This window comes from Chlorocebus sabaeus, chromosome 21 (assembly GCF_047675955.1).
Source record: "Chlorocebus sabaeus isolate Y175 chromosome 21, mChlSab1.0.hap1, whole genome shotgun sequence".
In the NCBI taxonomy this organism is placed as follows: Eukaryota; Metazoa; Chordata; class Mammalia; order Primates; family Cercopithecidae; genus Chlorocebus; species Chlorocebus sabaeus.
Window position 1 is genome coordinate 4877377 of NC_132924.1, and position 143263 is coordinate 5020639.

Here is a 143263-nt window from a genome sequence, read left to right on the forward strand (position 1 = left end):
CACTCAAGGGATCCAGCCCTGTAAGCTCTGAGCTCATGTCCCAGCATGCTCTCCCTCATGTCTGCTTCCGCCACTGGCTTCTGCTGCCCTCGGCACATACCAGACATGACCTTGCCCAGGGCCTCATACTTTGTTCCTTTGGAAGGATTTTCCCCAGAAGCCAGCTGACTTCCTCACTTCCTTCAATCCTTCAATCCTTTGTGACAAGCTATTTTGCAAGAGTGACAGGGTCATTCACAGCACGTCTGTCATTCTCAGAACAAATTAAAAAAAAAAACAAAAATCCAAACGTGATATGTGAAAATTAAGAGGATTTTATTGACTTTTCTATGTTCTTGGAGAAAATCATTGACATGTAAAAGTCTGACATTGGGTATGAGATTCACTCACACTTCACAGAGGCATCCTTGACTGTGGGGCAGACATGATTGTTCATTTCAACAGGACTTTCACATGGTAACAGTCACGAAATTGGCACACCATATTAAACAATGAAATCAAACAGCTAGACAAAAAGGATGCAGCTTTACGCCAATTTAAATCTCAACATGCACCACCCCTCATCCATGATCTCAGAATGATCTGCTGTGAGCTTATTAAAATATTAGCCAGAGAGTGTCTGAGGTCACAAATGATCGTTTACAAAATAAAACCTCTTTTCCTAGTGCTACTTGTTTTGTTATAGAAAAATATCACAAATAAAAATTAGTGCTATTCAAGGTGTTCATTTCAAAATCACATATGATACACCAGTTTCAAGCCATTGTTTTTGTGTCTCACACTGAAACATCACGATACATGATAGGAAACTGATTTTCTGATTAAATGTACCTTGCCCAGCTTGGAAAACCCATTGTCTACTATGTGGACTGCTTACAAATGAGAGTGAGTTAAAACATTTTCAGTTATTGGGCACACTCGTAATTTGTTCTTCCTCAGAAACTACTCAGAAAAACTGCTTGAGAAACATGACAAAATTTGTATTTCTTCCTGATACAAGAAATTTGTCTAAAAATCTGTAATTATAAAACAGATTTGTTTTTTGTTTTTTAGTAAAGAAATGGCTAATTGTTTTTGTGGTTGGAATCTTATTTTCAAGATGATTCAGAATTCAATGTGGACCCCTCCTGGAGGGTGGGGAGAAGTGGCTAAGTGTTATAAGGTACACTGGACAACACGGGGGTGTTTCAAAGAGGACAACAGGGCACTGACACAATCAGTCCAACTGTAATTCTTTCCTTTCTTGTGATTGTGTAAATTTTAAAGAAAAGAGGTTCTCACAAGCTATATACAGCAGCTTAAACCTCAGTGTTTCTTTTCCACTTGATATACAATTAAAATTAATTTATGCCAAACACTTGCCACAGAAATGTGTGTAGGCACATAGAAACTCTGCAGCTTTACTGGAGGGGCGACGTCCTCAGTGGGATCATGATTCTGGATTCCATTTCCTGAATAAGTGGAACTGAAAATAGGATCAGGGTTACTTCACTTGTTCTTTTCTAAACACATTATGGTAAATGACACTAACAGACAGATTGTGCTGCTTGAAAACAAGAGAATGTCATAATATACAGGATTAACCTCAAGGGCAGAAATATAGAAGTGGGCCCTGTATCAGCTGGCATCCTACAAGATGCTATTAAAATTACAACACATCAGCTGGGCACGATGGCTCACACCTGTAATCCCAGCACTTTGGGAGGCCAAGGCAGGTGGACCACAAGGTCAGGAAATCCAGACCATCCTGGCCAACAGGGTGAAACCCCGTCTCTACTAAAAATACAAAACTTAGCTGGGTGTGGTGGTGCCTGCCTGTAATCCCAGCTATTCAAGAGGCTGAGGCAGGAGAAATCGATTGAACCCGGGAGGCAGAGGTTGCAGTGAGCCGAGATCGCGTCACTGCACTCCAGCCTGGGGACAGAACAAGACTCTGTCTCAAAAAAAAAAAAAAGGAAGAAAAAATTACAACAGATGCTACCTGGAGATTTGTTTTATTTGTAGGAGGTGGGGAAAGTCTGTATTGTCTTATTGTGAGAAAAATGGTGATTTCTCAAACGTTCTTTGAGTAAGCAGCAAAATCAAATAAAATTATATAATTATAACATGCAATTATATGTTATATAATCTCTTAAACTGAAAGACAAAGTAACATCTACTTTCTAGGACAAATTACTCTTTTATTTTCTTGGTAGTATATGGGCTGAGATATACTGTTGTTTTTCTTTTTTTTGAGACAGAGTCTTGCTTTGTCATCCAGGCTGGAGTGCAGTGGCACAATCTCCACTTCCCAGGTTCAAGCGATTCTCCTGCCTCAGCCTCTCAAATTGAGACAGGTTTTATCATGTTGGTCAGGCTGGTCTCGAACTCCCAACCTCAGGTGATCTGCCTGCCTCGGCCTCCCAAAGTGCTAGGAATACAGGCATGAGCCACTGCGCCTGGCCAGAAATATACTTGCCATGCAATATGGCTGGTACTGATTACCTCTACCAATGCAGCTGGGTTATATTCAGCCAACTGTTTTCTTATAAAAATCAAGCAAACAGGGTTTCATAATATACTTATGTATGTGCACATGCATGTATTATGTACCCATGTATACTTACTGTACATACAGTAAGTTTATCTAATTTCAAAATCACTCTTTAATTGATATATTAAGTTCTGATTTGGGATACTAACAATTTTGATGGAAAAGGAAAGCTTAGAAAAAATTTTATTTGTGTAATAAGTTTTCAGACAATATAGAAATCTACAAAAAAAGGTAATGATGTACAATTTACAACATCCAAGGGTCTGAAAACTGTAACAGATGATAAACATATTTGAAAGAATGGATATTCTGCTTTATTGAAAAAAGTCATGTAAGTATTAGAGAAAAATTGACTATCTCCCTTCCCCTCCCAACCTGATGACTCACTATCCTAGTAACATACTATTACAAAAGCCACCTATTAGTGTCAGGGTGAAAGAACATGATTGAAACAGTAAGACAAAAAGCGTTATTTCATGGCTGTTAAGAGATTACCTGTGTAATATACCAATTCCTCCCAGCCATGTTTGTGCCATGCTGCATTCCGTATGTCTTCCCTGGTCTGAAGATCCCTGTAAGCTTAAAAATAACCACACAGAGAAGTAAGACTTAAAACATATACCCTGCATTCCACCCATACATATGTTAAGGTCTTGCTTCACCTGGGCATCTAGTTTTCTCAGGGACTACTTCAGGTGTGTAATATACTGGGCTGGGGAAACACTGAGCAAAATTATATTAGGCCACGTGGGAAAAGCAAACTTTCAGTCTTCTTTTTTTTTTTTTTTTTTTTGAGACAGGGTCATTCTGTCAGCCAGGCTGGAGCGCAGTAGCACGATGGTTCAGCACGGCCTTGACCTCCTATGCTCAAGTGATCCTTCTACCTCAGCCCACTGAATAGCTAGGACTACAGGAAAGCGCTACCACATTGGCTAATTTTTGTATTTTTTTGTAACCAGGCAGACGTCAAACTCCTGCGCTCAGATCATCAAACTGCCTCAATCTCCCAAAGTGCTAGAATTACAGGGGTGAGCCACCACGCCTGGCCCATTCTTAAGTTAAAAAAATTATTTGCTTGTTTGAGATGGGGTCTCACTATGTTGCCCAGGCTGGTCTCAAACACCTGGACTCTAGTGATCCTCCCGACTCAGCCTCCAAAACTGCTGGGATTTGAGGCATGAGCCACCACATCTGGACATAATTCCCTCTTAAGCTTTAAAATCTAGTGAATCTAAGATATACCTTTATAAACCACGTGAACTTCTCCAATAACATGTTAAATTCATGACCAGAAACTGTGAGACCACAGATAAGCAATGTCAGATCAATTTTACTCAACATTTATCTCTCACTACACTGATCTGGGTAGCGGGTGTGTTCCATGCGGTGAAGCCCCAGGATATGAGACAGGCAAGGTCAGCCGTGGAGAGTGCTGTGGCCCATGCAAGGACACGGTATACAGGGGAGCAGGGCAGGCAATGGGAGAGCTGTGGGAAAGGTGCAAGTTGACCAGGTGGGTGTTGAAGTTGAAACGGACATCACTGACGTAGGAATGGGAAGAAAGGCGCTTCAGGTGGAGGGGGATCACCTGTGTCGTGGTACAATTCACAGGTATCTCATCCAGATGCCTTCTTTCTTTTTTACTTTCCTTTTATTTTTTTTGAGACGGAATCTCGCTCTGTTTCCCGAGCTGGAGTGCAGTGGCACAATCTCAGCTCACTGCAACCTCTGCCTCTTGAGTTCAACGGATTCTACTGCCTCAGCCTCCTGTGTACCTGGGATTACAGGCATGCACCACCATGCCTAATTTTCTGTATTTTTAGTAGAGGTGAGGTTTCACCATGTTGGCCAGGCTGGTCTCTTAACTCCTGACCTCAGGTGATCCACCTGTCTCGGCCTCCCAAAGTGCTGGGATTATAGGCATGAGCCACTGTGCCCAGCCAATATCTTCTTAATTACCTTTTTTTTGAGACAGGGTCTTGCTGTATTGCCCAGGCTGGAGTGCAGTGGCACAGTCATAGCTCACTGTTGCCTCAAACTCCTGGCCTCAAGCAATCCTCTTCATCTTGCTGTTGCTCTGTGAAGCCTTGAGTCCTCCCCACAGGGCAGAGACAGGAGGTCTGCCCTGTGTTCCCCACAGCCTCTGTGAGAGCTCCGCCATTCACACTCTGGTGCCTGCCTGTTTGCAATTCCAGGATCCTGCATCTGGGAGGCCCTCTGTGAGCAGCTACAGGTGCTGATGTGAATGGAGCATGCACCTGGCTTGACCTCGGCCCAACAGCCAAAGGGATGGAAACTTCCTCCATCCAATCCGGCCCTTCTAGCACCTGTGCTTATTCATAGACGGGGATGCCTGAGAGGGTTGCACACCATACACAGTGCAACAGTAATAACCAGCACCACACAGGGCTCTGGGGGCTCAGGAGGAGTGATGATGTTCACTACTGGGGAGGGGTGACATCTGGGGCAGGACGGGAAAGATACCAAAGATGGTGCCAAACAAAAGTGGGTGGGGATGGAGAAGGTGAGGGGGTCCATGTCCTAAGACAGTGGAACCACGTCTACAAAGGCAGACAGTGAGTATGTGCAGGAAGCTGCCGCTCTGGGTAAAATGCAGGCCTGCCTCTGCCAAGGAATTAAGAAGTCACTCTACAAAGAAAGGCTGGGACCACTCTGTGGAAGGCACTCTGACTTCCCTGGCCTCCTTTTTCCATGGCTGCTTGCTTCACCCCTTATTCCTTTCCCCATCATCCCCACTCACTTTCAGCTCACTAATGCCATCAATCTATGGACTTGTACTGTTGACCTCACTAGTTCCGGACAGCCCCGTACAGACTGTCCCCCTGTGACGTCTGGATTTGCTGTAGTGGTTAAGGTTACTGACTCAAGATGTGCTCTACTGCCCAGTACAACTTAGTAATGAACTCTTAAATCCCAGTAACTCAAAAAGGAAAAAACAGATACCCCAAAGATGGTGCACCATGTACAGCTGCCCAATCTGAGAGAAGAATCCTCCGACGGCTTCATTACCATCCTGTCTGAAGCGGATCGCACGAGCCCTGTAAGAGTGAGGTGATGTTTGTTTAAGACACTCAATTAGATACACTAACGAGAATCAGTAGACTAAATCTTTGCCAAACTCAGGGCAGGCTGTTTAAAATGAAGACTTAATTGTTTCTCAAATTGGTATCAAGTTATCTAATGCAAATCAAGTTATTTTATTTACTTTATTATTATTTGAGACGGAGTCTCATTCTGTCACCCAAGCTGGAGTGCAGTGACACAATCTCAGCTCACTGCAACCTCCACCTCCTGGGTTCAAGCGATTCTCTTGCCTCAGCCTCCCGAGTAGCTGGGATTACAGGCGCCCACCACCACACCTGGCTAATTTTTGTGTTTTTAGTAGAGATGGGGCTTCATCATGTTGGCCAGGCGGGTCTCGAACTCCTGACCTCAGGTTATCTGCCCACCTCAGCCTCCCAAAGTGCTGGGATTACAGGCGTGAGCCACTGCACCTGGTCTATTTTTGATACAGAGTCTCGCTCTATCACCCAGGTTGGAGTGCAGTGGTGGGATCTCAGCTCACTGCAACCTCTACCTCCTGGGTTCAAGTCATCCTCCTGCCTCAACCTCCTGAGTAGCTGGAATTACAGGCACCCACCACCATGCTCAGCTAATTTTTGTAATTTCAGTAGAGACAAGATTTCCCTATGTTGACCAGGCTTGTCTCAAACTCAAGTAATCCGCCCGCCTCAGCCCCCAAGGTGCTGGGATTATAGGCGTGAGCCACCACACCTGATCTAAAAGTCATTTTAATGTATATGAAATGTAAGCATACTTTTCTGTAGCTATACTAATTTTTGTGAGAAAATGTACAGTATTTAATAATTATTAAAAATAAAAACAGCAATCTAAGAATGTATATATGGTCGCACTGGTGATTCTTGAGATAAAATCTGGAACTGCCAGAGGATGGGACCCGTCAACTTAAAAGCATTGTTTCTCCAGAACACCCTGAGAGGAGAAGCGAGGCAAACCTGGAACTAGAGCACCCAAGGTGCCATAGGGCACTGTACCCAAGGGAGGCAGGGACCACCCTGGGGCAGGGCTTTAAAACACAGGTGAAAGAAGCACACCTTCAAAGCAGCTGATGACTCTGAGATCCTGAGAAATACCCCTGCTCTCTGAACTACACAAGGGACTCTGCAACTTCTTGGATGCCAGAGGGAGGAACCATGGGAATGAAGCTTTTTGGTGGTACAACCTCGCTGCCATCACTAGTGCAGGCAAAGCTGCCTCTTGCTTTTTTTTCTTTCTTACCAGAGCAAACCATTCAGAAAATGAGTACCAAAGGCATTCATTATGTACTAAATATGGAAGAAAGTACTAATATACATTGTGCCTCTGTGGACAACATCACATTGTGATCAGTTAAAAATTGGCATTTGGCTTAAAACTTTCCTTTTTAAGAATTTCCCACTGCAAAGGTATCAGCTCTTTAATTTTTTTTGAAACGGAGTCTTTCTCTGTCTCCCAGGCTGGAGTGCAGTGGTGCGATCTCAGCTCACTGCAATTTCCATCTCCTAGGTTCAAGCTATTCTCGTGCCTCAGCCTCCTGAGTACTTGGGGTTACGGCCATGTGCAACCATACGCAGCTTTTTTTTTTTTTTTTTTTTTTAGATGGAGTCTCGCTCTGTTGCCCAGGTTGGAGTGCAGTGGTGAAATTTTGGCTCACTGCAACCTCCACCTTCTGGGTTCAAGTGATTCTCCTGCTCAACCTCCCGAGTAGGTGGGATTACAGGCGCCCACCATGACGTCTGGTTAATTTTTTGTGTTTTTGGTAGGCATGAGGTTACACCATGTTGGCCAGGCTGGTCTCGATCTGCCCCGCCTTGGCCTCCCAAAGTGCTGGGATTACAGGCATGAGCCACCAGGCCAGCCTAGAGCCCTTCATTTTTTTTAGATGGAGTCTTCCTCTGCCATCCAGGAATGCAGTGGTGGGATCTCGGCTTATTGCAACCTCTGCCTCCCAGGTTCAAGCTATTCTCCTGCCTCTGCTTCCTGTGTAGCTGGGATTACAGGTGTGCACCACCACGCCCAGCTAATTTTTGTATTTTCAGTGGAGATGGGATTTCACCACATTGGCCAGGCTGGTCTTGAACTCCTGACCTCAAGTGATCTGTCTGCTCCAGCCTACCTAAGTGCTGGGATTACAGGTGTGAGCCACTGCACTGGGCTCAGAGTCCTTTAATTTAAACACCTTTCATACTTGCACCACTTTAAAAAAATATTTAGTGATGCATCTGAATTCCTAAAAATGTTTTAAAATGTGCCTATTTTTTCTTTTTTTCTTTTTTTTCCTTTTTCTGGAGAACGGGGTCTCGCTATATTACCCAGGCAGGTCTCGAAAACTCCTGGGCTCAAGCTATCCTCCTGCCTCTGCCTCCCTGAGAGCTGGGATTACAGGTGTGAGCCACTGCGCCCGGCCAAATGTGCCTATTTTTTCAAAAGCAGTCTTCTAGAATCAAAAGTGAAAAGGAAGGGGCTTCAAATGATGTAGGGAGGTCAGCAGAAGATGCACAGTTAAGGTCCATCGGGAGATGACACACCATGCGTTACCCAGTAAATCCATACCACACCGCCCAGGCTCTAGCCTGAAGTCTCAGTCACATCAGGTTCCCACAGTTGACAAGACTTGGGAAGACAAATTCATTCTAATTCATTCAAAAGAGCTGGCAGCATACAAACAAGGATAGCAACCTACTAATAGTGACAGTGAAAGATGTCACTCTCAAGGTACAAGATGCTTGAGTTGGCTTGGCTGAGCATTCTCTTCCTGGAGGCAAACCTCATATATACTGAATGATAACTCAAAAGGGGGAAAAAATCCAAGTAAGAGTGATTTCCTGTGAGTGATGAAGCCAGTCTCCTTTTTTAAGACAGAGAGGCTCTATCACCCAGGTTGGAGTACAGTGGCATGATCTTAGCTGACTGCAGCCTGGAACTCTTGGGCTCGAGGGAGCCTCCTGCCCCATCCTCCTGAGTAGCTGGAACTACAGGCTTGCGCCACGAAGCACAGCCAAATTTTTTTTTTTTTTTTTTTTTTTTTAGAGACGGGGCCTTGCTATGTTGCTTGGGCTGGTTTCGAACTCCTGGGCTCAAGCAATCCAGTCTCCTTAAACTCACTCTACACCTCTGCTCTAATCCACCATGGTTTCAATGCCATGATGGGGACCTTACCCAAGCGCTTGGGTTTCTTTATGGTGAAAAAGGGACTTCTTGCTATTGCCCCCATGGATTATCCACAAATAAGATGACATCTTTAATCTTTACATTGAGAATAAAGTGATCAATATCTTCACAGAAATTACAAATCTGATTATTGAAATTAAGCAAATCACTTCAATGTGCACTCTAACTCTATTCGGAAGAAAAAAAACCTGGCTTTTACTGATAGTGGTAAATATTCCAGATTATTCATTTCATTCTGAATTTTTGTAATTTAGTTATGGTAGGCAAAGAAAACATACTTGCCTGAGCCTGGTAACAATCAGAAGCCTGTACAGACGAGGTGGTCACCATCTTAGTTACCTATGTGCCAAAATATAAATTGAATGCTAAACTGGCTTTATAAATAATTTTTTTTTTTTTTTTGAGACGGAGTTTCACTCTTGTTGCCCAGGGTGGATTACAATGGTATGATCTTGGCTCACTGCAACCTCCGCCTCCCAGGTTCAAGCAATTCTCCTGCCTCAGCCTCCCAAGTAGCTGGGATTACAGGCATGTGCCACCATACCTGGCTAATTTTTGTATTTTTAGTAGAGACAAGGTTTCTCCATGTTGGTCAGGCTGGTCTCGAACTTCTGACCTCAGGTGATCTGCCCATTTTGGCCTTCCAATGTGCTGGGATTACAGGTGTGAGCCACCGCGCCCAGCCAAATAAATTTTTAAATAACTGAATAATCCCAGTATGTCCCTGTGGATTCCACAGCAAGCGAGTCTTGATTAGTAATGTGCAAAAATTGAACTAGTGAGTGATCCTATTCTGTGAATAGCTACATGATTAACAGCAATAGTCCAAAAACAAAAGAGCAAAAATTGTATATAATAGCAGCATACAACCAAATACATATTTCTTAGTTTTCAAATGAAAAGAAATTCTAACTTGCATTATTTAGGCTCTGAGGAGGAAAGATTCATTAGAAATAAAGATCATAGAACTATTTGTTGGAGCTAGAAGGGATCTTAGAAATTATTTCATGCACAGCAGGAAATTTCATAACCGAAAAAAGAGAAAAATGGGGCCGAGTGTGGCGGCTTACGCCTGTAATCCCAGCACTTTGGGAGGCTGAGGCAGGCAGATCACTTGAAGTCAGGAGTTCCAGATCAGCCTGGCCAACATGGCGAAACCCTGCCTCTACTAAAAACAAAAAAACAGCCGGGTGTTGCCAACTACTTGGGAGGTTGAGGCAGGCGAATCACTTGAACCCAGGAGGCAGAGATTGGAGTAAGCCGAGACTGCGCAACCGCACTGCAGCCTGGGCGACAGAGCAAGACTCTGTCTCAAAAAAAAAAAAAAAAAAAGGAAAGAAAGAAAAGAAAAAGAAAAAGGAAAAGGAAAAGAAAGAAGATATAAGTTGAAGTTAAAAAAAAAAAAAAAGGCACAAAGGTACAAGTCCTCTTTCAAAGGTGAGAGTTGTCAAGTAACTCAAACCCAGAGCTTTTTCTCAGCACCATGTGGCCTCCCCTTTGTGGGTAAATAGTTATGAAATGCCAGCTTAGGAAACAAATAGCAAGTCGCCAAAGAAAAGTAAGAGTTCACGTAATCACTTAAAAGAAATACACACAAACACCTCCCCTCAAAAAAGAAAAGCAGGCCGAGCACGCTGGCTCACACCTGTAATCCCAGCACTTCGGGAGACCGAGGCGGGTGGATCACGAGGTCACGAGATCAAGATCATCCTGGCTAACACGGTGAAATCCCGTCTCTACTAGAAAAAAAAAAAAAAAATTAGCTGGGCGTGATGGCGGCCGCCCGTAGTCCCAGCTACTCAGGCCGAGGCAGGAGAATGGCGAGAACCCGGGAGGCGGAGCTTAGGAGGCTGAGGCAGGTGAATGGCGTGAACCCGGGAGGCGGAGCTTGCAGTGAGCCGAGTTCGCGCCACTGCACTCCAGCCTGGGTGACAGAGCAAGACTCCGTCTCAAAAAAAAAAAAAAACAAAACAAAAAAACAAAAAAACAGCAAAACTTAAGGTACAGATATACGTCGTTTCAAAGAAAAAAATGCTCAAAATATTTTAATTAGATATAGATGTATGCTTCAGATTATTTAAGGAAACTATCCCAATGTTTCAAAATTATATATATATATTTTGAGATGGAGTCTCACTCTGTCGCCTAGGCTGGAGTGCAGCAGTGCCATTTTGGCTCACTGCAGTCTCCTCAGTAGCTGGGACTACAGGTGCCCGCCACCATACCCAGCTAATTTTATTTATTTATTTATTTTATTTTTAGTAGACAGGGCTTCACCATGTTGTTCAGGCTGGTCTCCAACTCCTGACCTCAAGTGATCTGTCTGCCTCAGCCTTCCAAAGTGCTGGGATTACAGGCGTGAGCCACCATGCCCAGGCAATATTTTTAGCTTCCAAAGAAATCCCATAATGAAGAAAGTACGGAAACTGGTAAAAAGAAAACACCAACAATCTCACCATCACAGAATCCTAAATGTCACTAGCATTTTTCTTTCCATTTCCTGTCCCAGGCACTAACCAGCTAACCAATGGCCAATAATTTATTCTTGCATCCCTCTTAACTATTGAGGCTTTTTTGAGACAGGGTCTTGCTCTGTTGCCCAGGCTGGAGTGCAGTGGCATGATCATAGCGCGCTGCAGCCTCAACAGCGAGGGCTCAAGTGATCTTCCTGCTCAGCCTCCAGAGTAGCTGGGACTACAGGCAGGAGCACCACCACACCTGGCTAATTTAGTATTTTTTGTAGAGATGAGGTTTCACCATGTTGCCAAGGTTGGTCTTGAACTCCTGGGCTCAGGGGATCCTCCCACTTCAGCTGCCCAAAGTGTTGGGAGTAGAGGTGTGAGCCACAGCACCCGGACTATTGAGGCTTTGTATGTCTCTTTTCTCATAATAGTCAGGATTTCCAAAAACAGTATTAAATCATAATGGTGAAAAGTGGTTATTTTGTTACAGTTGTAATCAGCATGCTTCTTGTGTGTCTCGTGTTTGAATTTAAGGTAGCTGCTGGGAGGACATGGAGAGCTGATCAGGGCTAGTGAACTGGCCCTCTGGCTAATCCTACCCTCTGTTGATGGGCAAAGCTGTTTCTACTTGCAGGATATTATAAAACATGCTGCTATGGTCACTTACGTGTTTACATGGATGTTTGCTTTCTAACTTGCATTATTTAGCCTTTGATGATCCGAGAAGGAAAAATTCACTTATACACATATGTATAAGTGTTTATGCGGATGATATCTTTTGGGTAGACAGCCAGGAATGAAATTGTTGGGTCATATTTTTTTTTTTTTTTTTTTTTGAGATGGAGTCTTGCTCTGTCACCTGGGCTGGAGTGCAGAGGCACAATCTTGGCTCACTGCAACCTCCACCTCCTGGGTTCAAGCGATTCTCCTGACTCAGCCTCCTGAGTAGCTGGGATTACAGGTGCCCATCACCACGCCCGGCTATGTTTTTGGTATTTTTTAGCACAGATGGGGTCTTGTCACGTTGGTCAGGCTGGTCTCGAATTCCTGACCTCAGGTGATCCGCCCCCTCAGCCTTGTGAAGTGCTGGAATTACAGGTGTGAGCCACTGCGTCTGGCCCACATGTAATTTCATGTTTACCATTTTGAGGGACTACTAGACTGTTTCCAAAGTGACTGCACTATTTCACATTCCCATCGGCAATATTGGAAGGGTCTACTTTTTCCTCACCTCACTAACAGATGTTATTATCGCTCTCTTTTAAGTTATAGCTGTCCCAGTGGGCAGGAACTGGTATCTCATTGTAGTTTCACTTTGCATTTCCATAATGACTGAGGAGGTTGAGTCCCTTTTCATAAGCTTATGGGCATTCATGTATTTTCTTTGGTGAAATACCCATTCAAATCCTTTGCCTGTTAAACATTTTTTGAGTTTATTTTATGAATTTTTTTTTTTTTTGGATATAGGGTCTGTAGCCCAGGCTGAAGTGCGGTGGCACAATCTCAGCTCACTGCAACCTCTGCCTTCCAGCTTCGTGATTCTCGTGCCTCAGCCTCCCGAGCAGCTGAGATTACAGGCATGTACCACGACACCTGGTTAATTTTTGTATTTTTTGTGGAGACAGGGTTTCACCATGTTGCCCAGGCTGGTCTCAAACTTCTGATCTCAGGTGATCTGCCCACCTCAGCCTCCCAAAGTAGCTGTGAGCCACCTGGCCTAAAAATTTTTTAAACATACTTTTTATCGTGGTAAAAAACACATAACATTGAATTTACCATCTTACCCATTTTTATGTAGTGTCCAGTATATTTACAGTTACACCACACATCTCCAAAACATTTTCATTTTGTAAAACTGAAACTCTACACTCACTAAACACCAATTCCGTATTCCCTCTCTGCCCAGCTCCTGGCAACCACATTTCCACTTTGTTTCTATGATTTTGGCAACACTGGATACTTCGCATAAGGAGAATGATACACTACTTGTCCTCTTATTTCACTTAGCATTACATCCTCCTCAAGGTTCACCATATTGCAGCACATGACAGGACTTCCTTCTTTTTTTGCGAGGCGGGGGTGGGGCGGGGATGGAGTCACCAGGTTGGAGTGCAGTGGCATGATCTCGGCTCACTGCAACCTCCGCCTCCGGGGTTCAAGTGATTCTCCTGTCTCAGCCTGCCAAGTAGCTGGGACTACAGGCACACGCTACCAGGCCCAGCTAATTTTTGTATTTTTAATAGAGACAGGGTTTCACCACATTGGCCAGGATGGTCTCGATCTTTTGACCTCGTGATCTGCCCGCCTTGGCTTCCCAAAGTGCTGGGATTACAGGCGTGAGCCACTGCGCCCGATCTAAGACTTCCTTCTTTTTTAAGGATGTGTAATATTCTATGTACAGACCACACTTTTTTTTTTTTTTTTTGAGACAGGGTTTCTCTGTCACCCAGGCTGGAGTACCGTGGCATGATCTTAGCTTGCTGCAACCTCCGCCTCCCGGGTTCAAGCGATTCTCCTGCCTCAGCCTCTCGAGCAGCTGGGAATACAGGCATGTGCCACCAGACCCGGCTAATTTTTTAATTTTTAGTAGAGATGGGGTTTTACCATGTTGGCCAGGCTGGTCTCAAACTCCTGAGCTCGGGTGATCAGCCCACCTCGGCCTCCCAAAGTGCTGGGATTACAGGTGTGAGCCACCGCATCCAGCCCACAATTTCTTTATCATCTATTGATAGATATGTTGGTTGCTTCCACCTCTTGGCTACTGCAAATAAAGCTATAATAAACATGGGTATGCAAATCTTTTTGAGATCTGCTTTGAATTCATTTAGATATATACCCAGAAGTGGGACTGCTGAATCACACTGAATTCCATTTTCAATTTATTTTTATTATTTTATTTATTTTCTTTGAGACGGAGTCTCGCTCTGTCGCCCAGGCTGGAGTGCAATAGCACGATCTTGGCTCAATGCAAGCTCCGCCTCCTGGGTTCACACCATTCTCCTACCTCAGCCTCCCGAGTAGCTGGGACTACATGCACCTGCCACCACGCCCGACTAATTTTTTTTTTTTGTATTTTTAGTAGAGACGGGGTTTTACCATGTTAGCCAGGATGGTCTCAACTCAATCTCCTGACCTTGTGATCCGCCCACCTCGGCCTCCCAAGGTGCTGGGATTACAGGCGTGAGCCACCACGCCTGGTTCCATTTTCAATTTATTTATGTATTTATTTTTGTGAGACAGGGTCTCACTGGGAGTGCAGTGGCATGATCATGGCTCACGGCAGTCTCCACCTCCCCAGGCTCAAGCAATCCTCCAACCTCAGCCTCCTGAATAGCTGAGAATACAGGCATGTGCCACCACCACGCCCGGCAAGTTTTTTTTCTTTTTTCTTTTTTTTTTTTTGTAGAGACAGGGTTTTGCCATGTTGCCCAGGCTGGTCACCAACTCCCAGAATCAAGAGATCCTCCTGCCTTGGCCTCTCAAAGTGCTAGGATTACAGGTGTGAGCCACCACACCCAGCCACTGTCTTTTCAAGTTCTTTACCCATTTTTAATTGGGTTATCTGTATTCTTATTGAGTTGTAAGAATTCTTTATATATTCTGAATTTGCTTATCAGATATATGATTTGCAAATACTTTATTCCAGTATATGACTTGTCTTTTTTTTTTTTTTTTTTTTTTTTTTTGAGATGGAGTCTTGGTCTGTCGCCCAGGCTGGAGTACAGTGGCATGATCTTGGCTCACTGCAAGCTCTGCCTCCCGGGTTCACATCATTTTCCCGCCTCAGCCTCCCAAGTAACTGGGATTACAGGCACCCACCACCACGTCCAGCTTATTTTTTTTTTTTTTTTTTGAGACGGAGTCTTGCTCTGTATCCCGGGCTGGACAGCAGTGGCCGGATCTCAGCTCACTGCAAGCTCCGCCTCCCGGGTTTACGCCATTCTCCTGCCTCAGCCTCCCGAGTAGCTGGGACTACAGGTGCCCGCCACCTCGCCCGACTAGTTTTTTGTATTTTTAGTAGAGACGGGGTTTCACCGTGTTAGCCAGGATGGTCTCGATCTCCTGACCTCGTGATCCGCCCGTCTCGGCCTCCCAAAGTGCTGGGATTACAGGCTTGAGCCACCGCGCCCGGCCCGTCCAGCTTATTTTTTAGTAGAGATGGGGTTTCACTGTGTTAGCCAGGATGGTCTTGATCTCCCGACCTTGTGATCCGCCTGCCTTGGCCTCCCAAAGAGCTGGGATTACAGGTGTGAGCCACCATGTCCGGCCTGTTTTTTTAATTAAAAAAAATTTTTTTGTATCACTGAGAGTAAGGCATTTTTTGTTTTGTTCTGTTTTGAGACAGTCTTGCTCTCACCCGGGCTATAGTGCAATGGGGTGATCTCGGCTCACTACAACCTGTGTCTCCCAGGTTCAAGTGATTCTCCTGCCTCAGCCTCCTGAGTAGCTGGAACTACAGGTGCACACCACCATACCCGGCTAATTTTTGTATTTTTAGTAGAGACAGGGTTTCACCAAGTTGGTCAGGCGGGTCTCAACCTCCTGACCTCAAGTGATCTTTCCACCTTGGCCTCCCAAACTGCTGGGATTACAGGTGTAAGCCACCATCCCTGCCCTAATTTTTTATTTTTTTGAGATAGAGTCTTATTCTCTCCCGGCTGGAAAGTACTAGCACAATCATGGCTCACTGCAGCCTTGACCTTTCAGGCTCAGGTGATCCTCCCACCTCAGCCTCCTGAGGAGCTGGGACTACAAGTGTGTGCCATCATGCCTGGTTACTTTTTGTATTTTTTTGTAGTCAGGGTTTCGTCATGTTGCCCAGGCTGGTCTCAAAGTCTCAAACATCTGGACTGAAGCAATCCTCCTCCCTCAGCCTCCCCAAAGTGCTGGAATTACAGGCACGAGCCATCATGCCCAGGCTTTTTAGTTTTATTTTTTTGAAAAAGAGTCTCACTCTGTCACCTAGGCTGGAGCACAGTAGTGTGATCTCAGCTCACTGCAACCCTCCCTCCTGGGTTCAAGCAATTCTCCTGCCTCAGCCTCCCAAGTAGCTGGGATTACAGGAGTGCACCGCCATGCTCGGCTAATCTTTGTATTTTTAGTAGAGATGGGGTTTCGCAATGTTGGCGAGGCTGGTCTCGAACTCCTAACTTCAGGTGATCTGCCCACCTCAGCCTCCCAATGTGCTGAGATTACAGGTGTGAGCCAACACGCCCGAACTATTTTTTTTTTTTTTTGAGACAGGGTCTCACTCTATTGTCCAGGTTGGAGTGCAGTGGTGTAATCTTGGCTCACTGCAAACTCCATCTTCTGGGCTTAAGCAATTCTCCCAGTCAGCCTCCCAAATAGCTGGGACCTCAGGCATGTGGCATCACACCTGGCTAGTTTAATTAATTTATTTATTTTGGTAGAGGCAGTGGGGTCTTGCTATGTTGCCCAGGATTGTCTTGAACTCCTGGACTCAAGTGATTATCCTGCCTTGGCTTCCCAAAGTGCTGGGATTACAGGCATGAGCCACACTGCACCTGGCTAGTCTTTTGCATTTCTAAAGCCTGCTGGGACTTTGATAGGGATTCTGTTGAATCTACAGATCAACTTGTGGAAAAACTGCTATTTTTCTACTCAAACTAGCAAGGGAAAAAAAAGAAACTATTACTGATGTGGTGTGTATATGTGACAGAAGTAATGTTTCAGAAAAGATGATATCCAGGAAGTATGTAAACTAACTTTATGCAATACTGGTTTTGCTTTTAAAAAAAGGTGTAACCTTTCAGAAATATATACAGTACTGAAATATTTATGAATGAAACAGAATGCTGTCTGGGATTTAATTCCAAACAATCTGGGTTGAAGGAGTTAGGCCTAAACGAGATTGGCCATGTGTTAACTACTGAAGCTAAGCAATGGATGTGGAAGGGGAGCCCCATTATTCTCTCTTGTTTTGTATGTTTGAAAAATCTCATAATAAAAACATCCAATAAAACATTAGTGTAGTGTCAAGTCATGGTATCATCCTCAAATTTTTTTCCCTAGAATTAACACTATGGCCTAAACTAATCTATTCACAAGACTTAAAAAGTCACTATTCAGTAACATACTCACCAGTAATTGCCCCATTCAATCATGGTTCCTGGCTGAAAACAGATTTAGATTTGGTTTGTTAGTTCTTCTGTGAAAAAAAAATACAGAAATAGCAAACAGCAGTAGAAAAAACATTAAGTGACAAAACTAACTTCAAAACCCCCCCCCTTTTTTTTTTTTGAGACAGAATGTTGCTCGTCGCCCAGGCTAGAGTGCCGTGGCTCAATCTCAGCTCCTGCAACCTCCGCCTCCTGGGTTCAAGTAATTCCCCTGCCTCAGCCTCCCGAGTAGCTGAGATTACAGGCACCCCGCCACCAGGCCCGGCTAATTTTTTGTATTTTTAGTAGAGACGGGTTTCACCGTGTTAGCCAAGATAGTCTCGATCTCCTGACCTCGTGATCCACCCGCCTCGGCCTCCCAAAGTGCTGGGATTACAGGTGTGAGCCACCGCACCCGGCCAGTCCTTCTTCTTAAAAACAGAAATGTTATTTAGAAAAATCTCAAATAATAAGCATTATGTGTAAGGCCATAAAAAGCAAAGAGCTTAGCCTTGGTGACAGTGTGAGACCCAGTCTTAAAAAAAATATATATATATATAGAATGCTAAACACACATCACAGAATGTACACACAAGTTCTGTTGTCAGCCTTACAAAGTGCTTCTGCTTCTTCACAGAGGAGCAAAAGCAAAAACTTCTATTTGTGTACTTACTCGGAGTTGGTAAGACCTGAGTTCATATATATTAGGGCCTGATCGTGGGACAGGCTCATTCCAGAAACTGAACTCCAACAGGAGCTGATTCTTCCTGGAGAGAAGCATGTCACTTCTTGCCTTACGAAATTCCAAAAATTCCTTTGAGTGAAAAAAATATGCTCATGAAATCTTCTGATACTTACATAAGTCCATTTCAGTAACATTTATGTTCCTACAGAATACTGTAATAGGGTAACCAACAGGTCCCAGATGGCCTGAGACAGTCCCAGTTTATATCTGTTGAGCTTGCATAATCATTAACAGCATTCCTTTTCATTCTCAGAAGTGTCCAGGTTTAGATGACAAATTACTTGGTCATCCTAATTATTTAGGTGGCAATGCAAACAAATTTAACTTGCTATATTTTTAGATTCTTCTAATAGTGTTTGATGGCACATCAATAGAAGTGGCATGCAGACTACAAAAGAGCAGATAATTCAAAAGCTATTTATATTTGTCTGGGAATCTATACAAAAGATTTTCTTTCTTAATGATGTGTGGCTTTTAAATTTCTCCCTACTGACAAGCACCTGCTGAAGGGTGGGTGGAAAGCAAAGTCAGCCCAAGATAAACTCTATGTGTGTGACAGACAGTTTCTGAAGTAGACAGTTTTAGGTCATTGAGGGCTAATTGTGTCTGCCATGCTGATTGATACACCAGTCACCAGTTTTTTTGTTCTTTTGGTTTTTTTTTTGAGGCAGATTCTCACTCTGTTGCCTAGGCTGTAGTGCAGTGGTGTGATCTCGGCTCACTGCAACCTCTGCCTCCTGGGTTCAAGCAATTCTCGTGCCTCAGCCTCCCGAGTGGCTGGGATTACAGGCGTGCACCACCATGCTCGGCTAATTTTTGTATTTTTAGTAGAGATAAGGTTTTGCCATGTTGTCCAGGCTGGTCTCGAATTTCTGGCCTCAACTGATATGCCTGCCTTGGCCTCCCAAAGGGCTGGGATTATAGGCGTGAGCTACCACACCCAGCCCAGTCACCAGTTTCAAAGCACCACCTTATCAGTTTCAAAGTATAATTGACTTTTATAATAAGAACAATAAGATTTTTTTTTTTTTTTTTGAGACGGAGTCTCACTCTGTTGCCCAGGCTGGAGTGCAGTGGCACAATCTTGGCTGACTGCAAGCTCCACCTCCCGGGTTCACACCATTCTCCTGCCTCAGCCTCCTGAGTAGCTGGGACCACAGGCACCCACCATCACGCCTGGCCAATTTTTTTGTATTTTTTTAGTAGAGACGGAGTTTCACTGTGTTAGCCAGGATGGTCTCCATCTCCTGACCTGGTGATCTGCCTGCCTTGGCCTCCCAAAGCGCTGGGATTACAGACGTGCGTCAGTGCGCCCAGCCAGAATTGTTATTTTAATAGTATTACAACTGTTTATGTTTAAATACAACTTCAGGAGTCCAAACAATACAATTTCTGTTACAAAAAAAGAAGTTTATTAACAAAAACTGAAGACAGAAAAGTCATTTAATTCCATACTAACATCTATATATCATTAGTCTGTAAACATTTTTCAAAATCATTACCTTATTTTCTCTGAGTTTATTCATGACTTCTGTGAGGGCTGGATAGCCTCCTTCATACCTCCAGAGGTGGACTGAAATGCATTTTAAAAGATAGTATACATTTAGAATTTCATGATACTACTTGAAAATGTTCTAGATAGGTATAATGTTAACACAGCACAGAACTGTAGGCTGGGTGCAGTGGCTCACACCTGTAATCCCAGCACTTTGGGAGGCTGAGGCAGGCAGATCACTTGAGGTCGGAAGTTCCAGACCAGCCTGGCCAACAAGGTGAAACCCTGTCTCTACTAAATATACAAAAATTAGCTGGGTGTGGTAGTGGGCACCTGTAATTCCAGCTACTTGGGAGGCTAAGGCAGGAGAATCGCTTAAACCCGGGAGGCAGAGGTTGCAGTGAGCCTAGATACATATCACTGCACTCCAGCCTGGGCAACAGAGCAAGACTCCATCTCAAAAAACAAAAAAAACAAAAAAACTATAATACCCCATGTTTTGGCCTATGAGTTACATCATAATGATTCAATAATAGATTCAAACATTAAAAACAATTTTAAAACTGTTTTTGCAATGAATTGTTGAAGAAACTACTTTAATCATAAAATTAGACTGAGACTTGGAAAGCTTTGATGATAAGAACAAGCATTAAATTAGAAAATTACTTAAGTGTTACATAAGGCTTAAGGAAGAAGTGTTTATTCCAAAGACTTCGCTTCCTACCAGCTTGGTCCTGCTCGCCATACCACGTGTTCCAAGTCCCCACCAAAGTACAAGGGTAGTGTTTATCTTCGTGAATCTTTGGCAACACCTCTTGACTTAAAGAGAAGAAACAGCAACACTAATTAAACAACCAGCAAAATTTGACCAGGTGGATAGCACCTAATCAGTAACAGGAAAAAGACCACCTACTCTTTGTTCTAACAACTGACCTTAGCACATCCTCATGATAAAACGGCATGTGGAATTAACCTTTTGGCTGAATTCTGTTGTACTCCAACACCCTGCTGATCAGAAGCTTAGGTTTCTGATACCCCAACTATCTAGAAGAGTTGCTGAACCAGTATAAAGATGATAAAGAAAAACCAAACGTCCCAGGATTTTGGGAGTTATGTGGCTACTATTTTCTATTTGAGGGGAAAAAAAAAAACAACATCACCAAAAAATATTCTGTTGGTTCCAAAGACAGGAAGAATGAGAGGGGAATAGTAGAAAAGAACACGGAAGAAATAAGATGGAAAGGGAAGAAAGTAATGTTCAAGACAGAGGCAGACACCACAAGCGGCATCAGCAGGCAGAGGTAAACAAGAGCAGAAAACAGGCTGGCCTTCAGGAAGGAGCAAGAAGACAGAGCTGGAACACAACAGTCTGTAAGCGACCCTAACCTCCAACAGTCCCTAAGGGCATCAACATGGCAGTAGAATAAAAATTAAAGATACAACGCGAAGCATAAATTACGTTCTACTCAATTCAGTAGGCCAAGGGGATGGGTGGGGTGTCACGTAGTCTCACACCAAACACATGAACTCATTTCCACTCATTGTGCAGGGACAGGGGCAAAGCCATGACAGGTCACGGCAGTGTATGAATTTAACAGGGGTGTCAGAGTGGAGCTTGGTTCCATAGAAGCTTTCTTATGGTATAGACTCTAATGTACAGGGAAAGGCAAAGGGAAGAGTGTAACTGTTTTATACCAAGAGAAAAGCTAAAACCTGCACACTTTTTGAATAGAAAAATTATGATGAAAAAGTATCACACAAATTCAACAACGGATGCAAAAGGGGATCAAGGGCAAGAAATGGAACCTGTTCACATTATATGCTGACACTGATATTTAGCTAGTGATCACCACCAGACGCTGGGGCTACAGGACCAAGAGTATATAAGTACCACATGCTAACCGATTGCGCCACTGGACCTCCGTAGGACCAGGGATATATAAATGGTTAACAGAGAAAAGTTCCAAATGGTCTATGTCTAACTAACTGAAAACCCATACATCTTTATGACCCAGTATAGTGACCACATCATGTGTATTTTTGGAAGAGTAGCATTTTACTTTTTAAATTAGGATATGATATTAAATGTATCTGATGCGTGACTCATGAATGTTCAGAAATAACATGGGATCGGCCGGGCACAGTGGCTCATGCCTGTAATCCCAGCACTTTGGGAGGCTGAGGTGGGCGGATCACGAGGTCAAGAGATCGAGACCATCCTGGCTAAAACAGTGAAACCCCGTCTCTATTAAAAATACAAAAAGAAATTAGCTGGGCGTGGTGGCGGGCGCCTGTAGTCCCAGCTACTCAGGAGGCTGAGGCAGGAGAATGGTGTGAACCTGGGAGGCAGAGCTTGCAATGAGCTGAGATCGTGCCACTGCACTCCAGCCTGGGTGACAGAGCGAGACTCCGTCTCAAAGAAAAAAAAAAAAAGAAATAACATGGGATCCATGAAAATCGAAGACAGGGAAAGAGGGATTCTGCTAGGGCAATGTATGTCCAACATTTCCCTTTGGTCGCATGACATGAGCAGGAAGAGACAACCCTGCATTGGAGGCAGTGCCCAGGAAGGAAGCCCAGTACACATGACTCAGGTGGGGTCCAGAGAGGGATCTGGCAACGGGGGCCTAGGTTTTTCACCAACACAAAGTTACACATGGATTTGAAGCCACTCCTCTTTGCTGGGGACCCCAAACCTGCTCTTGGGAGTCCTGGCCTTACCTGAATGGAGATTGTAAGGCAGGCAGTACTTGTACCCAGAACTGGATGGGTTGGGCAGAATCCCATTATTGGGACCCCTAAAAACCAGGCAGAAGTTAAGTCTTTATGTTCTGGAAACAGGGAGCTGCTGAAAGTTTCAGAGAAAAGAAAAAATGTGATGAAAAAAGAAAGTAGAACTCAAGCAGATCAATCTGACAAACTTTGGGGTAATGTATTGCAGGGCACGGAAGAGATACAGGTATAGCTTGGAGCCCAGAAAGGTAGTCAGAAAAAAGGCACTTGGGAATGGGGCTCGAGAGGCTTAGAGAGGGAGATGGAGAAGGAAACAAGAGGACCAAAATACATGTCCGATGAAGAATGCACGGCTCTAGGTGACAGACTCAACACAGAGAACTAAGGAACGGGCTGAGTAAAACAAGGTGAGTGGCACAGACAGGGAAGTTGGAAGAGCAAGGTGATTCCACATGCTGAGTGTGAAGTGAGAGCATGACATCAAATAGAAATATGAACAGACAGCCAGAAATCCAAGACAGGAGATGAAGTGATAAAACAGGACAGAAAAGGTAAAATACAGGAAAACATCAGCATAGGGAAAAATTCCATTTTATGAGAAAAGGCTTAGAAATAAATATCTGCTTTAAGGGCATTTTTTAATAAAGAGGTGCTGGAATGAGTAAGAAATTCAATAGTATTATTACATTTCATAAGCTATCTTCAAAAACAAAACAATAAACAACAAAAGGTTTTTCTTCTAAAAAGTATGCTGATTATAGGGACAAAATTGTTTGCTTTCTTATGAAAGTAGTAGATATTAAAGGTTAAAAAAAAAAAACCTTTTTCTTCACATTTGCTCACAATGGATTATTAAAATACTATTTCTGTTAACTTAAAAGCCAGTAAGCTTAGTTCTCCCTTTCGTCTTAAGTTTACAAATTCTGTAAGCAGGTTTAGATCTCAAATCATAGGAGAATCAGCGGAAGGGACTTGGATCCTGGAGAACAGAGGAGTTGGGAAGAAATGGCAGCTATGTTCAAATACACACAGTACTCTCACAGGGCAGTTTTACTAAGGGGAAACAATGAAGGACTCAGAGATGTGAATTCTTATTCCTAACACTCAGAGCTGTCCAGAGATGGAACTTACTTCAGGACAGGCAGTGAGGAAGGTCTGTGGAAAGGACTCCAGCACTGGGTAAGTAGATGGACTAGACAGCCTGGCAAAGTTCCTCCAAACATAAGAGTCTGGTAACATTCTAAAGTCTGATAGCTTATGTGATGATTTAGCTGTGTGAGTGCTTAAAATCAAAATGCCTTTGGCAATCCCACACGGAGCTCAGTTTAAGAGCCTCTGAATGTTCAACTTCAAAAGAGAGGGATGAAAAGCTCTCTCTCTACGCTATCAAGTGTTAGTGGAATTAACTCACAAATAAAGTCACTATTTTCCCCAAGGAAAGGAGAGTTTGGTATACACACCAAATTTTGTTGTATGCTTCTAGGCATTCCGGTTTAACATTGTGAACTGAAACAAAAGAAAATTCAACGATAAACTTAGGAACAAATGGAAAAAAAAGTCAACTATGAAGATAGCAAACCTGTCACTCACACTGTAATTTGTATAGATTGCTTGTTTCCTTTTTGGCTAGGAGATTGGAGTGGGCATCTTTTCTTGGATCAACTTTCCGGACAAATAAGGATTTTAGCCAGCTGTCTTCTCGAGATCTGTTGCTGGAAGATGTCCACGTCCTATGGAATAACAAAAGTGTTGTCACACAGTACGCTGTTTTCATATATCCATCAGTTCACCTGGCAAACACACGGTGAGCAGCTATTCTAGGCACTGTTCCAGAACCTAGGCTACCACAGAATGTCTGCTTTCCATGACAACAGCATGCACTCCGAGAAGCAGAAGCAAAGAAAAATGTAAAATTTGTGGCATTCCTGTAAGAGAGTCCACATTTATCTTTGCAATCTGTGCTATGTGTTTTTCAAAGCAATTTTTGACATAGAAAAAATATACATGGATACCTAAAGTAGATAAAACCACAGAGACAGAAAGCAGAATGGAGGTTGCCAGGAGGTGAGGAAAGGGGAGGTTGGGGTAAGGAGTTTCAGTTTGGGAAGATGAAGAAATTCTCAAGATGAATGGTAGTGATGTTTCCCCAAAATGTGAATATACTTAATGCCACTGAACTGTATGCTTAAAAATGGTTAAAATCATTAGTTTTATGTTACGCACATTTTGCCATAATTTAAAAAATATTGCTTGATTTGGAAACAGATAGTGGTGATGACTGTACAACACTGTGAATATAATGCCACTGAATTATGCACTTAAGATAGTTTAAATGGCAAATTTTATGTATATTTTTACATGTTTTACCACAATAAAAATATAAAAAAATACAGGGAAAATGAAATAATTTCTTTTTTTTTTTTTTTTGAGAGGGAGTCTCGCTCTGTCGCCCAGGCTGGAGTGCAGTGGCCGGATCTCAGCTCACTGCAAGCTCCGCCTCCCGGGTTTACGCCATTCTCCTGCCTCAGCCTCCCGAGTAGCTGGGACTACAGGCGCCCGCCACCTCGCCCGGCTAGTTTTTTGTATTTTTTAGTAGAGACGGGGTTTCACTGTGTTAGCCAGGATGGTCTCGATCTCCTGACCTCGTGATCCGCCCGTCTCGGCCTCCCAAAGTGCTGGGATTACAGGCTTGAGCCACCGCGCCCGGCCGAAATAATTTCTTTAAAAAAATTTTACTCAAGTAAATTAAAAATCAAGATTTGTAAAAATTAACTTTAAAAATCAAGATTTTTTTAGCTGCCCCCACAAACCTCAGAATACCAACTTTATTAACACATAATTTGCTAATTTTCATCTTATAATTAAATTTCTATTGTGAATGCTTTCAGAAAGTGAGGATAAATCTGACTCAAGTCACAAAGTATACTTTACTCATGAAGTTTTTTCTTTCTTTTTTTGAGACTGAGTCTTGCCCTGTCACCCAGGCTGGAGTGTGGTGGTACGAGAGCTCACGGCAGCCTCAAATTCCTGGGCTCAAGTGATTGTCCCACCTCAGCCCCCTAAGAAGCTGGGACTAGAGGCACACATCATCTTGCACGGTTAATTTTTAAAAATTTTTTGTAGAGATGGAGTCTTGCTATGTTGCCCAAGTTGGTCTGAAACTCCTGGCCTCAAGCAATGCTCCCACTTCAACCTTTCAAAGTGCTGGGATTATAGGTGTAAGCCACTGCAACTGGCCCTACTCACAAATTTCTATGTGCATGTTCAACTCCCATATGCCAGCTAATAGGAATACAAATTTGTTGACCTCCCTAGAGGGCAGTATGGCATCATCCATATCAAAATGGAAACCGTGTATGACTTCAGCCCAATAATGACACTTGCGGTTATGTCCTATGGCCAGCTATATTTAGACAGGTGCACAAAGTTGAATGCACACAAATATTCATTGCTGTCTTGTTTCCAGTTTTCTCCTGGCACAGGCCATTCGAACAGCCATTAATGCAGATTGCTCACATAAATTAGGAAATACTCCACGTCAAAAAATATGCACTCAATAAAAAGAATGAGGTAGATTTACATGCACTGATGTGCTGACATCTCCGAGATAAATTCTGTAAAAAAGCTAGCATAGAACAGCACTATATATACGTATACAGAGGAAAATGTTAAAGAGTGATGACATCTAGGGAACATGACTGGGCCTGGGTGGGAGTAAAGGTTTTTTCTTTTCATTGTATAACCTTCCGAACTATCTGAACAATTTCTACACACACACACTTTTTTGAGAGAGTCTCACTCTGTCGCGCAGGCTGGAGTGCAGTGGCACCACTTCGGCTGACTGCGAACTCCACCTCCCAGGTTCAAGTGACTCTCCTGCCTCAGCCTCCTGAGTAGCTGGGACTACACGGTGTGCCACTATGCATGGTTAATTTTTGTATTTTTAGTAGAGACAGGGTTTCGCCATGTTGGCCAGGCTGGTCTTGAACCCCTGACCTCAAGTGATCTGCCCACCTTGGCCTCCCCAAGTGCTGGGATTACAGGTGTGAGCCACTGCGCCTGGCCTATTTTTATATTTGAAAAATAGCCAAAATATCTAAAAGGGCATGTTTTAGTATCCCTCTACAGGTAAGGTAATTCCCTATAACCACTGAAAATAAGATTTTAAAGAACAGAACCTGGATGAGACTCATCCTCTTCTGAACTTTTTTTTTTTTTTTTGAGACGGAGCCTCACTGTGTTGCCCAGGCTGGAGTGCAGTGGTGCAATCCCGGCTCACTGCAACCTCCGCCTCCTGGGTTCAAGCAATTCTCCTGCCTCAGCCTCTCTAGTAGCTGAGACAACAGGTGCACACCACAACACCCAGCTAATTTTTTGTATTTTTAGTAGAGATGAGGTTTCACCATGTTGGCCAGGCTGGTTTTGAATTCCTGACCTCAAGTGATTTGCCTGCCTTGGTCTCCCAAAGTGGTGGGATTACAGGTGTGAGTCATTGCGCTCAGCCCTCTTCTGAACTTTATGTAACCATTATCAAATGACAAACTGCGTTTCCTTCATCTTCTTGGTTTTTGTTCCCATCTATGTACAATAAAACGTACTTTTTTGGCAGACAGTACTATGAGTTTTGACAAATGCCTAAAGTCATGTAACCACAACAGTAGTTTCTTCACCCCTTGAAGTTCCTCCTTTTATAACCAACCCCTCTCCCCACCTCTATCAACTACTGCTGTGTTCCTTGTCCCTCAGTTTTGCCTTTTCTAGAACATCGTATGTATGGAATCATACAGAAGGTAGCCTTCTGAATTCCTGCCCCTTCTTTCTGCACAATCCCTTTTATAACTGGTTATCTTACCTCTGGCCAGTTCTAACACAGCATACCCTTTACACTTTTGTTCTCTTTTTATTTTTGAGACAGGGTCTCACTCTGTTGCCCAGGCTGGAGTATACTGGTGTGATCACGGCTCACTGCAGCCTTGACCCCCAGAACTCTAATGATTCCCCCACCTCAGCCTCCAGATTAGCTGGGACCACATATGCACAACACCATAACTGGTTAATTTTTGTATTTTCTGCACAGAATGGGTTTTGCCATGTTGCCCAGGCTGGCCTTGAACTCCTGGCCTCAAGTGATCCTCCCGCCTTGGCCTCATGAAGTGCTGAGATTTCAAGCGTGAGCCACCGTGCCCAGCTACTTTTGCTTTCTAACTGACCTACACATAGATCTTTTTTGCCTTTTCCAAGATCAGTAATGTGCTGGGATTCCAAAAGGCTAGCATAAATGCCCAGAATCTTAGTGCTTCTGGACATAAAGGTCCAGATGCTGATGGACTAGTGTGAACCTCTTCTTGGGGATCTCTTTAGAAACACTAGATGATTTCCTACAACAGTATTTCTAATCTGCTTGGCAGACTTGCTTAAGGACACAGATACCACCAGGTAAACATTAAGAGGAAAACAGAGAGCAACTCCAAGTATTAAAAGGGGGGACCAGAAATTTAAACAAGGGACAAGAGAAGCTCTCATCAGAGCAAATTCCCCAGTACTTCATGAAATGAACATATATGGATTTCATAATACAATAATACAAACTCCTATTCTTATGCAGCAACAGTATTTTAGAAGTAGGGCTCTAAATTTCACATGATACTGGTAGCCTTTTTTTCTTTTTTCTTTTTTTTTGCTTAAAAAATCAGTTTGCTGCTTTATTTGTTAATTTTTGAGGCAGGGTCTCACTGCACTTGCTGGAGTGCAGTGGTGCAATCTCGGCTCACTGCAACCTCTGCCTCCCAGGTTCCAGCGATTCTTCCACCTCGGCCTCCTGAGCATCTGGGACTACAGGTGCACGACACGATATCCAGCTAATGTTTGTATTTTTAGTAGAGACGGGGTTTCGTCATGTTGGCCAGGTTGGTCTTGAACTCCTGGCCTTAAGTGATCTGCCAGCCTCAGCCTCCCAGAGTGCTGAGATTGCAGGCGTGAGCCGCTGAGCCCAGTCTAGTTTGCTGCTTTCTTGAACAAACATTACAGAACAATTTTCTCCCCAATATGATTTTTTTAAATTTAAAAACCAATTCATATGATATGATCTCAAATAGGTAGAAACCAGATATAAAGATTTTTGAATGATGTGAACTTACAAACATAAAAAATACAAATATATTGGCCAGGAGTGGTGGCTCACGGCTGTAAATCCCAGCTCTCTGGGAGGCCGAGGCAGGCGGATCATCTGAGGTCAGGAGTTCAAGACTATCCTGGCCAACATGGTGAAATCATGTCTCTACTAACAATACCAAAAAAAAAAAAAAAAAAAAAGGCTGGGTGTGGTGGCACACGCCTGTGATCCCAGCTCCTCAGGAGGCTGAGGCAGGAGAATCGCTTGAACCCAGGAGGCGGAGATTGCAGTGAGCCATGATCACGCCACTCTACTCCAGCCTGGGCAATATAGCAAGACTCAATCTCAAAAAAAAAAAAAAAAAAAAAAAAAAAAGAAAGAAAAAGAAATTAATAAAGCATACTCTATAAATAATGATAAAGAAACATAAAAGCACTTTTTCACATCCTTCAAAGATTAAAAAGAAGCAAACTTACTTTAAACAAGAAAAATAACAATACCAGTAAATGCAATTTTCCTTGAAAGTGCATAAGATAAAAACATATAGTATTAAGTGGCATTTGCAGCTGTAAGTTGAAGATGCTTCCATTTTGCATTTACTATACAATAAAATTCCTAAAAATTAAGAAAGCATTAATAGTGGTTTCCCTAAGACAATGATAGAGGGTTTAAAGGGATAGAGGGGAAAGACACACAGCTTTCTCCATATAATGTCTATATTGTGCTTTTCTCTTCTGTATTTTTTTTTTCTTGAGACAGGGCCTCACTTTGTCACCCAGGCTGGAGTGCAGTGGCGTGATCTTGGCTCACTGTAGCCTCGACCTCCTGGGTTCAAGCTATGCTCCTGTCTCAACCCCTCCCAAGTAGCTGGGACTACAGGTGCCCAGCACCACACCCAACTAATTTTTGTGTTTTTCTGTAGAGACAGGGTTTCACCATGCTACCCAGGTTGGTCTTGAACTTCTGAGCTCAAGTGATCTGCCTGCCTCAGCCTCCCAAAGTCCTGGGATTACAGGCGTGAACCACCACACCCAGCCACATTTCAATAAAAATGAAAGCACATTTCGTCAGTTTGAAGTGTTTTACATATACTACATTTAGGGTTATCTGTTTAACAATATCATGGGCTGGGCACAGTGGCTCACGCCTGTAATTCCAGCACTTTGGGAGGCCCAGGTGGGCGGATCACCTGAGGTCAGGAGTTTGGGACCAGCCTGACCAACATGGAGAAACCCATCTCCACTAAAAATATAAAATTAGCCAGGTGTGGTGGCGCATGCCTGTAATGCCAGCTACTCAGGAGGCTGAGGCAGGAGGATCGCTTGAACCTGGGAGGTGGAGGTTGTGGTGAGCCAAGATCATGCCACTGCACTCCAGCCTGGGCAACAAGAGCGAAACTCTGTCTCAAAGAAGAAAAAAGAAACTTATCCATTACTTTAAGGCAACCATATAAAATCAGTGACACACTAAGTAGAAAGATTTAAGATTTGTTTATGGGACTATGTATAATTTCTGTGTGTTCTTTTTTTTTTTTTTTTTTGAGACAGAGTCTTGCTCCATTGCCCAGGCTGGAGTGCAATAAAGGCACAATCTCAGCTCACTGCAACCTCCACCTACTGGTTCAAGCGATTCTCCTGCCTCAGCTTCCTAAGCAGTTGGGACTACCAGCGCCCACCAGCACACCCAGCTAATTTTTGTATTTTTAGTAGAGGTAGGTTTTCACCATGTTGACCAGGCTGGTCTTGAACCCCTGACCTCAGGTGATCTGCCTGCCTCAGCCTCCCAAAGTGCTGGAATTACAGGCGTGAGCCACTCACTGTGCCAGTCAATTCCTGTGTTTATTTTAGATTTTAAGTTCATTAAACAGAAATTGTGTCTACAATTTGTTTTGTTAAATTGTAAAAGCTTAGGAATAATAATTATGAACAATTAAGAAAAGGATATAATAAAAAGTTTCTAAAAATACTGACTAGGGAGTTTCATTTAAAATAAGAAATACTAAAGCAATGACTACTAATAGTTTCAATTATATCATTCCAGAAATACACAAACAAACATAATTATGTATATTTATAGACAGACGGATAATATTTTCTTTTATTTTTATTTTTATTTATTTATTTTTTTGAGACAGAGTCTGGCTCTGTCGCCCAGGCTGGAGTGCAGTGGCCGGATCTCAGCTCACTGCAAGCTCCGCCTCCCGGGTTTATGCCATTCTTCTGCCTCAGCCTCCCAAGTAGCTGGGACTACAGGCGCCCGCCACCTCGCCCGGCTAGTTTTTTTGTATTTTTTAGTAGAGACGGGGTTTCACCGTGTTAGCCAGGATGGTCTCGATCTCCTGACCTCGTGATCCGCCCGTCTCGGCCTCCCAAAGTGCTGGGATTACAGGCTTGAGCCACCGAGCCCGGCCAATAATATTTTCAATAATAAAGGATGCCTTTGAAATAGAAATCTCCCCAGTTGAGCATTTATTTTGTATTTCAGTAACACCAAAGTCAGCCTGGGAAGCACAGCAAGACCCTGTCTCTACAAAAAAAAAGAAAAAGAGTAGCTGGGCATGGTGGCTCATGCCTGTAGTCCCAGCTACTCGGAAGCCTGAGGCAGGGGGATCGCTTGAGCCCACGATTTCAGTGCTGCAGTGAGCTATGATCGTGCACTGTACTCCAGCCTGGGCAACAGAGCAAGACCCTGCCTCTAAAATAAACAAACAAATAATAATACCAAAGGGGAGATTCCCCTTTAGGCGGGTACAATGAGGTAAGGGATGTGAAAATGCTTTGTAATAGAAAAATGCAGAGCAAGGGGTGAGACTAAATCAACACAGCACACACACGAGAACCTCTGAGTGGCATCTGCTTGTGAACTTGGGCAGCAATTGTCTTGACAAATGAAAAACAAGCCAACCCAGAACTACCCCAACCGTCAAACTGAAATCTTTTTCAGGTGACCAAAGCTGCCTAGTACGCCCAGCCCATCTAGTCTTTCGAGCTGCAGCTATGCCAGCGGCTGCCCAAATGATAAGATCTGGCTTGGGGCTGGGTTCTTAACTGACAGTGACCATCGCCAAGATGTTAGGGGGCACTTTCCAGAGGATAAGGAAGGGTGCACTATGCAAAACACTAGACTTGAAATCGAGTCAGCATTCTGTATCGGGCTCTACGGATACAAAGATAAACCAGACGCCAAGCCTGTTCAATCTCACAGGAAAAACCTATCAGTAAACAGTCAGAGTGGCCACGGATGCCGTAAACTTAAACATACAATGCAGGAGCTCAAGTGAACCCACCATCAGCTTGGCCTGGGAGGCGCACGAGGGACTCCAGTAGGGGCATTCTGGCTCTGTTTTAGAGGGCAAGCAAGACAGGTGGACAAGTCAGGTGCTAATTCCAGTCAATGGGAACAACATGTACAGGGACATGGAGTCATGACACTGAATGGCATGTCTGGAATGGCAAGTTGTTTAGCAAGGCAGAAGGGCATGTGGGAGGACAGCGAGATACAACTGGAGGGCAACACAAGGGCAACTTCACCCATGCAGGGTGAGATGCTGTCAAGTTTTCAAAAAAAAAATCTAAGCTTTGGATGAGTGCAGTGCCTCATGCCTGTAATCCCAGCACTTTGAGAGGCTGAGGCAGGCAGATCATCTGAGGTCAGGAATTCAAGACCAGCCTGGGCAAAATGGCCAAACCCTATATCTACTTAAAAAAACACAAAAAAAGTGGCCGGGTGTGGTGGTGGACATCCTATAGTCCCAGCTACTCGAGAGGCTGAGGCAGGAGAATCACTTGAACCCAGGAGGTGGAGGTTGCAGTGAGCCAAGATCACACCACTGCACTCCAGCCTGGGCGACAGCGCGAGATTCTGTCTCAAAAAAAAAAAAAAAAAAAAAAAAATTCTAAGTGTCAAAAGCAGCCTGGCAGGGGCGTGGTATATGGCTGCAGCAACGAAGGCCAGGAACATGCTTCCAGGGCACCCTGGCTGCCATGCCCAGCAGCACCAGGTATGCAGAAGGCACTCAATAAACACTCACTGGATGGTGTGGGGTTAAGATGGCACTGGCGATGAAGAGAAAGGAGCATATTCAAAAGAAGCTCGTGGATGCCGATCAGGCAGGGAAGAGGAAACTGAAGAAGGGAAAGGACTTAATGCTGAGACCACAGGATGAGGCGGCAGGAGCACGCTGCGCTTCATTCATACGATCATTGTTATTTACAGACTGTGCACTACACCTGGCAGCTACTGAGGATGTACAGATGAACCTGGCCCTGACTTCAAGGGAGCTCAGTATGCTGGTGAGGGCAGACAAACACGATCACAACCCAAACAGAGACAAGCTCTTCAATGGTGACACAAGGTAGTAGGTAGCTGTTGTGGCAGGGGTAAGGGCAGCCTGGCGACCAGTACTAACGAAGTATGTGTTGAGTGGAAGACTGGAAAGAAGAGGAACAGATGGTCAGGTGGATACCCACGGAAGAAAGGAGATTCTAAGCAGAACCAGTGACCACCAAAGCCACAAGTGTGCAAATAGCACCAGCATTTGGAAGCACAGGCCTGGGGGAGAGAGGAGGTTGACAGACCCATGCCAAGAAGAGTCCTGCCTTAAAGCAGCAGCTCCCTGACTCCCCTCCCCACCACCACACTCCCTCCAGCCCTAGTACCCCTGTCTTCCACACTGCTGCTCCCGAGACCTGTTCCCACACCTTTCATTTCCAGAAACTTCAAACCCAGGGTTTAACCATGACAATGAAGACTCTTCTGCCCTGCATCTAGATTTAAAAAATGAACATTTTACCATTAAAAGTTTTTTTTCTCTCTCTCTCTATATATATATTTGCTTTTTAATTTCTTTTTTTTTTTCAGACAGGGCATTGTTTTCTCGCATCAACTGGAGTGCAGTGGCGTGATCTTGGCTCACTTCAGCCTCCATCTCGTGGGCTCAAGCAATTCTCTTGCTTCAGCCACCTGTAGAGGTGAGACTACAGCCCTGCACCACCACGCCCAGCTAAATTTTGTAGTTGTAGAAGAGACAGGGTTTCACCATGTTGTCCACGCTGGTCTTGAGCTTCTGGCCTCATGTGATCCGTCAGTCTTGGCCTCCCACAGTGCTGCGATTACAGGTGTGAACCACCGCACCCAGCCCTATATTTGGTTTTAATTTCTACTGAACCATCTGAAAGTAGAGTTTTAGGCCGGTCGCAGTGGCTCACGCCTGTAATCCCAGCACTTTGGGAGGCCAAGGCGGGCAGATCACGAGGTCAGGAGATCAAGACCATCCTGGCCAACACGGTGAAACCCCATCTCTATTAAAAATACAAAAAAATTAGCTGGTTGTGGTGGTGCACACCTATAGTCCCAGCTACTCAGGAGGCTGAGACAGGAGAATCGCTTGAACCCGAGGGCAGAGGTTGCAGTGAGCCGAGATCGCCCAGCCTGGATGACAGAGTGAGACTCTGTCTCAGGAAAAAAAAAAAAAAAAAAAGGTAGAGTTTGGACATAATGATACTTCTCCCGTAAATCCTTTAGCATGCATCTCCAAAACACAATGACAGAACTACAATGCTATCATCACATCTGAGAAAAACAATTATTCCATCATATCTAATATCCACTCCCTATTAAAATGTCCCCAGTTCTCCCCAAAATGTCTTTCATTGTTCTTTTGGGTAGCGGAATGGGGGCAAACAGGGAGGGATTAGGATCCAGTCAAGGTTTGTGTTATAGAGCTCTTTCTATTAAGAAAATGAAGACAATGATAGAATTCTTTAGACGTGTGGTTGGGCACAATGGCTCACACCTATAATCCCAGCACTTTGGGAGGCGGAGTGTGGGAGGACTGCTTGAGGCCAGGAGTTCGAGACTAGCCTGGAGAACAGAGCAAGACCTCCTTCCTACAAAAAACTTAGCAGCCAGGTGTGGTGATTCATCCCTCTAATGCCAGTACTTTGGGAGGCCGAGGTGAGAGGATCACTTGAGGTCAGGAGTTTGAGACCAGCCTGGGCAACACGGAGAAACCCCATCTCTACTAAAAATGCAAAAATTATCCAGGCATGGTGGTGCACACCTGTAAGTCCCAGCTACTCGGGTGGCTGAGGCAGGAGAATTGCTTGAACCTAGGAGGTGGAGGCTGCAGTGAGCTGAGATCACACCACTGCACTCCAGCCTGGGCAACAGACTGACACTGTCTCAAATAAATAAATAAATAAATAGCAGCTGGGCATGGTGGTGTGGGCCTGTAGTCCCTGCTACTGGGGAGGCTGCAGTGGGAAGAACCCTTAAGCCCGGAAGGTCAAGGCAGCAGTGAGCCATGATCATGCCATTAAACTCCAGCCTTGGCAAAGGGCAAGACTCTACATCTAAGGAAAAAAAAAAAATCCTTTAGTCGTCCCCTTCACTAACAGGTCCGAGCCCACATTCTTCGTAGGAATCCAGACAAGTATTGCTGAAGGTTGAGCTAGGGCAGTGGCGATGGAGAGAGTGGATTCAAGACATACTAGAGGCAGAACTGACAGATTTGGTAAATGATAGATGGCAGGAAAAAAGACAGATGGGCTTGGGGAAGACAGTCTGGTTTCCGGCCTGGGCCACCACATGGAAAATGTTTCATGACTGAAGAAAAAGTATCCAAGAGAAGCAGGCTTCGTGGAAGGAAGAGTTGTTAAATCCTGGGTACAGCAGTGTTTTGAGCACCTGTGAGACATTCAACGTCCAGGAAGCAGCTGGGGATTCCAAGTTTGCTGCTAAGCAGCGCTAAGTGAAATATGCTGGCTAATGTACAGGCAGGGATAAGGCTCCCGGGAGGCTGCCCCTCTTGCTTGCTGACACTGATTCGGCAAGGTCACCCACAACATCCCTGTTGGCAAATTCTGTTTTCTTCCATCATTTTACCTAACCCTTTGGCAGCAGATGGCACTCCCTCCCTCCTCCGGGCCACTGTCATATAACAATGACCTAGCCAGTTCCCCCTCCTACATTCAACCTGTATATGTTGCACGTCCCAGGGCTTGCTTTGCAGCCCTTCACTCGCCACACTCACGCCTCAAGCAATCTCACACATTCTGATGGTTTTTTGTTTTATTTTGGAGACGGTCTGGCTCTGTCACCTAGGCTGGAATGCAGTGGCATGATCAGCTCACTGCAACCTCCACCTCCTAGGTTCAAGCTATACTCCCGCCTCAGCCTCCCAAGTAGCCGGGACTACAGGCGCGTGCCACCATGCCAGGCTAATTTTTGTATTTTTTGTAGAGATGTGTTTTGTCATGTTGCCAGGGATGGTGTCGAACTCCTGAGCTCAAGCAATCAGTCCAGTTTGGCCTCTCAAAGTGCTAGGATTACAGCCTGAGCCACTGCACCTGGCTTCCTATGGTTTAAAAAAAGTTTCATTACACAAATTTTTATTTATGTACTTATTATTAGGGACAGAGTTCCACTATGTTGCCCAGGCTGGTCTCAAACTCCTGGGCTCAAGCAATCCTCCTGTCTCAACCTCCCAAAGTGCTGAGATTACAAGTGTGAGTCACCGCGCCCAGCCTTTAATGTGAAAAATGTAAACCAAATATGAAACAGTATAATGAAATCCACGTGTCTATTAACATTTAGCATTCCTATACTGACAACTCCCAAATGTTACCTGTAGCCCAGACACCTCCTTTGAGGAGTCATATAGCCAACTGTCTGTTTGCTTTTCCACTTGAATAGCACACAGCCTTCACAAACTTTACCAGGTCCTAAACTGCTCTGAATTCTTCTTCCCCAGCGCTCCTGAATTACTGGTAAGCTCCCAGATGGTCTTGCATGCCTTATTCACTGACGTCTCTCAACAGTCAACAGTGCCTGGCACTCATATTTGGCAGAACAAACAACTCTCAGCAAACTCTCAGTGCCAGCGTCCATTCAGCTGGCCACGACCCTTATTTCTGCCCCCTCTCCCAAGTCAGACTCATCTTTTTAAAAAGATCAGGCTGGGCATGGTGACTCACGACTGCAATCCCAGCACTTTGGGAGGCCGTGACAGGTGGATCACCTGAGCTCATAAGTTCGAGACTAGCCTGACCAACATGGTGAAACCCCGTCTCTACTAAATATACAAAAATTAGCCGGCTGTGGTGGTGCATGCCTGTAATCCCAGCTACTTGGGAGGCTGAGGCAGGAGAATCACTTGAACCCGGCGGAGGTTGCAGAGACAAGACCGTGCCATTGCACTCCAGCCTCGGCAACAAGAGCAAAACTCCGTCTCAAAAAAAAAACAAACCACGTTATTGAAAGCTCCCTGGCCCATGGCGAGTTTAACACACAGTTCCTTTGGTAATTTAAACTACCCAAAGCAACGAATATGAGAAAGTAACTCTGGGTAAGTTAGGATAGGCTTTGCTGTTTGAATGTGGAAAATAGCACACGCAAACGTCAAGGTGAAATCTGGACAACCAAACGTCCAATCCACTGAAGTTAGAGGAAAAAAAAAAAAGTTCACACAAGAGCCCCACGCCTGAACACTTAGTGCTGGTAACTCTAAGTACTTTTAGATCCACGGCCGGCTTTAAATTTCAAGTCAAAGACGTGAGTGCTTTGACCTCCTCCAAGCGTTGACTTCCCCCACCCTCCGCGTAGGGCTGGCCCGGGACCATGCTTTAAGCTTTTATATCCTACTCACAGCACCTCAGAGGCCAGGGTCACCAACGTCCTCAGCAGAGGCGGCCACCCAGGCTTGGAGCAGCCTCCGGCGGGGACCCAGCAGGCGGCGTCTGGGGCCTGCGGCCTCAGGCGCGCGCTGTCCCTGTCCCCGGCCCCGGGTTGTGCCGGTCAGGGCCCTGCAGGCCAGGCCAGCGCCGCGGGGAGGATGTGGCCTCCGCGCCGGGCCTCGGGCGCCTTCTCCGGCGAGGGCGGAGCCGCAGCGCGGCCCGTCCCCGCCGTGACCTTGAGCCCGAGGGCGCCCCGACCCGGACCTAGGTCTGGCCCCACTGCCCCGAGACCGGGCGGCCACCCGCGGTGGGGACAGGGCCGGGGCGGAGACCCGCGCCGGGAAACCCCGCGCCCTCCGCCTCCCGGCGGCCCCTCCCAGACAGCTCCCGGAAAGGGCGGCGCTGCTCACCGGAGCCTGGGCAGGAGGCTGCAGGGGGCCGCCCGCCGTAGGAGGCCACCGGCCCAGGCCGCTCCGCGAGCGCGCAGCACTCGCGCCGCCATCTTGCTCGGCGCTTCGGCTCCCACCACCCGGGCGCCGCCGCTGACGCCGCCGCCGCGCGACCCCTCCCCCGGCCGGGCCCCTACGCGGCCACTGCAGTGCGGGGCGCGGCCGCCAGGGGGAGCAGGGCGCCTGGCCGCGGGGGTCGGCTGGTTGTCCCGGCGCCGAGGCCCGGCCACTGCGGGAAAGCGCGAAGCCCAAGCGCCCGCAGTCAGTGCAAGCGGATCACTTCCAGCGAGAGGAGTTCGGTGCCCAGAAGCGCGGGTGCCGAAGGGACAAGGGCATAGCTTCAGTGATCAGGGAAAACTCCACAAGGAAAGAGTAACACTGTGCCTAGGGGAATCCAGGTCCTGGGGCGGGGCAGCGGCAGTGGAGTTCCCCCCACACCACCCCGCCAATATCTTTTAAATTTTGTAGTATATGAATATGTTGTCATTTCAAAAAGCCCCACAACGCTCCAGCCTGAGCAACACAGCGACATCCTGTGACAAAAAAAAAAAAAAAAAAGAAAGAAAGAAGGAAGAGAGGGAAGGAAGGAAGGAAAGGAAGGAAGGGAAGGGAAGGAGAAAGAAAAAAGAAAAGAAAGTGTAGCAGGAGGATCCACAGACAAAGCTCCTCAGACACCGGATTAAAGAAGGAAGAGGTTTTTTATTCCTCCGGGAGTGTCCGCAGACTCATGTCTTAAGAGCGGAGCTCCCCCAAAAAGAAATACTTGGCCTTTTTAAAGGCTTACAACTTTAAGGGGTCTATGTGAAAGGGTCGTGATAAATAGAGCAAGCGTGGAAAACGTGACTGGGGCCTACATGAATCAGCTAACAGAACAAAAAGTTTTACAATGCTTTTTTCATACAGTGTCTGGAATTTACAGATAACACAAGTAGTTTAGGTCAGGGGCTGATGTTATTAGTACTACTTTGTTTAACTCCTAGGGCTGGTGGTGGTGCCAAGGTTGTCTGGCTATTTATCTTACTTTTGTTTCTTTCTTTCCTCCTGTCCTGTGAACTAGGCAAGGTAGGGGGAGGAGGGCAGCAGGAATAGTAGTGGTCTCCTTCCTTAAAAGAAAGTGAGGAAAAAATTTAAAAAACACCACACACATACACACAAAAAAAAATTAAGGAGAAAGGACTGGGAGGGTTCTCTTTAGGTCTTGGGACAGCATCATTCCCATTCATTTCAGCACCGGTGGGCACTGGCCATGGGAGTCCTTGGTACCTACCCTCAAGGCCGTCCGGGTCTAGTGGTGACAGAATGACAATGATGATTGGACCGAGTGTGTTGTAAGCATCAAGATGGACAGGTTCATGAGACGTGAAAGAGGCACAGAAAGAGAGCATGTAACCAGGGGTGGCTGTGAATTAGAGGATAGACGGGCAAAAAGTTCCCCAAGGAGCTGGCAGGACATATCAGTCCCAGGGAAAGAAGGGAGGGCATCCCTGGCTGAGGAAATAACTTAAGCAAACGTGTGGATCTGGGTGGCTGACACTGTAGAGGGAAAAATGTATCCTCCAGGAAGACAAAAAAAAAAAAAAAGCTACAAATGTAGCCGGGCCTGGTGGTTCATGTCTGTAATCCCAGCACCTTGGGTGCTTGGGTGGGGGAGGCAGGTGGATCACCTGAGGCCAGGAGTTTGAGACCAGCCTGGCCAACATGGTGAAATCCCATTTCTACAAAAATACAAAAATTAGGCATGATGTCGGGTGCCTGTAATCCCAGCTACTCGGGAGGCCGAAGTGGGAGAATCACTTGAACCTGGGAGGTGAAGGGTGCAGTGAGCCGAGATCGCACCACTGCACTCCATCCTGGGCCACAGAGTGAGACTCCATCTCAAAAAAGAAAAAGAAAAAAGCCACAAATATAACCATGAATACTGCAACCAAGGCGAGGGCAGGAGGAAGGGAGCTGGACCCTGGGAGTGGGGGAGAATCCGGGAGGAATAGGGGCTCTGGCCACCAAAGGGAGCCATTTCCAGGCCCGTGTGGGGCTGCAGAGGCAGAGAGGAAAGTGCCCTCAGGACTGGGTTGTTTGGAGGTCATAAGGTGGGTAGGAACTGGGAGGTTCCCTGAAGCTGGTAATCTTGGGGGCCAGGGGAGCATCAGGGTTCAAGGGGTGCAGTTTTCTGACGGGGGTAGAATTTGAACATGTCAATATGGTCAGGAGCCACCAGGGAGGACAGAGATGGACCCTGTGGATGTAGGAGGGCTTTGTCCCAGAGCAGGGAGAGGCACCTGTCCCTTGGAGGCCAGTGGGATGGAGGCCAAGGAACACAAGGATAGGAGGCCAGAGGCTGTGTGGCTGAGGACCTCCTGGCCTCAACTAGTGTATGCTTAGTAGAACGGTGGAGAACCCTGTAAGAAGTACTTTTTAAGTGGTCCATTTTCAAAAAACAGGCGGGCAAGTCTGGGCAGCTCCCTTTCGGATGTGACAAGCCGCACGGTACAGACATCTGGGAAGAGTAATAAAACTCACAGAAGTCAGAGGGGAGGGAGAAAAGTGGCGGGGGTGGCTAATCCATAAAAGGAAAGAAAGCTTCGCCACTGGGAAATCGAAATTTCAAGTAGGGAAGGGGACAAGATATAAACTAATAAGGGGATAATGAAACTTAGGTGATGTCCAGGAAGACTGCAACCCCATATTACTCAGCCTATGAGGAACCGGGGGAGGGACCTGTGCTCTAGGGGATAAATTGCTTGTTGAAACTGCACTGGGTGTGCCTGCCCATCACACATCCAATCTTGCAAGACCGTTAATAAAAAGTCTCACTTTTGTCCGGTGCGGCGGCTCTTGCCCATAATCCCAGCATTTTGGCAGGCCGAGGCGGGTTCATCACCTGAGGTCAGAAGTTCAAGACCATCCTGGCCAACATGGTGAAACCCCATCTCTACTAAAAATACAAAAATCAGCCGGGCGTGGTGGCGCATGCCCATAATCCTAGCTACTCGGGAGGCTGAGGCAGGAGAATCACTTGAACCTGGGAGGCAGAGGTTGCAGTGAGCTGAGATCGCACCGTTGCACTCCAGCCAGCCTCAGTGACAGATCAAGACTAAGTCTCAAAAAAAAAAAAAAAAAAGTCTCGGCCAGGTGCGGTGGCTCACGCCTGTAATCCCAGCACTTTGGGAGGCTGAGGCGGGTAGATCACCTGAGGTCGGAAGTTCAAGACAAGCCTGACCAACGTGGAGAAACCCCATCTCTACTAAAAATACAAAATTAGCCAGGCGTGATAGCGCATGCCTGTAGTCCCAGCTACTTGGGAGGCTGAGGCAGGACAATTGCTTGAACCCGGGAGGCAGAGGTTGCGGTAAGCTGAGATCGTGCCATTGCATTCCAGCCTGGGCAACAAGAACAAAACTCCGTCTCAAAAAAAAAAAAAAAAAAAAAAAAAAAAAAGTCTCACTTTCACTGTTCTTCATGCCTCTAAGTCCATTCTTTGGGTTTGGATGGGTGAGTGTGTTTCTCACACTCCAAGGAGAGGGAGAAGTAAGCTCTCTCCAGGGTATCAAGGACTTGGCCCAGCCCTACAGAGCATGAGGCCAGGCCTCTTTAAGGGTGGATGAGCTCCTGTGACTGTCACACATGCCCCCATTTTCTCAGCTCTGTTTCGTGAGACACCTGCTTTTAAATTTATTCTGAAATATAGTGTAGCTAGACACTTATTTGCTGACCTTGCTTTTGTGTTTAGTATTAGGCTGCTTAGCCTGCATTGCTTTTCTCCACTATCATTTTGCTGTGGAGTTCCATTTCATTCAGGACTTTTTACTGGGGAAAAGGAGGGTACTCCAATTTCACAGCTGTGTGGCTTCAGATATTTGAAGCCATAGAATAAACATAGCAAGTCTTCCTGGAGCATAAGTTTTATACAAAGACTCTCAGGAAAAAGTATATGTTAAAATATAAACAAGTATCCTAACACTTCAATGGTACTTAAGTATCATTTCTATTTTAATACTTCAATGACACTTAGGTATCACTTATATTTTAATGCTTCAATGGTACTATTTTAATACTTCAGTGGTGCTTATACATCATTTATATTTTATTTTATTTTTATTTTTATTTTTTTGAGATGGAGTCTCGCTCTGTCACCCAGGCTAGAGTACAGTGGTGCGATCTCGGCTGACTGCAACCTCTGCCTCCCAGGTTCAAGTGATTTTCCTGCCTCAGTCTCCTGAGTAGCTGGGATTATATGCGTGTACCACCATGCCCGGCTAACTTTTGTATTTTTAGTAGAAACAGGGTTTCACCATGTTGGTTAGGCTGGTCTCCGACTCCTGACCTTATGATCCACCTGCCTTGGCCTCCCAAAGTGCTGGAATGACAGGCGTGAGCCACCACGCCTGGCCATTATCATTTATATTTTCATCCTTTGATGGAACTTAGGTACTATTTATATTTTCACATGCTTTTTATTTTATATTTATACTTTAATTCTGCATTGGTACTTAAACATCATTTATATTTTAACGTATTTATAAATGATGATTATTTATAAATGTTTAAATATTTAAACTTCCGAAATATTTTAGAGATGGCTTGGACTCCATCCCAGAGCTGGTGATACATGTGTCACCATATGCTAGGAGCACAACTTGGAGATCCCTGATGCTTTATTTTTAATTTTTTCTAAATTTTAAGTTCTGGGATACATGTGCAGAATATGCAGGTTTGTTACATAGATATACATGTGCCATGGTGGTTTGCTGCACCTATCAACCTGTCATCTAGGTTTTAAGCCCCACACACATTAGGTATTTGTCCTAATGCTCTCCCTCCCCTTGCCCCCAACCCCCCGACAGGCCCTGGTATGTGATGTTCCTTTCCCTGTGTCCATGTATTCTCATTGTTCAACTCCCACTTATGAGTGAGAACATGTGGTGTTGGTTTTCTGTTCCTGTGTTAGTTTGCTGAGAATGATGGCTTCCAGCTTCATCCACGTCCCTGCAAAGTACATGAACTCATTCTTTTTTGTGGCTGCATAGTATTCCATAGTGTATATGTGCCACATTTTCTTTATCCTGTCTATCACTGATGGGCATTTGGGTTGGTTCCAAGTCTTTGCTATTGTAAGTAGCACTGCAATAAACATATGTGTGCATATGTCTTTATAGTAGAATGATTTATAATCCTTTGGGTATATACCCAGTAATGGGATTGCTGGGTCAAATGGTATTTCTGGTTCTAGAGTCTTGAGGAATCGCCACACTGTCTTACACAATGGTTGAACTAAGGTGATCTTTTTCTTAAGCTGCTTATTAGTGATATGTACTCTCAAAGCAAAAACAGCCAAGCATGTTATTTTCACAGATGTCAGACTACACAAGCATTTTTTCAAAATCTCTGGTTATTCCTTGGGTTTCTAACCCTTGCCCTCAACTGTGTAGGTGGTATTCTGGTGTTTTTTTGAACTTTCTGTCACAGAGGAAAAGACAGGGTCAGTCTGATTTTCCTTCAGTTCTAAGTACTTCTCTCAGATCCTGGACTGTTTTAAAGTTTTCCAGCATTTCAATACATATTTTGCCAGGATATGTCTTCGTGAGGATCTCTTTTTATAGAACATGATTTTTCTAAAGAAAAAATGTTTTCTATTTCTTTTTCTCATTAGTTTGTTGTTTTCGTTCTACTCTATTCTGAAAATTTTATTTTATTTATATTGGAGTTTTAAAATTGAGTCTCGGCTGGGCACGGTGGCTCAAGCCTGTAATCCCAGCACTTTGGGAGGCCGAGACGAGTGGATCATGAGGTCAGGAGATCGAGACCATCCTGGCTAACAACGTGAAACCCCGTCTCTACTAAAAAATACAAAAAAAAAAAAAAAACAAAAAGAAACCTAGCTGGACGAGGTGGCGGGTGCCTGTAGTCCCAGCTACACGGGAGGCTGAGGCAGGAAAATGGCGTGAACCCTGGAAGCAGAGCTTGCAGTGAGCTGAGATCCGCCACTGCACTCCTGCCTGGGCGACAGAGTGAGACCTCGTCTCAAAAAAAAAATAAAAATAAATAAAAATAAAAATAAAATTGAGTCTCACAGAACTATCATCGTCATTACTTCCATTCCTTTATCCTTTTCCTCTACATTCTTAGAGAACTTCTCAAGTGTATTCTTACTATCACTGATTTGCCTTTCTTTTTTTTCTTTTTTCTTTTTTTCTTCTGAGACAGAGTCTCGCTCTGTTGCCCAGGCTGGAGTGCAGTGGGGTGATCTTGGCTCACTGCAATCTCTGCCTCCCAGGTTCAAGCTATTCTCCTGTCTCAGTCTCCTGAGTAGCTGCGATTACAGGCGTGTGCCCCCATACCCAGCTAATTTTTATATTTTTAGTAGAGACGGGGTTTCACCATTTTGGCCAGGCTGCTCTCGAACTCCTGACCTCGTGATCTGCCCACCTCGGCCTCCCAAAGTGCTGGGATTACGGGCGTGAGCCACCGCACCCGACTGATTTGACTTTTCTACAATATCAGTCTTGCCTCACTTCCATGTGGATATTTAAATGCTTTTTGATTTCTTGCAAATCTTATGTTACATATGATGTTCCCCTCCCTGTGTCCACGTGTATAAAGTTCTCCACCCTGTGTCCATGTGTTCTCATGGTTCAACTCCCACTTATGAGTGAGAACATGTGGTGTTTGGTTTTCTGTTCCTGTGTTAATTTGCTGAAAATGTTGCTGAGAATGATGGCCAGCTTTATCCATGTCCCTGCAAAGGACATGAACTCATTCTCTTTTTTTTTTTTTTTGAGATGGAGTCTTGCTCTGTCACCCAGGTTGGAGTGCAGTGGTGCGATCTCAGCTCACTTCAAGCTCTGCCTCCCAGGTTCATGCCATTCTTCTGCCTCAGCCTCCTGAGTAGCTGGGACTACAGGTGCCCACCACCACACCAGGTTAATTTTTTTTTTTTTTGTATTTTTAGTATAGACAGGGTCTCACCGTATTAGCCAGGATGGTCTTGATCTCCTGACCTCATGATCCGCCCGCCTCGGCCTCCCAAAGTGCTGAGATTACAGGCGTGAGCCACCACACCTGGCCTTTTTTTTTTTTTTTTTTTGCCCAGGCTGGAGTGCAATGCTCACTGCAACCTCTACCTCCCAGGTTCAAGTCATTCTCCTGCCTCAGCCTCCAGAGTAGCTGGGATTACAGGCGCCCACCACCATGCCTAGCTAATTTTTGTATTTTTAGTCAAGATGGGATTTCACCATGTTGATCAGGCTGGTCTCGAACTCCTGACCTTATGACCTACCTGCTCGCCTCGGCCTCCCCAAGTGCTGGGACTACAGGCATGAGCCGCAGCGCCCAGCCGAACTCATTTTTTTTTTGTGGGAGATACCTGATACTTTCCTGTACCCTTCCAGGCTAAGCAGTCCCACAGCCCCACCTGCTGGAGATCTGGACAGTCTAAGATACTTCCCTTTTTCACTCACCTACCCTGGCACCAGTTCTACCTTGGAACCTGTTATTCAATCCCTCACTGCTGTTATTCGGTCCTTCCCTGCACAACTCAGTTTGGGTCTTAGGACCAGTCTTTGAACTGCAGTCTCCCCATCTCTAACATGTACCCTTCCAGTCCGTTCTCTACAATCATGCACTTTTATTAAAACGCAAATGCAATTTTATCACTTTTTTTTTTTTTTTTTTTTTGAGACGGAGTCTCACTTTGTAGCCCAGGCTGGAGTCCAGTGGCTGGATCTCAGCTCACTGCAAGCTCCGCCTCCCGGGTTCACGCCATTCTCTGGCCTCAGCCTCCCGAGTAGCTGGGACTACAGGCGCCTGCCACCTCGCCCGGCTAGTTTTTTGTATTTCTTAGTAGAGACGGGGTTTCACCGTGTTAGCCAGGATGGTCTCGATCTCCTGACCTCGTGATCCACCCGTCTTGGCCTCCCAAAGTGCTGGGATTACAGGCTTGAGCCACCGCGCCCGGCCCAATTTTATCACTCTTTAAAACGTTCAACCACTATTACTTACAGTTACTTTCACCTATTTCTGAGTTCCACCACTGCTGAAAATGTCGTAGCAATTATCTGCTTCCAGAAGCCCTGGTTATACTTTCATTCAGTTTGTGGATTTTACATTCCCTTTCCTCTGCCTCAAATGTCCTTTCCACCCCATCATCTCTGTCCTGCAGACTCTTGCTTCAACGCTTACTTCTAGCACCAACTCATCTCTCCTGGGAAGTGACCTTCAATTCACCCTCACCCATATCCTGTTTGCCATGGAGGCACCTGTGCATACTTCCCCAACTAGATTGATCCCTGAGGCGGGCAAGGCCTGTGATCATCCTGGAAACCCTGTGCTGACACAATACATGTATCAAGACTGGGCACAGTGGCTCACGCCTGTAATCCCAGCACTTTGGCAGGCTGAGGCGGACGATCACCTGAGGTCAGGAGTTTATCTCGCCAGTAATCCCAGCGCTTTGGCAGGCTGAGGCAGACGGATCACTTGAGGTCAGGAGTTTAAGACCAGCCTGTCCAACATGCTGAAACCCCATCTCTACTAAAAATACAAAATGAGCTGGGCATGGTGGCAGGTGGGTGTAATCCCAGCTACTTGGGAGGCTGAGGCAGGAGAAGCACTTGAACCCAGGAGGCAAAGGCAGGAGAAGCGCTTGAACCTGGGAGGCAGAGGTTGCAGTGAGCTGAGATCATGCCATTGTGCTCTAGCCTGGGCAACAGAGCGAAGACTCCATCTCAAAACAAACAAACATGTATCAGCTAAGATTTAAATATTCCCCTTTTGGCTGGTCGCAGCAGCTCACGCCTGTAATCCCAGCACTTTGGGAGGCTGAGTTGGGCAGATCACCTGAGGTCAAGAGTTCGAGACCAGCCTGACCAACATGGTGAAACCTCGTTTCTACTAAAAATACAAAAAAAATTAGCTGGGCGGCTGTAGTCCCAGCTACTTGAGAAGGCTGAGGCAGAATTGCTTGAACCCAGGAGGCGGAGTTTGCAGTGAGCCAAGATTGTGCCACTGCACTCCAGCCTGGGCAACAGAGACTCCACCTCAAAAAAAAAAAAAAGAAAAGAAAAGAAAAAGAAATACACTGCTCAATGCTTCCTTAAGTCAAAATGTAAGTTATTGTGGTGTATTAATGAATAGCAACAAAACTCACTCTCCATCTCAAATGCATGTGGGAGAAGTCCTACAACTTAATGTATCAGATTTTAGGAATTTATACCTATCTAATCTAGCCTAGGATATAAGAAAAGTGATACAGAATTATAAAATTTTATTTTCCACACATCAACATTCTTACTAACACAGCTTGATTCAAAGAATTCTGACCATAAGCATGTTATTTCTCTTTGGAACTGGTGAAATCAGAAAAATAAAATATTTATTTTGCCTACATAGGATCAACAATATTCACTTAATGTGGTCTTATCTGTTTATATTAAGAGGCTTTCTTCTGGCTGGGTGCAGTGGCTCATGCCTGTAGTCCCAGCACTTTGAGGCCCAAGGCAGGTGGATCACCTGAGGTTGGGAATTCAAGACCCGCCTGACCAACATGGGGAAACCCCATCTCTACCAAAAATGCAAAATTAGCCAGGCATTGTGGCATATGCCTGTAATCCCAGCACATGCCTGTAATCCCAGAATTACTTGAATCTGGGAGGTGGAGATTGTGGTGGGCCAAGATCATGCCATTGCACTCCAGCCTGGGCAACAACAGCGAAACTCCATCTCAAACAAACTTGCTTTCTTCCTTCCTTCCTTCAAAGTAAAGGTTCTAAGATAAATTCAAAATTCCTTTGAATGAAAATAAGGAAACTGGCTGGGCACACCGGCTCAGGCCTGTAATCCCAGCACTTTTGTAGGCCAAGATGGGCAGATTGCTCCCAGGGCTCCGAGACCAGCCTGGGCAACACAGGGAGACCTTGTCTCTACAAAATTTACAAAAAATCAGCCAGGTGTAATGGCATGCTCCTGTGTTCCCAGCTACTCAGAAGGCTGGGGTAGAAAGATGCTGGAGCCAGAGAGGTCGAGGCTGCAGTGAGCCAAGATCATACCACTGTACTCCAGACTGGGCAACAAAGCGAGACCCTGTCTCAAAAAACAAAAACAAAACTTTCTGAAACAGTGAGCTCACAAAATGCAACAGACTGCTAGGCACACTTAGTGTAACGTGGAAGTATGTTCACTGAAATGAAAATTTGAAACATAACCATAAACTTTTATGAAAAACCATAATATGCCCTTTACTTCATTTGCTTTTAGCTATTTCACGAACACCACAGAGAAATTAGACACAGTTTGTGATGAAACTTAGAAAAATTTCTTTTTCCATAACATAAACATGTCAATTTTCCCCTTTAGCTCCTTCTTCCACTCCCCCTTCACTGTGCTGAAGAGATATTGAGTCCTTCCAGATTTTTGCTTAGCTCGGTGGTTTCCGAACTCAACGGACTCTCCAGGTAGGTAGTTCCTGCACAGGGCTTTCCTGTCACTGGATCTATGACTTTTCCAACTTTGAAAACGATCTCGGCCAGTTCATGTTTCACATGCTTTGCTCGTGGAACAGGTAAAGCTCTGAGAAGCACAATATCCCCAACTGTGCACTGCTGAAGGGCATCGTGAGCAAAGTAGGTTTTCCGCTTATTAAAATACTGTTGAGAGAGGGAGAGAAACAAATCAGTAGTTCCCATCTGTGACCTGGTAATGCAATATGTAATATGAAAAAGTAATGCATGGAAAACAAGCTAGGACTTAGGAAAAGGTAAGATACTTAAGGAGTCTTCTAGTACAAAAATTAAGAGCCTGAGTGATACAGTGACACCCCTTCTCTACTAAAAAAAAAAAACAAAAAAAAAACTGCCAGGCATGGTGACATGCCTCTAGCACTGGCCTCCTAGGAGGCTGACAGGAGGACTGCTTGAGCCCAGGAGTTTGAGGATGCAGTGAGCTAGAATCATGCCACTGTACTCCAGCCTGGGTGACAGTTATCCTGTGTCAAAAACAAACCCCACAAAATTAGCTGCTTAATTTTTGGAAAACAGGATGACATTTCCAGAGTTGATCTTCTCACTAAGCACTCCAGGTCATTCCCCTTCAGTACCCTTGCTCTATCAGTTACCATCTCTTCCTATATTGTTTATATTCTTCCTTCCCACTGGAGCCTTCCCTCTAGCCTATAAGCATGCTACCCTCACCACTAACTGTGAGTCACTTCACCACTCCAAGCTCAGTGTTTTCCACGATAAAATGAGGCTCTAATACCTGCACCTCTAAAGTTATCAAGACAATTCAACGTTATAATATACATCAAGCACTTAGCTCTATGCTTAGCTCAAAGTACTGCAAATAAACTACAAATGGTAACTAGAATCACCTATTATATTGATTGACTGATTCATTGACAGAGTTTTGCTCCTGTTGCCCAGGCTGGAGTGCAATGGCACGATCTCGGCTCACTGCAACCTCCGCCTCCCAGGTTCATGAGATTCTCCTGCCTCAGCCTCCCACGTAGCTAGAATTACAGGTGCCTGCCACCATGCCCAGCTAATTTTTTGTATTTTTTTTTTTAGTAGAGATGGGGTTTCACCATGTTGGCCAGGCTGGTCCCTAACTCCTGACCTCAGGTGATCCACCTGCCTCGGCCTCCCGAAGTGCTGGGATTACAGGCGTGAGCCACTGCGCCTGGCCTAGAATCACCTATTCTTTATAACAACCCTGCTGCAGCAGGTATTCCCATTTTACATACGAGGAAAACAAGTTCAGGAAGGTTAAACAATGTGTGTAGCTGGTAAACAAGAGTCAGTATTCAAACTAAGGTCTCCCAAAGGTCAAGGATCATGCAGTCATTCTTCAGCTTACTCCTGTGTTTCTAATCCTTGATAATGAACAGCATTTCTACCCACCTGTGTGCCGAACTTTGGATGTGAAACCATCCTTGGCACCTATTCGCCCCCGGCACAGCAAACAAATCAATGACTCTGTCCTTTCTTCCTGAAATATTTTTTCCACTCCATCCCCACTACATCAACTTTAGTTCAGGTCCTTATTTCCATCCTAGACTTTTGCAGCAGCCTCTCTGCCCATTCCCTTTCCTCCAGTCTTCATCCCTACCCGTGTTTCCAAGCCTGTCTTTCTTTGGGTTCAAGCAGGGATCCCCAACCCCCAGGACAGCAGACTGATACCATTCAGTGGCCTGTGAGGAACAGGGCTGCACAGCAGGAGGTGAGCGGCGTTGAGCCACTATGAGTATTACCACCTGCGCGCCGCCTCCTGTTAGATCAGCAGCAGCATTACATTCCCATAGGAGCACAAACCCTATTGTCAACTGTGCATGGGAGGGGTCTAGGTTGTGCGCTCCTTATGAGAATCTAACTAACTCCTGATGATCTGAGGTGGAACAGTTTCATCCTCCCCCAACCCTGCCTCTGTGGAAAAACTGTCTTCCATGAAACTGGTCCCTGGTGCCAAAAAGGTTGAGGACTGCTGGCTTAAAGGATGAAATCTAGCTACTCAGGAAGCTGATGCATAAGAATTAGTTGAACCAGGAAGTTGCAGTGAGCTGAGATGGCACCACTGAACTCCAGCCTGGGTGACAGAGCAAGACCCCGTCTCAAGAAAAAAATAAGGATGAAATCTAAAACACAAAAGACCCTTCATATTCTAGCCCAACTGTCCTTGTCATTCACTTAAGAATGCCTACTAAATGCCAAGCTCTAGGCTCAATGTTGCCAAACCACTATGTTCCCGTAGAATGTCATGCCCTATCATGGCTAAATGAATTTCCACAAACCACTCATCATAGCCGAAATGACTTTCCCCCACTAAGTCCTTTGGATGAAATCTTTTTTTTTTTTTTTGAGATGGAGTTTCACTCTTGTCACCCAGGCTGGAGTACAATAGCGTGATCTCAGCACACTGCAACCTCTGCCTCCCAAGTTCAAGTGATTCTCCTGCCTCGCCCCCTGAGTAGCTGGGATTACAGGCACCTGGCACCATGTCAGGCTATTTTTTATATTTTTAGTAGAGACAGGGTTTTGCCATGTTGGACAGGCTGCCAGGCTGGTCTTGAACTCCTCACCTCAGGTGATCTGCCTGCCTTAGCCTCCCAAAGTGCTGGGATTACAAGTGTGAGCCACTGCCCAGCTGGATAAAATCCTTTTTGAGATTCAGCTAAAATGTCCCTTAATCAAGGTTGCTTTCCTACAGCACTCATAGGAGAATGAGATGCTCTGTTCTCTGCTCCCACAGTACTGTTTTTTTTTTTTTTTAAGGCGGAGTTTCGCTCTTGCCCAGGATGGAGTGCAATGGTACAATCATGGCTCACTGCAACCTTGGCCTCCTGGGTTCAAGCGATTCTCCTGCCTAAGCCTCCAGAGTAGCTGGGATTACAGGTGTGCTCCACCATGCCCAGCTAATTTTTGTATTTTTAGTAGAGATGGGGTTTCACCATGTTGGCCAGGCTGGTCTCGAACTCGTGATCTCAGGTGATCCACCTGCCTCAGCCTCCCAAAGTGCTGGGATTACAGGGTGAGTCACCTCATCCGGCCAGTACTTTGCATACAGAATGACTACAACAGTTAGAGTGGACTGACATTAACTCTGTTTTCTTGAAATGTGTGAACCATGTTATACCCACAGACCAGCAGAATGCCTAGCTCAAAGCAGATGAGAGACAAGACATCTTTAGTGAGAGAGAAATGTTTTTTTGCTCAGGACCAAGGACATGTTGGTGATTTACCAAAGCCACCCGAAAACAAGAATGTTTCTCACCTTTAATAAATAGGGATCCAGAACAAGCCTGGTCACTCTCACTTTAGCAGTCTTCTGCATTTTTGTTCCAATTACCTTCCCCACAATCCATTTGGCATGGACGGATGAACGAACTACAGACATTACTGTGGCTTTGATCACCTGAAAAGCAAATTCCAAAGTCTCATATTCTGGTGGTTATGATGCCAAATGAATTTTGTCACAAGAACTGTCCAAGTTAGTCCAGAAACAGTTTTTTTCTTTTTCTTTTTTTTGTTCCCCCCTCCACCCAGAAACAGCTTTTTTCTTAGCGTTCTTGAATCACCATTTTATTATTTATTTTTACTGAGATAAGGAGTTTCGTTCTTTCGCCCAGGATGGAGTAAAGTAGCCCGATCTCGGCTCACTGCAACCTCCGTCTTCCGGGTTCAAGGGATTCTCCTCCCTCAGCCTCCCGAGTAGCCGGGACTACAGGCCTGCGCCACCACGCCCTGCTAATTTTTGTATTTTTAGTAAAGACCGGGTTTCGCCATGTTGGCCAGACTGGTCTCGAACTCCTGACCTCAGGAGATCCGCCCGCCTCAGCCTCCCAAAGTGCTGGGATTAAGAAGCGTGAGCCACCGCACCCAGCTTGAATCACCATTTTAGAGATGCTTACACGTTCCCCACTACCCAACCTCTCGTCTTTATAGCGCTTACAAAGCGGTAACTTCGCGAAGCCTCACGTTCCCCTTTTGCAAAATGGGAAGGCCTATTTCGCAGGAGTGCTTTGAAAATTTGACCCACAGAACGCTCAATACCACGGATAAACGCTGGCCGTTACTGGTCCCTTATCTCTCTCCACTCCGCTGGGCCTCCTCTCCCGACAGGCTCACTGCCCAGGTAGCACTCGGAGGAGCCGCCGCGGTGTCCCTCTCCCCGCCCCAGCGACGGATGACTTGGGCTGCTTTTGGGATCAGTTCATAATGAGTCCATTCCACCGGGCTTCGGAAAGGTTGGGGTGACTCGTCCCTTCGCCCCGGACAACCCGGAGGTCAGACGACGCCATTCCCTCTCAGGGCTCTCACGCGAGGGTGCCTCGGGTCCCCAGCAATTCCTCCCCCAGCAGCAACACCCCGGAGCCCGAGCTCACCTCAGCCACTACTATGCAGCCACCTGCCCCGGATAGCGCCGGTCGCAGCGGGATGGCGTCACGCCGTACGCATTCGCTCCGCCCCACACCGCCCCTCTCATAGGCCGTGCGTCTCCTCAGCCGCGGACGGAGTTAAAGGCAGGACCCGCCCCTCCGGAACTCTCCCTTAAAGGGACCCGGGGCGGTAGCTGTGCTGCGATAGGGACGTCTGCTGTTCTAACGCGCCCATCCAGCGGACAGTGGAGCAGGAGGTTTCGGACTTTTCTTTTTCATTCTTTTGTTTTCTTTTTCTTTTGTTTTCTTTTCTTTTTCTCTTTCTTTTTTTTATTTTTGGGACGGAGTCTCACTCTGTCGCCCAGGCGGGTGTGCAGTGGGGCCATCTCTGCTCACTGCAACCTCCGCCTCCCGGGTTCAAGCGATTCGCCTGCCTCAGCCTCCCAAGTAGCTGGGATTACGGATTACAGGCACGCGCCACCACGCGCAGCTAATTTTTGTATTTTTAGTAGGGACGGGGTTCCGCCATGTTGGCCAGGCTGGTCTCGAACTCCTGAGCTCAGGTGATCCGCCCCGACTCGCCCCGCAAAGTGCTGGGATTACAGGCTGAGCCAGCACACCTGGCCTCATTTTTTTTTTTTTTTTCGTTGTTGTTGTTAAGATAGTGTCTTGCCCGGTTGCTCAGGCTGGAGTGCAATGGCGATGTGATCGTGGCTTACTGCAACTTGACCTCCTGGACTCAAGCGATCCTTCTACCTCAGCCTCCTGAGTATCTGGGACCACAGGCGCGCCAACATGTCTGGCCAGTATTTGCATTTTTTGTAGATGGGGTCTTGCTGTGTTCTCCAGGATGGTCTGAACTCTCGATTTCAAGTGATCTGCCTGTCTTGGCCTTGCAAAGTGCTGGGATTACAGGTGTGAGCCACCCTGCCCAGCCAGTGCAGATAAATTTCTATCTTACCTTCCTTTCCTGCCTCCTTTCTCCTTTCCGTCCTTTAATTTATTGTCTCTCCTCTCTTCTTTATTGTATTCTGTAATTATTTCATTCTGGAAATCTTTTTTAAAATTTTATATTATTATTATTATTTTTTGAGTAGCTGGGATTACAGGTGTGGGTCACCATGCCCAGCTAATTTTTGCATTTTTAGTAGAAATGGGATTTTACCATGTTGGCCAGGCTGGTCTCGAACTCCTGGCCTCAAGCAGTCCACCCCACTTCGGACTCCCGGAGTGCTGGGATTACAGGCAGGAGCCACTGTGCCCAGCTGTTTATTTTATTTTCTATGGATGATGTCTTTGAATGAAAAATTTTGTTCCCTTTTGTATTAAAATGTTTAGCTTTACTTTGGAGGCTGAGGTGAGTGGATTGCTTGAGCCCAGGAGTTCCATACCAACCTGGGCAACATGGTATATATACAAAACATGTATATATACAACATGGTATATATACAAAAATATAAAAATTAGGCCGGGCGCAGTGGCTCAGGCCTGTGATCCCAGCACTTTGGGAGGCTGAGGTGGGTGGATCACCTGAGGACAGGAGTTCGAGACCAGCCTGGCCAACATGGCGAGACCCTGTCTCTACTAAAAAAAAATGCAAAAATTAGCCGGGCATGGTGGTGTGCGCCTGTAGTCCCAGCTACTCGGGAGACTGAGGCAGGAGAATCTCTTGAACCAGGAGGCAGAGGTTGTAGTGAGCCGAGATCGCACCACTGCCCTCCAGTCTGGGCGACAGAGTGAGACTCCATTTTAACCACAAAAAAGAAAAAAAAATTATCCAGGGTTGGTGGTGGCACATGCCTGTAGTTTCAGCTACTCAGGAGGCTGAGGTAGGAGGATCGCTTGAGCCCAGAAGGTTGAGGCTGCAGTGAGCACCATGCTCATGCCACTGCACTCCAGCCTGGGTGAGACAGTGAGACTCTGTCTCAAACAATAAAAAAATGTTGGGCCAGGTGCAGTGGCTCACGCCTGTAATCCCAACATTTTGGGAGGCCGAGGTGGATGGATCACAAGGTCAGGAGATTGAGAGCATCCTGGCTAACACGGTGAAACCCTGTCTCTACTAAAAATACAAAAAAATTAACTGGGCGTGGTGGCAGGCGCCTGTAGTCCCAGCTACTCGGGAGGCTGAGGCAGGAGAATGGCGTGAATCCAGGAGGCGGAGCTTGCAGTGAGCCGAGATTGTGCCACTGCACTCTAGCTTGGGCCACAGAGCGAGACTCGTCTCAAAAAAAAAAAAAAAAAAAAGTTTTGTTTTCACATTTCTCCCTAGCTGAAATGTTAGAATTATGTAATGTAGGTGTTCACCTAATTATCTGATCCTGAAGATAAAAGTACCACACACGGACCTAAGAAATATCCATCTTTATTAGCATACTGGGAGGTTGAGATCTACCTGGAAACATTTTGGTACTCATTGGCAGATATTATTATTATTATTGTGTGTTTTGTTTTTTGAGTCTCAGGCTGTCACCCAGTCTGGACTGCAGTGGTGCGATCCCAGCTCACCTCAACCTCCACCTTATGGGTTCAAGCAATTGTCCTGTCTCAGCCTCCTGAGTGGCTGGAGTTACAGGCGCCTGCCACCACATCCGGCTAATTTTTGTAATTTTAGTAGAGATGGAGTTTTACCACGTTGACCAGGCTGATATCGAACTCCTGACCTCAGGTGATCTGCCTGCCTCGGTCTCCCAAAGTGTTGGGATTACAGGTGAGAGCCACTGTACCTGGCCTATTATTATTATTATTATTTATTTATTTTTTGAGACGGAGTTTTGCTCTTGTTGCCCAGGCTGGAGTGCAATGGCGTGATCTCGGTTCACTGCAACCCCCGCCTCCCGGGTTGAAGGGATTCTCCTGCCTCAGCCTCCCGAGTAGCTGGGATTACAGGCATGGGCCACCTTGCCTGGCTAATTTCGTACTTTTAGTAGAGATGAGGTTTCTCCATGTTGGTCAGGCTGGTCTGGAACTCCCGACCTCAGGTGATCTGCCTGCCTCAGCCTCCCAAAGTGTTGGGATTACAGGCGTAAGCCACCGCATCTGGCCTATTATTAAGATGGAGTTTTTGCTCTGTTGCCCAGGCTGGAGTGCAATGGTACACTCTCAGCTCACTGCAACCTCTGCCTCCCGGGTTCAAGCCATTCTCCTGCCTCAGCCTCCTGAGTAGCTGGGATTACAGGCGTGTGCTCCCATACCCGACTAATTTTTGTATTTTTAGTAGAGACGGGGTTTCAACTTGTTGGCCAGGCTGGTCTTGAACTCCTGGCCTCAGGTGATTGCCCTGAGTGCTGGGATTACAGGTGTGAGCCACCGCACCCAGCCTCATTCATTATTGGCCTAAAAAATAACTATTTTTTCTTACTAGGTACGAGCATATGTACACACACACATATATGTATGTGTATATAGATTTGTTCCTGTTTAATCAGGAAATAAACACAGGGGTGCTAGGCAAGTCCAGTAATCTTGGAAAAAGTTACTTCAACAAAGTAGAAAGATGTTCTAACGGTTAAAATAGTTACTTCAATAAAGTAGAAAGATGATCTAACAGATAATCAGCTCTAATGATTACATACAATAATAACCAAGGAGAAGCAGGATTCAACAGTGTGTTTCAAAATGATTAAGCAGCCAAATGTTTTACAATGAAAAGCTGACTACAAAAACTGCATTCTTCACGAAGAAGGAGCTGGATGGCCTTTTAATTATACAAATAAGGAACATAAAGGCTTTGGAATAATGCTAGCTAAAAAGATCATTATGTCCTGTCATAAAAATGACCGGACAATGGCTAGATGCTTTTGGGAAAGTTCAAGTCTCAAAAATTTAAAGTTTATACAAAAGGTCTTAAAATGTCCCACACATTACAAGTGACATTTTGTTACAAAAGGAGACCAAAGAAGAGTTATTTCATCCATGCAAGGTCTTATGACGAGGTGACCAAGGATGAGGCATTGCTAATGCATATGCTACAATTTAGTTTGAGAGAGTATAATTATTTTGGGTCTGGTAAGATTGGCAGGCGGATCACAAGGTCGGGAGTTGGAGAGCAGCCTGGCCAATATGGTGAAACTCCATCTCTAGTAAAAAAAAAAAAAAAAAAAAAAAAATTAGTCGGGCTTGGTGATGCATGCCTGTAATCCCAGCTACTAGGGAGGCTGAGGCAGGAGAATTGCTTGAACCTAGGAGGCAGAGGTTGCAGTGAGTCGAGATCACGCCACTGCACTCCAGCCTGGGCAACAGAGCAAGACTGTCTCAAAAACAAACAAACAAACAAAAAAAAGGTCGGATGCAGTGGCTCATGCCTATAATCCCAGCACTTTGGGAGGCCGAGGCAGGTGGATCACCTGAGGTCAGGAGTTCGAGACCAGCCTGGCCAACATGGTGAGACCTCATCTCTACTAAAAATACACAAAATTAGCTGGGCGTGGTGGTGGGCACCTGTAATCCCAGCTCCTTGGGAGGCTGAGGCAGAATTGCTTGAACCCAGGAGGTGGAGATTGCAGTGAGCCGAGATCACACCATTGCACTCCAGCCTGGGCAACAGAGCAAGACTCTGTCAAAAAAAAAAAAAAAAAAAAAAGAAGAACATAAACCTAGAAATATGTGGAAAATTGGAACCCTTGTAAAGTGTTCAAATAAAGATAAGAAAAAAAAATGAAATCTACACAGTTAACATTTTTATAACTGGTTTTGGTATAATGATTGTGACATTCTGGTTATATCTTTTCTGTTTCTTAAAGTGTTTAAAGCATTTAATAGAATCTGACAGTTTAGGTTTGGATATAATGAAACATTAAGATCTGTTTAAATCTGAAGTTAATGTTTAAGAGTGGGCATATCTAATTTTATAAATTCTTAATTTTTTATTTATTAGTTGCAAATGTCCAAATAAGTAGAGGAATGCTGACTGTTTAAAGAATGTCAATTGGTTTCTTAAATAAAGACACGGGGTTAGGTGTCATACCTCATGCGTGTAATCCCAGCACTTTGGGAGGCTGAGGCAGGAGGATCACTTGAGCCTAGGAGTTCAAGACCAGCCTGGGCATGAGACTCTGTCTCTAAAAAAAAAAAAGAACAAAAAAGGCCAGGTGCGGTGGCTCATGCCTGTAATCCCAGCACTTTGGGACGCTAAGACAGGTGGATCACGAGGTCAGGAGATTGAGACCATCCTGGCTAACACCCCCGTCTCTACTAAAAATACAAAAAATTAGCTGGACGTGGTGGTGGGCGCCTGTAGTCACAGCTACTTGGGAGGCTGAGGCACGAGAATACCGTGAACCCGGGAGGGCAGTTGGAGCCTGCAGTGAGCTGAGATTGCGCCACTGCACTCCAGCCTGGGCGATAGAGTGAGACTCTTGTCTAAAAAAAAAATACATCAAACATTAATCAAAATACAAATTCTAATGAGTATTTGTATTAGTCTGTTTTCACACTGCTATAAAAAAATACTCAAGATTGGGTAATTTATAAAGGAAAGAGGTTTAATTGACTCACAGTTACACATGGCTGGGGAGGCCTTGGGAAACTTACAATCATGGCAAAAGGGGAAGCAGGCATGTCTTACATGGCAGCAGGCAAGACAGAGTGTGAGTGAGCGAAGCGGGAAGAGTCCCTTATAAAACCATCAGATCTCATGAGAACTCACTCACTATCACAAGAACAGCATGGGGGAAAATGCCCCCATGATTCAATCACCTCCCATTAGGTTTCTCCCTTGACACATGGGGATTACAATTTGAGATGAGATTTGGGTGGGGACACAAAGCCAAATCATATCACTATTTTTCTCCATGCTAACAAGCTCTTTGGACATAAAAGAACCAATCAACAGGACAATTCTTTACTAATACTCTGAGGTTATGAGAAATAGTCACACAGATTTTGGTGTTGAGCAGCAATCTTTTTTTTTTATTAAAGTTTATATATTTACCAAATGTTTTCAGAGTGTTATAAAAGACTGTTCCAGGCACTGTTTGTATCTACTGGATTAGGAGTAAAATGACTGATGTTATAGTGACATTTCAGTCAGAGAAACCCTGAATAATAAGTCATCTACTACTATGTGTAGCTTAAGTATTTCTTCTCATAGAAAAAGGACAACAACACTTGGTTGGATGGACCAAAGAAACTAATACATGTGAAATGGTAATATATTACTCTCCTAGATAGAAACAAGTCATAACAAACAAGTACTGGAATGTGTACACCTCTGGTTCCCGTATACTGGGAGTACCAGTATTCATATTTAGGCTTCACTCCTTAACTTGGAACATTTTGAAGAGAACAAAGGACAACATGAGAATGAATCCACACCAAGTTTACTGTATAATTAACATAAACCAAATCATTTATGACCCTAAGGAATATATAATAGGATTCTAATGAACAATTCCTATGTATGAAGAATTGGTGAAAGTCCTTGGCCAACTGTGGTCAGGTTCAGTCCAGACACCTTTTTTTCTGGGATGTCCAAGTTCTGCTCATCCTCTTCTGAGAATTCCATCTTGTTCTTGTTTTTCACCTGTGCTGTGATACAGATACACTGCCTTGTACTGGAGCCTTTAGAACTCTTTGCAAAAAAAATTTTTTTTTTCCTGGTTGCAAAAGTAAACCTTTTTTTTTTTTTGAGACAGTCTCACTCTGTCATCCAAGCTGGAGTGCAGTGGCATGATCTTGGCTCAGTGCAACCTCTGCCTCCCAGGTTCAGGTGATTCTTCTGCCTCAGCCTCACCAGTAGCTGGGACTACAGGTGCGTGCCACCACGTCTGGCTAATTTTTGTATTTTTAGTAGAGACAGTTTCACCATACTGGCAAGGCTGGTCTGGAACTCCTCACCTCATGATCTGCCCACCTCGGCCTCCCAAAGTGCTGGGATTACAGGCATGAGTCACTGCGCCCAGCCACAAAATTAAGCTTTGATCAAAGATTTTACCAAGAGTAATTAACCTTTTTTTTTTTTTTTTTTTTTTGAGACTCACTCTGTTGCCCAGGCTGGAGTGCAGTGGGGTAATCTCGGTTCACTGCAAGCTCCGCCTCCCAGGTTCAGGCCATTCTCCTGCCTCAGCCTCCCAAGTAGCTGGGACTACAGGTGCCCGCCACCACACCTGGCTAATTTTTTGTGTTTTTAGTAGAAAGGGGGTTTCACCATGTTAGCCAGGATGGTCTCCATCTCCTGACCTCGTGATCTGCCCGCCTCGGCCTCTCAAAGTGCTGGGATTACAGGCATGAGCCACCATACCCGGCCTTAACTATTACTTTATTTTTTATTTTTATTTTTGAGACGGAGTCTTGCTCTGTCGCCCAGGCTGGAGTGCAGTGGCGGGATTTCGGCTCACTGCAAGCTCCGCCTCTCGGGTTCATGCCATTATCCTGCCTCAGCCTCCCGAGTAGCTGGGACTACAGGCACCCGCCACCACGCCCGGCTAATTTTTTGTATTTTTTTTTTTTTTGAGACAGAGTCTTGCTCTGTCGCCCGCGCTGGAGTGCAGTGGCCGGATCTCAGCTCACTGCAAGCTCCGCCTCCCAGGTTTACGCCATTCTCCTGCCTCAGCCTCCCGTGTAGCTGGGACTACAGGCGCCCGCCACCTCGCCCAGCTAGTTTTTTGTATTTTTTAGTAGAGACGGGGTTTCACCGTGTTAGCCAGGATGGTCTCGATCTCCTGACCTCGTGATCCGCCCGTCTCGGCCTCCCAAAGTGCTGGGATTACAGGCTTGAGCCACCGCGCCTGGCCAATTTTTTGTATTTTTAGTAGAGACAGGGTTTCACCGAATTAGCCAAGATGGTCTCGATCTCCTGACCTCGTGATCTGCCTGCCTCAGCCTCCCAAAGTGCTGGGATGACATGCATGATTACTTTTAAAAAGAACATACGTGGCTGGGCACGGTGGCTCACGCCTGTAATCCCAGCACTTTGGGAGGCCGAAGGCAGGCAGATCATGAGGTCAGGAGTTTGAGACCAGCCTGGCCAACATAGTGAAATCCTGTCATTACTAAAACCACAAAAAATTAGCCGGGTGTGGTGGCAGGCGCCTGTAATCCCAGCTACTCAGGAGGTTGAGGCAGGGGAATGGCTTGAACCCAGGAGGCGGAGATTGCAGCAAACCAAGATAGTGCCATTGCATTCCAGCTCAGGCGACAGTGCCAGACTCAGTCTCAAAAAAAAAAAAAAAAAAAAAAAAAAAATTACATACCTCTGCTGATACTTCACCTTTGCTCACTCTCTCCCTTCCTGAAATCTGAGTGCCTTATATCCTGCCTCATTATGGCAAATGAATGTTAAATGTGGCTTTTTTGGGGTGAGGATGCTTCCAGAATTGAGTTGCCCTGAAAATGCATTGCCACTGCACAGATGTTTGGACAAAATACTATTAGAAAGCCTCCCTGACTACAACAACTCAAGGTTTCATTAACTATTTCATACCTACTGTTGCATGGGACAAAAATGCTTTTGAAAAGTTTAATTTCTACAATGAAATGAGGTTTTTTGGGGGTTTTAGTGTTTTTGTTTTTTAAAGTCTTTAAATCATTTCAGCTTTGATTCAGGGCCTATAAAATCTAGTTCTTTCTTGGGGAGAAGAAATCAGGGAAGTCTTGAGCCAGGCTCAAGTTAGAAGAAAGGTGAGAAAGCAAGCAGACTGCACTCCTGCCTTAACCTTATGGTTTTTTCAACCATGCCTGAGAAGACAGAGGAAACCTGAAAACCAAGAAACTAAAGTGTCCCTATACTTGCAGTCATTCATGGTTTATGACTGTTTACATTTTGAATGCTTTAAAATATCAAATGTGGGGCTGGGTGCAGTGGCTCACGCCTGTAATCTCAACTCTCTGGGAGGCTGAGGTGGATGGAGCACCTGAGATTAAATGTTCGAGACCAGCCTGACCAATACAGTGAAACCCTGTCTCTACTATAAATACAAAAATTAGCCGGACGTGGTGACGCGCACCTGTAATCCCAGATACTTGGGAGACTGAACAAAATCACCTTAAATTCTGATATATTATACTTTGGATATTTGTCCCTTCCAATCTCAGGTTGAAATGTGATCCCTAATATTGGAGGTGGGGCCTGGTGGGAGGTGTTTGGGCCACGGGGGTGGATCCCCCATGAATGGCTTGGTGTCCTCCCTGTGTTATTGAATGAGTTCTCACTCTGGTAGTTCACGTGAGAGCTGAGTGTTTCAGAGCTTGCAACCTCCCCCATCTCTCTTGACCCCTCTCTTGTCATGTAATATGCTGGCTCCCACTGACCTTCCGCCATAATTGGAAGCGTTCTGAGGCCGTCAACAGAAGCGGACACCAGCACCATACTTCCTGGACAGCCTGCAGAACTATAAGCCAAAAAAAGCTTCTTTTCTTTATAAACTACCCAGTTTCAGGTATTCCTTTATAGCAATGCAAACAAATTAATAGGAATTATTTTTGGAAAAAAGTGTTACAGATACGTATTTCTTTTTTTTCTTTTTCTTTCTTTTTTTTTTTTTGAGATGGAGTCTCGCTCTATTGCCCAGGCTGGAATGCAGTGGCACGATCTCGGCTCACTGCAACCTCCGCCTCCCAGGTTCAAGCAATTCTCCTGCCTCAGCCTCCCAAGTAGCTGGGGTTACAGGTGCACACCATCACGCCCAGCTAATTTTTGTATTGTTAGTAGAGACTCGGTTTTACCATGTTGGCCAGGCTGGTCTTGAACACCTAACCTCAAGTGATCCACCTGCCTTGGCCTCCCAAAGTGCTGGGATTATAGACGTGAGCCATTGCGCCTGGCCCAGATATATATTTCAATAAATAAAATAAATGATTAAGCCAATTAGACTACTTCTTTAGGTGTTTATATAAACCACTGCAGCTCTCCCCTGATTCCCACCCTCAACATGGCACCAGGGCTCACCCACAGATACAGTTCCTCACTTCTGCATCTTCCACAGTGATACAGGGTGGCATGGGATTCTTAGCCTCTGGTCATTATTTTATAAAAACCCAAAACTTTTATCCTACAAATACAGCAGAAATAATTTTAACTGAAAAAATCTAGACTTGCCACAGAGAAATTTAAAGCTAAAACAAAATAGAAAAGCAGACTTCTCTGAATCAGTATTTCAAAGTTCATCAATAGCACCCTCAAGTCTCCCTCAAGGCTCTTCTCAAAGTGTTCCTAGGATTCATTTGATGAAAATAATGTCAAGATTGCAAAAAGAATCATCACAGGATATTGCCACAAACTATCACACTGTTTCTCAAACAATGGCACACAAGATTTTGGGTGGTACATCAATGAATATTTTTAATTTCAAGGTTATGTATCTATTTTGATGAAGAGTAGAATAAATTTAATTAGCATATAAAACTAGCATATAACTTATTAGTTTTATATGCTAAATAGTATTTCCTAAGAGAAGGCTAAAAATTTTGCATCCCTTTATAAAGAATATTAGGTAAATGGTAGATATGGTAAAAACTGTAAAGAGAGCATACAAATAACTGATGTTTGTGAAATACCGCTCTTTTATGTTTATTTCAAGTTAATGTGACTGGTTGCACTACAGCATTGCCTTTATTTTTAAATTTTACTTTTCTTTTTTTTTTGAGACAGAGTCTCACTCTGTCGCCCAGGCTGGAGTACACTGGCACGATCTTGGCTCACTGCAACCTCCGCCTACCAGGTTCAAGCAATTCTCCTGCCAGCCTCCCAAGCTGCTGGGAGGTGGTGCAAGTGTGCACCACCACACCCAGCTAATTTTTGTATTTTTAGTAGAGATGCGGTTTTTACCATGTTGGCCAGGCTGGTCTCAAACTCCTGACCTTAGGTGATCGCCCCACCTCGGCCGCCCAAAGTGCTGGGATTATAGGCGTGACCCACCGCCCCCAGCCAGCACTGTCTTTAATTAATCAAAATTTCAGATTTAAAAGTTTTATACCATAAACTGCCAGGTGCGGTGGCTCACGCCTGTAATCCCAGCACTTTGGGAGGCCGAGGCAGGTGGATCACAAGGTCAGGAGTTCGAGACCAGCCTAGTCAATATGATGAAACCCTGTCTCTACTAAAATTTAGGAAAAAAATGTCAGCTGGGCATGGTGGCACGCACCTGTAAGGCTGAAGAAGGAGAATCGCTGGAAGCCGGGAGGCAGAGGTTGCAGTGAGCCAAGATTGGGCCATTGCACTCCAGCCTGGGTGACAGAGCAAGATTCCGTCTCAAAAAAAAAAAAAAGATTTATACCATAAAACTTACAGGTGAGTAATTACAAGTTGTTGCCTATAGGATTTCTTTCTTTCTTTTTTTTTTTTTTTGAGACAGAGTCTTACTCTGTTGCCCAGGCTGGAGTGCAGTGGCATGATCTCAGCTCACTGCAACCTTCACCTCCCATGTTCAAGTCATTCTCATGCCTCAGTCTCCAGAGTAGCTGGGATTGCAGTTGTGCACCACCATGCCTGGATAAGGAATTCTGATTTTTAAAAAAGTTTTATATCAGATTTGGAACATGACTCCAAATATAATCTCATTTGTAAAATAAATTATTTTTCCTTTTTATAACCCCTCCTGGGAATGTAATATGCTGCTAGTTTAAGGTTTAAATTAATTTGGTTTCTATGCATTGAAAGTTTATGACCGGGTGCAGTGGCTCATGCCTGTAATTCCAGCACTTTGGGAGGCTGAGGTGGGTAGATCACCTGAGGTTAGGAGTTTGAGACCAGCCTGGCCAACACGGTGAAACCCCGTCTCCACTAAAAATACAAAAAATTAGCTAGGTGTGGTGGTGCGTACCTGTAGTCCCAGCTACTCAGGAGGCTGAGGCAGGAGAATTGCTTGAACCCAGGAGGTGGAGGCTGCAGTGAGCCGAGATCGCACCACTGCACTTCAGCCTGGGTGACAGAAAAAAAAAAGAAAGAAAGAAAGAAAGAAAGAAAGAAAGTTTATGTATAAGCTTTCTCTCCACTATGAATAATTTGATATTGAATGGGATAAAAAGGTCTGACCAAAAAATCTCCTACATTTATATATTTATCTATTTCCCCCACCACAAGTTATGTGCTGCTAAGTGAAGGACTGTGGCAAACTGTTTGCTCACATTTATATTCACATAATTTCTCCCTAGTATGGATTTTCCTGTGTTGATTAAGGTGCGCGCTCTGGCTAAAGGCTTTCCCGCATTCATTACATTTATAGGGTTTCTCTCCTGTATGAGTTCTTTCATGTTGATTCAGATGTGTCCTCTGACTGAAGGCTTTGCCACAGAAACCACATTCATAAGGTTTCTCTCCAGTATGAAGTCTATGATGTTCAGTAAGGGATGTGATGCGGCTAAAAGCTTTACCACATTGATTACATTTATAGGGCTTTTCTCCAGTATGAATCCTCAGATGCTGAGTAAAGGATGAATGCTGACGGAAGGCTTTCCCACATCCATTGCATATAAAAGGCTTTTCTCCTGTGTGAATTCTCTGATGTTGAATGAGATGTATCCTCTGGCTGAATCTTTTTCCACATTCATCACACTTATAGGGTTTCTCTCCTGTAAGCACCATCTGAGGCTGGGTAAAAGATGAGTTGTGGCTGAAGGCCTTCCCACACTCACTGGGTTTCTCTGCGGTATGAATATGATCAGTAAGAAGAATATGTTGATTGAAGATTTTTCCACACTCACTGTATTCGTAGGGAGTCTCTCTTACATAATTTCCCTGATAGTAAACCAAGTCTGAATTATGTTTGATGCTGTTTCCCTGTGTGTCAGAATTCAGGGGTATTTTAATAGAAGGAATTCTCTGATGCATAAGGTTTGAGTTCAGATTACAGTTTTCTGCAAATTTATTACACTCAAGGCTTCTCTCCTGTGTGATCTTTCTGTGGGTCAAAGTTACTTGTCCTAAATATCTCTTGTGGTTTTCTTGGTTAAACTCTGGATGGTAATCAAAATCCCAGAGTCCTCCTAGGATGGAGTACCAGAAGCAGTCTCCAGAGAGTCTCTCCATTATCATCTCATGGGTTTGATTTTCATCAGAAATATTCTGGCTTGTGGTTGACTTTTTGATTTCGGGTCTGTTTTCTCCATCTAAAAGAAATTCAGAATATACAAATACTTTCCGATATTCTCATGTTATCTATGATTGGAAGAAGAAATTATTGCACAGCAAATTACCAAATAAAACTGACAGTAATGTGTACAAGGCATACGTGGCATTGAAAGTTTTCCAATGTGGCCACGTCACAAAGGGAAAGACTATGAGAAGTCACAAGAAGCAAGGAGCAGAGGGAATTTTTAAACATGTGCAGTAATCATAGAAAGAAGGGATCATCCAGGAGTATCCGCGCTTGAAAGCAGATGGACACAAGAATAAGGTGTATCAGGGAAAAGTCTCTGATCAGTGGTGGGAGACAGAGGAATGATTAATTACAGAAGGCTGATCTGAGGCCAGGCCTTTATAAATCTCATATGCAGATGACTTGATTGTAATGCCAGCTACTTGTTCATTTAAACAGTATTTCTTCCCATTTTTATCTTTTGTTTAAAATGATAAAACTAATACTTGCTGATAGACACATATTCAAATAATGTGAGAATGTGTAAAGTGTAAAGAAAGAATCCCATCCATTAAAGGAAATCCTTGTTAATAGTTTGGAGCCTGTCTTGTCAGATTTTCCCTATGTTCACACAGGTATATATGAAAACCATATTTTGGACAAGCATGACCTATGGATTATGATTTTTAAATTTCATTTTAGTCTACCACAACTTCTTTAAACTTTACTTAGTGGAGGTATTCTTCTTCTGCTTCTAGATGAAGACTTGAACAGGTCCCATGGCTTTCCCCTCCTTTTTTTTTTTTTTTTTGAGATGGAGTCTCACTCTATCACCCAGGCTGGAGTGCAGGGGCGCGATCTTGGATCACGGCAACTTCCACCTCCCGGGTTCAAGCAATTCTCCTGCCTCAACCTCCGGAGGAGCTGGGATTACAGGCGTGCGCCACCACGCCCAGCTAATTTTTGTATTTTTAGTAGACACAGGGTTTCACCATGTTGGCCAGGCCGATCTCGACCTCTTGACCTCAGGTGATCTGACTGCCTCAGCCTCCCAAAGTGCTGGGATTATAGGCATGAGCCACTGCACCCGGCCTCTTAATTCTTATTTTTTGATAAAGTATCTCACTCTGTCACCTAGGCTGGAGTGTAGTGGCATGATCATAGCTCCCTGCAGCCACGTCCTGGGCTCAAGCAATACTCCCACCTCAGCTTCCCAAGTAGCTAGGACTACAGGTGTGTGCCACCATGCCTGACTAATATTTTGATTTTTTTTTTTTTTTTTTTTTTTTTTTTTTTTTTTTAAGAGACGGGGGTCTCACTATGTTTCCCAGGCTGGTCTGGAACTCTTGGCCTTAAGCAGTCCTCCTGCCTGGGCTTCCCAAAGTGCTGGGATTACAGGTGTGAGCCACTGCTGCCAGCCTCCCCTTAATTCTTAGGTAACAGATGTTCCTACTGTTACATTGTCACAAACACAGTATCTACACAATAATTAAAATGATCAGTCCTGGGTAATAGTCAAAACCCCGAAAGTAATTCCTTTCCTTTCCCCTGGATGGGTTATAGAAAGGGTTATGTTCTATCTTTCTCCCTACTTGAGTTGCTCCCCTACTCTACCATCTCCCCATGAGTGTCTTTGCCTTTACTCTCTTGCTTCTTTCCCTGCTTTACTACTTCCCTGCTCACCCCTGCCCTCACTCTCTCACTGTAGTTTTTTAAAATTTAAATTTAAATTTTCTTTGGAGACAGTCTTGCTCTGTGGCCAGGCTGGAGTGCAGTGGTGTGCTCTAGGCTCCCTGCAACCTCTGCCTTCTGGGTTCAAACGATTCTCGTGCCTCAGCCTCCCAAGTAGCTGGGACCACAGGCATGCACCACCACACCTGGCTAATCTTTCGTATTTTTAGTAGAGACAGGGTTTTGCCATGTTGGTCAGGCTGGTCTCGAATTCCAAGCTCAGGTAATCTGCCTGCCTTGGCCTCCCCAAGTGCTGGGATTACAAGCATGAGCCACCGCACTCAGCCCACTCACTGTAGTTTAGTTTCTAACAAGAGTTAGGATTAGGGACTGTGTGGAGGGAGAAGAGATTAAGAGAATGGCTTGTTTTTGTATGGCTGAGTGGCTTCACATTCTCAGCTTGGCAGATGGTTAAAATGGCTTCATTTTGGAGAAGTTTTACCACTTTTGGGAGGCTCTTGCTAGACACCTTCCCCTCACCCCTTGTCATTTCCATAACGTAGATAGATAGATCTCTACTTTGGGCATGTACCCTACTTGACAAGATCCAAGACCACGCTGGCTGACCCACAGGAAACACTGATGATACCTTGCCCCAACAAAGCTGGGCAGTACAGACTCATCCCAATTCAGCAGCTTATCCTGGCTAACCCACAAAGGCCATTTAAGTCATCTCTTCCTGGTCTTGGACTTTCTGAGAGGGTCAGCTTCAGCTTTCTTAGACATGAGGTCCACACCAGTCTTCACCTTCCAACCATAGAGAACAGACATTACAGCTGCCAGAGTGGTCCCCTTGAACCTGGGTAACCAGATAATTGTTGTCTTAATTGGGACACTTGATGGCAGTATCATCACTAATTCTGCAGGAACTGTCATGGGAAACTGGGTGGGGAAACTTCTAACCATTCCACCTTGGCTCAACCCTTAATATGCATCCTTCTATCTCTTCCCTCAAAAGGGGGTTAGGAACTCACAACATGGTTTTCTGCTCTTTACCCAGTCTCCTCACAGAAGTCCCTCTCAGATCTCTCTCTCTTTTTTTTTTTTTTTTTTTTTTTGAGACAGATCCTCACTCTGTTGCCCAGGCTGGAGTGCAGTGGTGTGATCTCAGCTCACTGCAACCTTTGCCTCCCGGGTTCAAGTGATTCTCCCACCTCAGCCTCCCAAGTAGCTGGGACTACAGGTGCACACCATCATGCCTGGCTAATTTTTAAATTTTTAGTAGAGACAGGGTTTCACCATGTTGGCCAAGCTGGTCTTGAACTCCTGACCTTAAATGATCTGCCTGCCTCGTCCTCCCAAAGTACTGGGATTACAAGTGTGAGCGACCATGCCTGGCCTCTCTCAGATCTTTCTTATAGCCTTGCTCTGGCTGGCCAAGGGATGAGGTTCATGAGGTCATTTACTATGCTCATGGAGATGTGGGTGAGGGTTCCTACACCTACTTTGGTACACAGGTATCTTCTGTCAACTCTCAGGGAGGAAGAGTCCCTTCTAACACACACATATATATGAGTAACTATGTGTATGTATTTATACATACATAGTTTTAATTTATTTTTAAACCAAAACAGGATAATGTATGTATTGCCTATGTAACTTTGTTACTCAACAATATTCTTTCTAAATGAGTGTGTGTATGTGTGTGTGTATATATATATATAGATCTACTTCATTCTTTTTAAAGGGCATATCCTACTTTTAAAAACTCTTTTCTCCTGCTGTTAAGTTTTAGGTTTCCAATTTTCTTTGCTATTTCATACAATAATGCAATGAACATCCTTACACAAACATCTTATGGACCTAAGTTAGTATTTCAATATGACAGACAATATGCAATGCCAGCCCAGGTGCAGTGGCTCATGCCTGTAATCCCAGCACTTTGGGAGGCCGAGGCAGGTGGATTGCGAGGTCAGGAGTTCAAGACCAGCCTTGCCAACATGGTGAAACCCCACCTCTACTAAAAAAATACAAAAATTAGTCTGGGCGTAGTGGCTCACGCCTGTAATCCCAGCACTTTGGGAGGCTGAGACGGGCGGATCACGAGGTCAGGAGATTGAGACCATCCTGGCTAACACGGTGAAACCCTATCTATACTAAAAATACAAAAAAAAAAAAAAAAAATTAGCTGGGCATAGGGGCTGGCGTCTGTAGTCATAGCTACTCAGGAGGCTAAGGCAGGAGAATGGCATGAACCTGGGAGGCGGAGCTTGCAGTGAGCCGAGATCGCGCCACTGCACTCCAGCCTGGGCGACAGAGCGAGACTCCATCTCAAAAAACAAACAAACAAAAAATTAGCCAGGTGTGGTGGTGTATATCTGTAATCCCAGCTACTCGGGAGGCTGAGGCAGGAGAATCACTTGAACCTGGGAGGCGGAGGTTGCAGTGAGCCAAGATCGCGCCACTGCACTCCAGTCTGGGCAACAGAGCAAGACTCCATCTCAGAAAAAAAAAAAAGCAATGCCAGATCATAGGGTTTGCACAGTATACATTTTGATAAATTCTGTCAAATTGTTCTCTTAAAAGGCTCTACCATGACTGGGCACAGTGGCTCACGCCTGTAATCCTAGCATTTTGGAAGGCCAAAGCAGGCAGATTGCTTGAGGCCAGGAGGTTGAGACCAACTTGGACAACACAGCGAAATCGTGTCTACAAAAGATACAAAAAACATAGCCAGGTGTGGTGGCATGCGCTTGCCATCCTAGCTACTAGGGAGGCTGAGGTGAGAGGACCACCTGAGCCCAGGGAGGCTGGAGCTGCAGCAAGTCATGATTGTGCCACTGCACCTAAGCCTGGGTGACCAAACACACATAAGGCTCTACCAAATGCACCTAACAGTGTGAAATGTAACTCATTTCACCCACACCATTCCCAACATAGGATGTGATAACATTTTGATTTTGCCAATTTGATGGGTGAAAAATGGTACCTCATCCATGCTTTAATTTTTATTTATTTCATTATGTTAGCTTGAACATTTCCCCATATATTTATGGGCTGGTTTATTTCTTTTGTGAATGTTTTGGTGGTACTGGGGATCTGTAGACCTGCTAAAATTGAACACAAAGTTTTGTGGGCAAGTACCTACATATATTTTTCTAGAGCGAGAACCACAACTTTCATTAGATTTTCAAAGGGGTTCAAGATTCAAAAAAAGTTTGAGCCTCTGTTTTAAGGATATCCTAGTCTCTTTGCCAACAGTCTTTCCTCCTATTTCATTATTCAGCATAATAAAACTAAATTATTCTTCCTAAGTCATTGATTTCATCATGTTCACCCACACAAAATCTGGTAGCCCCAACCCTTTTAAATTATCCTTAACAAAACATTAGGCTCAGTACAGTGGCTCTTTCCTGTAAACCCAGCACTCTGGGAGGCCAAGGTGGGCAAATGCTTGAGCCCAGGAGCTCAAGACCAGCCTGGGCAACATAGCAAAACCCTGTTTCTACAAAAAGATGCAAAAATTATCCGGGTGTGGTGGTGCGCACCTATAGCCCCAGCTACTGGGGAGGCTGAGGTGGGAGAATTGCTTGGGCCTGGGAGGCAGAAGTTGCCGTGAGCTGAGATTGTGCCACTGCACTTCAGCCTGGGCGACAAAGTGAGACCCTGTCTCACAAACAACAATGACAAAAACAAAACAAAACAAAAATTAGATTATGCATGGCCAACAAACTATTCCTACTCATTTAATACAGTAAAGTCAAATAAGTAAATTCAAGCATAAAATTATAGTAAGAGGCTGGGCGCAGTGGCTCATGCCTGTAATCCAAGCACTTTGGGGGACTGAGGTGGCTGGATCACCTGAGGTCAGGAGTTCGAGACCAGCCTGGCCAACATGGTGAAACCCTGTCTCTACTAAAAATACAAAAAATTAGCCAAGAATCCCAGCTACTCAGGAGGCTGAGGCAGGAGAATCACTTGCACTCAGGAGGCGGAGGCTGCAGTGAGCCAAGATCATGCCATTGCACTCCAGCCTGGGCAAAAACAGTGAAACTCCGTCACAAACAAACAAACAAAAATTATAGGAGTAAAAGTAGAACTTAAGATCTTATGTGTGAAATTTTTTTTTTTTTTTTTTTTTTGAGACAGGGTCTTACTCTTTCACCCAGGCTGGAGTGCAGTGGTGCAATCTCAGCTCATTGCGACCTCTGTCTCCCGAGTAGCTGGTATTACAGGCGCTTGACACCACACCCAGCTAATTTTTTGTATTTTTAGTAGGGATGGGGTTTCACCATGTTAATCAGGCTGGTCTTGAACTCCTGATCTTGTGATTCGCCCACCTCGACCTCCCAAAGTGCTGGGATTATAGGCGTGAGCCACCGTGCCCCGTCAGTACCAAAGTATTTTTAACCGATTCACATTTAGGTTGTAGTTTCTTGTTATTACAAATAGCACAGCAAGAGTAGTTAGTTAGCCAAACATATATTAGATTTGTGTGTTTTTTTTTTTTGAGACAGGGTCTTGCTTTGTCACCCAGGCTGGAGTGCAGTGGTGTGATCATAGCTCACATCAGCTTTGACTTCCTGGGCTCAAGTGATCCTTTTGCCTCAGCCTCCAGCGTAGGTGGGACCACAGGCATGTGCCATAATACCCAGCCTTTTTTTTTTTTTTTTTGGTAGAGACGATGTCTCCCTATGTTGCCCAGGCTGGTCTCAAACTCCTGAGCTCAAGTGATCCTTCCGCCTTGGCCTCCCAAAGTGCTGGGATTACAGGTGTGAGCCACTGTGCCTGGCCACAAATTTTTAAAAGAAAAAAAAAAAAGTCCAAGTCAAAAAGTTATGGAAAACAGATTAATAGATGTGCAAAATATATACAAATGACTATGGTCTAAGATTAAATTACATGTGGAAAAATTAAAAGTACACGTGATTACAGTTATACCTGATTGAGAAGATTAATTTTAAACCAATGTATTATTTCAACCAAACTATCAACTGGAACACTTTCTTTTCAGCCAAAAGGCTTGTTTGCACATGGGCTTTGACTCTCGAGTGTTTGAAATGATGGCTGGAGCTCTACAGACTGCCTCTCATGGTCTCTTAGCACTGAATCTGTAGCCTGTGGACCTGGCTCCTGAACCCACAGGGAGGTATGGTCCTCTAGGCTCCTACTGCCCAGCAGCCTGGAGTTCAAGGCATTCATTGCCTAAGCTCTAGCTTCCAGAACTTTAGTTTATCCCTGCAAACATGGCAGCTGTATCACCATGATCATGGCCACTTTTGCTGATTTCCTTCCTTCCACATCTTGCCTCCGTGAGGGAAATGGAAAAACTCCTGCAGCTGCCTGACACACTTGCTATCTACTGATACCAGGAGAGCCTATGCATGCACTGTAGAGATGCTGATCACTCACTGAGGACGGTCCCAAGGCATACTCACATCTTCAATCAAAGGGTGGGCCCATCTACATCCCAGCACCAAATTGCAGATTGAGGCAAAGACTGCCTTGGGCTTTTAGGCAGCTTTGAGGAACAAACTATTCTATTTGCCCCAGTTCCTCAGCTAATCTAGGTCCCCTGTGTTAGCAGATATGATTATAACTGCTTTCAAAAGGAAGGTGGGCATTGAGGAGGATAAAGCCCCCACCAAGCCATGCATAAGGGAGCATGCAGAAATACTGGTCACTCATTATCCACTGTCTACTTCCTTCCTGGTTTGGCCTCACCTGGCTAGAGGCCCAATCATTCACTGAAACCTCCAAGCCCTTCTTTGTACTTTCACCTAAGTGTGCTATCAGATCTCATGCTACCTACCTGCCTATTGTCTAAGATTATAGACAAAGTGCTCTTTGGGAAGAAACTGTTTTCAGACGTGGAAGCAGAGGAGCTTCCCTTGCCCACAGTGAGAATGACATGAAACCTAACTTGTGTCCAAATCCCAAGTTAAGTGATTGTAAGACCTCGGGCATAGCTACAGACTAAGGCCCTCTGGCTTATGGCAGGTGTTCATCGGGCTTCCATTAATCTTGCCTGAGGGCTCTTTATAAAAAAATAACAAAAAACTGGGGATTGGCACAGATTACTGTAGTCTCAATGTCTCTACTATTTTTGCCCATTATCTGTCCCCACTGACTCTATATTCCCTGGATCCACTTTAGGGGTATGAGTCTTCAGTAAAATCAGATGTCTGGGGCACCTATGACCTCCTTTGTATCTAAGAATGGATACCTTCTAGACAGGCCTGTGGTCAGTATGAGCATGCTGTGATGCCACTGGGCAACCTGAAGAACATCTTGCATGGCCTCTGCACCAGGGCATGCCTTGCTGAGCAGATGTTTTCCCTGCTCAGGCCCATCCATGCCTTTTGAACTAAATTGTTTAGGAAACAGGAAGGAAGGAAACAAGGAAGTAAGAAGGGAAAGAAGGAGAGAGGGAAAGAAGGAGGGAGAGAAGGAGAGAGGGAAAGGAAGGAGAGAATTAGGGAGAAAGGGAAGGGGGAAACAATTTTTTTGAAAAAATATTAATCCTTTTTACATGTAAAGCATCATCATATTTTTGGTTCTCTTTTATTAATTTAAAAATGTGTCACAATTTATAGTGGGCTATGACTTTAGTAAATTCAAATTAGAAACAAAAAGAATATGCTAAAAAAGGACAGAAAATGTTAGCGTTCATCAGACACAGTGATAAGGATAAATATTGTTGGGTAACACTTCTGTTTCAATTTTTCTTTTTTTTTGAGACAGAGTTTTGCTCTTGTTGCCCAGGCTGGAGTGCAATGGCGCCATCTTGGCTCACTGCAACCTCCGCCTCTCGGGTTCAAGTGATTCCATGCCTCAGCCTCCCAAGTAGCTGGGATTACAGGTGCCCACCACCACGCCCAGCTAATTTTTGTATTTTTAGTAGAGACAGTGTTTCATCATGTTGGTCAGGCTAGCTTCAAACTCCTGACCTCAGGTGATCCACCTGCCTCATCTCCCAAAGTGCTGGGATTACAAGCATGCATCACTGCACCAGGCCTCGATTTCATAGATTATATAGATCTTATGGATGGCAAGAAACATTTTTTTTTTTTTTTTTTTTTTTTTTTTTGAGAGGGAGTCTTGCTCTGTCGCCCAGGCTGGAGAGCAGTGGCTGGATCTCGGCTCACTGCAAGCTCCGCCTCCCGGGTTTACGCCATTCTCCTGCCTCAGCCTCCCGAGTAGCTGGCACTACAGGCGCCCGCCACCTCGCCTGGCTAGTTTTTTGTATTTTTTAGTAGAGACGGGGTTTCACCGTGTTAGCCAGGATGGTCTCGATCTCCTGACCTTGTGATCCGCCCGTCTCGGCCTCCCAAAGTGCTGGGATTACAGGCTTGAGCCACTGCGCCCGGCCGAAAAATGCATTTTTTAATGAGTGGTGGTCAACAATAATTTACAACTATTGCTTTGGCAAGGTTGACAAGTTTTTTTCTGTAAAGGGTCAGATAGTAAATATTTTAAGTTTTTTGAGCCAGATGGTCTCTGTTGTATTCAGTTCTGCTGTTGCAGGGTGAAAGCATCCATAGACAAAGTTTTTTTGGTTGTTTTGTTTTTGAGGCAGTCTCTCTCTGTCACCTAGGCTGGAGTGCAGTGGTGCAATCTCGGCTTACTGCAACCTCCGCCTCCCAGGCTCAAGTGATCCTCTTGGCTCAACACTCAGCCTCCTGGGTAGCTGGGACTACAGGGGTGCACCACCATGCTCAGCTAAGTTTTGTACTTTTTGTGGCTACAGGTTTTATCATGTTGCCCAAGATGGTCCTGAACTCCTGAGCTCAAGCAATCCTCCCGCCTCTTATGTAAAAGAATGAGTGTGGCTGTGTTCCCATAAAACTTTATTTACAAAAACATGTTACTCTAGACTACATTATTTTTCATCCAAAGAGCCTACAAAGCCAAACAAGGTATGTGGAAAGGAAGTCCCATGACTGGTCTAGGACATCTTTATGCTGACTTCCAGTTCATCTGATCCCAGCAATGTACGAGAGTGCTTTCCTCCTCATGGACCCAGCGGTGTATATTGCCAAACTTTTCGACTCTTGCTAATCTGGTAGGCAAGATAATTTGTGTAGCTTTAATTTGCATTTCTCTTATTATGACTGAGACTGAACATTTTTTCATATGTTAAATGTATTTGGATTCCTTTAAGAACTGTTCATAACCCAGGAGGCAGAGGTTGCAGTGAGCGGAGATCGTGTCACTGCACTCCAGCTTGGGCAACAAAGTGAGACTCTGTTAAAAAAAAAGAAAAATAACTGTTCATATTATTTTTATTGGGCTGTTGGCCTCTTATTAATTTAGAGGAGCATTTTATAACATTAATAGATGATGAGCTCTTTTGACATAAGTTGAAAATATTTTCCTCCATTGTTGTTTATCTTTTTACTTAGTTTATTGTTTTACCTCATGCAGAATTATTATTTTATACCATGCAGAATTTTTGGATTTGTGTGTATTGAATACATATGAATCTCCTCTTTAATGGCTTCTGGATTTTAAATCATAGTCAGAAAAAACTCCCCCATTTCAAGGTTATAAAAGATTTCTCCCACGTTTTCTTCCAGGTCTCTCTCTCTCTTTTGTTTTTTGTTTTTTTTTTTTTGAGACAGAGTCTTGCTCTCTCACCCGGGCTGGAGTGCAGTGGCGCAGTCTCAGTTCACTGCGACCTTCATCTTCCAGGCTAAAGTGGTTCTCATGCCTTAGCCTCCTGAATAACTGGGACTACAGGTGTGCGCCACTGCACCCAGCCTCTAACAGATCTCTTATAGTTTCATGTTTTATGTGTAAAATCTGTTTCCTTTGGAGCTTATCTTGGCTCAAGGGGTAAGCTATAGATCCAATTTTGTCTCTCCCTAGATGGCTACCTACCATATATGAAGAGGTGCACATTTCAAAAGCACCAGTTGTCTCAACACTTCACTACAAAGCCCACTTTTCACCTCCTAATTTGAAATGATGCCATTATTTAAAATAATCTTTTTATTAAATGCCCACAAGTATTTGGGTTTACTTCTGACTTGTCTATTCTGTTCAGTTGGTCTGACTTCATTAATGAAATTTTACTGTATATTTTAAATATCTAGTAGGAATAATCTCCCTTATTGATTTTCCTTTTCAGAATTTTCTTGATAATTTTTGTGCTTTGGATTTTCCACATGAACTTTAGATAAGCTTACCTAGCTTTCCTCTCAAACTCTTGTAGGCACGTTTTTTATTTTTGAGACAGACTCACGCTGTTGCCCAGGCTGCAGTGCAGTGGTGCAATCATAGCTCACTGCAGCCTTGACCTCCAGGGCTCAGTTGATCCTCCTGCCTCAGCCTTTTGAGTAGCTGGGACTACCAGCGTGCGTTACCACACCTGGCTAATTTTTTTTTTTTTTTTTTTGGTAGAAATGGGCTCTCAACCTGTTGCCCAGGCTGGTCTCAAACTCTTGGACTCAAGCAATCCACCTGCCTCAGTCTCCCAAAGTGCTGGGATTACAGGTGTGAACCCTAGCACCCAGCCTGCGGGCACTTTTTATGGAATTGTATTACATGTATAGTAGGGACATTGCCATCTTGGCATGCCTATTTATTCAAGTTTATTTTTGTGTCTGTCAGAAGTATTTAAGTTTCTTCTATGAAGGTATTGCCTATCTCGTGTTGAAGTTTATTCCTAGGTGTTTTTTCAGTTGCTGTTACATGGGTGCTTCTCTTCCATCTTGTAATCTAACTGGTAGTTGTTTGGGCCTTCACCTTTGTTCCACCTTCAACAGTCTACTTATATGGCAATACATTCATATTGTGGACCTTGCCTGTTCCATGTAAGAAATCTCCAACTCATTGTAACACTCTCCTGCCTTACTCACATTCTGCCTCTTTCTGACCTCTTCTACATCTCCATTTTTTTGACTCTCTTGGTCTTCTAGTTTTAAGTCTTCTTCAGGCCTCATTCTACTTCCTGTCACTTCTTAGACTTGTCAAATCACTTGAATTAACTCTCATACAGTTTCACACAGTTTTCCTCCAATAGTCCCCAAAATCTAACACCCTCAGCCCCTGTCCTATAAACCCTTTCGAGTGCTAAATAAAACAGGAGAAAGAGCATACTCATGCAAATTAGAAACCACAGCTGTATGGGGCAGAGTCTCACTGGGGCCTTCATTGCTGCTCAGTGCTGCCTCTGCTTGTCTTTGGTCAGCTTCCATTGACCCTTGTAAGCTTCAGCAAATGCACCATGAGTCCTCTACCTGCCTTCCCAATTCCCCTACACTCAACAAAGGACACTGCTTCCTAATTTGCCAAGAAAACAGAAGTCATCATGTGTGAACTCCCCCAAATCTTCCATCGACAAATTTACTGATATATATAGTCACCCTAATGTCCTTCCCTCTAATCCCACTCTCATCTCTTCTAGAACCTTGCTCCATCTCTTGTAGCTTTTTTTTTTGTTTTGTTTTGTTTTGGAGACGGAGTCTTGCTCTGTCACCCAGGCTGGAGGAGTACAGTGGTACAATCTTGGGTCACTGCAACATCCGTCTCCCAGGTTCAAGTGATTCAAGTGCCTCAGCTTCCCAAGTAGCTGGGATTACAGGTGCATGCCACCACATGCAGCTAATTTTTGTACCTGTAGTAGAGATGGGGTTTCACTATGTTGGCCAGGCTGGTCTTGAACTCCTGACCTCAAGTGATCTGTCCATCTTGGCCTCCCAAAGTGCTGGAATTACAGGCGTGAGCCATCACACCCAGCTGTATCTATTTTTAACTTGTCCTCTCTACTGGTTCCTTCCCATCAGCATTATAAACAAGTAAAATTGTTCCTGCTTAGAACAATTCTTTTGTTTTTTACAAAGTCTCACTCTATTGCCCAGGCTAGAGTGCAGTGGTGCCATCATAACTTACTGCAGCCTTGACTTCCTAGGCTCATGATCCTCCCACCTCAGCTTCCCAAGTAGTGGAGACTACAGGCTCATACCTCCACATCCCGCTAACTTTTAAATTTTTTGTAGAGACAGGGGTCTCATTATGTTGTCCAGCCTGGTCTTGAACTCCTGGGCTCAAGGGATCCTTCCACAGTCTCCCAAAGTGCTAGGCATGAGCCACTGAGCCTGGCCTAGAACAATCCTATTTTGACACTACCTTTTATTCTGGCTGCTAATATCCTCTTTATTATTTCCCCTTCCCACTCCTCACTCTAGCTAGCTGCTGCTGCTTTTTTGTTTGTTTGTTTGAGACAGAGTCTAACTCCGTCACCCAGGCTGGAGTGCAGTGGTGCAATCTCGGCTCACTGCAACCTCTGCCTCCCAGGTTCAAGAGATTCTCCAGCCTCCGCCTCCCAAGTAGCTGTGATTACAGGCACCTACCACCACGCCTGCCTAAGTTTTATATTTTTAGTAGAGATGGGGTTTCACCATGTTGGTGAACCTCAGGCTAGTCTCAAACTCCTGACCTTGTGATCTATGTGCTTTGGCTTCCCAAAGTGCTGGGATTATAGGTGTGAGCCATGAGCCACTGTGCCCAGCTCTCACTCTAGCTGCTTATAAGAATATTACACACTTGCTAGCTCTAATTTTTTCTTTTTAAACCTCCCCCTGTTGTTCATGCAACAACGTACAAACTGAATGTTCTTCTAATCATCCCCCATCACTTCTCTCAATAATATAATTCCCAATCTTCTTGCTGCTAAATCTACTGGGTATTTTCCAGGTCTCAGCTTAAGAAAAGATTTTAGATAAATAAGGATGAGCAAATGTCAGTAACATTGAGGCATCCAGTACCCTAGTGGGCGTGCAGAATTAGGCTGCATAAGCTCTGTCATTCTCTTAGCCTCCTGACAAACAAATGTTTTACTACATCCTCTCAGGGGAATCACTGACTTTGTTTCACAGGATACTGAAGAAATGCAAGCAGTCTCTTTAGAGAAGAGGTTAGGCTGCCTGTCCCTGATAAGAGATGTGAAAAAAAAAAACCACTTGCTCAAGCTTATCTGTGAACCAAGAGCCTTGGGCATCCACATATGAAATCTGGAAGTTTTCTGCTTATTTGTTTGGAGACAGAGTCTCACTCTGTTGTCCAGGCGGGAATGCAGTGGTGCAATCTTGGCTCACTGCAACCTCTGCCTCCCAGATTCAAACAATTTTCCTACCTCCACCTCCTGAGTAGCTGGGATTCCAGGCACATGCCACCGCATGTGCCTAATTTTTGTATTTTTAGTAGAGATGGGGTTTCACCATATTGGCCAGGCTTGTCTTGAACTCCTGATCTCAAGTGATGGTCCGTCTCGGCCTCCCAAAGTGCTGGGATTATAGCCATGAGCCACTGCGCCCGGCCAAAATCTGGAAGTTTTCCTAAGTTAGCATTATTTTTTCGAGTTGGGGGTCTGTGGAGAGGGACACAATAGGAGATAGTGTGATAGTGTGGGTCCTACTGATGACAGCATATGTGCCTGGGGGAAGGAATAGCCCCGCCCTGGAAATTTACCTGAAAAGGGAGTTCTCTAATTTGTTCCTTTAGTTTCCCACTCCGCAGGTTTGGGGATGTGGAAGGCTGCAGAAATATGTCCCAGCATTGTCAGGGAAGGTGCCCGGGCTTCTTGACAAAATGTCTTAATTACCAGTTCTATTCATGGAATGTGAGCACTGGTTAGGTGAAAATTCTGGTTTAGTGGGGCTGAGAGATCTCAGGAAGGCTGAAACAGGAACAAGGTTTTCTTTTCTTTTTCTTTTTTTTTTTTTGTGAGATGGAGTCTCACTCTGTTGCCAGGCTGGAGGGCAGTGGTGCGATCTCGGCTCACTGCAACCTCTGCCTCCTGGGTTCAAGCGATTATCTTGCCTTGGCCTCCTAAGTAGCTGGGACTACAGGCACACGGCACCACGCCAAGCTAATTTTTGTATTTTTAGTAGAGACAAGGTTTTACCATGTTGGCCAGGATGGTCTCAATCTCTTGACCTTGTGATCTGCCCGCCTCGGCCTCCCAAAGTGTTGGGATTACAGGCGTGAGCCACTGTGCCCAGCCAGGAACAAGGTTTTCTACCTAAGATCACTTAGAGCATTAAAAGCAAGATGGACAGCCAAGTCAAAGTCAACTTGAAAAAGCCAAAGAGTTTGAATGACAGAAAACCAAGTCCAAATGATGAAGCCAGGTACCAGAGCAAAGAGCCAGAGTGGGAACTCACAGAGATGGGGTAGGTTCACTTGGTGTCATGGACCAGAGTAGAAACTACCTAACTCAGCATCTGGTGTACAGTCAGCAGTCCACTCCTTGTTAAAACAGTCAAGCAGAACATTGTATGTGGTATGCCAGCAATAAGAAACTAAGGTGATTGGGATTTTTTTTTTTTTTTTTGGGTCAAGAAATCCCATCTTTAAGGGAATGATTTAAAGAAGACATTATAAACAACAGATCCAGGTTTTGAAATATTTAAGTAGGCTGGGCACAGTGGCTCACGCCTGTAATCCCAGCACTTTGGGAGGCCGAGGCGGGCAGATCACGAGGTCAGGAGATCGAGATCATCCTGGCTAACACGGCGAAACCCCGTCTCTACTAAAAATACAAAAAATTAGCTGGGTGTGGTGGCCGGCGCCTGTAGTCCCAGCTACTCGGGAGGCTGAGGCAGGAGAATGGCGTGAACCCAGGAAGTGGAGCTTGCAATGAGCCAATATCACGCCACTGCACTCCACCCCGGGCGACAGAGCGAGACTCTATCTCAGGAAAAAAAAAAACAAAAAAAGAAATATTTAAGTAAAATGACAGCATGACACTAATAAACAAAAATTAATCTAAATTGTTTTTTATTTTTGAGATAGAGACTTGCTCTGTTACCCAGGCTGGAGTGCAGTGGCACGATCTTGGCTCACTGCAACCTCCGCTTCCAGGTTTAAGCAATTCTCTTGCCTCAGCCTCCCGAGTAGCTGGGCCTATAGGCGAGGCCACCACGCCTGGCTAATTTTTTGTATTTTTAGTAGAGAGTAGGTTTCACCATGTTGGCCAGGCTGGTCTCGTACTCCTGACCTCAGGTGATCCATTTGCCTCGGCCTCCCACAGTGCTAGGATTACAGGCATGAGCCACCGCGCCCAGCCATAATCTCAATTCTGACAGGAGAATGTAGACGAAATACTGGGACTAGAAATGGAGAAATGGAAAAATGATACAAAAGGGCTACTTAAAAGCACTTTACTGCAGAGTGGAACAGCCAGTCCATAGGGATACATATCTTTAGGAGAATAGGAGGAAAAAAATGCAGAAAAGGGGCAGGGGGAGATACGGAGAGAGGCTGGAAGAGACACGAATCGTGTGCATCACAAGCCAGGGTAGAAGAACATTTCAAGAAGGGAAAGTCAACACAATTCTAACTGGCTTTGTAGCCACTGGATTTGACTGGAAGGAAATTAGTGGTAATCTCCAAGAAAACAATGTTAGTAGCAGAGGTAGGAATCGGGGTAGTATCACAAAGGAGAGCAAGAGAATTAGAAATTAGGCTGTGGGTTGTAGACAAGTGTCAAGAGTTTGATGATAAAAGGAAAAAGAAAAGATGAAAAATAGATTAGAATGGCAGAAGATTTTTGACATGGAAAAGAAAGCTTTTTAAAAAATTTCTTCTCAGATCACCTCTCATGGAAAAGAAAGATTTAAAGAATACTGAGAGGGGATGTGTAAATAAAAAATATGAAGAAAGTGCTGTGTGGATATCTGCAATATCAAAAAAATATGAAGAAAGTGCTGTGTGGATACCTGCAATATCAAGGTATTTATGGGTGTTTAAATGGATACCTTCAAAATAACCTCTGTTTTGTGTGCATTTTTAAAACAATAAGTATATATTATCTGTTCAATGAGAAAAAATAAGGCAGCCATTTCAACTTCAGAAAAATATCAAATATGAACTGATTCTTTTCAAAAGGCTTAGTATTCCTCAAATCCCAGGGGAGATTTTTGGAGCACTCCACTGAGTGGTTCAGAAGTGGCTGTGTTCCCTTATTAAGCAGCAGTGCCCAAGAGCGTGCACTTACCTGGATGAGTGTCCAGCAGGCTGTCTCTTTCTATCACCCACTCTTCCTCTAGCTCCAACTGCGCGATTACCTCTGGCTTATAAAGCTGATACCCTATTCATGGGAGTAACATACATCTTAGGAGTTTGTACTGGGAACAAAATTCTCTCTCAGACACATTCCCAACCTTTTCAGTCTTTAGAGCCTCTGGAGGGGAGACTTCAGAGGCAGCAAAATAAAGCTACCCATCTCAAACTCAATCAAGACGTTCCATCAGAGGAGAAAGAGCAGAAAACAAAGGTCTCTGACTCCAAAACTGCTTAGTGTTCTTCTGTCCCAGCCCAAACTATATTCACAAAAGCTTTGGAGGCTTCCACTAGTTCAGGAAATAAACCCACGTGAATGGCTTCCAGTTTCACAGGGATGCCATCCTCACCCAGTGCAACCAGATTCCTGTAGTTCTCCAGCATCACGTCTCGATAGAGGTTCTTTTGGGCAGGGTACAGCTGGTCCCACTCCTCTTTGGTGAAGTCCACGGCCACGTCCTGAAATGTCAGTGATTCCTGAAACATCAAGCACATCCCTGCTCAGGCAAAAATGGTTCTTACAGGGACCCTCGGGGAGAGGGTGAAAGTGTAGCACCAGGATATCTAAGCCGTTGTGCTGATAGTCTTCAGGACTCTGAGTCATTCAAGTCAAACTTTTCTTTTAAAAAAATTAGGGCTGGGCACGGTGGCTCACGCCTGTAATCCCAGCACTTTGGGAGGCCGAGGTGGGCGGATCACGAGGTCAGGAGATCGAGACCATCCTGGAGAACATGGTGAAACCCCATCTCTACTAACAAAAAAAAAACAAAAAACAAAAAACAAAAAGTTAGCTGGGCGTGGAGGCAGGTGCCTGTAATCCCAGCTACTTGGGAGGCTGAGGCAGAAGAATGGCATGAACCAGGGAGGTGGGGCTTGCAGTGAGCTGAGATCACGCCACTGCCCTCCAGCCTGGGCAACAGAGCAAGACTCCGTCTCAAAAACAAACAAACAAAAAGACTTGAAAGTCAAAATCACTCCTTGATCTGTGGGTTGCAGAATGGCTGGTGTGTTAGTGGGCATGAAAACAGCATTAGTCTTCTTGTACATCTCCAGTAGAGCTCCTGGGTAACCAGGTGCATTGTCAATGAGCAGTAATTTTTAAAGGGATTTTTTTTTTTCCCCTGAGCAGTGGTTCTTAACAGTGGGTTTAAAATATTCAGTAAACCATGCAGTAAACAGATTTGCTGTCATGCAGGCTTTGTTGATCCATTTCTAGCTCACAGGCAAAGTAGACTTAGCATAATTCTTAAGGAACCTAGGATTTTTAGAATAGTATGAACATTGGCTCCATCTTAAAGTCACCAGGTGCATTATCCCTTAACAAAAGACTCAGCCTGTCTTTTGAAGCCATGCATTGACTTCTCCTCCTAGCTATTAAAATCCTAGATTGGGCTGGGCACGGTGGCTCATGCCTGTAATCCCAGCACTATGGGAAGCACAGGCAGGAGGATCACTTGAGGTCAGGAGTTCGAGACCAGCCTAGCCAACACAGTGAAACCCCGTCTCTACTAATAAATAAAAGGAATGAATAAATAAATAAATAAAGTCCTAGATGGCATCTTCTTCCAATATAGGGCTATTTCATCTTCACTGAAACTCTGTTGTTTAGTATAGCCACCTTCATCAGTGATCCTAGCTAGGTCTTCTGGATTAACTTGCCGCAGCTACTATATCAGCACTTGTTGCTTCACTTAGCACTTTTATGTTACTGAGATAGCTTCTTTCCTTAAACCTCTTATAGCTTCCAACTTTTCTTCTGCAGCTTCCTCACTTCTTTCAGCCTTCAGAGAATTGAAGAGAGGTAGGGCCTTGTTCTGGATTAGGCTTTGGCTTAAGGGAATGTTGTGGCTGGTTTGATCTTCTATCCAATCCATTAAAACTTTCTCCATATCTGCAACACAGCTGTTTTGCTTTCTTATCATTCGCGTGTTCACTGGAGTAGCAATTTTAATTTTCTTCAATAGCTTTTCCTTTGTACACATGACTTGGCTGTTTGGCCCAAGAGGCCAAGCTTTTGGCCTATTTCAAATACATTTGACATGCTCTTCTCATTAATCTTAATCATTTTCAGCTTTTGACTGTCATTCCAACAATGTTCAAAGCATCTTCACCAGGAGTAGATTCCATCTCAAGAAACCACTTTCTTTGCTCATCCATAACTGGCAAAAAATCCCTGGTTCCTTTTAGTGAAGAATGCGATTCTCTTCCTTTCACTTGAATGCTCAGAGGCCACTGTAGGGTTATTACTTGGCCTAATTTCAATATTGCTGTGTCTCAGGGAATAGGGAAGCTGGGGGAGAGGGAGATGGAGGAACAGCCGGATGGTGGAGCAGTCAGAACACACAACATTTATCAATGAAGGTTGCTGTTTTATATGAGTGCTGTTCATAGTATGTGTACCCGTGTAACAAACTTGCACATTCTGTACACATATCCCAGAACTTAAAGTATAATTAACTATAATTAAAAAAATAATAATAATACACTTGAGGAGGGAACATACAGAAGGATCTTCTGGGATACTGGTAATGTTCTGTTTCTTGATCTGGATTAAGATTGCACGGATGAATTCACTTGGTGATAATTGAGTTTTTAACACTTATAGTATGTGTATTTTTGTATGTTCCTTTACTTCAATAAAAGTGTAAAAAGTTTTTTAAAAAATTGGCCAGGCATGGTGGCACACACCTATAGTCCCTCCTACTTGGGAGGCTGGGGCAGGAGAATTGCTTGAACTTGGGAGGCGGAGGTTGTAGTGAGCCAAGATCGAGCCACTGCACTCTAGCCTGGGCAACAGAGCAAGATTCCATCTCAAAAAAACAAAACAAAACAAAACAAAAGGAAAACCAAACTGGAGTGTTTACCAATTTATAATCCAGCTATACTACAATACAAATACCACACCCATAAATCTCTCTGAGATCAGCCATTCTCTCCTTTGGGTTCCCTGTGAGACTGCAGTGGCACGTCACCTTAACCATTCTTAGAAACCTTGTGTTTAAGAGAGGACAGGTCCTCTGAGGCACTGCCCTGGATCCTTCTGAAGTTGTGACACAGGGTATTATAGTCCACCCTGGATTAGATCTTTGGTGTGAATCCCTTTCTGAATTTGGTTATTATTTGCTGCTTGGACAGATGTGAATGAGAAAGTTTTCTTTTCAAACTCAGAAGTTCATTGTTCACTTATATTTACCAGTTCTTCATTGAATTTATCTTTTTCCCTCACATTTTACTTTAGGCAGCCAGAAACTGCCAGTTGGCACTTTCAATCTTCTACTTGAGAATCTCCTTAGTAGATCACTGAGTTCATTAACTATATTCTCTATTTTCCTTTTTTTTTTTTTTTTTTTTGAGGCAGAGTTTCTCTCTGTCATCCCGGCTAGAGTGCAGTGGTGCAATCTTGGTTCACTGCAACCTCTGGCTTCCAGGTTCAGGTGATTCTCCTGTCTCAGCCTCCCGAGTAGCTGGGATTACAGGTGCAAGCCACCATGCCCAGCTAATTTTTGTATTTTTAGTAGAGACGGGGTTTCACCGTGTCGGCCAGGCTAGTCTCAAACTCCTGACCTCAAGTGATCCACCTGCCTTAGCCTCTCAAAGTGCTGGGATGACAGGCATGAGCCACCGTGCCTGGCCTCTATTTTCCTTGTTACTGAAGGTAACAATGTTATCCAACATTTCTTCTTCGAGGGTCTTCTATCCTCCAGCTTCTAATAACATTCTCTTTACTATCCTTTGAGTTTTGACAAAGGCCCTCACTCGTTTTCTACCTTCTGCCCAGTGCTCAGTTCCAGAGCTAGTGCCCTATGGTTTAGGTTTTTGTTTTTGAAGCACTCCACTTTCAGGTACTAAAATCCCTAACAATTATCTTGCTGCATACCAAACCATCCCAAAACTTGGGGGATTAAAATAGCAAGTATCATTTACTTTACTCATAAATCTGCAATTTGGGCAGGACAAGGTGGGAAGGTTTGACTGGGATTGGAGGATTCACTTTCAAGATGGCTTACTCACAAGGCTGGCAAATTGGTGCTGGCTTTCAGCTGGGAGCTCAGCTAGGGCTGTAGGCCTTGGCTTCTCTCCATATGGGCTTCTCCATGGGCTGTCCGGGTTTCCTCCTGACAAGGTGGCCGGGTTTAGAGTAAACATCCCAACAGAATGAGGTAGAAGTCTTACTGCCATTTATGATCTGCCTTGAAAGTCACAAAGCTTTGCATCTTCCAGTCACAGCCTTGCTGAGATCCAATGGAGGGCACACAGACCTCCATATCTATAATGGGATGAGTGTCAAAGTCACTTGCAAAGAAAGCATTTGGGATGGGAGGTATTTTGGCCATTTTTCTGAAAATGCAATCAGTCACATTCACACCAGCAGTGTAAGAGTGTCTGTTTCCCCACAGCTTTGCTAACAGAATATGTTACACTTGCGGAAAATATGAAATTCATGGCAAATATCAAGCCTGACGATAAAATATCCAGCTTTCTCTAGTTTTAATACAAATTTCCTCTTGTTTTCAGTACAGATGAACACTTTTCCAGTGTTTAAGATCCATTTGAACTTTATTTGCTGTAAACTGTCTTTTTACAAAATTTTTTCTTTTTTTTTTGAGACAGGGTCTCACTGTCACCCAGCCTGGAGTGCAGCGGTACAAACATGGCTCACTGCAACCTTTACCTCCTGGGCTCAAGTATCCTCTGACCTCAGCCTACTGTGTAGCTGAGACTACAGGCACACACCACCACTAGTCCCCAGCTAATTTTTGTATTTTTGGTAGAGATGAAGTTTCACCATGTTGGTCAGACTGGTCTCAAACTCCTGACCTCAAGTGATCAGCCCACCTTAGCCTCCCAAAGTGCTGGGATTACAGTCATGAGCCACGGTCCCTGGCCTTTTGTATCTTTTTCTGTTGGACTCCTAATCTCTTGCTGATTTAGAGAAGTATTTTATATATTAGAAAGATTAGACCACTGTAATTTGAGTGGCAAAATATTTTTTTCAATTTGACATGTGTTTTTACTTTGCTTATAGTTTTCTAATTTTTTTCCATGCAGATGCTTTTTTTTTTTTTTTTTAAGATGGAGTCTCACTCTGTCACCCAGGCTGGAATGTAGTGGTGTGATCTTGGCTCACTGCAAACTCCGCCTCCCGGGTTCATGCCATTCTCCTGCCTCAGCCTCCCAAGTAGCTGGGACTACAGGCGCCTGCCACCACGCCTGGCTAATTTTTTGTATTTTTAGTAGAGAAGGGGTTTCACTGTGTTAGCCAGGATGTTCTTGATCTCCTGACCTTGTGATTCGTCCGCCTCGGCCTCCCATAGTGCTGGGATTACAGACATGAGCCATTGCACCCAGCCGCTTTTGTTGTTTTAAATTATGGCTTCTGGATTCTCAGTTGTAATTAGAAAGTTTTTCTTTGGTGAAAGTTATAAAGGAATTCTCCCATTTTTTTCTTGCATAACTTTTTGTGGTTTCATTTTTCATATTTAAATCTTTGATCCATTTGAAGACTATTCTGATGTAAAGTATGAGGTAGAGATCCAACTTTATCTTTTTCCAGATGTTTCCCCAGAAATCCCAACATCAATTATTGAACAAAGCAGCTTTTTATCACTGGTTTGAGATGTTACCTTTATCATATGCTAAATTCCCCATGTGTTTAATGAATGGTTATTCAGTGCTTCCTATATATATGCCAGGTATGGTGCTTGGGATGCACCAGTGAACAAAAGAGACAAAAACTCCCTGCCCTTTATGAAGCTTATATTCTAGAAAAGAAAGTAGACAACAAACAGCATAACTGGGTAAATTATATAGTATGTCAGAAGATAAAAGTAAAGTAGGGTAACGGTTCGAGAATGTGGGTGTGGGGCAGTTACAAATTTAAATAGGGTGGTCAGGAAAGATGGCACTGCAGAGATGACATTTGAGAAAGAAGCTTGACAGGTTAACAGTGCAAAGGCCCCAAGGCCATGTTTAAGGAAGAGGAATGAGGCCAGGATGGCCAGAATGAAGTAAGGGGAAGAAAAGTAAATGATGAAATTCGACAGGTAACAGGGCCAGATTCTACAGGACTGTTTAGGCCATCATAAGGACTTTGGGTTTTACTTTGAGTGAAATGGGAGCCATGTGCTTTGAGCAGAGGAATGACATGATCTGATTTACCATTACCAATGGTGCCATTTCCTGGGTTCCATTCTTAGAAGTCATCTTTTTTCTTCCTTTGTTTTTACCCCTTAGCTAACCTCTGCTGTTTCTAAAGGAAAGCACTCAAATCTCCCTCCTTTCCTCCAATGACTACACTATTTTCTATCATTGAGAATGCTACAGTAGCTTAACTGGTTTTTCCCCTTTCAACTTCTGCCTCTCACAAATTCAGTTAAGATATATAGCACCAGGATGATTTTTAATGTAGAACTGGATTACTTATTATGTTATCTTTCTGCTTAAATTCCCCCAAAGGGTTTCCACTGCACTCAGAGTAAAAGTCAGACCTGTTTTCATGGCCACAGGCTTTGTGTATTTAAGCCCTGCTCACTTCTCCAAGCTCACTTCAAGTCATTCTCTCCCTCCTTCCACGCCAACCACAGTGGCCTTCTTTTAATTTCTCAAATATACCCATGTTTTTTGCAGGTGATTTTTAGCATATGTCCAAAATGCTCTTTTCCACTTACTTTTTGTAGGTTCTATGTATCTTTTCTTTCTCATCTTAAATTTCACTTCCCCACAGTTTTTCCCTAATTCCCTAATGTGTATTCATAGCACCTTGTTTTCATTTTGTTTAAAAAACATCTCTTTTGGCCGGGCGCGGTGGCTCAAGCCTGTAATCCCAGCACTTTGGGAGGCCGAGACGGGCGGATCACGAGGTCAGGAGATCAAGACCATCCTGGCTAACACGGTGAAACCCCGTCTCTACTAAAAATACAAAAAACTAGCCGGGCGAGGTGGCGGGCGCCTGTAGTCCCAGCTACTCCGGAGGCTGAGGCAGGAGAATGGCGTAAACCCGGGAGGCGGAGCTTGCAGTGAGCTGAGACCCGGCCACTGCAGTCCAGCCCGGGATACAGAGCAAGACTCCGTCTCAAAAAAAAAAAAAAAAAAAAAAAAAAAAAAAACATCTCTTTTGCAATTTATTAGTATAGTTGCTAACTGTCTTTCAATAAGCTATGTGGGTTTGGGGTCAGGTCTATTTTTCTCAGTGATGTCTAGCTGCTAAAAAGCGTACTTTTGGCCGGGCGCGGTGGCTCAAGCCTGTAATCCCAGCACTTTGGGAGGCCGAGACGGGCGGATCACGAGGTCAGGAGATCAAGACCATCCTGGCTAACCTGGTGAAACCCCGTCTCTACTAAAAAATACAAAAATCTAGCCGGGCGAGGTGGCGGGCGCCTGTAGTCCCAGCTACTCGGGAGTCTTGAGGCAGGAGAATGGCGTGAACCCGGGAGGCGGAGCTTGCAGTGAGCTGAGATCCGGCCACTGCACTCCAGCCTGGGCGACAGAGCGAGACTCCGCCTCAAAAAAAAAAAAAAAAAAAAAAGCGTACTTTTTGTCACATATGAAATGACCAGTAGACCATAAGAAGAAAAAAGGAAAAGAAAAAAAATTTCTGTCACATACTAGCTGCTCAAAAAATACTTATTGAGTGAATGAATCATCTTCCTTCTAAACATAATAAATGGTTCCAGAAAATTAAAACTAACTCCTTGGGCTAGAATGTGGAAAAGCAGACATGCCACCTTAGTTCTAAATGTCTTTCTATTCCTGTCTCTGGGGAGTCTTACAGTTAATTAAGAATAAACCAAATGGGCCAGGTGCGGTGGCTCATGCCTGTAATCCCAATACTTTGGGAGGCTGAGGTGGGTGGACCAGCCTGGTCAACATGGTGAAACCCCATCTCTACTAAAATACAAAAATCAGCTGGGCGTGGTGGCGCGTGCCTGTAATCCCAGCTACTTGGGAGGCTGAGGCAGGAGAATCACTTGAACCTGGGAGGTGGAGGTCGCAGTAAGCCAAGACTGTGCCACTGCACTCCAGCCTGGGTGACACAGTAAGTCTCTGTCTCAAAAAAAATAAATAAATAAATAAATAAATAAACCAAATGAATCTATCCCTTGAAACCCAAAGACCCCAAAGCACTAATATACACCAAATAAAAGCTCAGCTCTAGCTGGCTGTCTCCTTATTGTCCCTGCTCTCGCTCAAGTTTTATTTCCTGTCTGCAATGGTACCCCGTTTTCTCTAATCTCCAAACCCTACCTGCTGGTATTGGCACAAATTCAAACTCTGCCTTTTTCATGAAGTCTTCCCTCATCCCTACAGTCTCAATCAGACTTCTCCCTTCTCCCAGCACCTGTTGTATTTGTTTTCTTTTGCATTCACAGCAGCATCCAACATTATGCATTTTTGAGTATTAGTTGTATGATGTGGGTTTTAACAAGCCCCCCCATGCTGCGTGTGGCGGCTCACACCTGCAATCCCAGCACTTCAGCAGGGAGAGGTGGGAGGATGGCTTGAGCCCAGGAGTTTAAGAGCAGCTTGGGCAACATAGTGAAAGCTTGTCTCTACAAAAAACAAAAAACAAACCAAAAAAATCCCCTTCAATGAGTTTATTGGCTACATAAGAATAATGATATCACATATTATTGGAATGATAGAAATCCTATCTGAAGCAATTGAGACTGGTATCTGATGTGTTAATTTAAAAAGATGGCTAAATTAGCGATCCATAAAATAGATCTTAAACATTTTATTTTAAAACATATAAATGTGCATTCATTTTCTCATCTTTGGAAATAAAACTAAGCCTATTTTTTTTTTTTTTTTGAGATGGAGTCTTGCTCTGTTGCCCAGACTGGAGTGCAGTGGCATGATCTCAGCTCACTGCAACCTCTGCCTCCCGGGTTCAAGCGGTTCTCCTGCCTCAGCCTCCCGAGTAGCTGGGACGACAGGCACTCACCACCATGCCTGGCTAATTTTTGTATTTTTAGTAGAGATGGGGTTTCACCATATTAGGCTGCTCTTGGAACTCCTGACCTTGTGATCTGCCTGCCTCGGGCTCCCAAAGTGCTGGGATTACAGGCATGAGCCACTGCACACAGTCAGCTAAGCCTTTTCTATGAGTGATTTTAAAGACTGGGTACTCATACCTATAAAGAAACAGTTTCTGTTTCGTGAAGTTGGAATAAGCAACTGACACATGGGAAATGATATTTGTGGAGGAATCCTGAGAGTTTTATGATTTTTCTTCAGTGATGTAGTATTGCTAACACCTAATTTGAAAGCAATTTTTCAAAAGTGACAGCATTTATCAACTCTTTCCAAAGCATTAGACTAATTTTCATAGAAACAATTCTTGTTGCACTCATACTCATCAGTTTACCATAATACCCAATCAGATTATAGAATCATAACAGACTTAGGCCGGGTGTGGTGGCTCACGTCTGTAACCCCAGCTCTTTGGGAGGCCGAGGTGGGTGGATAACGAGGTCAGGAGATCGAGACCATCCTGGCTAACTCAGTGAAAGCCCATCTCTAGTAAAAATACAGAAAATTAGCCGGGCATAGTGGCGGGCGCCTGTAGACCCAGCTACTTGGGAGGCTGAGGCAGGAGAATCATTTAAACCCAGGCGGTGGAGGTTGCAGTGAGCCGAGATCGCGCCACTGCACTCTAGCCTGGGCAACAGAGTGAAACTTCGTCTCAAAAAAAAAAAAAAAAAAAAAAAGAGGAATCATAACAGACTTAAACAGGTTTTGGAAGAGATACAACAGAAGCTTGAGAAACATTAATTTGTGATTGATGTTACCCTCAGGCATACTTATTAATCCCATTAGCTCCAAGCAATCCTAGGGGCCTGGGCATCAGTCACTGTGTTTATAGAGAGAATGCAAGCATTGTTTAAATTTTAGTGAGCTATTTAAGGATGATTAAAAGACAGTCCATTGTTTTCTTTTGTTTTCTTCACAATGTCCAGCACAGGCACGAATCCATGAAATTGAGTCTGGTGAAAATGCTGGAAGGAGGGAAGAGCTAGAAAGAGCTACACAGGTGAATGGAAAACGTGCTGTGGAGAGTGTATCATTTCTCACATGAATCTCTTGGGCTCTGGATTTTTGGGACGCAGCACTTCTGAGAAGTTAAAAAGTAACAGTGTCCTCATTCTGAGAACTGCAATGGCATTTCAGAGGAGAGGAAAATCGAACTTACCTGGGATCTCACCATCTGTGAGCCATCATTCATTTCTTTCTCCTCCATGTTCCCCTCCTGAGAAAAAACAGCATTCTGAGAAGGCATAACCAAGAAAAAGAGAAGCAGCTTGTTAATACATGACACAAAGGCTAAATTTAATCTGGGAGATTCTGCTTTGTGTAGGTATGGCAGACAGTACTGAGAAGCCCTCTAAGACATAAGCCTAAAGGCTGTGACGTCTCTACTTCTCTATGATATTGGGGAATTCAATGCAGAACTGTCTCTTTTCTGGGGTGCAACTCCTCTTGTTGTGGCATAGGGGAGCTCAGGGGCTTTCAGCCCTGGCTAAATACTGGTGGCAACTTGAAAAGAAGCCCTACACTCAGAGATTTGGATTTAATTGATCTAGGGTGGGTCTGAGCAACAGCATTTTAAATTGTAAAGTCTCCAAGTGACTCTAAGTGTATATGAGAACTAGTAGGATGAGGCGATGGAGAGGTCATGGGTGAGGGCCCATTCTTACTCTTTACCCCCACAAGGAATGAATTCACCCCAAAGCGAACACTCCAGAGATCTGCCTCTCCTCTCCCCTAAGGTGATCCTTCCAATATACAAAGGAGATGTCACTATTCTCATTTTTCCACTTGTTTACCTTCCTTTTTGAGTCTCTGGATTCAGTCTTCCACTGGGACTACACCTCTCTGCAGTTCTTATGTTGTAAAGTCACCAAAGCTCTGCTATCTTCTACATGACAGTCAGGAGACATACCAGGACCAGTAGCTTCAGCAGCTGGGGCTGCTCTTGAAAGTTGAATTTCCAGTACCTTATGGGGAACAGCCACTCCCTGGTACTAAAGGTGCCCCATCTCTGATGAGAGCCTTAGGAGCCAATGGATAGCCACAAGAATGATTTCTGCTTCCAGGGGTGGCCACTCTCAGAATCTTGCCTTGTTTATGCCGAGTTGAGATGTAGGGGCTCTTGAAGGTTGTTATTACCGTTTTTTCCCCTCCCTAAAGGCATCACTTCCTCATGTACAGACTTCACTATGGTATTCAAATCTGCATCCTGGCAGGGATCTTATAAGATAGAATTTTGGGTTGAAGACCTGTAATGAGATGCACCAGGGTCAGCTGAAGAAATCCAGCAGTCTCAGCCACCTAGGGGCTTACAGAGTCTGTAAAGAGACATACAAACTAGTCTTCACACAGACAGAGCACAGTTAGGTGTGGCATTCTTTAATCAAAAAGCACTTTTAGAATTTCTCAGATTCACACGTTACAAAAAGCAGAGATGTGTACATGTGCCAATGACAACAAATTCAGCCTCAGTCCTTTTTCCTAACCTTTTCCAGAACAGAGAACACATGCTCCCTGCCTTGAGAAACAGTGACTGTTTTCTTTAGAAAGATGGAAAATCACGTGTTTCAACAACAGAGTAAGATTGTATTATTTGCTAATAATCATGAAGGAATCATTCTTTTTCTGTTCACAAAGGTTGACCTGAGAAATCTATTTTAAAATGTTGAACGATGGAAATAAAGAAAGAGGCCATTCTGAGGAGCAATTTTTTAAAACAGAAAACTGCAGTTCCAGTGAAATGGTCCTGTGAGATGAGGCAGCCATTCATGGCCCAAGCGTGGCAGGAACCTAACATTTCAAAACCCCTTCATTAAGAGGCAGACCTTTCAGGAGCGATTTAAAAGCACTTTAAGACATAGGTTCTTCATTCCCCAAGCATAAGCTTGGAAGAAGCCCCACAGTCAGGAGAAGCAGACGGGTTTTCCCCCAAGATGGGCGACTAGAGATAGCAGAGCCAGTTGTCTGTAGAAAGAACAAAAGTTACAGGTGAGAATGACTGTGGCTGGAGGGGAAAGCCAAGGGAAGAGTGCTGGAACCTGTTAGAGAACCCACGGGTAGAATCTGGGGCACAGTGGAGCCAGGCGTGGCAGCTCATGCCTGTAATCCCAGTACTTTGGGAGGCCGAGGCAGGCAGATCACGTGAGGCCAGAAGTTTGAGACCAGCTAGGGCAACATGATGAGGCCCTGTCTCTACAAAAAGTACAAAAATTAGCTAGGTGTGGTGGCTTGCACCTGTAGTCCCATCTACTTGGGAGGCTGAGGTGGGAGGATTGCTTGAGCCTGGGAGGCAGAGGTTGCAGTGAGCCAAGATCATGCCACTGTACTGAAGCCTGGGCGACAGAGTAAGACCCTGTCTTAAAAAACAAAAACAAAACTAAAAAACCCTCAACAAACCAGGCATCAAAGGAACATACCTCAAAATAATAAAAGCCATATATGACAAACCCACAGCCAACATCATATTGAATGGGGAAAAGTTGAAAGCATTCCCCTAAGAACTGGAACAAGACAAGGATGTACATTCTCATCACTCCTATTCAACATAGTAATGGAAGTCCTGGCCACAGCTATCAGGCAAGAGAAAGAAAGAAAGGACATTCACACTGGAAAAGAGTAAGTTAAATGATCTCTGTTTGCTGATGACATGATCTTATACCTAGAAAACCCTAAAGATTTGATAAATGACTTCAGTAGAAGTTTCAAGATACAAATTAGTGTACAGTGGCTCATGCCTATAATCCCAGCATTTTGGGAGGCTGAGGTGGGAGGATAGCTTGAGCCTGGGAGTTCAAGACCAGCCTGGGCAACATGATGATGCCCTGTCTCTGTTTAAAAAAATACATACACATATATACACACATACATATATATGTTTGAAAAATAAGAAAAAAATTAATGTAAAAAAATCAGTAATATTTCAATATACTTATAACGTTCAAGCTGAGAACCAAACCAAGAAGGCAATCCCATTTACAATAGCCACACAAAATTACCTAGGAATACATTTAACCAAAGCTGTGAAAGATCTCTATGAGGAGAATTACAAAACACTGATGAAAAAAATGGTAGATGACACAAACAAATGAAAAAACATTCTATGCTCATGGATTTGAAGACTCAGTATCATTAAAATGGCCACACTGTTCAAAGCAATCTACAGATCCAACACAATTCCTATCAAATTACCAATGTCATTTTTCACAGAATTAGAAAAAACAATCCTAAAATTCACAGGGAACCAAAAAAGAACCTGAATAATCAAAGCAATCCTAAGCAAAAAGAACAAAGCTAGAGGCATCACATTATGTGACTTCAAATTATACTACAAGGCTACAGTAAACAAAGTAGCACGGTACTGGTACAAAAATAGACACACAGATCAACAGAAAAGAACAGATAATCCATAAGTAAAGCCACGTACCTACAATCAACTGGTCTTTGACAAAGTTAACAAAAATATACATGGGGAAAGGACATCCTATTCAATAAATGGTGAGGGAAAACTCGGATATCCACATGTAGAAGAATGATACTGGACCCCATCTTTTTTTTTTTTTTTTTTTTTTTTTTTTTTTTTAAGACGGGGTCTTGCTCTGTTGACCAGGCTGGAGTGCAGTGGCATGATCTCGGCTCACTGTAACCTCCGACTCCCTGGTTCAAACGATTTCTCCTGCCTCAGCCTCCCAAGTAACTGGGATTACAGGCACATGCCACCATGCCCAGCTAATTTTTTTGTATTTTTTAGTAGAGACAGGGTTTCACCATGTTGGCCAGGATGATCTCGACCTCCTGACCTCGTGATCTACCCGCCTCAGCCTCCCAAAATGCTGGGATTGCAGGCATGACCCCAGCTGACGCGCCAGCCAGGACCCCATCTTTTACCGTCTACAAAAATTAACTCAAGATGTATTACATTAAGACCTAAGCATAAGACCTGAAACTATAAGAAACCTGGAAGAAAACCTAGGAAAAACTCTTCTGGACATTGACCCAGGCAAAGAATTTATGACTAAGACCTCAAAAGCAAATGCAACAAAAGCAAAGATAAAGAACTGGGACTTAAATTAAGAAGCTTCTGCACTGCAAAAGAAATTTTCAACACAATAAACAACAGGAGAAAACATTTGCAAACCATGCATCTGACAAAGAACTAATATCTGGAATCTACAAGAAACTCAGCCGGGCGCGGTGGCTCAAGCCTGTAATCCCAGCACTTTGGGAGGCCGAGACAGGCGGATCACGAGGTCACAAGATCAAGACCATCCTGGCTAACATGGTGAAACTCCATCTCTACTAAAAAATACAAAAAACTAGCCAGGCGAGGTGGCGGGCACCTGTAGTCCCAGCTACTCAGGAGGCTGAGGCAGGAGAATGGCGTGAACCCGGGAGGCGGAGCTTGCAGTGAGCTGAGATCCGGCCACTGCACTCCAGCCTGGGCGACAGAACGAGACTCCGTCTCAAAAAAAACAAAACAAAGAAACTCAACAAGAAAAAAAAAAACAACCGCATCAAAAAGTGGGACATACAAGCAGCCAACAAACATATGAAACAATGCTTAACATCACTCATCAACAGCGAAATGCAAATTCAAACCACAAGGAGATACCATCTCATACCAGTCAGAATGGCTATGATTAAAAAGTCAAAAAACAACAGATGTTGGCCGGGCATGGTGGCTCACGCCTGTAATGCTAGCACTTTGGGAGGCCAAGGCAGGTGGATCATGAGGTCAGGAGTTTGAGACCAGCCTGACCAACATGGTGAAACCCCATCTCTACTAAAAATCCTAGCACTTTGGGAGGCCAAGGCAGGTGGATCATGAGGTCAGGAGTTCGAGACCAGCCTGACCAACATGGTGAAACCCCATCTCTACTAAAAATACAAAAATTAGCCAGGCATGGCGGCGCATGCCTGTAATCCCAGCTATTCAGGAGGTTGAGACAGGAGAATTGCTTGAACCTGGGAGATGGAGGTTGCAGTGAGCTGAGACTGTAACACTGTACTCCAGCCTTGGCGACATAGCGAGACTCTGTCTCAAAAAAAAAAAAAGGATGTTAGTGAGGATGGAGAGAAGTGGGAACATGTACATGCTGCTGGTGGGAATGTAAATTAGTATAACCTCAATGAAAAACAGCACAGAGATTTCTCAAAGAACTAAAAATAGAATTACCATTCAACCCAGCAATCCCACTATTGGGTACCTATCCAAATATAAATAAATTATTATATAAAAAAAGACACCTGTACTTGTACGTTTATCACAGCACCATTCACAACAGCAAAGTCATGGAATCAACCTCAGTGTCCATCAATGGATGATTCAATGAAGAAAATGTAATATACATACAACATGGAATACTACACAGTCATAAAAAAGAATAAAATCATGCCTTTTGCAGCAACATGGATGGAGCTGGAGGCAATTATCCTAGGTGAAATAACGCAGAAACACAAAATCAAAGACTGCACATTCTCACTTGTAAGTAGGAGCTAAACAACGGGTGCCTGTGGACATACAGAGGGGAACAACAGACACTGGGGACTCCAAAAGGAGGGAGGATGGGACAGGGGTTAGCATTGAAAGATTACCTACCAGGTGCAATGTTCACTACTGGAATGATGCGTACATCAGAAACCCAGACCTCATTGCTACGCAACATGTCTATGTAACAAACCTGCACGTGGAATACTATACAGCCACAAAAAATAATGAAATCGTATCTTCTGCAGAAACATGAATGAACTGACTTCAGGATGAAGCCCTTTAATGAACACAGGACAAAGAAAGTATCTGCAGTTTCCAGGGCCTAATATTTAAATACATGAAAGGCAGGCACAACTGGAAGGCAGTACACATAGATATTTAAAAATCAAAACTCTCACTTCTATATTTAATCCCCAGTCCCCAAAAAGAAGGAAACACCACAATACCAGGCTATGCAATGCATCCACAGTGCTCCTTGCTACAAAAGCTTTCAAAAAGGCCAATGAAGTTTTACACTTTTCTCAGCAAAAATGCCAACATAGGAAGCAAACAGGGAAAGAACACATTTAAAAAGGGCTGGCTAAAAAAATTCCCAGAAACAGGATCTAAAAGAGAATAAAAGTGGAGAAGACTTCCTTGCTCCAGAAAACATGATAACCTAAATATAGGCTTTTAATTAAGCTGATTTCTGACCACAGAGCTCTAACATAAAAAGTCTTTCCAAATCTCTTATCAGATTTCAGCCGGGACAAACCTAAAATAGGTCTCCTCTTCAGGTTGTCTGGTTCTAAAACCAGCTTTTCCCCCCTAATTGTGCATGCAAATGAATTACTTTACATTTCAAAGGATCCCGTTTTGGATACTGCTGCTTATGACCACCCCGTGTTAGGTGGGTCCACTTTCCTAGATATTTACAAGAGGACGCCCCATAAGTGTCATACACAAACCCAGCTGGTGATGGTCACAAATGTAAAACCAAGCCCCAATCCCCAAAAATAAAACACAGCTGCAATCTTAAAAGCATGCTCTATAAAATGAGACCATAGGTGCCATACTGCTAATCCCTTACCCTAACCTCCTGTCCCAAGGCAGAGGCAGAAAAACTTTGACCTGAACTTTCTGCTGTGACAGAAGCAGAAAAAAAAAGAGGCAGTTCTCTGCAGATATCTTGACCTGAATCTCCTGTCCAAAGACAGAGACCGAAGCTCTCACTCTTAAGGAAAAGGGAAGATTTGAAAAACAGCCCAAATAATGTCCACAACTTCACCCAAATAGTGGGAGGTCTGAATTCAGGAGAATTTACCAAAAATACCTGGTGGGACTGCTGAGGATGGGGAGTTCATGCTGGTGCCAAGCGCCACTTTCAAAGAGAAGGAAACACCAGTGGTGGGTGAGAGTCACTCTCAATCCTGCCTCCTTACACCAGGTATGTTGACCTAAAAGGAAGAAGTTGAGGCAAAGTTAATCTAAGTGGAGAGCTTATTTGGGCCAAGCTTGAGGATTTCAACTTGGGAGCACAGATTCAAGTTGCCATGAAAATACACTCTGATTAACAGCAGTTATAAGTGGATGATTTTTTTTTTTTTTTTGAGACGGAGTCTCGCTCTGTCGCCCAGGCTGGAATGCAGGGGTGCAATCTCGGCTCACTGCAACCTCTGCCTCCCAGGTTGAAGCGATTTTTCTGCCTCAGCCTCCTGAATAGCAGGGACTACAGGTATGCACCACCACGCCTGGCTAATTTTTGTATTTTTAGTAGAGATGGGGTTTCATCATGTTGGCCAGGATGGTCTCGAACTCCTGACCTGGTGATCCGCCTGTCCCAAACTCCCAAAGTGCTGGGATTACAGGCATGAGCCACAGCGCCTGGCCCTAAGTGGATTTTTAAAGGAAAATAACGAGCAGTTCCTGAGTTGTTTACCAAAAATCTATATCAAAATCACATAAGGTATTGTTTGGCTATACATTGTTTTTGTATCATAAATTCCACGAATGTGAAGATAATGGGTGAGTCTGGAACAAAATGACTCTAAACAAGTGCGCCCTGCATGGGTGCAGTGGGGCGATGTTCTGCATCCAGGGTGCAGAACAGCTCAGACTGATCCATTTTTCTTTTCAGTACAAACTGAAGAGGGCTCCAGAGATTACCTAATTGTAGTTTTCCCAAAGTGTGCTAAATTAGTATTTTATATCTGTTACATTGGTTCCAGAACCCCCATGGATACCAAAATCCATGCCTAAGGAATACCAGTGAAGCTCACTGCCTGTGCAGTGGTTCTTTCTGAGCTGTGCGTTAGACACACTTTTAGTGATTTTAAAATACACAGATGTAAATACATAGACGTCCAGGTTCCACCCAAGAGCTCTTAAGTCAGAATCTGCAGAGGTGAAATCTGCCATCTACATATTTTTTAAATGCCCCACAAGTGATTTTGATCCAAGCCAGAGTTCAGTACAACTACTGGAGCCTTTCATTTCCTTGACTTCCTCAACCTCAATGTTTTTCACCATCTTTCTACTTCAGTCACCCACTTCGGAGGTCACGCCCCTTCTGAAATCTTTCTTACCTTAGAAAGCACTAGACAGTGGGATCTAGACTGGATAGGGAAGGAAGTGAAGACAAGAGTGGCTTAAAAGGAAAGAAATTAGGCTGAGCGCGGTGCCTCACACCTGTAATCCAGCACTTTGGGAGGATGAGATGGGCGGATCATTGAGGTCAGGAGTTCAAGATCAGCCTGATCAACATGGTGAAACCCCGTCCCTACTAAAAGTATAAAAATTAGCCAGGTATGGTGGTGCATGCCTGTAATCCCAGCTACTCAGGAGCCTGAGGCACAAGAAATGCTTGAGCTGAGTGGGTGGAGATTGTAGTGAGCAGAGATCAAGCCACTGCACTCCAGCCTGGGTGACAGAGTGAGACCCTGTCTCAAAATAATAATAATTTAATGTCTCTCCAACATTAAAAACTCTCACTGGCCACACACCCCTTTTGCAACTACCATCCTCTCTTTTTTTCAAGGTCACAACTCTTCAAAAAATTGTCAATACTTTCTTCTACTTCCTCATCGCCCATTTCTCAGTTCTCTATAATCTGGCTTTTGTTCTGCCCTCAGTACTCTGCTGAAACTGCTCTGGTTATGACCACCAAAAACCTTTATGTTGTTCATGCAATGGACCTCATTACTTCTTTCTTTCTCTTTCTCTCTCTTTCTCTTTCTCCCCTCCCTCCCTCCCTCCCTCCCTCTCTCTCTCTCTCTCTCTGAGTCTGGTTCTGTCGTCCTGCCTAGGGTGCAGTGGTGTGATCTTACCTCGCTGCAACCTCTGCCTCAACCTCTGCCTCCTGGACCCAAGCCATCCTCCCACTTCAGCCTCCCAAGTAGCTGGGACTACAGGTATACGCTACCACACCTGGCTAATTTTAGTAGAGGTGAGGTTTCATCATGTTGCCCAGGCTGGTCTCAAACTCCTTAGCTCAAGTGATCCACCCACCTCGGCCTGGTGCTGGGATTACAGGTGTGAGCCACCAGGCCTGGCCTGACCTCATTACTGCTTCCAAGACAATATCTGATACTGGTGACTGTGACTCTTCCTTTACTTTCACCGTCTCTCTCAGGGAGCTGTGATCTAATCTCTTTTCCTGTGCCTGCCTTTTCCGTGTTGCTGCTTCTTAGGTTTTCCCAAGATCTACTCTTGTTTCTCTGTAGTTGACTTACAGGGATCTTAAAAAGACAAAAACCTGATCGTATCAGTCCCACACTTAAAATTATTCAGGGCATCCTGCCACTCTTAGGTTGGAGTAGAAAGCCATAAAGAATCCTATGACTGACTGCTTCCTGCTCTCTGCAGTCACTCTCCTGTTTGCTCGAGGCTTCATTCACACTGACCCACTTTTAGGTGCTGAAACGTGCCATGCGCCCGCCCTCCACCCCCATGACAACATCTACTCCTTTTTCAGGTCTCAGGGAAGATTTTGACATCATAGACCAGGTGAGGTTGCTCATTTACATCTTCCTTTTCTAGGTAGCATTTTTTTTCCTCTCTCTTTTTTTTTAGACACAGTCTGGCTCTGTTGCCCAGGCTGGTGTGCAGGGGCGCAGTCTCAGCTCACTGCAACCTCTGCCTCCAGGTTCAAATGATTCTCCTGCCTCAGCCTCCCGAGTAGCTGGGATTACAGGTGTGTGCCACAACTGGCTAATTTTTGTATTTTTAGCAGAGACGGGGTTTCACCATATTGGTCAGTCTGGTCTTGAACTCCTGACCTCAAGTGATTCTCCCGCCTTGGCCTCCCAAAGTGCTAGGATTACAGGTGTGAGCCACCGCACCTGGCCATGGGTAGCATTTTTTTTTAATCACTGTAATTATTTGTCTAATAACCCATCTTTATACCTCACCATTATGTTATGTTAATCTCCATGATGGTAGGAACCTGGTCTATCTGGTTAACTATTATATTAATATTTTCAGTGTCCAGTGCCTGGCACATAAAAGGCACTTAATAAATATTTGCTACATTTGTAAATGAAAGGATTCTGGTGTTTGCTTTTCTTTTTTTAATTTTTTAAAAACTTTAAATTTTAAACCCATTTTAGACTTACAGGAAAGTTGCAAAATAGTGGAGTTCCCGTATACCACTCACTCTGCTTGTCCTAATGTTAACAGTTTACAAAACCACAGTATAATGTGCAAAACCAGGAAATTAACACTTGAACTTTTTTTTTTTTGAGACAGACTTTTGCTCTTGTCCAAGCTGGAATGCAACAGCACGGTCTTGGCTCACTGTAATCTCCATCTCCCTGGTTCAAGAGATTCTCCTGCCTCAGCCTTCCAAGTAGCTGGGATTACAGGCACCCACCACCACACCCGGCTACTGGTACAACATTATTAACTGAAATTATTCACATTTCACTAATGTTCTTTCTCCACTAATGTTCTTTCTCTGATCTAGAATACACACTGCATTCAGTTTTGTTTTTCCTTAGTTTCCTCCAATCTGTAATAGTTTCTTAGGCTGTCTTTCATGAGCTTGACACTTTTTAAAAAGATTGAAAAGCATTTTATGATGTTACATATATTTAAGAGATAGGGCAAAAATGGAGAGATATAGGTTATATGCCTGAGCATCAAGCCTGAGAGACCACCTCCCTGTTCAGGCCCAGGCTCTGGAGTTCATTCCCATCAATGCCATTTTGATTGTGTAGTAAGATGAAAATTTGTCTATAGTTGGGGTGACAAGAGAAATTCACACTATGTATCAAATAGCAAGGTGATGAAGTAAATTATAACAGCATGACAATGCAGGAGCAAGTAACCAATAGATTAACATTAATTTGTCTATTAAATGCTTCAGTGCCCTTGTATACCTACCAATGATTTAAATGGTTTAATAAACACCTAGTTTTATTACACTTTGTACTAGAATAATCTCAAAGATACAATATAATGTATTTTAGCAAAAGAGTAAAATTCTATCAGTTTTCTATTCCTTTTTATATATTGACATTCTTATTTTATTCTTATTTTTTTGAGATGGAGTCTCACTCTGTCACCCAGGCTGGAATGCAGTGGTGCAACCTCAGCTCACTGCAACCTCTGCCTCCCAGGTTTGAGTGATTTTCCTGCCTCAGCCTCCTGAGTAGCTAGGATTACAGGCACGCATCACCAAGCCTGGCTAATTTTTGTATTTTTAGTAGAGATGAGGTTTTGCCATGTTGACCAGGCTGGTCTCAAACTCCTGACCTCAGGTGATCTGCCTGCCTTGGCCTCCCAAAGTGCTGGGATTATAGGCATGAGCCACTATGCTCAGTCATATTGACATTCGTAATTGTCATGTCAGTTGATGCAGCAAACTACATGTCATGTGTTAGTAAGTGATACAAAGGTTTGCTCTGTAGAGTTAATAAGCTGCACCATGACTGCAGTGAAATCATAATATGTGATCTGTTTAATGAAGGTTAAATCCCTTGTGTTCACTTAACTCAGGAGCAGCCAAATGTAAGAGGTAAATTGGGCAAGGGGTGGAGGGTTGATGGGTGCAGAGCTTCCATGCCCTCTCTGGGCATGGCAACCTCCAGCCCTGTATGTGTTCACCAATCTGGAAGTTCTCCAGACTCCTTTTTTTAGTGTTTCTATGGAGGTTGCATTATATAGTCAAGATTGATTAAACTACTGGACATTGGTGACTTTAGAATTTTTTACAATTTCTAATTGACAAATAGTAATTGTATATATTTATAGAGTACAATGTGATGCATTAATATATATTTACATTGTTGATGTGGTTTGGCTGTGTCCCCACCCAAATCTCATCTTGAATTCCCACATGTTGTGGGAGGGACCCAGTGGGAGGTAACTGAATCATGGGGGCAGGTCTTTTCCATACTGTTCTCATGATAGTGAATAAGTCTCATGAGATCTTATGGCTTTACAAGCTAGAGTTTCTCTGCATAAGCTCTCTCTCTCTCTCTCTCTCTCTCTCTCTCTCTCTCTGCCTGCCTGCTGCCATCCATGTAAGATGTGACTTGCTCCTCCTTGCCTTCCACCATGATTGTGAGTCCTCCCCAGTCACTTGGAACTGTAAATCCATTAAACCTCCTTCTTTTGTAAATTGCCCAGTCTTGGGTATGTCTTTATCAGCAGCGTGAAAACAGACTAATACACATTGTGGAATAACCAATTATCATATCTGTCACCTCACATACTTTTCAATTATTTGTGGTGAAAACATTTAAAATCTACTCTTTTAGTAATTTTGAAATATACAACGCATTATCAGCCAGACACAGTGGCTTAGGCCTGTAATCCCAGCACTTTGGGAGGCCGAGGTGGGCGGATCACTTGAGGTCAGGAGTTTGAGACCAGCCTGGGCAACATGTTGAAACCCCATCTCGAAGAGAAAAGAAAAAAGAAAAGAAAAGAAAAGAAAAGAAAAGAGAAAAGAAAACAATGTATTGTTATTTTATTATTTTAGTCATCACTCTGTGGAATAGATCACTAAAGCTTATACCTTCTGCCTCACTGAAACTTTGTACCCTTTGGTCAACATCTCTCTAGCCCCCTACCACACAGCCCCAGATTCTAGTAACAACCATTCCACTCTATACAAGTTCAACATTCTTAGAGTCCACGTTTTAAGTAAGATCATGCAGCCAGGCGCGGTGGCTCAAGCCTGTAATCCCAGCACTTTGGGAGGCTGAGACGGGTGGATCACGAGGTCAGGAGATCGAGACCATCCTGGTTAACACGGTGAAACCCCATCTCTACTAAAAAATACAAAAAACTAGCTGGACTTGGTGGTGGGCGCCTGTAGTCCCAGCTACTTGGGAGGCTGAGGCAGGAGAATGGCGTGAACCCGGGAGGCGGAGCTTGCAGTGAGCTGAGATCCGGTCACTGCACTCCAGCCTGGGCGACAGAGCGAGACTCCGTCTCGGAAAAAAAAAAAAAAAAAAAGATCATGCAGTTTCTGTGTTTCTGTGCTTGGCTTATTTCACTTAATACAATGTCCTCTAGGTTTATCTATGTTGTCACAAATAATATAATTTCCCTCTTTTTGAAGGCTGAATAATATTCCATTGTGTATATATACCACATTTTTTTTTTTTTTTTTGAGACAGAGTCTCGCTCTGTTGCCCAGGCTGGAGTGCAGTGGTTCGATCTTGGCTCACTGCAACCTCCACCTCCCGGGTTCAAGCAATCCTCCTGCCTCAGCCTCCTGAGTAGCAGGGATTACTGACACGTGCTGCCATGCCCAGTTAATTTTTGTATTTTTAGTAGAGATGGGGTTTCACCATGTTGGTCAGGCTGATCTCAAACTCCTGACCTCGTGATCCACCCACCTCAGCCTCCCAAAGTGCTTGGATTATAGGGGTAAGTCACAGTGCCTGGTGACCACCTTTACCACCTTTTTTTTTTTTTTTTTTTTTTTGAGAGGGAGTCTCGCTCTGTCGCCCAGGCTGGAGTGCAGTGGCCGGATCTCAGCTCACTGCAAGCTCCGCCTCCCGGGTTCACGCCATTCTCCTGCCTCAGCCTCCCAAGTAGCTGGGACTACAGGCACCTGTCACCTCGCCCGGCTATTTTTTTGTATTTTTTAGTAGACACGGGGTTTCACCAGGTTAGCCAGGATGGTCATGATCTCCTGACCTCGTGATCCGCCCGTCTCGGCCTCCCAAAGTGCTGGGATTACAGGCTTGAGCCACTGCGCCCGGCTGGTGACCACATTTTTAAAATCCATTCATCCAGTGGACATCTAGGTTGCTTCCATATCTTGACTATAGTGAATAATGTTGCAATAAACACGGGAGTACAGATATTTCTTTGGCATACCCATTTCAATTCCTTTGAATATATACTTAGGTCCTGGTGTGGTGGCTCACATCTGTAATCTCAGCACTTTGGGAGGCTGAGGTGGGTGGATCATCTGAGATCAGGAGTTCAAGACCAGCCTGGCCAACATGGTGAAGCCCTGTCCCTAATATAAATACAAAAATTGGCTGGGTGTGGTGTGGCGCATGTCTGCAATTCCAGCTGCTTGAGAGGCTGAGGCACAAGAATCACTTGAACCTGGGAGGCACAGGTTGCAGTGAGCTGAAATCATGCCACTGCACTCCAGGCTGGCTGATGGAATGATACTCTGTCTCAAAAAAAAGAACACCCAGAAGTGGAACTGCTGGATCATATGGTAGTTTGATTATTTTTATTTTTATTTGAGATGGAGTCTCGCTCTGTCGCCCAGGCTGGAGTGCAGTGGCGCCATCTCGGCTCACTGCAACCTCCACCTCCTGGTTCAAGCAATTCTCCATCTCAGCCTTCGATTTTTTGTTTTTTGAGGAACTCCTGTAGTTTGCTGTGATGGCTGTATTAATTTATATTCCCACAAACAGTGCATAAGTGTTCCCTTTTCTCCACACTCTCACCAATACTTGTTATTTTTTGTCTTTTTGATAATAAGCCATTCTAAAAGGGGCGAGTGCTCTCTGATTGTGGTTTTAATCTGCATTTCCATCATGATCAGTGATAAGCATTTTTTCATATCTCAGATGGCCATTTGTATGTTGTCGTTTTTTAGAAATAAATGGGAAAATTTGAATTTAATTTTCTGTGAATGAGAATATCTATTCAGGACATTTGTCCATCTTAAAATCGGGTTACTTGTTTTCTCGTTATTGAGTTCCTTATATATTTTGGATATTAGTCCCTGATATGGTTTGGATTTGTGTCCCCCAACCAAATCTCATGTTGAATTGGAAGGCGACTGGATCACAGGGTGGATTTCCCTCTTGCTGTTCTCGTGATGAGTGAATTCTCACGAGATCTGATGGTTTAAAAGCATGTGGCACTTTGCACTCTCTCCTCCCGCTACATGAAGAAGGTCCTTGCTTCCCCTTGGCCTTCTGCCATGCTTGTAAGTTTCCTGAGGCCTCCCAGTCATGCTTACTGTACAGCCTGTGGAATCGTGAGTCAATTAAACCTATTTTCTTCATAAATTACTCAGCCTCAGGTAGTTCTTTATTAGCAGTGTGAGAACAGACTAATACAGTCCCATATCAGATGTATCATTTGCAAACATTTTCTCCCAATCTTTGGTTTTTCTCTTCATTTATTGTTTCCTTTGCTGTGTAAAGCTTTTTAGGTTGACGCAACCCTATTTGTTTACTTTTGCATTTGTGGTCATATCCACAAGAAATCTTTGTCTAGATAAATGTCATGAAGCATTTTCCTCTCTGGTAGTTTTATAGCTTCAGGTCTTCTGTTTAAGTCCTTAATCCATTTTGAGTTGATTGTCCATTGGTGATTAACTCTATTTTTCAACCCCTCTCTTCTCCTCAGAGGTGGGGTGGGGTTTGGGGTTGGGACTTAAAGTTCAACCCTCTAATTACAAGGTAGGTTCCTTTAGCCACTAGCCTCCATCCTGAAGCTACGTAGGACCTTGGAGTCACCAGTCATCTCATTGGTTATGAATAGCAAAAGATGCTTCTATCATCCCTATCACTCAGAAAATGATGAGGGTTTTAGGAGCTCTGTGGTAGGAACTGGACATGAAGATCTACTCTGTACGATGTCAATATGTCTACGATGTTTACAATGTCAATATGTTCACAATGTCAGTATGTCTAATTACTGGTAATATGGCTCATTAATGGCAATATGTCTCATTAATGGTAATATTTACCATTATCACTTGGTCAAGGTGGTATCTACTAGGTTTCTCTATGGTAAAAGTTACTATCTTTCCTTTTGTTGCTAATAAATATCCTGGGGGAAGATACTTTAAGGCTACCTACAGGACGGACGGCTCATGCCTGTAATCCTAACACTTTGGGAGGTGGAAGTGGGAGGATGGCTTGAGTCTAGGAGTTTGAGACCAGCCTAAGCAATATAGTGAGACCTTCACTATGAAAAAAAAAAAAAAGAAAAAAATAGCTGGGTTTGGTGGTGAGTGTCTGTAGTCCCAGCTATTTGGGAGGCTGAGGTGAGAGGGTTGCTTGAGCCTGGAAGGTGGAGGCTACAATAAGCTGTGATCATGCCACTGCACTCCAGCAAGCCATGATCACGTCACTGCATTCCACCCTTGGTGAAAGAGTGAGACCCTGTCTCAAAAAAAAAAAAAAAAAAAAAGAAAAAAAGATTATGTATATATCTTGCTTCTCAAACCCATTAATTACATCATCAGTATATCTCATCTCATCTGCAACAATTATTAATGTGGTGTTTACCTAATGGTGTTCTTCTATTTCCCTCTTACTAACTTAGTATTGGAATTTTTCCATAAGGAAAAGCTGTTTCTTATCCCCTATTCATTCGTTTATTAGATTCTTTGTTTATATCTATAGAGACTCATGAATATTTATTATATTCTATAAATTAAAAGTCAAATACTTTTATTATTTATTTTATTGCACAAATTGTTCCAGCTTTGGCCATTACGAGACTCCTGTGTTATTTCAACCAGGCTTTCTCCTTTCTTAAGCACTTTCTCATTTCCTGGCAATGTAAGATGTTTCAGGCTCTTGCATTTTTCCTGCCCAGCCCTGGAATCAACCGTTTCTCCAAAGTGCCCTGGTTCCTTTTACTGGAGAAGAGGACTTAGAAACAAAGATTTGGGTGCTAGGTGTGCTTATTGCTACTGGGGTATCATTGCTTCTAGGCCCTCTTAGCAGACATAGCTAGGAAATATATTATATATATATATAGACACACACGCACATACTAACCATGCATATACACACATCGATTATGTGCATGTTTATGTGTGTGTGTATATATGTATATACACACATATATATATTAAATACCATGAGTTCATACTGATATCCGATTCCAATCTAATACCACAAGGTTCACTTTAGTCTTCCCTTTTTCCTTACTGGTAACTTCCTTCTTCAACAGTAAAAAATTGGTGGCTCTCATTATCTACTTATTTGTTCAATGGTGATATACATATAACATAGTTTTATAATAGGGTTGCTAACTCATACCCTTGTGAGAAACACAATTACGGACTTGATTACAGCATTTATGTGGAATTCTTTTCATCTTTAGCCTTACAGTACCCAGTTAAGATACTGTTTCCTAAAGTTATTTAAGGCTAGTTCTTTTCTTCCTCACCTCTTTCAGTGTGGTTACATCCTTCCTTTGTAATGTAGTTAGGTCCAATTTATTAGTGTTTAATAGTCTCCTCTATTTTTTATTGTATTTATTCTCAGGTGGTTTCTCTCATTGCGTTGGTTTCACTGTTCATCCTTTCTGAGCTACAGAAAAACATACAAATGTAACCACCCTCCTGGACAACCCCAGGTAGATGTCCCTCATATTTCTCAAGCCTAACATATCCAAAACTCATTCTCTCTCAAGTCTCTTGCCATTAATTTGCTATGCAGTAAGGCAGGTCAGAATGGTGACTCCACACCAAACCAAATGGGTTTGATTCCCAGCTCCATGACTTTAGCTGTATGAGTCTGCTTGGGTAAATTACTTAACCTCTCCAGCCTTCCATTTCTATAAAATTAGGAATATAATTTTATATTATATTCTATAAATATAAAATATAAAAAACTATAAAACTATAAAACTAGGAATAATAGTATCTACCCGTGGGTTTGTTGTGAGGATTAAAGAAAAGTGAAAATGTGTAAATATTTAGAATATAACAGCACAGGCCAGGTGCAATGGCTCATGCCTGTAATCCCAGCACTTTGGGAGACCAAGGCAGGTGGATCACCTGAGGTTGGGAGTTCGAGACCAACATGGAGAAACCCCGTCTCTACTAAAAATACAAAATTAGCCAGGCGTGGTGGTGCATGCCTATAATCCCAGCTACTCAGAAGGCTGAGGCAGGAGAATCGCTTGAACCCAGTAGGTGGAGGTTACAGTGAGCCGAGGCCATGCCATTGCACTCCAGCCCAGGCAATAAGAGTGAAACTGTCTCAAAAAAAAAAAAAAAAAAAAAAAAGAATATAACACCACATAATAAGCAGTAGATAGAGAGATATATCTTAATTCTAACTCTTCTATCATATTCCCCATCTCAGTGAATAGCAACACCAAGCCTGAAACCTGAATGGCATTCTGAGCTCCCTCGTTCTTCCTTAGGCTCTCTATCTAATCAATGTCGCATTCTGGTATACATATTCCCTTCAGTATCTCGTGAATGTTTCTGGTCTTAATCTTCATGTCTAGTACGTTGGTTCAGCCACCATCATCTCTCACTTTGATTACTGCCATTCCCATCTAACTTGTCTCCTTGACTTTAGTCTAACCTTTTCTTCACACTGCAGCCAGAGTGATCTTTCCTACACCCCTCTCTATCATGGAAATACCCTCATTTTACTTTTTGGCAAATATTAAAACACAAATTTTAGTAAATATAAAAAAAATGAAAATCACCTATAATATCACCTAGAGATAACCAGTTACCTTATTTTTGGGATTTATCCTTTCAGGCTTTTTCCATGTATACACATACAAGGATACACATGCATATATTATTAAATGTATAATTTTCTTTTTAGAAACCTACATTTTAATTGACAATATTGTGGATCTCACTTCATGACAGAAAACAAAAGTCAAAACATTCATTTTCTTTTTTTTTTTTTTTTTTTTTGAGACGGAGTCTTGCTCTGTAGCCCGGGCTGGAGTGCAGTGGCCGGATCTCAGCTCACTGCAAGCTCCGCCTCCCGGGTTTACGCCATTCTCCTGCCTCAGTCTCCGGAGTAGCTGGGACTACAGGTGCCCGCCACCTCGCCCAGCTAGTTTTTTGTATTTTTAGTAGAGACGGGGTTTCACCGTGTTAGCCAGGATGGTCTCGATCTCCTAACCTCATGATCCGCCCGTCTCGGCCTCCCAAAGTGCTGGGATTACAGGCTTGAGCCACCGCACCCGGCCAAAACATTCATTTTCTTAACAGATTCATAATATATTCCTTTGCATGGAATAACCAAAATTTATTTCATTATTAATAGACCTTTAGGTTGTTTTCTTGCTTCCTTGCTTGCTTTTATAGACAATAGCAAACACTGTTAGACATACAGTTTTTGAATGATTTTGCCTGATTAGTTCCTTAGGAAAAGTGTTATTGCAGGGTCAAAGAAAAGGCAAAGCACTGTTCAGGAAGGTTGTATCAATTTATATACTGATCACTGATATATGAGACCATTAACCATGTCAGGCTTTGTTCTTTTGAAATTCATAAACATATTTACACTGAGACAGAAATTTTTATATTTTTAGCTTTATTTTTTAAATGTATTACCCTTTCGTGTCATCTGTCCATTTTTCCACTATTGTCTTTTTCTTACTGATTTACAAGAGGTCTTTAGACAGAAGATAGCATGCAGTTAGGGGATTAACTCAGCAGAACTGGATGGTCCAAACCCTGAACACTTCAAGGAAAGGTACCCTGGCCTGCCTCCTTGTGAGACAACCTCTAAAGCCCTGGAATATCCTACCAGTTAAGGGTGTCTTTGTTTGCCTGAGGCCATGGGACATGTCCAGATGTTAACGCTAACAAAGGGACCCTGTTATGTTGAGAACCACAGGCTGTGTGGTAGCTCCTCCTCTGAAAGGGCTGGAGAATGAAGATCAGCCACAAGGGTGGTCAGCCAAGCCTACATGACTAGCGTTGGGGCTCAGAAAATGATACTGCAAATTAAAGGCCTCAAAAGCACAAATTTCTCTCTGGCCTTCTCCTGCCCTCCTTTCTCTCACGCCTCATTTTCCCCCAAGACTAGGCTTAGAAACTAGAATACCCCTTCCCCAAGACAGGTCATAGAAACAACAACCCTTGGCCAAGCGTGGTGGCTCATGCCTGTAATCCCAGCAATTTGGCAGGTCAAGGTGGGCAGATCATTTGAGGTCAGGAGTTTGAGACCAGCCTGGCCAACATGGTGAAACCCAGCCTCTACTAAAAATACAAAAATTAGCCGGTGTGGTGGCAGGTGCCTGTAATCCAGCTACTCAGGAGGCTGAGGCACGAAAATGGCTTGAACATGGGAGGCGGAGGTTGCAGTGAGCCGAGATCATGACACTGCACTCCAGCCTTGGCAACTAGCAAAACTCAGTCTCAAAACAAACAAACAAAAAACAAAATAAAACAACAACAACAAAAAAACAGGAACACTTTTTCTCCAAAGCCAGTCATAAAACCTAAAAATATTACCCTAATTCCCTGCTTTCTGTATCATAACTGGCTATAAATAAATTATCTGACCTACCTTGTTTCATTGTAGGTCATAAGACCTTCATTCCATAGTGGTCCTACCGCACACTGGGTAGGAAGGAATACTTCCCGAAGAGAACAAGGAGAATCTGAACAGCCAGGCCTGACTGCATTTCCCCATTCAATCTATAGCATGAGATCATACCCTTTTTGTCCAATCATATTTCTACACGGATGTCCACACCTAAACATAAACTGTATGTTTATGTTTCCCCGTACCTTTGGGTCTTCAGTCTGAAGGCTCCCATGTCACATAAAACTATGATCAAAGAGTCCGGGCACAGTGGCTCACACCTGTAATCCCAGCACTTTGGGAGGCCGAGGCAGGCAGATCACGAGGTCAGGAGATCAAGACCATCCTGGCTAACACTGTGAAATCCCGCCTCTACTAAAACTACAAAAAATTAGCCAGGCGTGGTGGCAGGCACCTGTAGCCTAAGCTACTAGGGAGGCTGAGGCAGGAGAATGGCGTGAACCCAGGAGGCGGAGCTTGTAGTGAGCCGAGATTGTGGCACTGCACTCCAGCCTGGGTGACAGAGCAAGACTGCATCTCAAAAAACAAACAAACAAACAAACAAACAAACAACTCTACAATCAAATAAACTTGTATGACTTGTCTCCTATTACTCTTTTTTTTTTTTTTTTTAAACAGTGTCACTCTTGTTGCCCAGAATGGCGTGCAATGGCGCGATCTTGGCTCACTGCAACCTCACCTTCCAGGTTCAAGCAATTCTACTGCCTCAGCCTCCGAGTAGCTGGGATTATAGGCTCCCGCCACCACACCCGGATAATTTTGTATCTTCAGGAGAGATGGGGTTTCTCTATGTTGATCAGGCTGGTCTCAAACTCCTGACCTCAGGTGATCCGCTCACCTAAGCCTCCAAAGTGCTGGGATTACAGGCGTGAGCCACCGCGCCCAGCCTATTCTGCTTTTGTGTGTGTGTGTGTATGTCAGTGCTTTTCAGCAAACCTTCGGAGGGCAAAGGGGAAGTTATAAAACTATTATCAAATAAACTTGTTATGCTTTTCTCTTGTTAACCTGTGTTTTGTTATAGGGTTTTCTGTCATGACCCTTATGATAGGGAGAAAAGGGACCACCCCTACACCAGCCCCCAATTAAAACCCTGAACACCAAGCTAGAGTGAGCTTCCCTGGTTCTGTATGGCATGAACACAAATCTCTCACATATCGTTCCTGGGAGATTTTTTCTTTTTTTTCCTTTTTTTTTTTTTTGAGACACAGTTTTGCTCTCATTGCCCAGGCTGGAGTGCAACGGTGTGAACTCGGCTCACCACAACCCATGCCTCCTGGGTTCAAGCGATTCTCCTGCCTCAGCCTCCCGAGTAGCTGGGATTACAGGCATGCACCACCACGCTCGGCTAATTTTGCATTTTCAGTAGAGAAAGGGTTTCTCCATGTTGGTCAGGCCGGTCTCGAACTCCCGACCTCAGGTGATCCACCTGCCTCGGCTTCCCAAAGTGCCAGGATTACAGGCATGAGTCACTGCGCCTGGCCTGTTCCTGGGAGATTTAAAGGTTATCAGTAAAATTCCAGAGAGAGAGAGGACAATGGGAAGCCTGCACTTGGTCTCTCCTGGACCTTGGAGCTTGCTCTATGTGCTTTTTTCTGTTGCTGTTTTATTTTTTGAGATGGAGTCTCACTCTGTTGCCCAGGCTGGAGTGCAGTAGCAGAATCTCAGCTCACTGCAAGCTCCACTTCCCGGGTTCAAGCGATTCTCGTGCCTCAGCCTCCCAAGTAGCTGGGATTACAGGCACCTGCCACCACGGCCAGCTAATTTTTGTATTTTTAGTATTGATGGGGTTTTACAATGTTGACCACGCTAGTCTTGATCTCCTGACCTCAGCTGATCCACCCACTTCGGCCTCCCAAAGTGCTGGGATTATAGGGGTAAGCCACCACGCTCAGCATGTTGCTGACTTTTAATCTGCATCCTTTCACTCTAACACTCTACCATAAATGCAACACAGTATTTGCTGAATTCTAGGAGTTCTAGCAAATCACTGAACCAGAGGGTGGTATTGGGGACCCAAGAACACAGACAGTAACCAACGACTCCCTTGTCAAACACACATACACATATAGTCTCCATTCCACCATTTGTCTTTTATTTTTGCTGCTTTCTAAAAGGAGTTAATTTGTAAAAGGTCTGCATTATAAAATTTGTTTTTCCTCTCTGTAGAGGTCCTAAGTGTGCGTGAGGGTTTTCTTCTTTTATTCCTTATATAAGTTAAACACATTATTTTTTAAACTCAAATTCCACACATTTTTTATATAAACTCACAAGGGAAAAAATTTGGGAATATATGGAGTAAAATGTGAGCGCCTTTCAACTCCTCTTTTTGTTTTGTTTTGTTTTTGAGACAGAGTATCACTCTTGCTGCCCAGGCTGGAGTGCAATGGCGCGATCTCTGCTCACTGCAACCTCCACCTCCCAGGTTCAAGCGATTCTCCTGCCTCAGCCTCCCAAGTAGCTGGGATTACAGGCATAAGCCACCACATCCAGCCTCTCCTTAATATTTGATTCTCCTGTGTATCTGTGATACCAGGACAATTCTTCTTAGATCTTTATACAGAATTCCCTTAAGGCATACATTTTTTTCCTGTAATAATGATTTGAGGCAGTTTTAATCTTACAGAAGATTAGAATTTTCAACTCATTTTGATATTGTAACTGTTATGGACTAAATTATATTCCATATAATTAATTCCATATAATATATTCCCCCAAATTAATATGTTGAAGTCCTAACCCCCAATGTGACTTTATTTGGAAATAGGGCCTTAAAGGTTGTATTTTTTTTTTGGAGACAGTCTCGCTCTCTTGCCCAGACTGGAGTGCAATGGCGTGATCTCAGCTAACTGCAACCTCCACCTCGCGAGTTCAAGCAATTCTCCTGCCTCAGCTTCCCAAGTTGCTGGGATTACAGGCACCCACCACCACATCCGGCTAATTTTTTTTTTTTTTTGAGACGGAGTCTCACTCTGTCGCCCAGGCTGGAGTGCAGTGGCGCAATCTTGGCTCACTGCAAGCTCCGCCTCCTGGGTTCACGCCATTCTCCTGCCTCAGCCTCCCGAGTAGTTGGGACTACAGGCACCCACCACCATGCCCGGCTGATTTTTTTTTTTTTTTTTTTTTTGTAGAGACGGGGTTTCACCATGTTAGCCAGGATGGTCTCCATCTCCTGACCTTATGATCCACCTGCCTCGGCCTCCCAAAGTGCTGCACATCCGGCTAATTTTTGTATTTTTAGTAGAGATGGGGTTTCACCAAGTTGGCCAGGTTGGTCTCAAACTCCTGACCTCAGGTGATCCACCTGCCTTGGCCTCCCAAAGTGCTGGGATTACAGGCGTGAGCCACTGCACTGGGCCTGTAATTAAAGTTAAATAAGGTCATAAAGGTGGGGTCTTAATCCAATAGCAATAGTGTCCTCATAAGAAGATGAAGAGACACCAAGAGTGCATGCATACAGTGCAAAGGCCAGCAGAAGAGGACACAGAGAAAAGCCAGTTCCTTCTGCAAGCCAAGAAGAGAGGTTCACTGGAAACCAACAGGGCACGCACTTTGATTTTGAACTTACCACCTTTAGAACTGTGAGATACGACATTTCTGTGTTTGCACTCAGTCTGCAGTATTGTATAGCAGACTGAGCAGGCTACGACAGTCAGTCACCAAAGATGCATACTCTAAGGTAAAAATTAAAAGCATGCTCTTCACAGTTGACATTTCCAATCAGATGAAAATGACACCAACATATTACAAGAACTGTAACTCATATAGATTTATATAGTCCTCTTTTCTAATGAAATTCACATACAAATCTGCACTCAAATTAAACTGGTTTTTTGGGGTGAAAAAAAGTGCAAGGGTGTAAGGCAAAGCCAGATGCAATATCAAGATCATAAAGGGCTTTCAGGGCATCACTGAGGAACTAGAACATTTTCCTGATGGCAGCAGGGAGCCGCGTGCAAGTTTTCAGCAACAGAGTGACTTTCAACCAACATTCATCACTGAATAGCTATCTGTTTAGAACCTACTAATTGCTACAATCTACTAAGTGCTACAACCTGCCTTTTAAAAAATTATTATTATTATTATTATTATTTTACTTTTCTGTATCTTTCAAATGCCTCACAATTTAAGTTAAAAGAAATAGATCAGGCCAGGCACGGTGGCTCAAGCCTGTAATCCCAGCACTTTGGAGGCTGAGGTGGGCGGATCACCTGAGGTCAGGAGTTTGAGACCAGCCTGACCAATATGATAAAACTCTGTCTCTACTAAAAATACAAAAATTAGCTAGGTGTGGTGGCATGTGCCTGTAATCCCAGCTAATTGGGAAGCTGAGACAGGAGAATCATTTGAACCCAGGAGGCAGAGGTTGCGGTGAGTGGAGATCACACCATTGCACTCCAGCCTGGGCAACAGGAGCAAAACTCCGTCTAAAGAAAAAATCATTACATGAAAGGACATCATTAAGCGGGATTTGCTTAAAACATTTATTTTTTGAGACAAGGTCTGGTTCTATCGCCCAGGCTGGAGTGCAGTGGCTGGCTCACTGCAACCTTCATCTCCTGGGCCAAAGACATCTTCCCACCTCAGCCTCCTGAGTAACTGGGGACTACAGGCACATACCACCAAGTCCGGTTAATGTTTCTAGTTCCTTTTGTAGCAACAGGGTCTTGACATATTTCCCAGGCTGGTCTCGAACTCATGAGCTCAAGTGATCCTCCTGCCTCTGCCTCCCAAAGTGCTGCAATTACAGGCGTTTGTCACCGCAACCGCCCTAAACATTTTAAATGAAAAAATGTATGTATGTATGTATGTATATATGGATATATATTCACTGCAGAAACTGTCAGGGCAGTGAAAGAATCTAGAAACATCTGACTGAACGCCGTGGCTCACGCCTGGAATCCCAGCACTTTGAGAGGCCAAGCTGGGACGATCACTTGCGCTCAGGAGTTCGAGACCAGCCTGGGAAACATGGTGAGACCTGGTCGCTAACAACAACAACAAAGAGCCACGCGTGGTGGTGCACACCTGTGGTCCCAGCTACTGGGGAGGCTGAGGCAGGTGGAGCTTTTGAGTCCAGGCGTTTGAGGCTGCAGTGTGCCATGATCGTGTCACTGCACTGCAGCCTGGGTGATAAAGTGAGATCCTGTCTCAAAACAAAAACATAAATAAACAGAAACACATCTGAGTATACACACGCCTGCAAAATGTAATAAAAGTGTCACCGCAATTCCGTGGAAAAGTGACTCAACGGATAACGGCAAGGCAATGAGAGAAAAAGGTAAATCCCTAACTAACCCCTTACCACAAATATCATACTCAATGAAATACAGATAAAAAGGAGAAAAAGAAAATATTTTTTGAATTCTTTAAACGTATTAAAAGAAAATAAAGGCGAACGTTTGCATAATCCTGAGATGAGGAAAAACTTTCCCCCCAAATGACACCTATGGACGCTTGCCCAAAAATAAATTGCAAATTTTTTTTCAGCCTCAGAGTCATTCGCAGATAGTAGAGGACAATGTGTTTATAATATTGGAACGGATAAGACCGTCCTATAAAAGACCAAAAATCCAAAAGGGACACGGGGCGGGTGACAGAAACGGGGACAGCGGGGACAGCGGCCGCCCCTCCCCCGCCCGCCGCCTCCCACCTCCCGCCTCCGCCTCCTCCCGGCGCGCACTCACCTCCGCAGACAAAGGGCGCTCCGGGAGGCTCCGCCCCCTGACGCCGCCGCCGCCGCCGCCAGGGTGGACCCGGGCGGGAGAAGGTGCCGAGGGCCCCACCGCCTGAGCCAATGACGCCCGGTGACTGGGCTCCTGGGGCCGGTCCAGCAGCCGGCGCGCCAGGACAGTTCTGACGACAGCCTCCCTGCAATGGCGGCGCAAGGCACTGGCCTCAGATCCCCAATACGCATGCGCCGGCGGCGCCCGGAGCCTCCTTCCCTCATCACCGCCCTCATCGCCCGGGGTCCTGACTCCCACTAGCTTCCCCGGGTCTGCTTTTCATCCGGGCTGTGCGGACCCTGCGCCCTCGAGCCTCGCCAGGATTTTCCGGTCCGAGAGGGTCGAGGGGGACGGGCCGAGGACCCGTCCCTTGGTCCCTGCCAATCAGAAGCGTTGGACTGTCCATCTCCATGGTGACACAAGCCTTGCTCTCGGTCGTGGAACCACTCCTCCTTCCCATCAATTTCATATTGATAAAACTCAAAATATAATGATGATGATATTGACCGGGCGCGGTGGTTCACGCGTGTAATCCTAGCACTTTAGGAGGCTGAGTTTGGTGGATAACTTGAGGTTCGAGACCAGCGTGGCCAACATGGTGAAATCCCCGTCTCTAATACACATACAAATGTTAGCTGGGCGTGGTGACGGGCGCCTGTAATCCCAGCTATTCGGGAGGCTGAGGCAGAAGAATCGCTTGAACCTGGGAGGGGGAGGTTGCAGTGAGCGGAGGTCACATCATTGCACTCCAGCCTGGGCAACAGAATAAGACTCCATCTCAAAAAAAAAAAAAAAGATAATGATATCATTGTATCATTATATAGTAATGCTACTGATGCAAAGAATGGAATTTTTCTTTTTTTAGGCGTAACATTTTGCTTAATTGGAATTCAGAGTTAGTGAGTTTTTTTTGTTTTGTTTTGTTTTTCAGACAGGGCCCTGTTCTGTCGCCCGGGCGGGAGGGCAGTAGTGCCATCATGGCTCACTGCAGCCTTGAACTCCTGGGCTCAAGCATCCTCCCGCCTCAGCCTCCCCGGTAGCGAGGACTACAGCAACCCTGAGCCACTGTGCCCCGCTATTTTTTTTTTTTTTTTTTTTTTTTTTTTTTTGAGATGGAGACTTGCTCTGTCGCCCCGGCTGGAGTGTAGTGGTCGGATCTCAGCTCACTGCAAGCTCCGCCTCCCGGGTTTACGCTGCGTCAGCCTCCTGAGTAGCTGGGACTACAGGCGCCCGCCTAATTTTTTGTATTTTTTTTTTTTTTTGGTAGAGACGGGGTTTCACCGTGTTAGCCAGGATGGTCTCGATCTCCTGACCTCGTGATCCGCCCGTCTCGGCCTCCCAAAGTGCTGGGATTACAAGCTTGAGCCACCGCGCCCGGCCAACCCCGCTAGTTTTTAAAACATTTTTGTAGAGATGGAGATCTCACTATGTTGTCCAGGCTGGTCTAGAACTCCTGGGCTCAAGGGATTCTTACTCCTCAGGCCCCCCAAGGTGCTGGGATTACAGTCGTGAGCACTGTGCTAGGCCCCAGAGTTAGTGTTCATCAGCATCAAAATTGTGTACATCTGTTTATACCAGTTACAATGAGATTTTACATATTTCATCTTTGAAAATGTTTTTAAGATAGACACATACTGCCAAATACTGATCATCCACGAACATATGATTTAACTTGAGTATATTCATTGCTTGGAAGACATTTATAGAGTTCTGTTATATTCTTCTCTTGAAATTTGCACTTTAGCATGTCATTATATGGCAGATTAATCACTTCCAATTGAAGGTTAGGTGGGAACTCCTCAACTGCACAGTTACAGGGATATCGAAATATAGAAATGTGCTTTGCATTCGCATAGAGGTCCAAAAATGCTACCAGAACTATAGATTGAGCATGGAAAATATAGCCACTGCTAATTTTGAGTAGGGATGGTGATCTTGCTTCCAGTTTTAACTTTAGACAGCACTGAAAGTATATAAAGCAGCTTGATATTACTTGTGATTCAATGTGGTCATTGAAATGACTTTATGATAGTATAAGTTATAGGTTACAAGGCTTAGCCTTGTAATTTTAGTTTGAATTCATTAAGTAATATTATCAAGTCTGCAGCAAAAGCTAATTTCCGAAGCCATTTGGTGTTTTACAAGTGGTTGGGGGTGGTTCTTTTCATTTAGAAAAAAATTTAATCTCAGCCCTGAGCTAAAAACAAACATCTTGATAAATCTTTACCACTGTCAAGGCATCGAACTGCTGTGTGGTACGAAAGTCAGGATATTTAGCTTCTATTTCTGACAATAATTCATGAAACTGACAATGGCTAAGTTAACGAGAGCAAATGAAGCTCTCTGTTGGCATTACTGGTTCAATAGCCTATGGCAGACCCAAATATTTTCCACAAAGTACCTGCTTAGCAAATTCCACTTGAGTTGTGCTGTGGTTTGAATGTGTTCCCCCCCAAAGTTCATGTGTTGGAAATTTAATTCCCAATGCTGCAGTGTTGGGAGGTGGGGCCTTTAACAGGTGATTGGGTCCTGGGTTAAGCACTCGTTAATGGATTAATGGTGTTATGGAGGGAGTTAGTTTTCTTAGGAGTGAAGTAGTTCTTATGAGAGCAGGTTGTTATAAAAGTGAGCTTAGCTTATTCTTGCAGTCTCTTCTGCATGCATGCTCACTTTCCCTTCACTTTTTTGCCAAGTTATGATACAGTATAAAAGCCCTCACCAGAAGCTGTCACCATGCTCTTGGACTTCCCAGTTTCCACAACCATGAGCCAAAATGAACTTCTTTCCTGTATAAATTACTTGGTCTGTTTTCTGCAAACTGACTAAGATAAGGTTATATAAGGTTGATGTAAAAGCAATTGTAGTTTTTGGCATTAAAAGTAATGGCAAAAACCACAATTACTTTTGTACCAACCTAATAATATATTAGGGTTTTCTTAACTTCTTTAAAAATATTCTTGCCTGACCAGGTGTGGTGGCCCACACCTGTAATCCTAGCACTTTGGGAGGCTAAGGTGGGCAAATTGCTTGAGCTCAGGAGTTCAAGACCAGCCTGGCCAACACGGCAAAACCCCATCTCTACAAAAAAAATACAAAAATTAGCCAGGCATGGTGGTGTGAGCCTGTAGTCCCAGCTACCTGGGGGACTGAGGCAGGACTCTAGTCTGGGTGACAAAGTGAGACTTTGCCTCAAAAAATAAATAATTAAAAAATAAAAATATTCCTTCCTGAAGTTGTTCTATTATACACGAACTATTTATAAAAGCAAATTCTTCAGTTACTTTGAAATTTGAACTGACTCCTAAATAAACGAACAAAAATTGAACAGTATTGGTGGCATATGTTGACTCATTAAGAGCCAAACAAATGTACTTTAGTTGGATCCTTGTTTTCAGTTTTAATCTTTGTAGGAAATTCAGGTGTAAGAAATCCAGTCTGCCCTGTGTACTTGTGAGTTCTGCATCTGTGGATTCAACCAACCACAGAGCAAAAATATTTGGGAAAACAATGGATGGTTGTATCTATACTGAACATTTACAGACTTTTTTTTTTCTTTTGATTATTCCCTAAACAATGCAGTATACCAACTGGATACATGCTATATATTATATAGCTTTTACATTGTGTTAGGTATTATAATCTAGAGAAGATTTAAGGTGTATAGGAGGATGTGCATAGGTTACATGCAAATATGATGCCATTTTATATCAGGATTTTGGTATCCAAGGATATCCTGGAAACAATCCTCTGGGATACCGAAGGACGACTGTATTCCACTTCAAGTTTTCTAATTTTTCTGATTGTTGCTCCCTCACACAATTATCGTGATACTCTCTGGCCTGCATTCAGCTTGTGGGTGGGATCTGAAGTGAGTGGATGGTTTGGCAGGTTCCTTGCAGGTTACAATTAACACTCTAGTAGTTCCATAAGTCAAAATTTCAGGTATGGTGTCATTCAGTTGAGTCTTTTGTTTCGAGTCTTGCAAGGACCAAATTAAATGTCAGCAGGGCAGTGTTCCATGCTGGAGGCCCGGGGCATGAAACTACTTCCAGTCTTATTCGGATTGTTGACAGAATTGAGTTCCTTGCCATAGTAGGACTAAAGTCTTTCCTTGCTGCCTGCCACCAATAACTGATCTTTGCTCCTTGTATTAGTTTGTTCTCATACTACTATAAACAACTACCTTAGGCTGGGCGTGGTGGCTCACGCCTGTAATCCTAGAACTTTGGGAGGCCAAGGCCGATGGATCACTTGAGGTCAGGAGTTCGAGACCAGCCTGACCAACATGGTGAAACCCCATCTCTATTAAAAAGAAAATGAAAAAGAACTACCCGAGACTAGGCAATTTATGAAGAAAAGAGGTTCATGGTTCATAATTGCACAGGCCATAGAGGAAGCAAGGCTGGGGAGGCCTCAGGAAACTTACAATTGTGGTAGAAGGTGAAGGGGAAGCAAGCACATCTTACATGGCAGGAGCATGTAAGATGCTTATTTTTTTATTTTTCATTTTTATTTTTGCTAAGCATGGTTGGGGGACAGGTGAGGCCCCCACAGCTTTTGCTGGGACACACTTTTAAACAAGCAGTCTCAGGAGAACTCTATCACAAGATGGTACTAGATACATGGTGCTAAATCATTAGAAACCACTTCTATGATCCAATCACCTCCCACCAAACCCATCTCCAACACTTGGGGTTACAATTCGACATGAGATTTTTGCAGGGACACAGATCCAAACCATATTTCTCTAGAGGCCGCCCACATTCCTGGTCCTGTTTTCCATGTGAGCCCCTCCCTCTCCAGCCATAGCCGGTCAAGTCCTTCCTGTGCTCTTAATCTCTCTTACTTCTACTGCATCTCACTGAGCTAGCCTTGGTCTTTTTTTTAAAAACACCAGGGTGACTCCTGATTTTAAAAAATAACGAGGTGTAGACTCAGCCTTTTTTTGCCTTGGTAAATTGAGTTTTTATTTTATTTTATTTTATTTTTTATTTCCATAGGATTTTGGGGAACAGGTGGTGTTTGGTTACATGAGTAAGTTCTTTAGTGAGATTTTGGTGCACCCATCACCCGAGCAGTATACACTGTACCCAATTTGTAGTCTTTTATCCCTCACCCCCCTTCTACCCTTTCCCTTGAGTCCAAAAGTCCACTGTATTGTTCTTATGCCTTTGCATCCTCATAGCTTAGCTCCCATTTATGAGTGAGAATATACGATGTTTGGTTTTTCCATTCCTGAGTTACTTCACTTAGAGTAATAGTCTCCAATTCCATCCAGGTGGCTGTGGATGCCATTATTTCATTCCTTTGTATGGCTGAATAGTATTCCATGGTATATACATACCACAATTCCTTTTTTTTTTTTTTTTTTTGAAAAGGAGTCTTGCTCTGTCACACAGGCTGGAGTGCAGTGGTGCAATCTCTGCTCTCTGCAACCTCTGCCTTCCAGGTTCAAGACATTCTCCTGCCTCAGCCTCTCAAGTAGCTGGGAGTACAGGCACACACCACCACATCTAGCTGATTTTTGTATTTTTAGTAGAGATGGGTTTTTGCCATGTTGGCCAGGCTGGTTTCGAATTCCTGACCTCAGATGATCTGCCCACCTCAGCCTCCCAAAGTACTGAGATTACAGGTATGAGCCACCATGCCCAGCCACCACAATTTCTTTATCCACTCATTGATTGATGGATGTTTGAACTGTTTCCATAGTTTTGCAATTGCGAATTGTGCTGCTATAAACATTATACAAAAAAGATACTTGCACACACGTTTATAGCAGCACAATTCGCAATTGCAAAACTATGGAAACAGCCCAAATATTTCCTCTGGGTAGATATCCAGTAGTGGGATTGCTGGATCAAATGGTAGTTCTGCTTTTAGTTCTTTAAGCAATCTGCGCACTGTTTTCCATAGCAGCTGTACTAGTTTACATTCCCACCAGCAGTGTAGAAGTGTTCCCTGCCCACTGCATCCATGCCAACATCTGTTTTCTTTTTTTTTATTATGACCATTGTTGCAGGAGTTAGGTGGTATCACATTGTGGTTTTGATTTGCATTTCCCTGATCATTAGTGATGTTGAGCATTTTTTCACACGTTTATTGGCCATTTGCGTATCTTCTTTTGCGAATAGACTATTCATGTCGTTAGCTCATTTTTTATGGAATTGTTTGTGTTATTCTTGCTAATTTGTTTGAGTTCCTTGTAGATTCTGGATATTAGCCTTTTGATTCAGAAGTCTCATGCCAGGGTAGGAGCCAAAATAAATGGAGCACCTATGAAGATTATAAATGTGCCCACAGGATGGCGGTAGGGAGCTGTACAATTGAGTTAAAACTTGCTTTGCAATCTGAAATCCTAGAGTCTCTTTCCTTCCTTTAAAGTTCGAGGCATGGGCTGTGCCTTGTTATTGATGTCCTCTGCAGAACTGGAAATAGTATAATCAGTCTTGGTGAGTGATTGTGAAAGTAATGAAGTTTTTTCATTTTTGAGACGGAGTCTTGCTCTGTGGCTCAGGCTAGAGGGCAGTAGTGCGATTTCGGCTCACTGCAACCTCCGCCTCCCAGGTTCAAGTGATTCTCTTGCCTAAGCCTCTGGAGTAACTGAGATCACAGGCGCCTGCCACTGCGCCTGACTGATTTTTGTATTTTTAGTAGAGACGGGGTTTCACCATCTCGGCCTCCAACTCCTGACCTCGTGATCCACCCACCTCGGCCTCCCAAAGTGCTGGGATTACAGGCGTGAGCCACCGCGCCCGGCCAGAAATTAATTTTTTAAAGTGCACTTACAAAGGTCCAGGATATAGTGTCCCAAATATTTTAAAAACAAAAACCCCAAACAAGAACGAATAACTCATTAGTAAATAGTTACAATTTGGCATCATTAACTGGCATACAGAAGCTGCGATGGTGAGAATCTTAAAAGATTGAGTTGCTGCCAGGCGTGGTGGCTCATACCCGTAATCCCAGCACTTTGGGAGGCTGAAGTGGGCGGATCACCTGAGGTCAGGAGTTCGAGACCAGCCTGGTCAACATGGTGAAACCCCGTCTCTATTAAAAATACAAAAATTAGCTGGGCGTGGTGGCGGGTGCTTGTAGTCCCAGCCACTCTGGAAGTTGAGGCAGGAGAATCGCTTGAACCCGGGAGGCGGAGGTTGCAGTGAGCCGAGACTGCGCTACTGCAGTAACATGTTGAGTTAGTTAAGACAGGAGCACAGGAAATCACAGTGTGGAAGAACAGAAGGACATTAAATAAAGTGGCAGCTAGAACATTTTGAGGAACACATTTCAAGAGAGTTCCTTTTTGAAAAGGACCAGCCAGGGATTCAGCTGTCGTTGGTGAAAGAAAGGGTCTCCTAAATGTGATCTTTGCAAAAAATGATTTTAGAAACATTTGAGAATTTCTAAGATTTCTATTCTTTTCAAGTTCACACTCAGCAGTCAAGAATGTCCAGAAGTTTCCCATCTCCATCTGTGATGATATTCCAAAAGGTCTTCCGTGAAGGGTTAGAACCTCCAAAGGATGGTTAAACAAAGTAACCTTCTGAGGCTCACTTCAAACTGGAGAAGTCAAAGTTTTAATATAATCACCTGGAAGACCCTTATAATTAAACTGTGTCCCTGGGCCCAACCATGAAACTATTTTAAAAACAGTCATTTTGGCTGGGCATGGTGGTTCATGCTCATAACGACAGCACTTTGGGAGGCCGAGGAGGGTGAATCGCTTGAGCCCAGGAGTTTGAGACGAGCCTGGGAAACATAGCAAGATCCCATCTCTACAAAAAATTTTAAAAATTAGCCAGGCTTGGTGGGGCATGCCTGTAGTCTCAGCTACTTGAACTTGGGAGAGTGAGGCTGCAGTGCATTGCACCATGCACTCAGCCTGGGAGATAGAGTGAGACCCTGTCAGGAAAAAAGAGAGAGAACAAGAAAAAAGGGAGGGAAGGGGAAGGAAGGAAGAAAGGAAGGCAGGAAGGAAAGCAGACAAATCCAATTTCTTAGAAAGAAACATTTAATAGGGACTTATGAACAGAAGCCATGTCTGTGTTTTGGGCAGTGGTGAGACAAGATGGTGGATCCCAGCATCATCACCCTCTTGACCCAGGGCTTTGTATACCATAGGGAAAGGGTGATTCAGAAGGGATGGGCTGGACAATTAAAGTGTGATAGCATCAGGGTTGTTTGACCCAACAGCAGGACTTACAGAAAGGACCTGCTCTTACACAAGGAATAACAGATAAACTGGAAATCTTAGAGGTCTTTCTGGAACAGGGGATAATCAGAAACCAATATGGTGGATTGGTTTCCAAGATGGAGTTGCTTTAGCCCCACAATTTTCAAAATAATTCCACCTCCTGCTTCTCACTTTTTTATGTGGCTATCAGAAAATTTTAAATTACGTGCGTGGTTCACCTTATGTTTCTACTGGACAGAGCTAGTCTAGAGTATGTCAAGTGCCTATTTATATCTGTCCTTGTGCCCCTTTTCTGAATCAATTTTCTTCAGGCCACCTGCAAAATTGACATGATACACCTGGGCATGGTGGCTCATGCCTGTAATCCTAGCACTTTGGGAGGCCAAGGTGGGCAGATCACCTGAGGTCAGGAGTTTAAGACCAGCCTGGCCAACATGGTGAAACCTCATCTCTACTAAAAATACAAAAATTACCTTGGTGTGGTGGCAGGTGCCTATAATCCCAGCTACTCCGGAGGCTGAGGCACAAGAGTTGCTTGAACCTGGGAGGCAGATGTTACAGTGAGCCGAGACTGCGCTACTGCACTCTAGCCTGGGCAACGAGAGAAAACTTCAGCTTCAAAAAAGTCACACACACACACACACACACACACACACACACTGACATGAACATTTTAATGAAAGACAAAGTGAATTATATTTCAACTTCCATGAGATTTTTCTCACTCAAGTAACTTGAAGTTCATTGTTCTTATTCCTTGCCAAAGAATCCACCAGAATAAATGACATGGAGGGGGAGACTCGTTGTGGGATATGTTGGAAGGAGATTCTTGGCTCCCCTCGTACCTTATCTTAGGACTCAGGTGGTGTGTGACCGGAAACTGTTCAGTCTCCCAGAAAAAAATGACTGTTTTTTGTTTTTTATTTTTTTTTTTGAGACAGGATCTCTCTCTGTCGCCCAGGCTGAAGTGCAGTGGTGTCATCATAGCTCACTACCGCCTTGACTTCCTTGGCTCAAACAATCCTCCCTCTTCAGCCTCCTGAGTAGCTAGAGGCATGCACCATGCCTGGTTAATTTTTAAATTTTTTGTAGAGATCGAGTCTTGCTATGTTGCCCAGGCTGGTCTCAAACTCCTAGCCTCAAGTGATCCTCCTGCCTTGGGCTCTTAAAGTGCTGGGATTACAGGTGTAAGCCACCATGCCCGGTGGCTTTTGATGAGCTGCTGCTCATTGCTAAGGAGGAGGGTGGAGAAGGAGGGCATCATTACCTATTGTGAGGAAAAGTTTTAGTTTTGGCAACCATGAATATCTTACTCAGCAAAACAGACTGCCATCTGGAAATTTAGCTCCTAGACTGACTTTGTGAGTGCAGCCCAATCCAGTTGCCTGAGCTTAGTGGGACATGGCTTAGGCCAGAATTTGGGGCTTGGAGGTGAGACGGGCTAAAGTGGCCTGAGGAGCCATGCCCAGGACAGAACCTGGGTTGGAGGACATAGGATGCAAAGACAACCTTTGTGGGTTTGGAAGGCCAAGGCTGAGGAAGTACCCAGAGCCCACTCTGTACGTGTGTGTGTGAGTGTGTTGGGGCATCCGGTCTCAGCAGGGTGGGTGTGTTTGTGTGTGTCACTAGTGGTCTGTGTGTGACAAACATGTGCTCTCCGTGTGTGTGTGTGTGTCTGTATTTGGGGGATGGTGAGTGTGATTGTGTAGTGTATTGAGGCAACCCATGCCCACAGTGATGTGTGATTTGTCTGTTTGCATGTGCACGTGGGGTGGTGTGAGTGGCTGTATGGTAAGTGTCCTCTGTGGTGAGTGTGTGCATGCGCACATGCATATGTTTGTGTGTGTGGCAGGGTGGATGTGTGACTGATGGTGTGTATGGTCTGTGTGGAGAGCAGCATGTGAACTAAGCATGTGAGTATGTGTGTGGGGTGTATGGTTGTGTGGTGCATTGGGGGAATGTGCATCATCAGTGGTGTGCTGTTTGCATTTATGTGTCAATGTGTATGTGGTGTGTAAAGGGTGACCATTCTTTCGTGGGTCCCTGCCTTTCCACATCGTGCAGCATACACACACCCAGGTGCAGCTCTGTGAGCCTGAGGGTGGTGCATCAGCATAAATCAAGTTTCATTGCAGCAGGAAGAAGAAAGACTGGGCCAGGTGCAGTGGTTCACACCTGTAATCCCAGCACTTTCGAAGGGCGAGGTGGGTGTATCACCTGAGGTCAGGAGTTGAGACCAGCCTGGCCAATGTGGCGAAACTCCAACTCTACTAAAAATACAAAAGTAGGGCATGGCAGCACGTGCTGTAATCCCAGCTACTTGGGAGGCTGAGGCGGGAGAATCACTTGAACCTGGGAGGCGGAGAGTGCAGTGAGCCGAGATCGCGTCATTGCACTCCAGCCCAGGTGTCAGAGTGAGACCCTGTCTCCAAAAAAAGAAAAAAAAAGAAAGAAGACTAAATATGAATTAACAGGAGTTAGGAAAGTTTTCCTGGAAAGAAGGACCTCCAATCTATGCCTGTGCTCTATTTGGCTGGGATTTCAACAAGCAAAAGTGAGTGTTCTGTTTGGGAGATAGAGGGAGGGGTAAACTTATCATATAGGAGCTTGCAAATGACCAAACAGCATGGCAGGTGATCCTGGGAGGGTGAGTGACAGGAAGCAGGGGCATCACAAGACAGCTAAGGTGTCAGGCCCAGAGCACCATATCCAAGAGCCAGGGTTTGCTTCTGTGCACAGGGAAGAGTCAGTGAGCATTCTTGGGCTTGGGAGTGACAGGTTCTGGCCTGGCCACTGCCAAATAGGTATTGAAGCTGGGGTCAGTGGCTCACACCTGTAATCCCAACCCTTTGGGAGGCTGAGGTGAGCGGATCACCTGAGGTCATGAGTTCAAGACCAGCCTGGTCAACATATAGTGAAACCCTTATCTCTACAAAAATACAAAAATTAGCCAGGCGTGGTGATGTGCACCTGTAGTCCCAGTTACTCAAGAGGCTGAGGCAGGAGAATTGCTTGAACCTGGGAGGGGGAGGTTGCAATGAGCTGAGATCGAGCAACTGCACTCCAGCCTGGGCAACAGAGTGAGACTGTCTGAAAAACATAAAAGGTTGGACGCAGTGGCTCACGTCTGTAATCCCAGCACTTTTGGAGGCCGAGGCGGGTGGATCACGAGGTCAGGAGTTCGAGACCAGCCTGGCCAACATGGAGAAACCCTGTCTCTACTAAAACATACACAAAAATTAGTGTGGCAGCATGCGCCTGTAATCCAAGCTACTTGGGAGGCTGAGGCAGGAGAATCACTTGAACCCAGGAGGCAGAGGTTGCAGTGAGCTGAAACTGCACCACTGCACTTCAGCCTGGGCGACAGAGTGAGACTTAGTCTCTCAAAAACAAACAAAAAAAGAAACAAAAATAAATATTTGGGGGAAAGGGTGACATTCTTCAAAATAGACCATATGTTGGGTCATAAAACACATAATACATTTTTAAAATATTGAATTATACAAAGTATCTTTTATGATCACAATGGAGTGATGCCAGATATCAATAAGCATAAGAAAACTGAAAAATTTGCAAACATATGCAATTAAAACATTAAAACAATTAAAAACAAAACACTATTTTTTTGGTAGCAGAGGACAGGGTCTTGCTCTGTCACCCAGGCTGGAGCGCAGTGGCACGATCATGGCTAACTGAAGCTTCAACCTCCTGTGCTCAAGCTATTCTCCCATCTCAGCCTCCTGAGTAGCTGGGTCTACAGGCATGTATCACCACACTGAGCTAATTTTTTATTTTTTGTAGAGATGCAGTCTCACTGTGTTGCCCAGACTGGTCAAAATCCTGGGCTCAAGCAATCCTCCCACCTCAGCCTCTCAAAGTGCTGGGATTACAGGGGTGAGCCACCATGCCCAGCCTGTTATGATGTTTTTATTTGGCTTTAATATTTGGATAATACTGGCTTCAAAGAATGAGTTAGGAATTGTTTTTTCCTCTTTCCCTTTTGGAAGAGTGTGAGAAGGATTGCTGTTAATTCTTTTTGAAATGTTTGGTAGAATTCACCAGTGAAGCCATTTTTTCGTGGACTTAACTTTGTTGGAAGGTTTTTAATGCCCTGTTTTACTACTGCTATTCAATATTCTACTAGAAGTTTCAACAAGAACAATTAGACAATTAAAAAAATGAAAAGTATCAAAATTGGAGAGGAAGTAGTCAAACTATATTTATTTGCAGATGAGAATACATATCCCAAATATATAGCAAATCCAAAAGAATCCATGAAAAGGCTACTAGAGCTAATAAATGAATTCAGCAAAGTTGCAGGATGCAAGATTAACATATGCACAAAAACCCATTATGTTTCCATACAATTGAAATAAATAAACAAAAAAGTTAAGAAAGTAATTCCATTTGCAATAGCATCTAAAAAGTAAAATACAGGCCGGGAGCAGTGGCTTACCCCTGTAATCACAGCACTTTGCGAGGCCAAAGCAGGCGGATCACCTGAGGTCAGGAGTTCAAGACCAGCCTGGCCAACATAGTGAAACCCCATCTCCACTAAAAATACAAAAATTAGCCGGGGATGGTGGCGCACGCTTGTGGTCCCAGCTACTTGGGAGGGTCAGGCAGGAGAATCGCCTGAACCTGGAGGGCAGAGGTTGCAGTGAGCTAAGATCGTGCCACTTCACTCCAGCATAGGAGACAGAGTGAGACTCCATCTCAAAAAATAAAAATAAAAAATGAAATAAAATAAAATACATAGGATAAATTTGAGGTGAATGGCTTATACACTAAAAAGAACACAATGTGGCTGAAATAAATTAAAGAAGGGCTAAACAGAAAGACATCATGTCATGGGTAGGAAGACTCAGTATTGTTAACATGTCAAGATTACTCAAAGTGATCTGTAGATTCAACCTAATTCCAGTCAATATCCCAACAGCCTTTTATGCAGAAATAAGTAAGACAATGCTTACATCCATATGGAATAATTATAAAGGGCTCCAAATAGCTAAAAGCTTGTAAAGAATTACAAAGTCAGAGGAAACACACTTCCCAATTCCAAAGCTTGCTTTTTTTTTCTTTTTTAAAGGGTTTTTGTTTAATACATCTGAAAACAATGTATATACAAAGAATTGAGACATGAGAAAGCATTAGTTCAACAATAATGAATCTATAAGAATTAGGATTGGGAAGGTGGAAAAAATTACTTCAATGTTTTTAAAAATTAGAAACTGCAACCAAAATAAACTAATAAAATCCCTATTAACACTTATGGAGAGTCTTCATAAGACTCTTTCCAGCTGGGCGTGGTGGCTCACGCCTGTAATCCCAGCACTTTGGGAGGCCGATGCGGGTGGATCACCTGAGGTTAAGAGTTTGAGACCATCCTGACCAACATGGAGAAACCCCATCTCTACTAAAAATATAAAATTAACCGGGCGTGGTGGCGCATGCCTGTAATCCCAGCTACTCGGGAGGATAAGGCAGGAGAATTGCTTGAACCCAGGAGGCAGAGGTTGCGGTGAGCTGAGAGCCATTGCACTCCAGCCTGGGCAACAAGAGCGAAACTCTGTCTCAAAAAAAAAAAAAAAAAAAAAGGCCAGGCTTGGTGGCTCACGCCTGTAATCCCAGCACTTTGGGAGGCCAAGGTGGGCAGATCATGAGGTCAGGAGATCGAGACCATCCTGGTTAACACAGTGAAACCGCTTTTCTACTAAAAATACAAAAAATTAGCCGGGTGTGGTGGTGGGCACCTGTAGTCCCAGCTACTCGGAAGGCTGAGGCAGGAGAATAGCATGAACCCAGGAGGTGGAGCTTGCAGTGAACCGAGATCGTGGCCACTGCACCCCAGCCTGGGTGATAGTGCGAGACTCCGTGTCAAAAAAAAAAAAGTCTCCATGATTTTTATTAAACTAGAGAGCCTTACCTGGCTGCTTTAGGGTTCCTCATATGCAAAACAGAAATAAGGGGATTCCCCTGACTGGTCCCCATGTTGTTAAGTGTTCTCCACATCCCCACCCTACCTCCAGCTTCTTAATGAAGCAGGCCTCCATCCTCCTAACTTGAGAGGATGTGAATCATTCCACAGATGTCTGTCTTATAGCACCACCCACCCCTCGTATTTCCTCTACATACCGGTTCTTCAGCTGCATTCTAGGAACACCATATACTACTGAGTTGCAAATCTATGCTAAGCATATAAGACAATGACTGACAGGGAAAAAAAATTTTCATTACAAACTCAATTCATTTGATTCATTTGGTGTATTTCAAAGGTGCAATACTTTTCTTCATTTACCAGTGAAAGAGGTTAGAAATTAGCTTCCCCCAAAAATCAGCAAATGGCAAACAAATGTCCTTGAAAGTCACAGTCACCTACAGTGCATCCTAGAAAAGAGAAGGGGCAAGACAGGCTCCACCCACTTTCATGAGTTTCATCAAATACTGAATCTACTCGAGGGTGGAGAGAAAAGGCAACTTTCAAAAAGGAGCATGTTACTAAATGAGGCATTTCCTATACTCCTTCCTAAGAGCACCGGATGAGGAGCATGATTTCTCAACTAGATCTAGGAAGTGGAATGTGGAATCATTCTGTCCTCCTCCCTTTAAGGGCTATCCACTGGTTAATGAATTAAAAAAACAGTGCTGAAAACAAACCCCACACACACTCCCCCCAAAGAAGAGGAGGAAAAAACAACACTAAGATGTCCCAGATTACTCTCCAGAGTGGAACCAGGGAGCAGCTTCAACAACTGCAGTTAGTTTATTACAAAGTCATCCACAAGCATGCCTTGCTTTTTTTGTGTGTGTGTGAAATAGAGTCTCACCCTGTCACCCAGGCTGGAGTGCAATGGTGCAACCTCGGCTCACTGCAACCTCCCCTTCCCGGGTTCAAGTGAGTCTCCTACCCCAGCCTCCCAATTAGCTGGGACTACAGGCACGTGCCACCATGCCCAGCTAATTTTTTGTATTTTTACTAGAGACGGGGTTTCACCGTGTTAGCCAGGACGGTCTCGACCTCCTGACCTCATGATCTGCCCACTTCAGCCTCCCAAAGTGCTGGGATTACAGGCGTAAGCCACTGCGCTCGGCCCATGCCTTGCTTTTAAACAACAACAAAAATTTTTTTGAAACAAAACAAAAACTAGTACTAATCACTTTTCTGACAATACACAACAACTCAAAATTAACTAGTCCTGGGAGGGGGAAGGGCCATGCCTATGGCCTTGTCTCACGTGAGTGCATGTGGGTAGGTGCAGGGCATTTGTCATTATTCCAAAAATGAATTTTAATTTTTAATCTTTAGTTTGATTTAAACACGCTTTTAGAATGATGCCGACACTAGTTGTGCAGAAAGGGCTCTGGAGAGATGTTCATAGCAGCACACATCTGTAGCTCTTCTTCAATTCTGGAGGCTCCAGGGCAGCCAATATTGCTTTGTCAAATACATTCTGTAGGCCTTTCTGTGTGAGTGCGGAACACTCCACATACCTTACAGCCTTCAGGTCATGGGCCAGTTTTTCAGCCGTCTCTGGAGTGATAGGCTTCTGTTTGTTCTTGGAAAGTTTCTCAATAATAGAGGGCTCATCTCTGAGATTAGTTTGGGTCCCAGCAAGCAAGAAAGGAGGCTTTGGACAGTGGTGAGTTATCTCAGGCACCCACTTTTCTTTCACATTTTCAAATGAAGGTGGAGAGACCACTGAAAAACAGACTAGAAATACATCTGTCTGTGGATAACTCAGTAGTAGTCATCTGTCATAATCCTCTTGCCCTGCAGTATCAAAAAACCCAAGAGTATATGGTTCTCCACCAATCATAACTGACTGCATAATTGTCAAAAACAGTTGGTACATATTCCGATGGAAATTTATTTGTTGTGTAGGATATCAGGAGACATGTTTTACTAACAGCACCATCGCCCACAACAACACACTTAATTGTCTGCATTGCTGAAATAGTTTTGTATCCACTTTAAATATTTCAAATCTGATGTTGACCTCAGCTTCTCCACCGGGGCATCGGCAGCACTCCCCAATTTCAAAGCTTTCTACAAAGCTACAGTAATCAAAACTGTGTGGCAGTGGCATATCGAAGGACAATATCAAGAATATCAAGAAAGTGAAAAGACAACTTACAGAATGGGTGAAAATATTTTCAAATTGTATATGTGATAATGGTATGATATCCAAAATACATAAATAACTCCTACAACTCAACAGCAAAAAGGAAAAATAACTAAAATGGATGAAGGACTTGAATAGACATTTTTCCAAAGTAAATATACAAATGGGAAATAAGATGCAAAGTTACCACTTTATACTTACTAGGATGGCTACTGAAAAACCAAAAACAGAATATAAGTTTTGGCAAGGTGGTGAAACTGGAACACATACATTGCTGGTGGGGGTTGTGGCTGCTCTGAAAAACAGTGTGGCCATTCCTCAAAAGGCAAACAGGCCAGGTGCAGTGGTTCAAACCTGTCATTCCAGCATTTTGGGAGGCTGAGGTGGGAGGACTGCTTGAGACCAGGAGTTTGAGACCAGCCTGGGCAATGTAGTGAGACTCTCATCTCTATAGAAAATACAAAAATTAGCCAGGCATGGTGGTGTGCACCCGTAGTCCCAGCTACTTGGGAGGCTAAGTTGGGAGGATTGCTTGAGCCTGGGAGGTTGAGGCTTCAGTGTGAGCCATGATCATGCCATTGCACTGTAGCCTGGGTGACAGAGCGAGACCCTGTCTCAAAAAAGGAAGAAAAGGGAAGAAAAGAAACAGACTTAGGCCGGGCGCAGTGGCTCACGCCTGTAATCCAGCACTTTGGGAGGCCGAGGTGGGCAGATCACCTGAGGTCAGGAGTTCGAGACTAGCATGGCCAACATGGTGAAATCCCATCTCTACTAAAAATACAGAATTAGCCGGGCCTAGTGGCACATGCCTGTAATCCCAGCTACCTGAGAGGTTAAAGCAGGAGAATTGCTTGAACCCGGGAGGTGGAGGTTGCAGTGAGCCGAGATCATGCCACTGCACTCCAGTCTGGGCAAAAAGAGTGAAACTCCATCTCAAAAAAAGAAAAAGAAACAGATTACAAAAAGCACTGTTGGGTTTCTGAGAAGTAATGTGTTAGGCAACTTATGCTTTATCTTTGTGTAACATTATTTTTAAAATCAACATATAATGTACACAGGAAAATGCAGGGATTTTAATGAGTTTTTACCAACATTTAAATCCAGAAAGTTTCTTCAGGCCCCTTTCAAGTCAGCCTTCTCATCTTAATGGCAAACACTGTTCAAATTCCTCTTGCCCTGGAATAGCTTTGCCTTTTCTGAAGTTTCACATGAATGAAATCAAATAGTACAGATAATTTTGTGTCTGGCTTTTTCTTTTTCTTTTCTTTTTTTTTTTTTGAGGCGGAGTCTCGCTGTCGCCCAGGCTGGAGTGCGGTGGCGCGTTCTTAGCTCACTGCAAGCTCCGCCTCCTGGGTTCCCGCCGTTCTCCCCCCTCAGCTTCCCGAGTAGCTGGGACTACAGGCGCCACCACCTCGCCCGGCTGGGTTTTTTTTTTTTTTTTTAAATTTATTTATTATTATTATACTTTAAGTTGTAGGGTACATGTGCATAACGTGCAGGTTTGTTACATATGTATACTTGTGCCATGTTGGTGTGCTGCACCCATCAACTCGTCATTTACATCAGGTATAACTCCCAATGCAATCCCTCCCCCCTCCCCCCTCCCCATGATAGGCCCCGGTGTGTGATGTTCCCCTTCCCGAGTCCAAGTGATCTCATTGTTCAGTTCCCACCTATGAGTGAGAACATGCAGTGTTTGGTTTTCTGTTCTTGTGATAGTTTGCTAAGAATGATGGTTTCCAGCTGCATCCACGTCCCTACAAAGGACACAAACTCATCCTTTTTTATGGCTGCATAGTATTCCATGGTGTATATGTGCCACATTCTCTTAATCCAGTCTGTCACTGATGGACATTTGGGTTGATTCCAAGTCTTTGCTATTGTGAATAGTGCTGCAATAAACATACGTGTGCATGTGTCTTTATAGCAGCATAATTTATAATCCTTTGGGTATATACCCAGTAATGGGATGGCTGGGTCATATGGTACATCTAGTTCTAGGTCCTTGAGGAATCGCCATACTGTTTTCCATAATGGTTGAACTAGTTTACAATCCCACCAACAGTGTAAAAGTGTTCCTATTTCTCCACATCCTCTCCAGCACCTGTTGTTTCCCGACTTTTGAATGATCGCCATTCTAACTGGTGTGAGATGGTATCTCATTGTGGTTTTGATTTGCATTTCTCTGATGGCTAGTGATGATGAGCATTTTTTCATGTGTCTGTTGGCTGTATGAATGTCTTCTTTTGAGAAATGTCTGTTCATATCCTTTGCCCACTTTTTGATGGGGTTGTTTGTTTTTTTCTTGTAAATTTGTTGGAGTTCTTTGTAGGTTCTGGGTATTAGCCCTTTGTCAGATGAGTAGATTGCAAAAATTTTCTCCCATTCTGTAGGTTGCCTGTTCACTCTGATGGTAGTTTCTTTTGCTGTGCAGAAGCTCTTTAGTTTAATGAGATCCCATTTGTCAATTTTGGCTTTTGCTGCTGTTGCTTTTGGTGTTTTAGACATGAAGTCTTTGCCCATGCCTATGTCCTGAATGGTACTACCTAGGTTTTCCTCTAGGATTTTTATGGTATTAGGTCTAACATTTAAGTCTCTAATCCATCTTGAATTAATTTTTGTATAAGGAGTAAGGAAAGGATCCAGTTTCAGCTTTCTACTTATGGCTAGCCAATTATCCCAGCACCGTTTATTAAATAGGGAATCCTTTCCCCATTTCTTGTTTCTCTCAGGTTTGTCAAAGATCAGATGGCTGTAGATGTGTGGTATTATTTCTGAGGACTCTGTTCTGTTCCATTGGTCTATATCTCTGTTTTGGTACCAGTACCATGCTGTTTTGGTTACTGTAGCCCTGTACTATAGTTTGAAGTCAGGTAGCGTGATGCCTCCAGCTTTGTTCTTTTGACTTAGGATTGTCTTGGAGATGCGGGCTCTTTTTTGGTTCCATATGAACTTTAAAGCAGTTTTTTCCAATTCTGTGAAGAAGCTCATTGGTAGCTTGATGGGAATGGCATTGAATCTATAAATTACCTTGGGCAGTATGGCCATTTTCACGATATTGATTCTTCCTATCCATGAGCATGGTATGTTCTTCCATTTGTTTGTGTCCTCTTTTATTTCACTGAGCAGTGGTTTGTAGTTCTCCTTGAAGAGGTCCTTTACATCCCTTGTAAGTTGGATTCCTAGGTATTTTATTCTCTTTGAAGCAATTGTGAATGGAAGTTCATTCCTGATTTGGCTCTCTGTTTGTCTGTTACTGGTGTATAAGAATGCTTGTGATTTTTGCACATTAATTTTGTATCCTGAGACTTTGCTGAAGTTGCTTATCAGCTTAAGGAGATTTTGGGCTGAGACAATGGGGTTTTCTAAATAAACAATCATGTCATCTGCAAACAGGGACAATTTGACTTCTTCTTTTCCTAACTGAATCCCCTTGATTTCTTTCTCTTGCCTGATTGCCCTAGCCAGAACTTCCAACACTATGTTGAATAGGAGTGGTGACAGAGGGCATCCCTGTCTTGTGCCAGTTTTCAAAGGGAATTTTTCCAGTTTTTGCCCATTCAGTATGATATTGGCTGTGGGTTTGTCATAAATAGCTCTTATTATTTTGAGGTACGTTCCATCAATACCGAATTTATTGAGAGTTTTTAGCATGAAGGGCTGTTGAATTTTGTCAAAAGCCTTTTCTGCATCTATTGAGATAATGATGTGGTTCTTGTCTTTGGTTCTGTTTATATGCTGGATTATGTTTATTGATTTGCGAATGTTGAACCAGCCTTGCATCCCAGGGATGAAGCCCACTTGATCATGGTGGATAAGCTTTTTGATGTGTTGCTGAATCCGGTTTGCCAGTATTTTACTGAGGATTTTTGCATCGATGTTCATCAGGGATATTGGTCTAAAATTCTCTTTTTTTGTTGTGTCTCTGCCAGGCTTTGGTATCAGGATGATGTTGGCCTCATAAAATGAGTTAGGGAGGATTCCCTCTTTTTCTATTGATTGGAATAGTTTCAGAAGGAATGGTACCAACTCCTCCTTGTACCTCTGGTAGAATTCAGCTGTGAATCCATCTGGTCCTGGACTTTTTTTGGTTGGTAGGCTATTAATTATTGCCTCAATTTCAGAGCCTGCTATTGGTCTATTCAGGGATTCAACTTCTTCCTGGTTTAGTCTTGGAAGAGTGTAAGTGTCCAGGAAATTATCCATTTCTTCTAGATTTTCCAGTTTATTTGCGTAGAGGTGTTTATAGTATTCTCTGATGGTAGTTTGTATTTCTGTGGGGTCGGTGGTGATATCCCCTTTATCATTTTTAATTGCGTCGATTTGATTCTTCTCTCTTTTCTTCTTTATTAGTCTTGCTAGCGGTCTGTCAATTTTGTTGATCTTTTCAAAAAACCAACTCCTGGATTCATTGATTTTTTGGAGGGTTTTTTGTGTCTCTATCTCCTTCAGTTCTGCTCTGATCTTAGTTATTTCTTGCCTTCTGCTAGCTTTCGAATGTGTTTGCTCTTGCTTCTCTAGTTCTTTTAATTGTGATGTTAGAGTGTCAATTTTAGATCTTTCCTGCTTTCTCTTGTGGGCATTTAGTGCTATAAATTTCCCTCTACACACTGCTTTAAATGTGTCCCAGAGATTCTGGTATGTTGTATCTTTGTTCTCATTGGTTTCAAAGAACATCTTTATTTCTGCCTTCATTTCGTTATGTACCCAGTAGTCATTCAGGAGCAGGTTGTTCAGTTTCCATGTAGTTGAGCAGTTTTGATTGAGTTTCTTAGTCCTGAGTTCTAGTTTGATTGCACTGTGGTCTGAGAGACAGTTTGTTATAATTTCTGTTCTTGTACATTTGCTGAGGAGTGCTTTACTTCCAATTATGTGGTCAATTTTGGAGTAAGTACGATGTGGTGCTGAGAAGAATGTATATTCTGTTGATTTGGGGTGGAGAGTTCTATAGATGTCTATTAGGTCTGCTTGCTGCAGAGATGAGTTCAATTCCTGGATATCCTTGTTAACTTTCTGTCTCGTTGATCTGTCTAATGTTGACAGTGGAGTGTTGAAGTCTCCCATTATTATTGTATGGGAGTCTAAGTCTCTTTGTAAGTCTCTAAGGACTTGCTTTATGAATCTGGGTGCTCCTGTATTGGGTGCATATATATTTAGGATAGTTAGCTCTTCCTATTGAATTGATCCCTTTACCATTATGTAATGGCCTTCTTTGTCTCTTTTGATCTTTGATGGTTTAAAGTCTGTTTTATCAGAGACTAGTATTGCAACCCCCGCTTTTTTTTGTTCTCCATTTGCTTGGTAAATCTTCCTCCATCCCTTTATTTTGAGCCTATGTATGTCTCTACGTGTGAGATGGGTCTCCTGAATACAGCAGACTGATGGGTCTTGACTCTTTATCCAGCTTGCCAGTCTGTGTCTTTTAATTGGAGCATTTAGTCCATTTACATTTAAGGTTAAGATTGTTATGTGTGAACTTGATCCTGCCATTATGATATTAACTGGTTATTTTGCTCGTTAGTTGATGCAGTTTCTTCCTAGCCTTGATAGTCTTTACATTTTGGCATGTTTTTGCAATGGCTGGTACCGGTTGTTCCTTTCCATGTTTAGTGCTTCCTTCAGGGTCCGGCTGGGGTTTTTTTTGTATTTTCGGTAGAGACGGGGTTTCACCATGTTAGCCAGGATGGTCTCGATCTCCTGACCTCGTGATCTGCCCGTCTCGGCCTCCCAAAGTGCTGGGATTACAGGCGTGAGTCACCGTGTATCTGGCTTTTTCTACTCAACATCTTGACTTTGAGATTAATCCACTCTGTTTCATATATAAACAAACTCCTCCATTGCTAACTAGTCTTCTTTGAATAAATACACTGCAGATTGTTTATCCCCCTCTTGTTGGACATGTTGTTTATAGTTTTAGGTTATTTTGATAAAGGTGCTATTAACATTCTTATGTAAGTCTTTTTGTAGACATATGCTTTCGTTTACATTAAATAGATAGCTAGGAATGTAATTTCTGGGTTATATAGTAACTGCATGTTAACTAAAAGTACTAAACAGAGGCCAAGTGCAGTGGCTCATGCCTGTAATTTCAGCATTATGGGAGGCCAAGGTGGGAGGATTCCTTAGCCCAGGAGTTTGAAACCAGCCTGGCCAACATGATGAGATCCCCCTGTCACTACTAAAAATATAAAAATTAGCTGGGCATGGTGGCCTGTGCCTATAATCCCAGTAAGACTTGTCTCAAACCCCCCAATGCTCCCCCAAAAAACCCAAAACTACTGAACAGTGTTTTTTTGGGGGTTTTTTTTTTGAGACAGAGTCTCACTCTGTCACCCAGGCTGAAGTGCAGTGGTAGAATCTTGGCTCACTGCAATCTCCACCTACTTGATTTAAGTGATTCTCCTGCCTGAGCCTCTTGAGTAGCTGGGATTGCAGGCTTCTGCCACCATGCCTGGCTAATTTTGTATTTTTTTTTTTTTTTTTTTTTTTTTTAGTAGAGACAGAGACAGAGTTTCACCATGTTGGACAGGCTGGTCTTGAACTCCTGACCTCAAGTGATCCACCCACCTTGGTCTCTCAAAGTGCTGGGATTACAGGCGTGGGCCACTGCGTCCAACCTCCAAGGACACCATTTTCAGAGCAAGCACCTGCCAGACTGCATCCTGCCCTGGGGCCCAAAAGCTCCTGCATCTCCACATTCCTAGAACCCCACTGACATCCCCCTCATGTCCTCCTGGACGACTGCAGTGATGTAACACCAGCTGGACTCATTGGTGTGGCCAGGTTCCCAGCACTGTAGCCCACACAGCATCCTATACTTCAGACTGTTTTTGAGTTTTAAAAAAGTCTTTATGTATTCTAGATTCAAATTCAGTGTTAAATGTGTGGTGTGAAAATATTTTCCCCCAGTCTGCAGCCTTTTTATCCCTTACACAGAATTTTCACAGTGCAAACATTTTTAATTTTTTAATTTTAATTTTTAAATTTTGATGATATTTAATTTACCAGTTTTTTCTTTTATGTATTGTCTTTGTTGTCAAGTCTAAGAATTTTTCACCAGCACCAGGTCCTGAAATTTTTCTCCTTTTTTCAAAACTTTTATAGGGGCCAGGTGCAGTGGCTCACACCTGGAATCCTAGCACTCAGGGCGATCACCTGAGGTCAAGAGCTCAAGACCAGCCTGGCCAACATGGTGAAACCCCATCTCTACTAAAAATACAAAAATTGGCTGGGCACGGTGGCTCACACCTGTAATCCCAGCACTTTAGGAGGCCAAGGCGGGTGGATCACCTGAAGTCAAGAGTTCAAGACCACCCTGGCCAACATGGTGAAACCCCATCTCTACTAAGAAAACACAACAATTAGTTGGGCGTGGTGGTGCATGTCTGGAGTCCCAGCTACTTAGGAGGCTGAGGCAGGAGAATCATTTGAACCTGGGAGGCAGAGGTTGCAATGAGCCAAGATTGCACCACTGCACTCCAGCCTGGGTGACAGAGTGAGACTCCATCCAAAAAAATAAAAAAATAAAATAAATAAAGTAATAAAAAATAAAAATAAAAAAATTAGCTGGGTGTGGCGGCTCATGCCTGTAGTTCCAGCTATCTGGGAGGCTGAGGTGGGAGAATCACTTGAATCTGGGAGGTAGAGATCATGCTACTGCACTCCAGCCTGGGTGACAGAGTGAGACCCTGTCTCGAAACAAACAAACAAACAAACAAGAAAACCACAGTGATATAGAACTTCACACCTGTAAACCAAAAAAAGAATTCTAAGTCTTCCCAACCATCTGAACGGACCCCTCCTCTTAGCCAAGGACATTCCAAGGTTAACCTGAGAAACTAGTTCAGGTCAGACATGCCTCATTACACCCTCTTCCCTTTTGGAATTTAGGAAAAACTGACCAGCATTAACATCAACACAGACTTTAAGTCTGATAAGAAACATTTACAATCTGTTCTCTCTGAAGCCTGCTACTTTCGAGGCTTCATCTGCACAGTAAAACCTTGGTCTCCAGAACCCTTTATTGTAACCTAGACATTCCTTTCTATTAATAACAACTCTTTCAACCAAATGCCAATCAGAACATTTAAAAATCTACTTAAGACCTTGAACCTCCCCTCCCCCCACCACTTCAAGTTGTCTCACGCTTCCAGATCAAACCAATGTAAATCTTTTTTTTTCTTTTTTTTTTTTTTGAGACAGAGTCTTGCTCTGTCGCTCAGGCTGGAGTGCAGTGGCACCATCTCAGCTCACTGCAAGCTGCATCTCCCAGGTTCATGCCATTCTCCTGCCTCAACCTCCTGAGTAGCTGGGACCACAGGCACCCGCCACCATGCCCAGCTAATTTTTGTTTTTGTATTTTTAGTAGAGACAGGGTTTCACGGTGTTAGCCAGGATGGTCTCGTTCTCCTGACCTCGTGATCCACCCGCCTCGGCTTCCCAAAGTGCTGAGATTACAGGCATGAGCCACCGCGCTCAGCCAAACCAGTGTAAATCTTACACATATTGATTGATGTATATTATGTCTCCCTAGTGTATAAAAGCAAACTGTACCCCTGACCACTTTGGGCACATGTCATCAGGACCTCCTAATGCTGTGTCACAGGAGTGTCCTTAACTTTGGCAAAATAAACTTTCTTTTTTTTTTGGAGATGGAGCCTTGCTCTGCCACCCAGACTGGAGTGTAGTGGGCGTGATCTTGGCTCACTGCAACCTCCACCTCCTCGGTTCCAGCAATTCTTCTGCCTCAGCCTTCTGAGTAGCTGGGATTACAGGCA

At 44.1% G+C, this 143263-nt stretch overlaps 3 protein-coding genes and 1 pseudogene across 8 annotated transcripts; all 4 read right to left on the reverse strand.

Annotated features, from left to right (window-relative positions):
- Positions 1–294: 294 nt before the first annotated feature.
- NIPSNAP2 (nipsnap homolog 2) lies at positions 295–37665 on the reverse strand. Its single transcript, XM_007981260.3, has 10 exons — positions 37537–37665; positions 23930–24069; positions 23800–23845; positions 20331–20425; positions 19614–19684; positions 18040–18180; positions 17350–17381; positions 5498–5592; positions 3029–3112; positions 295–1465 (listed from the first exon to the last, which is right to left on the reverse strand). The coding sequence occupies exons 1-10, from the start codon at positions 37626–37628 to the stop codon at positions 1401–1403; spliced, it is 861 nt and encodes a 286-aa protein (XP_007979451.1). The 5' UTR covers positions 37629–37665; the 3' UTR covers positions 295–1400.
- A 10113-nt stretch (positions 37666–47778) lies between these two features.
- MRPS17 (mitochondrial ribosomal protein S17) lies at positions 47779–52499 on the reverse strand. 2 transcript variants are annotated; one of them, XM_007981262.3, is made up of 3 exons: positions 52442–52499; positions 51331–51471; positions 47779–48212 (listed from the first exon to the last, which is right to left on the reverse strand). In XM_007981262.3, the coding sequence occupies exons 2-3, from the start codon at positions 51451–51453 to the stop codon at positions 47943–47945; spliced, it is 393 nt and encodes a 130-aa protein (XP_007979453.1). In that variant the 5' UTR covers positions 51454–51471; positions 52442–52499; the 3' UTR covers positions 47779–47942. The 2 variants fall into 2 exon arrangements, with proteins under 2 accessions (XP_007979453.1, XP_007979454.1); XM_007981263.3 differs by having other exon boundaries at positions 52110–52454.
- Positions 52500–58316: 5817 nt separating this feature from the next.
- On the reverse strand, positions 58317–118532 carry ZNF713 (zinc finger protein 713). 5 transcript variants are annotated; one of them, XM_038004285.2, is made up of 8 exons: positions 118134–118532; positions 99018–99141; positions 93015–93467; positions 92381–92437; positions 86200–86455; positions 82539–82665; positions 82124–82216; positions 58317–65479 (listed from the first exon to the last, which is right to left on the reverse strand). In XM_038004285.2, the coding sequence occupies exons 5-8, from the start codon at positions 86365–86367 to the stop codon at positions 64455–64457; spliced, it is 1413 nt and encodes a 470-aa protein (XP_037860213.2). In that variant the 5' UTR covers positions 86368–86455; positions 92381–92437; positions 93015–93467; positions 99018–99141; positions 118134–118532; the 3' UTR covers positions 58317–64454. The 5 variants fall into 5 exon arrangements, with proteins under 5 accessions (XP_037860213.2, XP_007979457.3, XP_007979455.3 ...); XM_007981266.3 differs by lacking the exon at positions 86200–86455 and having other exon boundaries at positions 92381–92455; XM_007981264.3 differs by lacking the exon at positions 86200–86455 and having other exon boundaries at positions 118134–118531.
- A 15054-nt stretch (positions 118533–133586) lies between these two features.
- On the reverse strand, positions 133587–134555 carry LOC103226049 (cell division control protein 42 homolog pseudogene; annotated as a pseudogene).
- Between the last annotated feature and the right edge of the window lie 8708 nt (positions 134556–143263).

Coding starts and splice junctions, on each gene's coding strand:
- NIPSNAP2 (XM_007981260.3), bottom strand. CDS start 37,628: ATGGCGGCGCGAGTGCTGCGCGCTCGCGGAGCGGCCTGGGCCGGTGGC. Junction 23,846..23,929: donor CAATCTATACAAATTACAGT/GTGAGTGACAGG, acceptor CTTTTGTTTCAG/TTCACAATGTTAAACCGGAA. Junction 3,113..5,497: donor CATGGTGCACCATCTTTGGG/GTATCTGTTTTT, acceptor GTTATTTTTAAG/CTTACAGGGATCTTCAGACC.
- MRPS17 (XM_007981262.3), bottom strand. CDS start 51,453: ATGTCTGTAGTTCGTTCATCCGTCCATGCCAAATGGATTGTGGGGAAG. Junction 48,213..51,330: donor TGGATCCCTATTTATTAAAG/GTGAGAAACATT, acceptor CTCTCTCAACAG/TATTTTAATAAGCGGAAAAC.
- ZNF713 (XM_038004285.2), bottom strand. CDS start 86,367: ATGGCAGTAAGACTTCTACCTCATTCTGTTGGGATGTTTACTCTAAAC. Junction 82,666..86,199: donor AGCACCAATTTGCCAGCCTT/GTGAGTAAGCCA, acceptor TTGATGTTTCAG/GAATCACTGACATTTCAGGA. Junction 65,480..82,123: donor CCTGCTGGACACTCATCCAG/GTAAGTGCACGC, acceptor AATTTCTTTTAG/ATGGAGAAAACAGACCCGAA.